This window comes from Lissotriton helveticus, chromosome 12 (assembly GCF_964261635.1).
Source record: "Lissotriton helveticus chromosome 12, aLisHel1.1, whole genome shotgun sequence".
Lineage (NCBI taxonomy): Eukaryota > Metazoa > Chordata > Amphibia > Caudata > Salamandridae > Lissotriton > Lissotriton helveticus.
The window spans coordinates 811,490,945-811,635,123 of record NC_136073.1 but is presented as its reverse complement, the minus strand read 5'-3'; the positions used below and the strand labels follow the sequence as shown (position 1 = coordinate 811,635,123).

At 46.3% G+C, this 144,179-nt stretch overlaps 1 protein-coding gene across 2 annotated transcripts; it reads right to left on the bottom strand.

Annotated features, from left to right (window-relative positions):
* Positions 1–26,753: 26,753 nt before the first annotated feature.
* On the bottom strand, positions 26,754–103,243 carry MUC1 (mucin 1, cell surface associated). 2 transcript variants are annotated; one of them, XM_078670442.1, is made up of 29 exons: positions 102,860–103,208; positions 81,014–81,246; positions 78,982–79,055; positions 78,494–78,627; positions 77,397–77,734; positions 75,599–75,672; positions 74,303–74,436; positions 73,209–73,546; positions 72,003–72,076; positions 67,755–67,888; positions 66,829–66,988; positions 66,561–66,783; positions 64,800–64,873; positions 63,512–63,645; positions 62,421–62,746; positions 58,804–58,877; positions 57,515–57,648; positions 56,424–56,761; positions 49,738–49,811; positions 48,726–48,859; positions 47,593–47,975; positions 45,329–45,402; positions 44,439–44,572; positions 42,705–43,399; positions 37,779–37,852; positions 36,864–37,003; positions 35,926–36,044; positions 34,683–34,823; positions 26,754–29,927 (listed from the first exon to the last, which is right to left on the bottom strand). In XM_078670442.1, exons 1-29 carry the CDS (start codon positions 102,915–102,917, stop codon positions 29,859–29,861), a joined length of 5,091 nt encoding a protein of 1,696 aa, XP_078526568.1. In that variant the 5' UTR covers positions 102,918–103,208; the 3' UTR covers positions 26,754–29,858. The 2 variants fall into 2 exon arrangements, with proteins under 2 accessions (XP_078526568.1, XP_078526567.1); XM_078670441.1 differs by having other exon boundaries at positions 66,561–66,988; positions 102,860–103,243.
* Between the last annotated feature and the right edge of the window lie 40,936 nt (positions 103,244–144,179).

Below are 144,179 nucleotides of genomic sequence, written 5' to 3'. Positions count from 1 at the left end.
GTCAACACGATTACTGGAAAGCATTCTGCCCTCCTGAGGAGGTCGCCAAGAGCTGGGAAAGAGCCATTCGAAAAAGTGAAGATGGGGCAGGGCCCGAGTCTACAAATATTTTCAAACTTGTCTCTCTTGGCTCACGATCGCTGCTGGAACCGTTTGCTCGGCTGTGTGTGCTGTGGTTGTTAGTGCTGCTGGTAGAGGTTGCTTGGTTGTGTGTGTACAGTAGCGATTAGTGCTGCTGGTAGAGTTTGCTAGGTTGTGTGTGTACTGTAGCAATTAGTGCTGCTGGTACAGTTTGCTCGGTTGCGTGTGTACTGTAGCAATTAGTGCTGCTGGTAGAGGTTGCTTGGTTGTGTGTGTGCTGTGGTTGTTAGTGCTGCTGGTACAGTTTGCTAGGTTGTGTGTGTGCTGTGGTTGTTAGTGCTGCTGGTACAGTTTGCTAGGTTGTGTGTGTGCTGTGGTTGTTAGTGCTGCTGGTACAGTTTGCTCGGTTGCGTGTGTACTGTAGCAATTAGTGCTGCTGGTAGAGGTTGTTTGGTTGTGTGTGTACAGTAGCGATTAGTGCTGCTGGTAGAGTTTGCTAGGTTGTGTGTGTACTGTAGCAATTAGTGCTGCTGGTAGAGGTTGCTTGGTTGTGTGTGTACTGTAGCGATTAGTGCTGCTGGTAGAGGTTGCTTGGTTGTGTGTGTGCTGTGGTTGTTAGTGCTGCTGGTACAGTTTGCTAGGTTGTGTGTGTGCTGTGGTTGTTAGTGCTGCTGGTACAGTTTGCTCGGTTGCGTGTGTACTGTAGCAATTAGTGCTGCTGGTAGAGGTTGTTTGGTTGTGTGTGTACAGTAGCGATTAGTGCTGCTGGTAGAGTTTGCTAGGTTGTGTGTGTACTGTAGCAATTAGTGCTGCTGGTAGAGGTTGCTTGGTTGTGTGTGTACTGTAGCGATTAGTGCTGCTGGTAGAGGTTGCTTGGTTGTGTGTGTACAGTAGCGATTATTGCTGCTGGTAGAGGTTGCTTGGTTGTGTGTGTACTGTAGCGATTAGTGCTGCTGGTAGAGGTTGCTTGGTTGTGTGTGTACAGTAGCGATTAGTGCTGCTAGTAGAGGTTGCTAGGATGTGTGTGTACAGTAGCGATTAGTGCTGCTGGTAAAGGTTGTTTGGTTGTGTGTACAGTAGCGATTATTGCTGATGGTAGAGGTTGCTTGGTTGTGTGTGTGTACAGTAGCGATTAGTGCTGCTGGTAGAGGTTGCTTGGTTGTGTGTGTACAGTAGCGATTAGTGCTGCTGGTAGAGTTTGCTAGGTTGTGTGTGTACTGTAGCAATTAGTGCTGCTGGTAGAGGTTGCTTGGTTGTGTGTGTACTGTAGCGATTAGTGCTGCTGGTAGAGGTTGCTTGGTTGTGTGTGTACAGTAGCGATTATTGCTGCTGGTAGAGGTTGCTTGGTTGTGTGTGTACTGTAGCGATTAGTGCTGCTGGTAGAGGTTGCTTGGTTGTGTGTGTACAGTAGCGATTAGTGCTGCTAGTAGAGGTTGCTAGGATTTGTGTGTACAGTAGCGATTAGTGCTGCTGGTAAAGGTTGTTTGGTTGTGTGTACAGTAGCGATTATTGCTGCTGGTAGAGGTTGCTTGGTTGTGTGTGTGTACAGTAGCGATTAGTGCTGCTGGTAGAGGTTGCTTGGTTGTGTGTGTGTACAGTAGCGATTAGTGCTGCTGGTAGAGGTTGTTTGGTTGTGTGTGTACAGTAGCCATTATTGCTGCTGGTAGAGGTTGCTTGGTTGTGTGTGTACAGTAGCGATTAGTGCTGCTGGTAGAGGTTGTTTGGTTGTGTGTACAGTAGCAATTATTGCTGCTGGTAGAGGTTGCTTGGTTGTGTGTGTACTGTAGCGATTAGTGCTGCTGGTAGAGGTTGCTTGGTTGTATGTGTGTACAGTAGCAATTATTGCTGCTGGTAGAGGTTGCTTGGTTGTGTGTGTGTACAGTAGCGATTAGTGCTGCTAGTAGAGGTTGCTTGGTTGTGCGTGTGTACAGTAGCGATTAGTGCTGCTGGTAGAGGTTGCTTGGTTGTGTGTGTGTGTGTACAGTAGCAATTAGTGCTGCTGGTAGAGGTTGTTTGGTTGTGTGTGTACAGTAGCGATTATTGCTGCTGGTAGAGGTTGCTTGGTTGTGTGTGTACAGTAGCGATTAGTGCTGCTGGTAGAGGTTGTTTGGTTGTGTGTACAGTAGCAATTATTGCTGCTGGTAGAGGTTGCTTGGTTGTGTGTGTACTGTAGCGATTAGTGCTGCTGGTAGAGGTTGCTTGGTTGTATGTGTGTACAGTAGCAATTATTGCTGCTGGTAGAGGTTGCTTGGTTGTGTGTGTGTACAGTAGCGATTAGTGCTGCTAGTAGAGGTTGCTTGGTTGTGCGTGTGTACAGTAGCGATTAGTGCTGCTGGTAGAGGTTGGTTGCTTGGTTGTGTGTGTGTGTGTACTGTGACTATTAGTGCTGCTGGTAGAGGTTGCTAGGTTGTGTGTGTACTGTAGCGATTAGTGCTGCTGGTAAAGTTTGCTAGGTTGTGTGTACAGTAGCAATTATTGCTGCTGGTAGAGGATGCTTGGTTGTGTGTGTGTACAGTAGCGATTAGTGCTGCCGGTAGAGGTTGCTTGGTTGTGTGTGTGTGTGTACAGTACCGATTAGGGCTGCTGGTAGAGGTTGCTTGGTTGTGGGTGTGTACAGTAGCGATTAGTGCTGCTGGTAGAGGTTGCTTGGTTGTGTGTGTACAGTAGGGATTAGTGCTGTTGGTAGAGGTTGTTTGGTTGTGTGTGTACAGTAGCAATTATTGCTGCTGGTAGAGGTTGCTTGGTTGTGTGTGTACTGTAGCAATTAGTGCTGCTGGTAGAGGTTGCTAGGTTGTGTGTGTACTGTAGCGATTAGTGCTGCTGGTAAAGTTTGCTAGGTTGTGTGTGAACAGTAGCAATTATTGCTGCTGGTAGAGGTTGCTTGGTTGTGTGTGTACAGTAGCGATTAGTGCTGCTTGTAGCGGTTGCTTGGTTGTGTGTAGCGGTTGCTTGGTTGAGTGTTTGTGCAGTAGCGATTAGTGCTGCTAGTAGAGGTTGCTTGGTTGTGTGTGTGTGTGTACAGTAGCGATTAGCGCTGCTGGTAGAGGTTGCTTGGTTGTTTGTGTGTACAGTAGCGATTAGTGCTGCTGGTAGAGATTGGTTGGTTGGTTGTGTGTATGTACAATAGCGATTAGTGCTGCTGGTAGAGGTTGCATGGTTGTTTGTGTGTACAGTAGCTATTAGTGCTGCTGGTAGAGGTTGCATGGTTGTGTGTGTGTGTGTGTGTACAGTAGCGATTAGTGCTGCTGGTAGAGGTTGCTTGGTTGTTTGTGTGTACAGTAGCGATTAGTGCTGCTGGTAGAGGTTGCTTGATTGTGTGTGTACTGTAGCGGTTAGTGCTGCTGGATGAGAGCTGGCTCGTATGCATTGTTGCTGTACTGATTACTGCTCCTGGAAGAGTTTGCTCGGTTCCGTTCATTCTGTAGTGATTCGTGCTGCAGTAAGAGTGTTTGCTCAGTTGTGATTGTGCTATAGTCATTTGTGCTGCTGGTAGTTACCTTGGTTGTGTTTGTGCTGTTGTGGTTACTTACTGCTGCAGGAAGCTTTTGTCAGTTGTGTTTGTGCTGTAGTTATTAATGCTGCTGTGGCCTTGTTGTGTTTGTGTTGTAGTGATTAGCACTGCTGGTGGCGTTTGCTCTGTAGTGTTTGTGCTGTAGTGGTTAGTGCTGGTGGAAGAGAGTTTGCTCGGTTGTGTTTATGGTGTAGTGAAGCTGAAGGAAAGTTTGCTAGCTTGTGTTTGTGCTGTAGTGATTGGTGCTGCTGGAAGATTTTGCTCAGATGTGTTTGTACTGTAGTGATTAGCAATGCTGGAGTGTTTTCTCAGTTCTGCTCCACTAATTAGTGCTGCTGGATAACAATTTAGTCAGTTCAGCTTGTGCTGAAGTGGTTAGTGCTGCTGTAAGAGAGTTTCCTCGGTTGTGTTTGTGCTGTAGTGATTGGTGCTGCAGGAAGAGATTGCTCGGTTGTGTTTGTCCTGTAGTAGTTAGTGCTGCTGAAGGAGATTTTGCTGGTTATGTTTTTGCTGAAGTGATTGGTGCTGCTGGTATTGATTGCTCGGTTGTGTTTGTGCTGTAATAGTGCGGTTGAGGGAGAGAGTTTGTTCAGTTTAGCTTGTGTTGCAGCGGTGAGTGCTGCTGGAAGTTTGCGCCTGTTCGTGTTTGTGATGTAGTGATTAGTGATCTGGAGAGGTTTGTGCAGTTTTCTTGTGCTGTGGTGAGCTGTGCTACTGTAGGAGTGTTAGCTCATTTCTGCTCGTGCTGTAGTGATCAGTGCTGCTAGCACATAGTTTGCAGCTGTAAGCCTGCAGGCAGTTTGCACGGAGCACGTACTTTACTCATGGGCAAATACTATATGTGCAATTAGCGCTCGGGCAAACACCACCAACATCTTGGGTGCAAACTTGAACTTATATCCAAACCACAATAGGAGTGTAAGTGGCCTATGGTGACAAACACTCAGGCAGCACTACAGCATAACTTTCTACAGTTTAACAACTTGGTTCAAGGAGTTTTTTTTGTAATTCTTTTTATTAACAAAAGAAACAAACAATACTTACACAAACATCGACCAGAGTGCATTAGGTGACCACTGTTTCACATATTTAGATGTGGACTTCCAAAGCAAAAGCAATCAATTAAAGGAAGAGAACAGAACTAGGTGTCCTCCTGTTCCTCACTAACGGGATCTAGTTCCGGTGGTGCACAGATGTCGCCTCGATAGGCATTCCAGGGTCCCCAGATCTTGACCCATTTGCGGGGTCGCCCTCTGGACACATACACAGACTTCTCACGAAACATACACCAGTCGAGGTCTTCCATCCAGTGCCCGACTCGAGGCGCCCGAGAAGCACCCCAAAGCCGTGCAATATTACGCTTGGCAACCGCACAAGCGAGAGCCACCCAGACCTTACCATGGCTCGGCAGGTCCGTAGGCTCCCACACGTTCAACAAACATCTTCTTGCTTCCATCTCAACCCTCACGCCCCACACTTCACTCATTTTTTAATGCATCTTGGTCCAGAAATCACGGACCCTCTCACACTCCCACAAAATGTGCAGGAACGTCCCAGGAGGCCACACCCCCTTCGACAATCAGCAGACCCGGCCTAACCCATCCTCTGCAATCTCGGACCCGTGATATAAGAGCGGTACAGAATTCTTAGTTGAACCAATCGGAGCCTCATGGGGACCGCCACTTCCCTGGGGGACGACACCGCCTCCCTCCAATCCTCCTCGTCAAGCACAAAGCCATCAGCAACCCATTGTTCGCGTAACTGCACCAGGGCTTCCTCAGTGTGGTTGATCAGTTTGCTATACGTTAAGGAAATCGTCTTAGTGGGGACAAGGCCATCCAGCAAACGATCCTCCAATGGGGAGGCCACCGGTGGCGTCTCACCTCTGGGGATCACGGCACTCAAGGCATGGCTAATCTGTAGGTATCGAAAACGTTCCGTCTCATTCAGCTGATACTTGGCCTGCAGTTCCTCAAACGGGTTCAAGGAGTTTTCAGGTTCATATTTCATGTGGTTGATTCACTTAACAGCAAAGTCACCAAAATTGTGCTCCCGTTGGTGTGGGAGGGGCATGAGAGAGAACACAGCAAACACAACAAGCATTAGAAATGCAATCGGGCTCGGATTTATTTGAGTTTGAGCTAATGGCATTGTAAATGCCAATGTCTTTTTGCCATGTGTTATGGAGTGTGTGCATGTGGTGTGTAGTGGAAGTATGTTTGTTGAATTGTAATTTTACCAATGGTGGCATGCTGTGCTTTATATGAATATGTTTAAAAGTAAAGTGTACCATACTGCGATTGCTTGGTGGAAAAGTGCACTGCCGGCTGGAGGTGTGTGTGCCTGGTGGAAGGGTGCACTGACGGCTGGTGGGTGTGTGCTTGGTAAAAGCGTGCACAGATGGATGATGGTTGTTGGTGTTTGTGCATGGTGAAAGCATTCATTGACGGCTGGGGGTGTGTTGTTGTGTGTGTTGTTTTCTGTGTGCTGGTGAGTGTGTGGTGGTGAGTCTGTGGGGGTGAGCCTGGGGAGTGAGTGTGGTGGTGAGTGTCTTGTGTTGAGTGGTGACAAGTGTGTGGTGTTGAGAGACTGAGGTGTGTGGTTTGTGTGTGCGTTATGTGTGTGTGGTGTATGTGTGTGTGGTGTTTTCTGCACACTCACACACTGCCCCGTAACATTCACACACTGCTCACCCGCACACTCCCAATGTCACCCTGCATAGTCACACACTGTTTACCCTGCACACTCATTCTGCACACTCACACAATGTGCACCCTGACACACTGTCTCCGCAGTCACTCTGCACTCACTGTCACTCTGCACTCACTGTCACTCTGCACTCACTGTCACTCTGCACTCACTGTCACTCTGCACTCACTCTGCACTCACTCTGCACTCACTGTCACTCTGCACTCACTGTCACTCTGCACTCACTGTCACTCTGCACTCACTGTCACTCTGCACTCACTGTCACTCTGCACTCTGCTGTCACTCTGCACTCTGCTGTCACTCTGCACTCTGCTGTCACTCTGCACTCTGCTGTCACTCTGCACTCTGCTGTCACTCTGCTGTCACTCTGCAGTCACTCTGCAGTCACTCTGCAGTCACTCTGCAGTCACTCTGCAGTCACTCTGCAGTCACTCTGCAGTCACTCTGCAGTCACTCTGCAGTCACTCTGCACTCTACAGTCACTCTGCACTCTACAGTCACTCTGCACTCTACAGTCACTCTGCACTCTACAGTCACTCTGCACTCACTGTCACTCTGCACTCACTGTCACTCTGCACTCACTGTCACTCTGCACTCACTGTCACTCTGCTGTCACTCTGCACTCACTGTCACTCTGCTGTCACTCTGCACTCACTGTCACTCTGCTGTCACTCTGCACTCACTGTCACTCTGCTGTCACTCTGCACTCACTGTCACTCTGCTGTCACTCTGCACCGCCACTCTGCACCGCCACTCTGCAGCGCCACTCTGCACTCTGCACCGCCACTCTGCACCGCCACTCTGCACCGCCACTCTGCACCGCCACTCTGCACCGCCACTCTGCACCGCCACTCTGCACCGCCACTCTGCACCGCCACTCTGCACTCTGCACCGCCACTCTGCACTCTGCACCGCCACTCTGCACTCTGCACCGCCACTCTGCACCGCCACTCTGCACTCTGCACCGCCACTCTGCACCGCCACTCTGCACCGCCACTCTGCACTCTGCACCGCCACTCTGCACCGCCGCACCGCCACTCTGCACCGCCACTCTGCACCGCCATTCTGCACCGCCACTCTGCACCGCCACTCTGCACCCCCACTCTGCACTCTGCACCGCCACTCTGCACCCCCACTCTGCACCGCCACTCTGCACTCTGCACCGCCACTCTGCACCCCCACTCTGCACGCCACTCTGCACTCTGCACCGCCACTCTGCACCGCCACTCTGCACCGCCACTCTGCACCGCCACTCTGCACTCTGCACCGCCACTCTGCACCGCCACTCTGCACCGCCACTCTGCACCGCCGTCATGGTCAGTAAAACTGGAGATCATACAGCATGGACTAGTGGTGCTGGTCCCCTGAGGGGCTGAGAGTGGAAATACAGGAAATGAAAGAGCCAGAGGAATGGATCAACAGATGGGAAGGGCAAGGGAGAGAATTCACTAAGACTAGCAAACGATGTAGGCATGGGAAGTAGAGGATGTATGGGTGGAGGAAAGGCCAAGGCCACGTGGGAGATAGAAAGTAACTGGGCAATATAAAGGAGGTACAAGAAATGGAGTAGTGGGTTAAGAAAAGGTTGTGAGGTAAAAAGGCTGAGTGGGTGGGACGGAAGGGGTGGTTGGGGCTGGGGGCTGGACGGAAGGGGTGGTTGGGGCTGGGGGCTGCAGAGTGGGAGCGCTAGACGAGAGAGATGGAAGAAAGGAGCCCAGGCTGGAGTCAAGGATGGAGGGAAGAGCAGCAAAAGAAAGAGGACGAAGCCTATTATTAACCGTCCAAGTGGCCTGCCAAGAGAGAGGGGACAGATTGATGTAAATATTCTGGGCACTAATGTACCCATTGCTGGAAAGACTAACATTCCATGCATCCTATGGATTTTATGTGGCAATGATTGTCATGTACACACAGTGGCTTGTGCAGCAAGACGGGAAGCAGGAATGGGAAGGAGGGCGGGGTGGGGGATGCAGGGAGGGCACGTTGCTCCTGAACATTGAGCTCTGCTTTTAGGACATGTGAGGAGTGGAGAAGAACACAATGTGCTTGCACGGAGCATCAGAGCACAGACAGCATTGGGGAGGGGCGAATAGAGCAGAGAGAAGGGTATACCTGTAGCAACAGAGGAGGGGCACAACTGGCCGCCCTGGGCCATTACATAGAGCAAAAGCTGGTGAACGGGGGGGTGCATCGCCTGCAGCGAGGGGAGGGGGGGGGGCTGAGGTGATGTAGCAGGGGCAGAAGGAATCGCAGGGAGCATGAATCGCGGTGTGAGGTAGAGGGACGGGGGGTGGGGCGGAGCTAGCTGGCATCGGGTATTACTAGTAGCGGAGAGGAGAGAGTGCAACCAGCGATGGCAAGAAAATAGGAGGGGCGGGGGGAGAGTAGAAAAGAAGGGAGGAGGTGAGACGAACTAAGAAAGGAATGAATTGCACACTTAGGATGGCGAGTCTCTTTATACAAGCTGCAGCCAAAGTGCGAAAAAAGGTATGTCAAGGATTTACAACGAAGTGCAACATTAAAACACACACAATGTGTTCACAGCCTGTGTTTTTTGCAAAGTTCGGTCTTGCCCTCAATTACGAAACCAAAAAAACAAATATAGCTTGGAGTTGCAGTTCGGTTTACCTTACCTGAACTTTGAAATAAGAGTTGCGTGTGGAAGCCCAGTCTGAACTGGAACAGTTTAGATCAGCAAGGGGTGTGTTCCATCATGGTGAGGATCCGAGTTTGTGATCCGGATGAGTGAGGCTGATGTCTCTTGAATCCCATTTTGGGGGACCCCCTCCGTGTAAGAGTCACAGAGAATCTGGAATAGTCCTTATAATGAAGCCTCCTTCGTACGTACCTCGTCCTTAACAGAAGGATGAAAGAACTCCTGTGGAATGGAGAAACGACTCCAGGCTAACTCAGCATCTCCGTCCAAGAAACGCAAATGCTATTTACATTCCTGAATATGTTAACCCTTTCTGCATATTCACAGTCACGTCGTGTCATCAGCGATGCACAACAATGTAGGTCATCTGTACCGCGCTCTGCCACCCTGACATGCCCCGCGCTATATAAAACCTAAAAAAATATACGACAACCCCCCCAGGGCGAGCCGCATTTTCCACCCCCCACCCCCAATGCATGTTCTTAGCTTGCACACCACTAAGTTCGGGTGAGAGCCCTCGCTATATAAAAACAGAGATACGCCTCTCTTTGTAGGACTGGACGCAATCCAAATTTTCCTTGAACTCTCGTTACTGTTGAAACATCGACTTTTGGGCAAAATCAACGCTGTCTAATGAGCCCTGGTGATCTGATAATGGTGAGCTCTTAAAGCTGCCGCTCAGATCCGCTCCAGTTGAAATGAGGGCGGGGAAAAAACACAGATCAAAGGAAGCAACAAGAAAGAACACCACCAATATCCCCTCCCCCACAGGACGCAGGAAAGCCGCCCTCCCCCTCAATGCAAACACACATTTCAGCACAATGTAACACCATTTCCAGGACAGCCCGCCCCAGCACGGGGGGTCAACGCGCTCTGAGAAAACCGCCGCCCTCTCACCCCAATAAGGAGAGAAGAAACTGCCCCCGAACAGGCTCGAGAGCAGCTTTTCCTGCCACAGCCACTCTTCGCGTAGGGCTACGAGGGAGTGCGCGTGCTATGTAAACTTAAAGGAAGGAGCAGGGGTCTTAGGAGAGCAGGGCCGAGGAAGTCGGACATGGGATGCTCCATGCCCACCCCGACTCATGCCATCCATAGCTCCGTCGTGTACTCTTGATATAGGGCTTGCGAGGGTGCACGTGCTAGGAGCAGGGGTCTCAAGAGAGCAGGGGTTGGAAGTCGCATAGGGGATAGACAGACCTCCATGCTCACCCAGATCGCCGTCTTGTACTCTTGAGGGCTACGAGGGGATGCAGGTGCCTGTGTAAACACACCGTATTTAGGAGCAGGAGTGTTAAGATGCACAGGGAATAGACAGAATTCCAAGTCCACTCTGAATCATACACTATCCGTAGCGGTCTTGCCTAGAAGTCTTTCTATGAAGGAGCCATCCCATACAGCATGTAACGTCCACCATGGCCATATACAACACCGACAGTACAAAATGCACAATGGAACACAGGTACCCCACATCTGCCGAACACCCCTGGACCGCACGGCAGACAGCCAGTCACGGTACCCTATAGGGACCACCCCGTAACGAAGCCCCCTATTCAGCAGCGCCGCAGCACTTCTCGTCTTACGCGCAGCCGGTCCCCTGTAGATCTGAACCCATGGTCTTTTACAGAAACCCCAGGCCCCCGCTGGCCGCACTCACTCAGTAGTGACATGGATCCGGCGGGCCGGGCTCTCTCGACCCTCCTGGGGCAGGCTCCCCGCGGTGCAGTGCTCCCTCGGGGTCCAGGCCGTGCGCTCCCCGCTGCTTGCAGACTGCAGTGCTCCAGGGGCAGGGTCCGCCCACAGGGGTCCTGGCACCGGGCGCCTCTACTTCTTCCCAGACCCGTGTCCTCTGGACGGAGCTCCGCTGAACTGTGCCGGGTCCGGTGCTGGCTCTGCCGGGGTCCGGGGACTCGCACCTCCTACGAGGCTGATGAAGCCCTTTCCCGGCCTGACATGCAGCAGCTGCGCGCTGAGCGCTGCTGAATGGTGAACGCGCCCGGCCATCTGGATTCACTTACGGAGGCACCCTGACAGCTCCTAATTATAATTAATGTACTTCTTTGCGCGCACACGAACGAAATATGCCCAAAATGGCGGAACAAAACTACATTTACCCTATCACTTCAAGCCTATTAAAACGACAACACAACGAAGACGAATCACTGGCCAGATGACAGAACACGCTAAGGAATGTGTGGAATTTGTCTCGCCAAAGCCCTAGGAGATATTTTTTTTTCTTTAACATTAGGATCTCGAAACTCCTCCCACTTTCAGTGGGGAGGAGTCCGAGCCCTAAAAACGAGGACAATAAAAAATAAATTTGGCCAGCACGAATAAAGTGCTCATCATGTGTTCAACAAAACAACCAACGATGTTTTAGTTTGAAATTAGAGGGGAAAAATGTAGGAGGCATCCTAAAAAACACATCCTGTATTTTATCAGCCACTAAAAATGTCTTTAAATCGATAGGATAGAAAAAACATCAAATAAACCCCAATTTCATTTGTTTTAATGGTGCATCCATTTTCATTAAAGTCCCACAGCCGACACATGGTACGCAACTATGGTCACTTGTACTCCTAGAAATCTCAAGGTTAGTACATTTTCAAAATATTTTTTTCAAAATATTGTCATCTATTAACGTTAATGACTTGTACCACAAGAGAGTCTTTTGGAGACCCAAAGAAAGCATCGAATGTGTACAGTTTAACCCCCTGGCTGCGGCCGGAATTCTGCGCCTGTGCGGCACATTCCAATCGTGGGCGTGGTCATGACGGCTCCCAGCCGTCATCAGCACACGCCCACCGTAACTGATGACGACCAGGACCCATCATCAGCACCGAAGGGGTTAAAAGCCTTATGTTCAATTTAGAAGAATATTGACAATTCAATCAAAATATGTAAAAATTGTGCACAATTTGTGCACAGTCTATTGAGTCATCAAAGCGGCCTGAAGTATCACACGCATACAAGCAACTCATTTTGGTTTTTTTCATACAGTGCAAAGTAAGACTAAAGGCACTGGAACACTTTCAATGAGAACCAGATTAGGTTGAATGTATTTTTAGCCATGGGCAGTGCTTACTTTGTAAAAGAAAGAGTGGAGATGCCCGAGGCCCTTCTCAGAAGGCCGTGGCAGGTGCACTTCGACGTCGGCGCACCCAATACCAAGGCTGATAGCCTTAAATCCACCTCATGCCTCGTTAATCCACTACCAGACACTCCCTGCCCCTTTATCTCACTCTTGCTGGTCCCTTCTTTCTTGCTCAGTTTTTCTGATTTGTATGTTCTTTCCTCTTTTGCTCTCGGTAAATATCTGATGCGGAAAAATAAGTCCCTGTGATTGTCTCAAATTTAGCAAAGCATCGGGAAATGAAGTGATTTGCCCAAAATCACAGTATACTGGACAGACCAGAAGTCGAACCTGGCTCCCCAGTGAAACTGTGGCAGCTCCAGCTACTAGACCACATCTTATCCACTTTGAAAATGTTCTTGATGATCAGTTTCATCACAAGGGAACAGTAAGAAGATGGGAGACAAATCCCATGGTGAACAAGGAAGAAGTTAATCTTTCTTTTAAGGAACATGGGGTCACGTGCAGGGGTGATTAAAGTCTACGGATCGCAGTGTCACAGGCTTTGCAACCACAATATACCTTTTTACTATTTACCTAAGCCGTTTTATGAGTCTTTAATGTCTTTCTCACTCGTAAATGGGGTTTTCTGACCATGTCCAAAGTGAAAATAGGAATGTGTGTGAAGGAGTGTCACCGAATGTTTGCAGTCCGGAGAGCAACGTAGCAATAGTGCGTGACTGAAACCACAAACTATTAACCAATGATTAAATACATCTGAACCTCAAAAGTGGTATCTGATTGGCAACGTGGGAGCTACCAGGCAACACACTGGCCTGGCTTTAGCGCTGGAGGCGCCCAGTTTATTAAAATATATGTTGGGGTTTACCCAAGTTACCCTCCTATACCTGGGTAAAGAACTACAAAAAGTAGAAAAAAGGAAATGGCAAGGAGGAAGAAATATCTATATCCACTAAATCATAGGAAACTTCATCTTACCCTATTAACAGTACATCGTCCTATCTTTAATTGATAAGGACCTTTATTCAAAACAAACCATATACCACAGACACATTTTTGAAAAAATAATCATTATTTTTGTTTCTCTTTCAAATCATACAAACATATATATACAATTAACACTGTGTATGGCCTTGATTCAGTCTGTAAACACTGATTAGTTTCCATTCAAGTAGGTAGAAGGAACAAATGAATTTGGTTTATGTCGATTTTTGATGTATATGTTATTTGTATATTTATATGTTTGCATGTTTTGAAAGAGAAACAAAAATAATGATGATTTTTTCAAAAATGTGTCTGGTTTGTTTTGAATAAAGGTCCATATTAATTAAAGATAGGACGGTGTACTGTTAATAGGGTAACATGGAGTTCCCTTTGATTTAGTGGATATAGATATTTCTTCCTCCTTGCCATTTCCTTTTTTTGGAGGCGCTCAGTTTGACAATTTTTTTGGCGCCCCCATGGCCTCCTCCACGGATTCCCTCACTACCACCCTGAAACAGAGCCCTTCATCTCTCCATAGTCCCTCTCTCCCATACATTTTAGGTCGAGCCTAGGCAGTGTGCATGCGCTGCCTGCAAGACCTGTTGTTATCTCCTTTATCGGCTTTTGGCATGCCCATGAATTGCCATTTGTTTGTTGTGCCATTTAGAAATACAGGGTTTTTATTGGTGCATTGGGTCTGATTCTCCCGCCTTTGCATGCTTGGGTCACGCTCAGGCGATTTCACTCATTGTTTCCTTGCGTTGGCCATCTCAACACGTCCGCGGTTCCTCCTGGACATCGTGATCTGCCTATTTATTTTGCAGGCTATCAACATCGTTTTAGGCTTTCAGGCCGTTTCACGGAGCAATGCTCTGTTTGGCACCTGCAAAGTGGCAATTTCTGTCCGGGAGCTGTTGAGCTATACCAATAGCTCTAACTCAAAAAAATGCAAGACCTATTGCATTTCTAATGCTTGTTTTTATAGCGCGCCTCATAGTTCGCTCACACTCAGTTTTGTGATCTGGATGATACACGTTATTTGCAGCATGCACATTAACCCCATGCTCTATTTTATGATGAGTCTAAACTGCCACTAGACAAAACTCTGAAACTCTGTTTCTCGCAGGAACATTATTCACTAGAGTTATCTTGACATTTTTACTGTTACCGTAAAACTGCTGGACACACAAGGAACCTCTTCAGTGGGTGATTTTAAACCCAGTAGTTTTTAAATACAGTGCTTCGTAAGCACCCCCACCCCCCACCAAGGCCAGTGCTGCCCTAAAGTCAAGTCACCCCTGGCGGGATATGTCCCTCTTTAGCAATCGTGACAGCTACCTCAGGGAGGGAACAACCGATCTCCAGAGGACCACTTTCTGCTCTCCTCCACGTCTTCACATATGGGAACCATTTTAAGAAGAAAAAACAGTATCAGTCATTTTCATGAACATGGACTGCTTTAACCAAAATAAAAAAATAAATCTTGCAGTTGAAGCCAATCCCAGTGGTTCACAAAATGCAACCTGCCTGATTAATATTCATTAGGGAGTTCATTTTTAAACCCTCTGTAAAACTAAAATTTGCCATGCGAGCTGTTAGTGTAAGGTCACATCACAAACTGCATTCCTGTTCCCAACCAGTCCTGGTTTGTAAATGGCCCCAACATCCTCTGCAAAAGAGGCAATATAATGATTGAGGTCTTCTTGCCAACTGCCAATTTGCAGACATACTCTCATCCGGTGCTTAATTTGATTAAATAAAAAAATAATAAGTTTAGGGGCCAAAGTTTTTCTCAGGAGCTGCTGAACACCGGGATGCCTGAATACCACTGCTGAGGAGTTCTGATTTGATCTCATGTTTCTTTCTTCACTACAGCCTCAGTTTAAGTCTATTTATATACCTCTTGCAGGTTATTTATTCCCTCATCCATCCTGTCTAACTCAGTCCCTGTCTCTCTCTCCGTCTCTCTGTCTCTCTCTCTGTGTCTCTCTTTCTCTCTCTCTCTCTCATTCTTTCTTGCTCTGGGTCAACATCTGATGATGAAAATACTTAGTGATCAAAAGTGATTGTTGCCGCTTACCACCGACAATCGCAGGCACAAATTAAGCACTGCTCCCTTTATCATACCGGATCTGTCCTACCAAAAGATTATTTATGCTCAGGACAGCGAGGACCAGGGAAGGACACACAAAGGATCTCAAACATATGATGCTGGAAGTTAGAAACCAAGGAGTTCCAGAACAAATTAACTGTCCAATGGAAGATCCCACAGGCTTCAAACAAATACCATGGAGACTTACGCCAACATAAGGAACCCCTAAAGTTAAGATATGGGCTCCCATTCGGTAGCACCTATGGCCAGGTGCAGTCTGTATCCTCTGTAAACCCCGTATGAGAAAAGCAGGAAGTTCTGGGGATAAACAGTTTCCGTAAACAAGGAAAGAGAAACTGAATGTTCTGTTTACCGAAATTGTGTTGGATTTAGAAACATAGGGAAAACCTGTTAGAACTAGCAACGACGAAGATAATTGGTTTGTACTGCGCATGCACACGTTCATAAACACATGTAGACCTATACCCATAGGCCAACACACCTAAAGTCATCTTTGCACTGAATAAAAGAACTGAAGGCACCTATGCACTGAGACCAACACATGTACAGAAACCCATACACTCTGCCTAATAGACCCCCAACCACCTTTCCACAAAGAAGGAAGTTTGCCCTATATAAAATTCTGTTAAATAAATAAAGTAATTTATGCGCAACAGACAGATAGTCACTGGCACCTAGAAACCAATGTAAACACATTAACGTGGGCAAAGCGATATCTGTGCCTGTGGAACAACATAGCAATCTCTGCCAAGTGCACAGCCCTTGGTGTTCTGTGATCAGCATCTTAGGACTTGTCCTTCTCTGCCTGCTCCAATCTCTAAAAATCTTTAAACACAGATCTCAATCAACCATCGGCCCATCTCCCAGCTTGCTCAATCCATCTAAAAGTCCTGTGTCTTGGTGTGTCATCCACGGGTCGGCTAGAGTCTGCTCTTGTCTTCCTTTGTCTAGCTTCAGTTGTCAGTTTTTCAGTGCCCAGGGCTCTCTGGTGGCATAAACCCTTCAGGGCGCCTAACTATATCTCCCCAGTTTCTTCCCATGCCAGTTTCTACTTGTGGCCCAGGACCCCAACATCTTTTGACATGTCTGAACGGATCCAATCGTAGCTGTGGTTAACCGAGAACCAGATGATCTGACCAGAAACTACTAACCACAGAAAACAACAAACCAGGCATGCTGTTCCCAGCTCGAAGAACAGATCCAATGTTCACTTCTCATGATAAGACTAGGTAGTGAAAAACAAAGGCTGAAGGTACATCGAGGACAGAATAAAACACTATCAAAAATTTCGATCTAGTAACGCGATGTCCCGGATGGTGCGTAAAAGTAAAGGGAGCAGATGCAGACTACCTTGGTTACCATGAGCCAAGAATTGGAGCAAACGTCCTGGTACCGTGACAGGAAGTGTTAAAGCAGATCCATTAAACTTTAGTTGTATTATACAGGGTAGATTCACCTTCTAATGCTTGGGATGCTTAGCTAAGGGCTTCTGAGTTGTCAACCTGAAAATTGGTGAAATCACACCTTGGCTTGAGCTCAGGGTACTTCACAGGTCGTCCGCAAGTAACGGGGTCTCTGTGCGCAAAATTGCGTCGAGATCCATAAACCGAAGGAACCCAGGCACTAGTTGCAATTCGTGCTTGGTTATTACAGTAAAGTGTATGATGTGCCTAATGTGCAAATGTATGTCAGTGCTAAAATTCACGGTGAATTAAACAATTTAAATTAGAAATAGTTGCAGGCAGTAATTGCAGGCCTGTGGTTGGCCGCATCTCCTGGCCATTCAGCCTCTTAATCGAGTGCTTTGCAGCATTCCGGTACGGGCGGCCGGCAGCAATGTGCAGGAATGCCGGGAAAAGTGCTAAGTGCGAAAGCGGCTTAATAAAGGGATGCAGGGTAGGGTGACCAGATTCTCAAAACAAAAAACGGGGACAGGTCATAGACATAGAAGTAGGACTATGTTTTTCAGTAACCATCAACATAATTGATTAGCTGTCAGACATAGAAAAATGACTACGACAGCTCCCTCCACAGACCGAGATGATAAAGCATTACAGATAACAAATCCGAGGTCTTTTATTGGCACCCTTCGCCTTTATGCAGCAGCATTAGTACTTTTTATTACAGTTACACTTTTAAGGACTATAGCATATAGTTGCAAAAAAAAGAGAGCAAGGGTGCGCATGCTCAACCGGAACAATGAAAAACAGGGACATTTCTGTGTTTAACAGGGACACTGTTTGAAAACAGGGACATTTGAGTCACTTGGAGAAAAGTGTCGGGACACGGGGACAATTCTCCAAAAACGGGGACCGTCCTGGGAAAACGGGGACGTCTGGTCACCCTAATGCAGGGTGTCCGGGGTTAGCCCACCATGGGGCCTTAAACTATCATTTTCTTTGTTTTAATACAACAAAATGTAAAACCTGTAGTAAAACGATAATGCAGTAAAACAGAACTATCCCTGGGAGACCATTAAAAGGATACAAATAACTGATTGTGCAGAAGGCGAAAGAGTCAGGGAGGCAGCTGAGCCCTTCTAGCTAGTTTACAGGTACATAGCCTTTGCCGCCGCAGGGTTGAGTCCCTGATTCGAGTTCAGCAGTGGGTGCAGACTTGCAAGCAGGACCCTCAGCCACTCCTAGTTGCTTGGTCCTTTTGAGGTGCAAGATGTGTGCAGACTGCCAGCCTTAGCGTTCTTAGTTAGGTGAGGGTGCAAGCGTAGTCTTTCTCGCTGAGGGTCACAGTGATGAGTTCCGCACTACGTCTGGAACAGTGTTACCTGCTAGGCCTTTTTCCTGTTTGTTGATATAGGTTTCCGTGGCTGCTAAAAGTTTTACCAGATGGCAGCTCAGTTGGACATCGTCGCCGAGGAAGCTTGCCAGCACCGCTTGCCTGCAGGACCATAAGTTTCTTGTTAAATAACGGTCTCAAGAGGGTGCGGCGTTCCTGTATTAGCTCCTGGTATATGGTGATATGGTGCACTATGTTCTCTTCACCATCCCCACAGAGTCTGCAAATTGCTGGCTTCGGAGGAGGTAAACACGGCGGCGAGTGGTATGCAGAGGGCAGCAGTCCCAGACGGAATCTCAGGAAGGGGCGAGGGTTGGGTGTAGGACTGTATGGTGAGCCAGCCGCGTGCGCGCTCTGCCAGGGAGGCATTGTCTTGCAAGAGGGATTCATTCTGGACTGTGTTGTTTACTGCTTTTTTAAAGCTTGCATGGGTCCCTGGTTGTTCCCATTGTTCCAACTGGTTAAGAGCAGCCTCCAAGTAAAGTCTTGCAGGGCAGACCACTTTGGCTTGTAATTCTTTCCACAGAAGGGTGTTTAGCGCTTCCAGGTCTCCTGTTCGGATGTATGCCAGCTTTTGATGTGCCTTTACATGCCAGCTCTTCTCTGTGTAGCCCAAGTTCTAGCTTCATTTGTGTGGGTGAGGTATATCCCGGAAAGCCAAAGATCATTCACAGTGTTCTAGCTATGGTTCTGTCTAGTGTGTCAGCGTCCCTCCTTCTCATAGCTTCACTGACGTAGGTCATAGATGGTATTAGTTTTGCTTGGATCACCCTTGTTAGGGAAAGGAAGCTCGGGCCAGAGATCTTGTTTTTTAGGTTCCTTAATGCCACTGCTGTCATGATTCCTCTTTATTTTTATGGCCTCACGTTGAGGTGTGTATTGCCTTTGTTATCAATGATAACCTCTAAACATTTGTATTCTGATACGGTCTCCAGCTTACGCGTTGCCAGGTGCCAGTTGTTTGTTGGTTTTGTTTTGCATGTGTTAACGCACAAAAATGTAGGGTTTTTTTGATTGATACTAAGTTTATTGGTTTCCGAGTATCAAGATGTGATGTCCAGCAGGCGTTGCAGGGATACAGGGGTCTGGCTGATAAGCACCAATTCATCTGCATGAAATAGATTGGATAGCTGGAAGTCCCCTAGCTTGGGAGCGTGCGAGTTGCATTCATTCAAGGCGACCGATAGCTCTGTCATAAAAAGATTAAAAAGTGTTGGTGCAAGCACGCAGCCTTGTTTAACCCCTATACTTGTAGGGATCTTCCTTGTTAAATATTCTCCTGCGCCCAGTTTTACTTGCACCCAGGTATTGCTGTGCAAGAGGATTAGTTGGTTTATAAGGAGTGGTGGAATATTCAGCATTTTTAGCTTTTGCCACAAAAGGTTTCTATTAACATGATCGAATGCGGAGCTGGATTCAATAAAGCACACGTATAGTGGTTGTTTTGATGCGAGTGCAGCGTCTATCATTAGAAAAAGGGCAAGGATGTTGGTTGTGGTCCCCATATTTTTACAAAAACCTGGTTGGTTGAGTGGAATTGCTGTAACCTCTGCAGCCCAGGACGTTAATTCCTGTAATAATATTCCTGGGAAATATTTGGCCTCGTTGTCCAAATGGTAGCTTTTTGGGTCATTCCAGTTTCCTTTTTTGTAGATGGGGGAGATAATTGCGCCCCTCCAAGATGACAGTATTGTTGATGTTTGCAAGATATTTTTTCAAACATTGGTCTGAACATAGAGGCCCAGAATTACTGTTCTTGTTTAAACAATATAGGGGGATCCCGTTTGGGCCTGGTGCATTCGTGATTGAAATGTTCTGTTCTATTGCTTGATTATAGACTATTTGAGATAGTCGAGCTTCAGGGTTGAGCGAGAAGTGATTTGTCCCAGGTCGGGTTTCTTGAATTTTGGTAAAGTGTGAGTCAAGAAAGGTTATCCAGGCCTCTTCTGTGACATGAGATGCAATGCCCTGACATGGCTGGGTGGTCAGAGTGTTGATCTTTTGCCAAAACTGTGAGCGGTTGTTGTTTTTGACGTTGTATAGAAGTTTAGCCTATAGGGTTCCGCCTGCTTCTTTTTTGAGACGCCATGTCAATTTTCTGCTGGTGTCTTTTAGCGGTCTCAGCTCCTGTTGCGCAGCGGGGTCTTTCCCCAATCTCCGGAGTGCTCGATTTATCAACACTTAACTTCTTTTGTTGAACGTTTTTTCTGAAGTTTGGATATTTGCTTTGCTTCTGAACAGAGACCGATCCTTTGGGTCGCAGGTTTCCCTTTTTTGTTCCAGTGCTATTTCGTAGTGTTTCTGTGAACACCCGCAGCTCTCAATTATGTCTGGTTCTGCTGCTTGTGCTTCACCCAATGCCTGCTTTGCAAGAGAGAGGAGACTTTTTGGGTCGTCTGTCCTACATTTTATCCGTCCCTCATTGGTGGTATATTCTAGACTGTGTGCGTTGGCTAACGGTTGATGAGATATTGAGAGGGCCTCAACTGTGATTTCCTGGGGCAAGTGACCATTGTAATCTACAGAAAAAGAGAAGACAAACACACATTTCTATTTTGCAAGAATTTGATGCACCTCGCCTGGTTTTGTTTTTCAAACCTTCTACCCAATGTTCAATAAATATGAGTTTGTTCAAGCAATTTAACCATTAAAACCCTTTTCTTGTATTAATTCTCTATCGCCGTTAATATCTCTTTTGCTAAACACTTCTACAGCAGTAAGAAGATATCCCGTCCTACTGGCTTCATGGATGTGCATAGTGAATGACAGACAGTCCATATAGATTTTTCTAAATAAAAATGAATATTCCTTGGTTACTTCCAGATTTGGGACATTGTGGTGGAAATTTCCAAATAATCTTGGAAATTACAAATCGTTTTCCATCTCTTTCTAGACCTGCCAGCTGAGCGAAGGGTACATTCCCATCAGAAAGGGTTTTCGCCCCCTACCTACAGTCTTGTCCGTGTCAACCACAAGGTGTGAAAACACCTGCCACATCCAAGACAGACTCTCATTCTTCCAAGCCCACCTTTGGAGTAGCACAGTACCCATCCACAATTAACTTTAGAACCTCATAAGTGCAATGAAGCACTATACAAGTGCACAGCACACACTCTGTAATACTTCATGCTTATGCACTGTGGTGTGCAGCGACCTATGTTTGGTGAATGTCTTCACGCACCTCAATCATCAGGACATCTTGCATCCCACACCCTTTCAACCCACAACCTTCAAATCCCACACCTTTGAAAGGGCATCCAGTAGCCGATGAGAAATGGGGCGCTTCCTGGCCTCTTAAGGAGTTTTAAGCACTACACAAGTTCCATAATTAAATGCTACAATACAAATACTAGTTTATTGTAAAGGTGGCCGCCGAGTAGCAGGCTAAATTGATCACTATATCATGCATGAGGAGTTTCTGCACGGGAGCAGAAACCATGAAGTCAACATACACAAGAGTGGCTTTGGGTGGGTGAGACCACAGATGTAGGTGTTTTGTTAACTAGCTTTCTAGCTATCCAATAATGTACAATATAAATACAAGTGTACAGTCCTGTTTAATACACTTATTTCCCTTACAATTTTTTTTTAAATTCAGCCGCAAAAAGGTTAATATATATTTTCACAGTTTTTTCTGCAGATCGCAGAGTATGCCTGCACATCTTACCCACCAGCAGAAATTTGAATCTGTGACCTTAAAATTTCGCATACTTTTTCCGAAGCTTTTGACAGCTGCTAGTGACAGCACGCGGTGCGTCCTCAGTAAGATCAATGGCGGCTGTACGTGAGCCACGCGGTAGACGCGCCGCCGGTGACGCAAAGGTCACACGGAACGCACGCGCAAAGCATTCGGCTTCCCAGTTAGGTATGCCAAGACGTTGCGTTGCCAATATGGCGTATACAGAGGTTTATTTACCTTTGTGGGTTTGTTTTCCCATTAATTAACCAAATTTGCATTTACCATTATGCCCCATGTTACCGTCATGCCACCGCTCCAGCACCTCACTTGACTTCTTCCTCCGCCTCGTGCATACACGGAATAATATTCAAAAATACAAAACCGCGGGTATGGCGGGTTCTGCTTCCAGGCCCCTGTGAACGGCTGACGTTACAGCGCCACGAAGATTCTAGGCGCAGAGTACAGGTAGGGCAGATTTTCAAGGTCTCAGCAGTGCATATATGCCAAGTTTCCCAGGCTAATGTGCTGCCCCAAGTCTAGGTTTTCACTTTGAATTCTGGAGTATGTTGTCCTGGTTTAAATGGAATTTACAAAGCCACCAGACCCAGAATTAAAAGGAAAAAAAAAATATCTAGACTGGATCAGCATATCACCCATGGACCCAGGAAACTTCGCAGATATGACGGTGTGTACCCTCATTTGAAGAGCCAGAAACAGGACACCTCAATATAGACACACTGGCTGTGAATCTGTTCCTCGGTTTGCACATACTTACTGCACCTTTGGGGAGCCTAGTTCACTCTGCCAGCTACATTTGCAAGGTTGTGTATATCAACAAGGTAGGGCAATATCGCATAAAAACAAGGGAATGCCATCTTGAGGTGGAGTGTGCTTGAAATTATATTTTGTGTAATGGGTATTTCAGAAGGTTCAATGCAAGCAGCTGAAGCCCAATGAGTAATGCCCGAAAAAGCAAACAATGTGTGCCTAAAGGTGGTCACATCGATAATCTGCATATATTACAATAAGTAGCATTGTTGCAAGGAAAAAGAGCATAAAATGGCAGAACTGATTTTTGCCTGATACTGTAAAAGTTCTAATTAAATTTGTCTTTTTAGTTAATTGAGCCTATCCACAATCAGAATATACATTTGTCCTTCTGCCCTTTGCAAACCAAAATACGACTGGATGACCATCCTGCCTAGTCATAACATTCGGCATTGTCAGTCCTTTTGTTTAGCCATGCTTTTTGTAAAACTTTATTGTTGGGGATCTGGAGGGCTCCCACCAACATAAAAAATAAACATTGGCTGAAAGCAAAACTATTTTAGGTCACAAAAAGTAGACTTTGTCCTAGTAGTTCCTGGCACTGAAGGGAACTACTTTGTGTGGATATGCTCTTTGTGAAAGGGTGGAATGCTACCAATCATAATGAAGTAAACCAGTGGCTAAAGTAGAATGACCTACCACCATGGATAATAGATGAAGCGGGCTTGCTAAAAAATATATATAAATACACACATTTTTAGTAACGTTAGAAGGTTTTGGCTAATGCAAGACCTAACAATACTAAATGCCATACTGGGCTGAAGAAATATGTGAATGACACAAAAAGAGGAAACAATTCCAGAGGGCTAGCTAAGAGCCCCAATATGCATGTATATATTTATGGTCCATTTGAAGGCAAATCGCCAAAACGCATCAGCCATAATCTGCACGTTTTTTGCATTGATAGTGGATGTAATGCAATTTAAAAATTAAAATCAAACATTCTCTGACCCACATCCTATTGTGCTGCGTCTGCTTCAAAGCAAGGATTTTTGTAGAAACAAACAGATATATATATATATATAAATAAAACTTTAGTAAAATCAAACGGTCTGGACTAAAACGACTGGTTTCATGGCCAGTTCTCCATACATGAAACCATGCCTAATTGGCCAAGCAATCTTATAAATATACATCTGGAATGGCAAGAGTCATTGCATACATCTCCGAACTTACGGACTGTCTCCTCCTACATTATTTAAAACGTATACCATACTTAGCACGACCTGCTCTTCCCACACCCCTACCTCGTGAGGTCCTGTGACTGTTCCAAATTCAAAAAGAACCTGGTGTCCTGACTGACCCCCTTTCTCCTGCTTCAGAGGCAGCATCTTATTCCTTCACTTGCCCTTTGCTGTGTCGCTCTACCTTGTACTGAGCCAACCCTCATGATGATGGCGCCCAAAAAGGACTTCCAGTGCTCAGTACCTGTACAAATTAAGCTCTTTAGACTAGATTTACTAACATTTGCTCTGGCAAACGGAAAACCATGTCTAGGTGTGGGCTTTTCTACGGTTTGGTAGATAGAAACAACCTTTTGAATTGTTTTACACAGGTGGATTATATGAAAGCCTGGAAATTTATGAAGACAAAGCAGAGTTTTTTGTAAACTCGCTTGCCAGCCTACAAACCAAGGAATAAGCTACTGCTTTTTTAGCCAAACTACAACCTTCAGATTTTATACAATCCTCCTGCTGCTTTTGAGGAAGCTGGGGATTAGCTCTGAAAAGAAGAGAGTCCAAGCTTCCCGTTCAGGAAATTAATTAAAAAGAAGAATTGGAGTGCTCTGAATTGCTTGCTTTGCAGTAATGTCAGTGCACTGCACCCTTATCTTGGCTAGGAGATGTTAGTAATCGTAAAACTGGCCACTACGCACAAAGAGGACTCATATTTTCCATGGTTTTTATTTCTAAGACCAACATATTATTTCATGTCACCGAGGATGCATTGCTGTTTTAGGCTTCATTTACCAAGTTAATGCAGTTTGGGAGTTGTAGTCTGTGATCCCATTCAGTTAACATGCCTGGGAAAATTTTGATTTGTAAAACACTCAGAACTGAAACAAGGCATCAGAAGTGACATGGAGTCTTATTTCTAAAATGCCATACTGTGGTCAGAAGCCACATGGAGCAGGGGCCTTGCTTGGGTCCCAAAGCATGCAGGATAATTTCCCTTGACGTCATGATGCTAATCAGAAGTTTTAAAACTTGAAAATCTTACCTTTTTTAGGTCGCAGAATGTTAGCAAGGATGCAAGATAAATCACCATAGTATTTCTGATCAAATATTCAAACTCCTTCAAAACCTGGAGCATTCCCTTGCTGCCTCGGCCAACCAGTCAACTACTGAAGGTGTAGTTTGCCAGCGGTGCTCTTAGAATGGTCTTCACTTGTGGTTCTTGCATACGGTAAGCTATTTTAAATATTTATCTGTATTTGTGGTGCAAGTATTGCATTTAACAGGCACCAGGAGATTAAGATTGTATCTCAGAAATGGGAAAAGGAGATCCCGCATTTTAGGACATCAGAGTCCATATTATCATAAATTCCCCAGACAAAATTGGAGTATGGGCCTACTTTTCACCACCCCGGGGAACTTTAGTATTAGAGTAGGGACGCTTGTGCAGCCACACTTGTAAAACAGATTGCGCTGGCACACATGTAAACATGTGCCAATATTTATATACAAATGGCCCAAATCTGTCCAGGTTCCATTTGTAGACTAAACTGTAGGGGTCCCAAGCACCTACTCATTAGGCGCCTTGGATGGCCCTGAAGTCTATCCTGTGTGAGAAGGGTAAGCTGGACAGACTCTAGGGGATTAGGAGGTAGAAGGGGCGGGGGTTTAATTTAGATACATTGAGATGGGCATGGCATAGAAGTCATTTAGAAGTTGCCAGGGGCCGCAGCGGGGACCCTTGGCTTGCCCCTTGCGACCCCTGGCCTCAGAGGTGGCAAAACCAGTGTCATGAACACGACACGTTCCCTTTCTTAGTTTTTGGTCAATTTGTTTATTGCACTAATAGTGAATAATAGAACACAAATCACTATTGGTGTGATACAAGGAGTAAAATTGGCTGGAATATGACTCTCCTGGTCACCCGAGGTAAGCAAAACATGCTTTTAAATGTATGTTTGCATGCTTGTAGGTGAGAGAGTGTTTATGCGAGAGGCAGTGTGTGTATGTGTGGATAAAGTAAACGTCAAATGGTGTGTGATGTCGCTTCCGCTACCTCTGGTATTTTGGTGAATTGACGTCCATGGGCCTGGTGGTTTTATTGAAGTTACATTGACGCAGGCTTGTCCTAGGGAGGCTTATTTGAGGGACATGGGCAGTGTCAGGGCGGGTATTATGACATCAGTAATGCCCGGGGCATAGTTGACCTTAGTGCAGCAAAGTCAGGTGTGAAAGGTCAACTGCACCCACATGAAGATGTTATTTTAACATCCAACCCATGTTGGCCCATTTTGCAGTCTTACCTTTGGGTTTGTGGCTCTCCTGTTAGGCAATGGGAAAAATAGGTTCTCCGAGTCTTCATCAGAAAAAAGGCAGAATGGACCGGTATGACAAAAGTATCAGACCTGACCGGGCAATGGCTTATCTGGATAGGAAATTGATGTGGCCGAGTAACCAACTGTAGACAAAGTACGGATGAGAAGGGCCAGTATCCTGGGCAAGATATTTTGTCCATAATTATGGTTTTGCCACATACTCATCTGCTTCATTCTTTGCAGGTTTTAATTAAAAAAATAGTTTCTTGGTTGAACTAATAAAAAATAATTTAAAAAAACGCAGTGATGCCAGTTGGTGTACATCGGAAGGCCCTTTCCAAAAGTTGACTGGTTACCTTTAAGTTGCTCATTGACGTATTTGGATGTTAAACTGGTACTAATTAAGCATAACCTTTGCCCACAATAGTTATAAAAAAATATTTACAAAATAGTGAAATAATACGGACACAAAATGTGCTGCATAATTTGCCTTTTCTGGCCCCATAACTTGAACATGCTACATAATTTGGTCCTCCCCTGCTGCATTATTCTCTTGGGACTGCCTATACCTGCCTACAGTCTATATGCGGTCATGCTGAACAGGGTGCGTTTGCCTGCATTGCTAAAAAGGTCATAAGTATGGCGGAAAAAAAGCACATCCACAAACACATCAACTTCATGGATTTAAAAATAAATCAATTTTATATTCCATTTAGCATTTCATAGCAACCACATATCTACCACCCGTACTTTTCATCTAAGGTTTGCCTCCACAAAACACCTGAGCGATGCCAAAAAACATAATGCCGAGTGCCAGCTTCTGTTGGGAATATTTTATTGAGGAACAAAAAGGCACAGAACGGAACCTTATAAATATGTAACTCAGCAGCTAAAGTCAACAATAAATCAACAGTGCTTGAGCACAGCTGCTCAAGCAAATGGCATGTTGCCTATTATAAAAGTAATATACATCTCTGGATCCATATACAAATATATATGTACAGTCATATCTTTATAGAAAGTTTAGATAATATAAAAACACAAGACTTCATATGAATCAGACAACTAATAAAATAAATAAGACACAAACATTCAGTTGTGACTGCTCTCGGAATTAAAAATCCAATACCTGGATCGTACACCTATAGCAGATGACGCCCAACAATGTTCGGGACAGCCACCCACAAATTAGTTGTTTATTACAAGGACCCCTCTCCCAGAAATTGTGCATTAGAACCAATCCCTTTGGGGTGGGTGCAAGGATAGCGTTGATCTCAGAGGTGGAATGGCTTGGTACTTGTGCTCCGGAAGTAACTGGACCCCCCCCCCCTACAAGGACAGAAGCATGGTCTCCAGTTGGTAGCATCAATGTGTAGTATTTACATCCTATTTGTGATCGGTCCCGCTTTTCTCATCAAATAGGATGTAAATACTAAACGTTAATGCTACCAAACTGGAGACCATGCCACATTACCAACCCACCGACGTCCCTAGTGTTGCTTAAAGAGATACGCCTTCCTTGGCTAGTGGGCGTAGTCAAATATATCTTGCCAAGTGTTCTACCATAATAACACGTTTGCAAATCATAAGCAAACTGCATCTAGAAGCAAGATGGGTGCCTTCATATGTCCCAGGATACATACCTTGGGGCTCCTCTGCAACCCAACCCATTCCTCCTGGAATTGCAGACTACTACAAATTTATAAAATGAATAGCAATAGCTTTATTTTACAATCGACCTCGTGACTACATTTGGCCATTGCTTGTTGACAAAGATTGGCCAACCAACCATGATAGATCAACAGGCAAATGTACATCAGTAGCCCTTCTAAGTGTGACAAGCACTTTGGAAATTAAACACTGTAGAGGTTGTATGGCTTCTCAGTACAAAATATATATTTGTTTTTATTCATACTATCCAGTCGTGGTGAGGATTTTTGATGCAAGCTTAATTTGATCGGAAATGAATTGCGACTTTGTTGGCAATTTACGGTTTGCTTCATTTGAACACTTTCAGTTTATCGAAACTTCTAGGTTAAGCTTGCTTGTCTAGATTTTTTCATCCCGGTTATAAATGCAGGCATTCAGTAATCCCTTCTTCAGAGCATAGATTCTTGGTTTCTGTACTACATTTTGGATTTGAATCACATTTCTGAAGCCAAGTTTCACAATGTTTATGACACAATCTTAGAATTTACAAAGCTCTAGCTACTGATATCTGTGCACTAGTTGTCAGACTGACGTCTTGGTTCCTTAGAGTATGTGCTTCATTTTAGGGATCCAAGACACTCCTCTGTAGCTGAAGAAGCTTCTTAGATTGACAATTTCATCCCACTGCTGAAGTTCACAATATTTGCACCCAAGTCTCAGGGTTTCCTGGCTAAGGTCCCTGATTTTAAGTCTTAGTTTTGTGAACCAATATCTCATCTCCAACGAGTCACATCTGATGAATCACAAACTCTGCTCTCCAGCAGCCACATTTCAAGTACTACTGACAACTCCGCTTCTGTCCTCAGACATCCAGCGGGACTTCAAGTTTCCATTTGGTTCTTACAGGCTTTTCCTAGAGTAGCAACAGGTCTCTAAAGTTAATCCCACAGAAGAGGAACATATTGAAACTCGTGTGAGACATCAAACAATGTTTCCTCCTAAAAGATCAGTTTGCCTGTCAATATCGTCACCCTATTCTATTAGGTTGACTTCGACAGGGAGTACATTTTAGGGAACCCACAGCATAATGGGGGATTTATTTAATGTTGGGCCTAGACAACATCCGAGTAGTCCAGATATTCCCACATAGATCCACGTGGCCCCTACCGTAGAGAACAGTAGGTTGGCCAGAATGCTGTTTCCAAAGCGTTACAAGAGGCCACAAGCACTTCATGGATGGGGAGGAGCTGACTTTTGAGTTCTGTGCAACAATCCTTTTTCTGAATCATGGTGAATAGGGAATGTCCTCTAAGAAAACATAACAAGCCTTAGCATTCACTCGAGTCCCATGATGAACCTCTCAAACACAAAGGCATTCCTCTCAACCAATCACAATGTGCCTGCCAGAACAATGCTACCTTGACGCATACACACACGCATACACACACACACGTTTAAAACTTACTGACTAGGACTAAAGAGATTACGCTGTCTTGGTTTCAATTTAAGACTTTCTGGACTGACGACGCAACTCCCGGTGACAGTTCCCTCATCCCGTAACCTCTCAAGGACAGAGAAAAGAGAAAAAAACACCTTAGTGGATAAGAGCAAACATGTCATTTTCTGCTTGTCTGGGGCACAGTGCTGTGGAAACAGGAGGGCACTCTCACTGTGGATCCGAGACATGTGGTCCTTTCTGGAGGTGGTGTGCTCCTAAGTATCAAGATTTTGAGTCAGTCTTCGTGCAAAACAAGCATTTCTTATACAGTATAGAATTTAAAAAAAACAGTATTCTAGAGGCAGAGTCCAAATGCTCAACCCGCACTCCCCACCCAAAATTGCAAATGAGGCCTTTCATTAGTTGACTGCCATCATCTGAAGCCATCTTTGTCTCTCTCCAGGAGCAACGTCCCGGCAGTGGTGCCCAAGAGGCAGAAATGGCCGCATCATTAAAATCTGGGAGTTAACTTTAGTGTGATGGCCATCAGGCAAGTGTCAGAAACCGTCCCTGGCTTTTCCAGCGCAGCCTTCATATCTTCCACCACCTCTTGGCAATAAGTTTGACCTCTGAATTGTCCGGTTGTTTTGGCAGATGGCGGTCTTGTCCAATATTCTTGCTGCTCACAGTGGATTTTCAGGATGGTTCTTTGGAAAAGGGCTATATTGGGGACGCTTGGTCCAGGTGGGGTATAAGTCTGCAGCTTTAACAAAGTTCAACGGGTGCGATGGACGAGTCTTAGGACGGCTGTCTTCCTGAGGGTCTTGGCAGGTTCCTACAGGTTATTGGTATCCACGCCTGGGTTTGTGAAGGAATACTGGCTATTAGAGCCATTGGCCTGCAGCTGTAGGGGAAACAAAGAGAAGGGTTTAAAAAAAAAAAAAAAGGCACACACCAGAAACCTCTGAATCAGTATCCATAGCCAGACATTAGATGAACCTGCCTCTCCCAAATTATAATGGACAGACAGAGCTGGACTGCTGCGATGGACAGTGAAGTCAAGGTAGTGTCTCTGAAAAGCTCACAAGTTTGGACACAGCTACGGCCTGCTGTGTCCCCGTACTTCCCAACCCTCCGCCCAAGGATCCTTCTTATCGCTCAACGGGAGCTATGCACACACGCCTGCCCTGCCTGAAAGCACTCTGCCGTGCACCTGCATTGTACCCTATGAGGTCAGGTGGTTAATGTTTAACTCAGAATTGCTTTTGCAAAATTAGCTTTGAAGCAGTTCCAGCTGTATAAAAAAATAGCACAGTATCAACCACAAGCACTGCAGCCTGCGCAACTGGGAAGGTGTCTTGCTCGGTGGCGGCCATAGGTGTGCTCCACTCCAGCTAGGAACAGATGCCAGATCTCGAATGTGAACCAGCAGAGTCCCACTGATAGCAGGTCACTCACTGGGATACTGCTGGTTCTTTCCCAGACTTAGCAACTCTACCTGCTGCTAGCAGGGATAGATGTTCGCTTTGGTTAATCTACTCTTCCACCTCTGGTACAAGAACAATTGAGGAAAAATATATATTTTTTCTAATGTAGGCTGAAAGCCTAATTTACTATTTTTCTACCCACCCTAGATTAGGTCAGGGAAACTTACATGTTCCCAAAACATTTTAGAACTAAACCTGGAATAGCAAATTAGGAACCAATGAAGCTCAATTGTATTTATTTTAACAGCACAAAGAAATAAGAAAACTTAGCCTAGCTAGAAGGGTCTAATGATGGTGTTTGCTGCAGGAAAGACAAAAATGGAGGGGAAAAAAACTAGGACCACCAGGGGAAACGGACAGGGAGGGGGGGGGGGGGGAAGGACGGTGGACCTCGATTTTCTTTTAGTGCGAAACAGGTTACCCGGCTTTGGGTCACTGCATGGTATCCAGGCTAGCAGCATCCCCTCTTCGCATGTTGCTAGAGGGGATATAGCCAGCAGCCTAGCTGTAGAAGGAGTGAAAATAAAAATGTGCTTTAAAACAACTTCTGAACAGGCAAAAGGATTGAATGTGGCCCCTTTCTCTCCGCAGTAAGATAAAACACTTTTCCCACATCTGGAAGTTTCCCTGGTACTACTTCAGAACAAAAACCCATTAAGTTATGGACACAAGAGTAGGGCGATCTATAGAGGTGTGCAGCCACTGGGCAACATCCGGGGGGGGGGTGGGGGTGGGGGTGGGAGGGGGGCACATGGGATGTTAAGCCTCATTGACCAGATTTGCCCCGTATCTCCATGTCGTCAGAGCACCACGTTTCCATCCCTTAAGTTTCCCTTTTGCATTTTTGCGCCAACTGTCATAACTTCAGCGCTTTCAGGCCCCACGCTGTCAAATGAAACACCAAGAAACATGGTGTCTGGAAGACTTGGATAGACCAGACACCCCCTACTTATGATAGGCCAGTAACCAAGCACAAATGATTTACAAAAAACCTAACCCTCCACAAGAACACCACAAATCCTCATACATTCCAAATACCAACAAGACACCCCCCACCAAGGTCTGTAATGCTATGGAGACTTGAAAAGTGGTGCCCTTCCAGTTGCATTTGTGGAAAGGGGACATAAGGAAATTCCAGGGTTAAAAAATTACAGGGTTGGCCCCTCCCCCCCAGCTAAAATACAGTTTGTTTAAAGCTAAAACTAGAAGAGGATGGAAGATTGAAAGGAAGCAAGGGCTCCAAACTTAACCTAGCTGCTCCTGATGTGGGCTTCCGCGATGCCCTGCTCCTGAGACCTGGGATGCTGCCAAGCAAGGGACAAGGGATGCTACAGAGCAAGGGACAAGCGCTAGAGGACACATCAGCAAAGCAAAGGGGACCTCTAATCACACCTTGCCTGTTCTTGGCCAGCGACCTTGTTCAGTCATTCTGTGGGTTGTGAAGGTACCTGGAGAACCCCAGGACTACCACAGAAGATTTCCTCTTGTGTTTTTTTTCACATTACTTCTCCTGTGGATCTTTTAAACCTATCCCAAAAGCCTTATGCGCAGATAGACCATGTGGCCAAAAACAGAAAAGAAAATATCAGCAACTTTAATTACCAAGGCATCAGTCTTAGGTTTTCCCAAGATGCCTTAGCATTTCCATCTGACCTACCAGGCCCTCCCGTTCTCGGAGGCACCCAAAAATTTATCGCTATTCATCTGTTTTGAGATGGAGGCGAATGACGAGAGAGTACTCTGGGAATAAAAATATTGCACTGGCCACTGATATCCATCTAGTAGCCCCAACCACTGCTCAAACGGATCTGGGAAAAGACTTGTAAAAAAAATTTAAAAAAATTAAAAATAAAAAAAAAAACTCACTTTCTAGAGAACTTGTATTTTACAAATTATCAGAAGTCTGCAGCCACTCAGTTGCCTGGACTTAGAAACTTATAACTATTTCCTTTTAATTGGATCTCTAATTAGAAATCTTTGAATCTTTCCTAGTGGGAGACCAGGTTGTTCTCCAGCAGTCATCATTGACAAGTCAAGTACTGGTGACTAATCCTTGCAAGCATCAGAGCAGCGAGTAGAAAAGGAAGTGCCCTCCGCTGAAACTGCCCAGTAGTGCTGCCCCTAAATATAACCCGTCTCCTAGAGAAAAGGCCGGTCAAATTCATCGGTCAAGGAGCCGGGGGGGGGGGGGGTCAATTGATAATGAGATCAGTGTGTAGTTAAGTGGAGGGAATTGGGAGAGGAGTGTGAAAAAAGAAGGATGGGTGGAGGAAACAGAAGGGGAAAGGAGTAAAGGGGGCTTGGGCAGTGGTGAAAGGCTGAGCACATGGAGATATGGGCAGCTGGATTAACAGATAGTCGCCTCCAGTGCCCGCTATTTATTCAGCTGTTTTCACACCAGTTGATGGCTGCAGTACTTTAGGTTAATAATTAATAAGTGGAAGGTTAAACAGTACATTAACAGTGGAGAGTGGATATCCTTCACCAAGTTAAAACTAGCAGGGACCTTTTCCAGGTCCTTAGAACCTCTTTAAAATAAAAAAAAAATACAAAATAAAGTGCACAGCAACAGGGCAGTCTTTTGCGCTGGTGGCACCTGGTGCAACATTTTTTGGCGCCCCCCTCACCATGACCATCTCCTCTGATTACCTCACTACCACCCGGCAAAAGTGCCCAGCTCTACATAGACCCGCTCCTGCATACATTTAATTTGTTTTAAAGCTCTGGAAAAGGCTTTACTAATCCACTCCCCTATCCACATAAAATACAGGTCTGTTCTTTGCAGCAGGCATATTAACCCTCTGTGCTACTTTATGGCCAGTCAAAACTGCCTCTTGACTAAACACCAATCTCTCTCCAGCTGGAGTATTAATCACAAGAGTGAGCTTGAAATTTGTACTGATGCCTGGAAACTGGGTGCACAAGGAACTCTGCAGCAGGTGCTTTGAAATCGAATGTATTGCTTAATACAGCCACCACCCCCCAAGAGGTCAGTACCCCCTCTAGTACAGCACCCACTGGGGCCGCACCGCTCTAAAGCCGGCCCTGCACAGCGACCCCAAGACAAGGATTGGACCAATAGGAGTAACATCACTTCCGCCCAACATACAGGGGGTTTTAAATTAAATATAAAATCCAGAACGTTTAAGACTATACATAAAAAAGAAACTGTGAAAACAGTTTAACTACAGCTAGAAAGGTATTTGCAAGAAGCTAAGGCCACCAGTTAAGTTATGCAAAATCTACAAAGCTTATAACTTTATGACGCTGTCGAGTTCATACAACACATCTGGCGGTTTGTTTTAAGGTCTAGCTTAACAGAACAGCAGTCTGTAAGAATCAATGTTGCCAATTCTTTATAATATTCGAAGAATGGGTTCTGGCTCTGCCCACACAGTATTTAACTGTCATCTCAGGCTATTGGCTCTTTGATAAACCATTCCGCCGTCAATCTAGTGCTGTCATGGAATGCATGAGGGGCTATTTTACATCTCAGAAGTATTCCAAATTATCATGCATTAAATGCTTAATCTCCCAGACCTAACAGTATACAGAGATAATTTTGCACTTTTTTCACTATAGTAGTTTGTAAGGTTTGTCAGGGTGAAACCAGTCCTATTGTCTTTACCAAAGCTTGTTTAAGGAGCGATGTGACCTCTGAGGTCCATTTTCAACATCCAATTGAATAGGTGGCTCTGGATGGAGCGGACCAAGGTGGATTCCACTATAGGCTTCTATGAGCACGACTGCTTCAAGCTCCCAAATTTCCCATTTCTATGGACAAGTAGCTTATCCATATTTTTTGCTTTGCAAATTGGATCTTGTAGTCCCGCTCAGACCATTATAAAATCAGGAATACAAGCCCGAAGAAGCAAACACCTAGACTGGATGAGCTACTGGAGCATGGATTTGTGAAACATTGGAGGCCTACAGCTCCTGAAATGGGCATTGAATAGATAATGTCTGCCCTGGTTGACCAGGGAGGGCTTCGGGATCCTCTGGTGAGTCTTTCATAGTCATTGAGGCGTCTTAGAAGTACATAGGGTCTGGTCAGTAATGTGTCTGCAAAGATGAGCCTTTTGATTGTTTGCTGACAGTCATTGGTTAGAGGTTCCCTGTAATAAAGTTTTTGGCCAACGAGATGCCCTTGATGTGTCAGGTATACTTCTTACCTCGTAGCTGCCTTTCTTCCCAGGAACTTCATACCGCGCATGCGTCTGGTAGGAAGGATATTCATTCATGGGGTGATAAGACCCTCGCGAGGCGAAGATCTCCATCTCTCCTCTCTGACTTCGCCGACACAACTTGAGGAGCTGTTAGAGAGACCAAGATGTCAGAGAAAAGGTGACATAAGGTGGAGGACAGGGCAATGAGGGATGTAACAAGAGGGTACAGTGAGTGATGCTCAGGGGAATGAGTGACGGAGGAACTGTCTCTGCGTCATTGAGCAAGATCGGCTAGAATAAGGGGCTATATGGAGGGTCAAATTGAACATAAATTAAGTAGAGCAGGATCAGCAGAATGGAGACAGTAGTTTTATGCATACAAGTGACATAATGAGGGTGTCTAGAGAACAGAAAGCATGACCCCCATGAGGGGTCTTGAGAGGAAAGGAGGAAGTTGAAAAACATTGAAAAGTGAGTGCTGCCGTTTCACGCTCATAGTGGTGTATCTTCGGGTCACACAGGTCTAAAACGATCCCCCTTGCTGGAAATAAAAGGCTTTGGTGTATCTGCCTTCACTATCACACACTCAAACAGATTCATTCTGTGTCTTCAGCTACCTCATATCTACACCAATGACCTGTCCAGTCTTGGTGGCAAGTTTTATAACGTGATCATCCAATAAATCCAAAGTTGGAAGTTCAAGATGAACCGGGGAAGCTTCTCAACCATTAAAGAGGCCATCAAGTGAACTAGGTCACACTTGTTCTTAAAGCCCAAGAAGTTGTCAAACAAAGAAATAACTATTGTTGGTAAGTGATAGACACCCAGGACTGGCAGGGAGAACTATTTAATCTAAACACTGGAGGTGGAGACCAGGGTGGGCTCAAATCCCTAGTCTATATCCTCTGCTGGGTAGACCCCCAGCCATCCCGTGGATGAAGCCTTCTTCGTCCTCTCCGGTCCAAATGCCCTTGGCCAACTTCTACCCCGGGATCTCAGCTACCTTCTCAAAACAGACCGTTAACCCTACACACGGTCTAAACCCCACTCCACTATTCCAAACGGAATCACTCCACCTACCAAGTGGCTCTGGCATGGTTATTCCAAGCTAAAAAAAACATTAACCCTTGGAACATTTTCCCTTCTCAAACTGCTTCTCTCTTATTGGACCCCCAGCATGTCACCCCCACCTGTGGCAGACCTCTGCCCCGCCACTATGGCTATCAGCTCAGCTACACGGACCGCTTACCAAGACGATGATGCCGATGATAGCCAAAAGCACCAGGAAACAGACCAGAACCAGCAGGGCGATACCCCAGCCAGGCACGGGGCTCCAAGTCGTAGGGCTGGCGATTTCATTTCTGCTTGCTGGAAAGAAAATGGGGAACAACGATTAATTATTTGCAGGGATTACTTCAGCCTGGGCAGGGTTAGCGTATGACCCGTGTGCAGAACTCTCATCCTTCCAAAGGAACCTGCCGGCATGCACATAACATTCTACCACAACCAGACCAAGAAGGAAACAAAAGGACAACCAAAGATCCCGTCAACACAGACTCAGTCATAGACGGAGGGGGTACTGAACTCAAATCTTTTGCCAAAGCAGAATGAGTAAAGGGGTAAGCCAGCCCCCAAACCCCACGATCTCCCAGAGGATTGTCCCCCATTAGAGCACTGGCTTTGAACTGCGATCATAGTTCTCTTTAAGAGAGTTTCAGGTGTCTCCTGTCTTCCATGTAGCTCTCTTAATCTTAGGATATCCCATCATGGGAGACAAACAGATCTAGCGATGGGCAAAAACACTTCACAAATTTGAAGCCATAAAAAATGTCAGACTGGCACATTGCAGCTGATAGTCTTTCAAATAGCCAGGTCCAGTTTATATGAGTAACCTTTAAGTGGCCAAGCTACATTTGGCATGGCAACGTCCCACCAGGGTTTTAGCTTTAATAAATACTCGTACTCCTACTTGGGGAAAAAAAAATACAAACAGAAGGAAAAAAAAAAAACACGGAAAACAAAAAGAAAGGGAGAAAAAACGTCACAAGAAAGAACACATGTAGGAAAGCAAGAAAGGCCACGAGAGGCTGCGTCTCATTTCGGTCTCAGGACTGGGTCCTGGCAGGTAGACCTCAGATGGAGCGCGTACTCACAAGGCCTAGTGAGCACACCACGTTCAGCCCTCACCTGTCACGCCGTTGATCGGAGTGCCACTGATGGAGCCGCTGCCCGACTTCAGCTGTTCATTGAACAGGTTTTCCGCCTGGTTCGGTGTAATGCCATTTCCTTTAAAGTTGAGCCGGTTGTCGGCAATCACAGAGCCAGACCTTGAAAGCAAAGAGTAATTTAGATCCCCGATACTCTACTTCTCTTACTCAGCACCACACACCCACACAAATTACAACAGCCCAGCTCCCGCCCAGACTGAGCATGTGCAGGGCCACCACAGCCCCACCACCACATGATGATGTACACTCCCTGCAGACAGCTCTTGGGGGGTGTCCAGCCCTCCCACAGCAACACCCATCCCTTCACACAAAGCCATAATTCCTACAAGCCAAGTCCATCCTCCTTTCAACAGACCAGATCTACTGCTAAGCACACGCAATGCAACCCCACAGAGTCGGGATTTACAGTCGCTGGCTGGATGACTGAACTAGCTGTTGTGATTGATTACAAGTACATAGCGCCTCGATCTATAGCGCTTTATGCAAGTGCTATGGCAGTTTTTGTGTGTCGAAACAAGGGAGAGGGCAGAGCTGGTGTGAGGTGCCAAACACAAAGAGCCTAATTAGGAGTTTGTAAAGCTGCATCCACCAAGGGGTTTCTTGGCGCTTCATAGCAGCTATATCGTACTGCATCTCAGTGTTCAGCTGTAAGATGAAGATGCAGTTTGGGCACGTCAGCACCTGCACTAGTGGGACACAATCTGTCAAGCCACAAAATGCGGCAACATCAGTCCTAGATATTGGCACATTTTCCATGCAGGACAATTTTGGCGTAAAAAAAAAAAGCGACCTTTGAAGATCACTAGATTTCTAGACAGTAAATCCATGCACACCTCACAGAACAGCGCATGCGCACTTCAGCCAGGCTCCATACCTGAAGTCCAGCACGGTGACTCCGTCGTAGGTGCTCTGAGTCGAACAACCGCTGCAACCGTAGACTTCGTTGCACTGGAATATAGACAAGAGATCATCATCAACAGATTGCCACTGCTAGACAGAAGCAGATCCCACTCAAACCTCTTTTTTTGCAGTCCCTACTTGCTTTTAATAGGCCTTGCCCTGGAGTTTTAACCCCAGATCTAGTTAAAAGCAACATTTCCAGTCAAGGGTCCATAGAAAAGTAGGAAGACACAGATGCATGCAATAAAGATGACTTTTAAAATGTAGACTACATTAAAGTGGAGGAGAAATTGTCCTCGTAATGGCATAGCCTTCCTTATTACCCACGACAATTTAAAAAAATGTCCAGTTTTAAGTCTTTTTTTATTACATGCATTCTCAAATGTCTTCAGCTGTACTCTAGTAGCCTTTAGCACCCTGTACAGTTATTTAGCCCTAAATCCTTACAACTCAACACTACTCCTTAATACTACCCTTTCCTAAACCCGGTCACATATCCCTTCCATAAACCTCCAAAGTCCCTCAGCAGAGCCGACTGTTGCAGCCGCACCTCGTGAAGACTTCCGGGGGGCTGGGCTTTGAAATAAACTTATGGGTTTAAAAGTAAAAACACCCACTGCAGAGTTTGTGTGTTCGACAGTTTTCAGGCAACAATAAAAATGTCAAGATAAACATTGGTAATTAATTATACACCTGATGGAAAGAGATTACGTTTTGTCTAGCGGCAGTCCTGATAGGGCTGCTGCAAAGAACTTTTACCATGCAGATCACAGAACTGTATTTGTAGATAGCTCAGTGGGTTACTGCTTTTGTCACAGAGATCCTTTTGTTACTTGTAGTTCACAAATTACAATCCTAATATAGCACAGTGACCTATGAACTGTCAAAGAGCGGCATGCAAACTGCAAGGCATAGGGTTGGAATCTTATGTTTTTCCCCCAGTCTTTCATTATCCTATTGTTGCTAAAGAGGGTTAGTTTTGATAGGAATACATTCTTATTATTAAAGCCAAACCGGAGCACGGTAGTACGTTTTGAATCCAGAGTTTGTGCTTCTCCAGACCAAACACTGAAATATAATTCCTACTAATATGGATGACATGGAATCCCTACATCTGGTAATCCTCCTCCTAGATTTATTTAAACACGTATGACTCGTGGTCTGTGTGTGATGGAAAGTGCTTGGATACACTACACTGGTATGAGTAGCGCTATAAAACAAGTGAAATGCATGAGAGAGGGGCAATGGAGAGGAGGGGCACTGGAGATGGTGGTAGTCAGGGAATCCATAGAAAAGGAGGTCATGGGGGGGGTGGACCAAAATGATTGTTCCAACAGGTGCCTTTAGCGTTAAAGCAGACCCTGGCTCTTAGGCACCCCTTCCTGAATCCCCCCCCAAAAATATATACACCGAACCCTAAAACCCCTTCATATTCTTAAAAACTGTTTTCCAAGTTGCCTTTACTTCCTCTTATTGCCACCTTTCAATGAACCATACAAAAATGAGGACTTATTTCTATACTCTCAAAACAGGTTTTTTTTGTTTTTATAAAGTCAACATTACCCATCCCAGAGGCCAAAAAAAAGTGAACACAAAAACACCCACCTTTAATGCTACCCATCCCTACAAAAGCCTTTCTACCCCTTAACAATAAATAACTTTCCTTAACCCTAAAAATCATGCTGCCTTGCCCCTACTCGCAGTAGACTTACCTACGCCCAAAAAGACCCAACATTTGTCAATTAGTTTGAAGCCACAACTTTTCCCCCTTTTTTTTTTAGCATACATTTTTGGCACAATTTTTTTCCAGTCTTTCTTCCCTGCCATATATTTTTTTTAATTGAAAGCCCAGGACACAGGAATAAAACATGCTAATACAATTTCTAGCTGTGAAAACAGATTATCCTGGGTAGTGGCGCGAACGTGATCCGCCGCCTTCTTCTGCTGGCACTGCGCTAGCTTAATTTCCAGGTTCTTTGCTTGGCCTCGTAAAGCTTTGGCTTGTGGTTGCATCTGCTGTGGTTTTGAAAAGCTTTCTTGCCAAATGTGCTTGCAACACCACACTTTCTAAGATCCGGCAGCTTTGTTACATTTACAGTCCCTCAAATCGAAACTTTGCCTGTGTATGATCCTGAACAATTCGGTTTGCTCTTTGTTGGTATTTACAGAAGTATGCCCGGTGTTCGCGTCAGACCAAGTATTGGTGAGCGCCAGTCAGTGCAATCCCTAAAAGGTTTTACAGTGGCGCTGGGAGTTGGCCTTGGCTGTCGGTAACTGCTTTCTGGTGTTTGCTAGCCGAGATGTTTGCAGTGCGCTGGGAAAAAAAATTGCCAGCGCGCTTTTTCCAATATTAGGTTGCTTCAAAGCGCTGAGGGGGACAGATAAAAGGCAGAAAGACAGGACAAAAGGGGTAGGAGAAGGAAATAAATACATCTCTGTGGTTGGGTTGGTCTCACCAGATGGATAAATGATGCATGGAGGACAACCTGGGCGTGACATCCAACTAAGAGCTAGGGCATAAGTAGGAAAGGGAATTGGGGGTGCTTAGGAGACAGTATGATTGAGGGGTAGGTGAACAGAGTCAGGCGCGAGTACCATACATATGTAGGGTTCGTTGGTTGGGAGGTAGAGAACAGGAACCTGGTGCCATGAAAATTTGTACATTTACCAGTGGTGGAGTCAGGGGCGCAGTGGTCTGTTGCATTAGAGAGGAACAGTTCCTACTCACTGACGGGGTACTCCCTCCATGGCAGCTCAGTTCAAATACTACTATCCATCGCTGGTTGCAAGTGCCGAACGTGATTTTGGCACAGCATCAGTTGGGAGTTTGCTTTATGGGTTAACTCACTGAACATTACACATTATTTTTTAGGATCATCTAGGAGATAAAGTAGTTTGCTTCCTCTCCCAATCCTTTGTGGTAAACAAGGAGGGCTCCTGAAAGCTCCTTTGTTGCGTTTGACGGTTCAGGCTAACATGACCAGACGTACTTCCAGTTTGCCGCAACAGGATTGTAAAAGATTTCTTTGGAGAAGTGGATTGGGCCCAGTTCACACTGCTTTGTCCAGCCCAGGATCTATAGTCAATTGCCACAGGACACAACTATTAGAGTTTGGCAAAGATACATCTGAAATCAATTGCATGGACTGAACCTTTTGCCTGTAAACCATTTGTAGCCAAATGTGATCTTATTCCCTTTTTAAAAAAAAAAAAAAAAAAAATGAATGAAAATTGTCAGATTAACTTGCTAAAAGAATCTGGATGATCACTAAAAAGCATTTTCAGAATCTGCAAATTATAAGCTTATTTTGCCCGGAAATAAATTGCTTGGTTTAAAAGCCAACTAGGAAAAAAGGGAGAAAAAAAAAAACACCAAAGAACAAACAGTGGCACATTGAAAATTGCCACCACAAGACTACCATCTTCACAACTAATTCACATATAAGCACATTTTTTACTGCATGACGAAGAAGACAACAAAGTTTTCTGACGTCAGCGACTATGAAGATCCAGGTGTATCATGTAAAATAAGTGTTTGCACACACACGACATGCAAACAGTTGTGTTCTTCCCATGATGCACTGCATGTGGTATCGCTAGATTAGGTTTCACCCTGCGGGCATCGTCGAGCACTGGGATGAGGCTAACCCTGTACGATTGAGTAGAATCCTGAACTGTAACAATTTAAGCCTGCCATCAACTATGTGGTCATGACAAGTAAAACCAGGTCCCCAGGATGTTTGTCCTCAAATACTTCCATCATGGAATTAAATATGTGGAGAAGCGTGGCTCAGTGGTTAGAGGCGGCAGACCCGGAAGCTGAGATCAGCCATGGACCAGGGTTCGATTCCCTGCCTCGGCGGGTCTCGGGCTCAAAAAATTCCACGGACTCGACAATTCTCGCTCCGGTGCCTACTCGACTCACGGGGTCACACTCTGCGACTCTGGGCAATAGCTTGCTTAATCTCCACTACGGCCCCTCGCGGCGGGATGCCTGGCTTTCACCTTGTGAATACCCTGCCGGGGTAGCTCACAGGGGAATACCAGGACGGGTTCCCTAAGCAAGCGCCTTGAGACCCCTGGGTGATTAGTGCGCTATATAAATCGAAATACATTTACATATCAGAAATAACTCTGGCAAGTTTCAAGAAATGGCCCATTTCAACTAGTGAGACTGAAGCAGGGGGCTTCCGCAAGAAGGCTTCTGACCGACAAGCATGGGCCCGACAGGCTGGGCTGTGGGATGGTGGCATGGGCAAAACTGATTGTAGGTTTTAAAATTCTGGCAGGAGCTGGGGACTCCCAAGAAAGCATCTTTTACTCACCCACCCATTCCCGATGCTAAGTATTTCTAAAGTGGTACTGATGTGGAGAAACAAAGTTTGGTGCAGTTCTTCAGAAGTTGTCATATTTTGCAGGGTAGGTTTGTGATTGGATAAAAGGGAAGGTGAACACATTGGCATCACATTCCACAAAGACAGGCTAAATCTGGATTGGATTCATTTTTACCCCAATTATAGGCTGTGAACCTCCGGTGAGCACACAGGTTGTTGGGGTGGGCACTTTGGCCATGGTCCCTAGCCCTACAGCTATCATTTTGCTAGGCTGTGATTTGCTATCTTTGAAATAGGAGGCTTTCAAGCTGATGGATGCCTGAACATAAAACATTTTATCCACCCACGTCAAGTTCCTTTAAGACCCACCTACATGGGATCCATACCATGCATCTAAAAAAACAAAAAAATAACTATTTATCTAACCAACAAGTACAAAATATACAGTGAGAGATGCCAGGATACGCTGTGCAATTGTAGTTGGAGATTTCTTTGGCACACTTTAAGCAATGATGCAAGGCAGATTTAAGGTAAAATACTTAAAAATAAGATTTTAGGCTCCTTACCACGTTTTTCACTTTTGCCACCATGTCCTTGTGGGCTTGCGAGTTCGGGTCATTTAACTCATTACTAAACAGTGGATCTGTCATGCGAAAACTTAAGTAGATCACTTTGGCTGGTGACTGGGTTATTGAGGTTGTTGGTGTGGCCGTTGAGGACTGTGAAACTTGGCTAGAAGAGCTTGCTGGTTTTGTGCTGGAAATTGATGCATCTGTGGGCTTTGCTGTGCTTGGAGTTTTGTTAGTAGTGTCACTGGGTGTTCCCTTAGCAGTTGATGTTCCTGTGGAAGGGGTGGTCGAAGAGGAGGAAGCTGTGGATATGGTGGAATGGCTGGATGGGGTTAAGGCAGTCACTGTGGCCTGACTGGAAGTTCCTGTGGGAGCAGTGCCTGGCGAGGAGGTCTCCGTTGTGGATCTTGTGCCCAATGTCCCCGTAGATGCTGGTCCTCCTGTAGCAACGCTGACAGCAGAAGTCGGGGAGGATTCATGGTTAGTGAAAGGGCTGGGAGAATGTGCAGTAGTGGAGGTCCCTGTGGGATGCGCGGTGGTCCCGGAGGAGGACGCGGATATGGTGGGAACTGAATCCTCGGTCTTAGGGACTGACCCGGAGGTGGTGATAATGGACACCTGGGAGCTAAGCGTCACGGTGCTGGAGGTCACAGGAGCAGCTGTGGTGGTCCTCTGGGGTGTCATCGGGGTCACTGTATTAAACCGAGAAAACAAGGAACATTCAGATCAAGCTGTGTGAGATCCAAAAATACAAAACTAGTTTCCCAGCTGCACAGAGTTAAGCTCATGTTTACATGCAAGGAATGATGAATGAGGTCCCCCTGCATCCTGGGTGTGGGATGTACCACACCGAGACATACGTTTACAGCAAGGAGAGCATATGATCGAAGCAGCGATGTGCAGATTCAGTTGCCGGGTGTGAGAATGGTGTACTCAAACCAAGGCCCAGGCATGAGAATGGCTTTCATGTCAATGCTAAGGTGTCAGAAGTGAGTACTCGCAATAAGATCCAAACATGAGACAAGATCATGAATATATCTCTTTACATCAAATGCGCTACAACGCGGTAGTTACGACCGCGTTGTTACAACGCAAACCATTACATTGCAAGTCGTTTCAACGACTTGCTGTAGAGGGTACGCTGGACTTTGGAGTAGGTAAATTATACTATTCCTGTTTGTGCAACAGCAGGGAAGGTGTTGGATTGTAAATCCAACACAAGCACGCCCCATACAGCAAGTCGTTGAAACTACTTGCGATGTAATGGTTTGCGTTGTAACGAGGCGGTCGTTGTAACAACTATGTTGTAATGGAATGCATTGTAGAGCATTCGATGTCTCCCCTAGATCATTCATGTCATTTCCTAGGTGTGAGAGCTGCGTACTCAAACTAACCCCCAGACTTGACAAGGGATCATTCGTGGTAGCTCCTAGGTGTGAAAAGTACCTACTCAAACTAAATCCCAAGCAACAGAATTGAAAATGAAATATTCGTACCAAGTCCCACGTGTGCAATATGTACATTCTTATCAAGCTGAGGGTCACGTCTAATCATGGGCTGCCTCAGATGCAAGCACTACCTATTCAGACTGTGCTTTCAACTACGTCCTTGTGCACATGTATGTCAGTCTTGGTTTGGTGCCGTAGGAGTAGCTGGGTGTTTATTGGTTGCCATCAGTGAATTCCTTGTGTAACCCCACACCAGTCCCAGATGCAAGGCATGCAGACTCACCAGTGGCTTCAGATATCGTCAAGCCGTTGACTGTGCTATTCGTAGCATTGGCCAGTGCCTTCTCCACATCCGCAAGGGTTATGTCGCCAGAAGAAGCAAAGTTGAGGGCTGTGTGTGCAATGATGGACCCATTGCTGGAAGGCAAAACATCAGTGTAAGCAGTCACCTGACACAAGCCCCAGGGCATGCACACCAGATCATGTACACAGAGCACTCACACAGGACACTGGAAACATCTTGGTCCACAGCGGTTTATATGCAGATGTGGTGACCAACTGCCATATGGTTGGTATGTGGACAGCTGCCGGGGTTTGCACAAATGGACGCAGAAAGCATGCTCATACCTACACCCGCAAAGGGCATGCTACACAACCGGTACACATGCGTGAGGGCGAACATGCACTACCATGCATTAATAATGGCATGCAGATTGATGAAAACAATTCATAACGAAAAAAAAAAAAAACAGGAGCATAGTCTGAATAAAAACAAAGTACGGCCCTGGCTTTTGTCAGATTGCTACTCAGACAGTGCTGGCCAGATGGCAAGCTAGAGTGACAGCTCCCAGAACTCAGCTGTAGCCAAGTTAGAACACAGAAGTATATTAATAGCTCAGTGCTTGCCCCATAAGGAGGTGCTAAACAACCACTTTGCAGGATACTACTGGGAAGTATGGAGGCATTAAACATACTCATGAGGTAACCTATAAGCTAAAAGGGGCATTCCGAAAGTGTTTAATCAAATCGCGAGTTTAACGTATAAGCACGGTGCAACAGCATGTGGCGCAAATGGAATAAAAAGCACTATTGAATACTCAGATGGAGGGTTTCTGCGCACAACACTACCATTAACACTCAGCACACTCACGACTGGTCACCATCATTCCTTACCTGAATCCTACCACTTCCACGCCAAGGTAGGTAGATGCTGTAGGACAGCCACTGCAGTTGTAGAGTTCGTCACACTGTTGGTATGCAGAGAAACAACAAGGATCTAGTGAGGTTAATCATTGGAGAGAGAACCATTTTTAAAACCAAATTGAGTTCTATAAAAACAGTTATGAATTTGGTCTCTGGTTACCAGAGCCATAGCTGCAGCACACCTTGGGTATTCGAATGCCCTTTACTTCGGATCTGAAAAATACATTTACTGGAAGCCCCCTAACTGAGAAGCTAGAACAGCGGACAGCATCAGTTTGATCTGCAGCGGTCTATACTATGGTTATGCTCGGCTTCCATAAGAAGTGTGTGTCGTTTATACCAGAATCCAACTCTGGTAACGCACTCCTATGATGTAGTAACAGTTGATAACAAAACTTGTTACCCACTGTCATAAAGGCCCTTGGGACCGAGCTAGTCTGCTTTGAATGAAAGCAGGAAGCACGGCTGCAGGAGCGAGAAGGAAAGCAGGGAAGCTGGTGGCGGCTGGTTATGGACGGCACAAAAAGGTATTTATTATTCAAATTTGTGACTCGCAGGAGCGGCCAAGTTATGTATGGCTGCCCCATTACTCCTATACCCATGCGTAGCATCTGGAGAAGGGAATATTGGGGGCTGGCCATACATAACAGCTTTCCTCTCATTGTTTATTTGATGTCACTCAGAACCCATTGGTGGAAAACGTTCTTAATTTACCATTTCCTCCCTCTAATTCTATAGATTATGTATGAGTCTGGTATACAGCCACTGGTGTGAATAACTGAGTTGTAAATCTAGAAACTTACTACTATGAAGTTGTACTTAATAAAAAAATAAAAAGCTGCAACTCACGGTTGCTACATCGCAAAGGAATTCCAGACGGCTGTGCCACGGCTCTCTGAACGCCAGCAGAGCAGCGCTGGAAAGCATGGAGCAGTTTCTGGTAGTGAGGGATGGGAAGGCAGACTGAGTGGTGGGGGTAGGTTACAGGATGCAAGGTATTTTTTCTTTGTACACTTGGGACAGTAGGAGAAGCCAAGTTATGTTTGGCTCCCCATTACTCTTCTGCCCCCGTGTAGCAGTTGAAAGCAGCAGACAATGTTTAGGGCCATACATTACATAAAATTATGGCTGGCTAAAGAGTGAATTTCTGCAATGTTTTTCATCGAGGGATTCTGAGTGACAAAAACAACTCTAGATTCACTCTCGTTGTCCACTTGTAGTCACTCGGAAACCCTCAGTGAAAAGCATCCCCGTAATCCATGGTTAACCATTATATACATATATGTTGTGTATGGATCTCCTAGAGAGCCTCTATTGTTTTATTTCACTTTCTGAATCTCATAACCCACTGCTATGACATCACAAGAGTTGATAACAGGACTCGTTATCCTCTGTTGCTACGTCATAAAGGTCTTCCAGGACAGTGCTCTCCGGGAGGCTGTCAGTGCAGCGCTGTTGGTCTACTTATAATTAAAGCAGAAGCTCATCTGCAGGGGGGTGGGGTGGGGGGGGGGGGGGGGAGGCAAGGAAGGTGGCGGGGCTTGGTTCAGGATGGCAGGTAAGGTTTTTTTCCTTAATTTTGGGGCAGAGATACATAACATACCAGGTTATGTATGGCTCCCCATTACACTGCTTGCTGCTGCATAGCAGGTGAAAGCAGAGAGAATAGGATTTTGGAGCCCATACATAACATACAAATTATAAAAGGGTAAAAAGTGAATTACAGGGATTTTTCACCTCCCGGTTCTGAGTGATGTCATAGACAACTCGAGCTTTGCTCTCGTGGTCTACTTCATGTATCTGAGACACATCCCCATAATTCACAGTTACCCATCTATTCCCCTGTATATGTATATTTATATACATTCTGCACTAATCGCCCCTGTGTAGATTGACAAGAATATTTAGATTCCCTGCTGACCCCATCCCTCCAGCCGGTCAACAGATTACTGTTCAAGTCCATAAAGGTATTTTTGCCCCAGTAGTAAATGCCAACTAGTAGAACTTTTAATAAATACGTGGCTGTTGGACAGAACTTTTGGGATTTCTTAGCTCAAAGGCTTCTACCAGAGGTTGCAGCTGAATCAGTCTTTGTGAATATGAAAAGAGTTTAACAGACATGTCTTTCAGACATTAGTTCTTTGTTTAGGTCCCATTTTCAGCGGCATAGTGCGAGACAATCACTTGCGAAATTTTAAATTGCAGAATGGGGTCAGTACATCCCATTTACTTACCAGTTTTGTGATCTGTTCACTCATATTCTTGAATTCAGGAGAGGAAGAGTTCGACAACTCCGTAGTATACTCTACATTAGTTATATGAAGAGTAAGATTGTAGAGTACGAGGGGAGCCGCTCCAGGGGATGTGGTCACTGCTGTGCTTTGCCCAGTTACAGTGGCGGGGGTCCTGGTGGGATGGGCGGTGGTCTCGGAGGATGGTGAAGTGGGGGTCCCGGTGTGATGGGTGGTGGTCTCGGAGGATGGTGAATTGGTGGAAAGTGAATCCTCGGTCTTAGTGACTGATCCGGAGGTGGACATATGGGACACCTGGGAGCTCAGCATCACGGTGCCGGAGGTCACCGGAGTAGCTGTGGTGGTAACCTGGGTAATCGGCGTCACTGTATTAAGCAGACAAAACAGGGAACATTTAGATCAGCAAGCTGTGTGAAATAGAAGACTTCACATGAATGAAGACCAATGGTTAACATACAAAGCTAGTTTAAAAGCTGCACAGAAGTGAATTCATATTTACATGTAGAGAATGATGAATGAGCCCCCTGCATCCTAGGTGTGGGATGATGCATACAGACGCATATTTACAGCAAGGAGGGCTGTAGGATATTGAAGGAGCGGATGTGCACATTCAGTTGGCGGGTTTTACAAATGTGTAATCACACCAAGGCCCAGGCATGAGAATGGCTCATTCATGTCAGTTCAAAGTTGAAGTGTGTACTTGCAATAAGCCACAAACACGAGAATAGGTCATTCATGTCAATTCCTAGGTGTGAGAGCTGCGCATTTATGAATTATCCTCTCACGTCAGGGGCTTAGTGTGTTAGCTTCTGGGTGTGAAAGTACCTACTCAAACTAAATCCCAAGCACGAGAATTGAAAATTAAACTTTCATACCAAGTCCCACGTGTGCAATATGTACATTCTTATCAAGTTCAGGGTCACGTCTGTAATCATTGGCTGCTGGGGTGCCTCAGATGTGAGCACTACCTAGTCAGACTGTACTCTTAACTAGGTCCATGTGCACATGTATGTCAGTCTTGGTGCCTTAGGAGTAGCTGGGTGTTTATTGGTTGCCATCAGTGAATTCCTTGTGTAACCCCACACCAGTCCCAGATGCAAGGCATGCAGACTCACCAGTGACTTCAGATATCGTCAAGCCGTTGACTGTGCTATTGGTAGCATTGGCCACTGCGCTCTTCACATCCGCAAGGGTTATGTCGCCAGAAGAAGCAAAGTTGAGGGCTGTGCGCGCAATGATGGACCCATTGCTGGAAGGCAAAACATCAGCGTAAGCAGTCACCTGACACAAGCCCCAGGGCATTCACACCAGATTATGTACACAGAGCACTCACAGGACACTGGAAACCTCTTGGTCCACAGCTGTGTACATTCGGACGTGGTCACCAACAGATATATGATTCGTATGTGGAAAGGAGCCAGGTTTGCACAAATGGACGCAGAATGTGTGCTCATACACACCCGCAAAGGGCATGCTACACAACAGGTACATGCAGAGCAAGCATGCCCTACCATGCATTAACACCTTTAGTGCTGCCAACGGTCTTCGCGAGCACTACCTTGCCAGTGCTGCACACATCCGGTGGCCGACGCGACCGCACCAGTTACTTCGAACGTTCAGAACTGGCGCTCAAAGTTCGCAGCAACAAATGGGTGAATAATGGCATGCAGACAAGTCAGAATTAGGGGGGGGGGGGGAACCTGGAGCAGCAGCATAGACTGGATAAAAACAAAGTAAGGCCCTGGCTTTTGTCAGATTGCTACTGACAGTGCTGGGCAGACGGCAAGCTAGAGTGACAGCTCCCAGAACTCAGCTGTGGCCAAGTTAGAACACAGAAGTATATGAATAGCTCTCAGTGCTTGCCCCATAAGGATATGCTAAACAACCACTGCAGGATACTACTGGGAAAGTATAGAGACATTAAACATACTCATGAGGTAATCTATATGCTAAAAGCGGCATTCCGAATGTTTCTAATGAAATCGCGAGTTTAGCCTATAAGCATTGTTCATCTGAGCGTTCAATAGTGCTTTCTTCCCATTCGCGCCACTTGCTGTTCCACCGTTTCTGCACACAACACTACCATTAACACTCCGCACACTCCAACTGGTCACCATCACTCCTTACCTGAACCCTACCACTTCCACGCCAAGGAACGTAGATGCTGTCGGACAGCCACTGCAGTTGTAGAGTTCGTCACACTGTTGGTATGCAGAGAAATAACAAAGATCCAGTGAGGTTAATCATTGGAGAGAAAGAACCATTTTTAAAACTCGATAGTTTAATTAAAAAAACGTTATTTATCTCGTCTCTGGTTACCAGAGCCATAGCTGCAGCACACTATGGACTACTAGGACTCTTTACTGCAAGTCTGACACTTACATTTACTGGAAGCCTCCTAAATGAGAAGCTAGAACAGCGGACAGCATCAGTTTGATCTGCAGCGGTCTATACTATTGTTATGCATGGCTTCCATAGGAAGGGTGTCGTTTATACCAGATTCTAACTCTGGTAACGCACTCCTATGATGTAGTAACAGTTGATAACAAAACTTGTTACCCACTGTCATAAAGGCCCTTGGGACCGAGCTAGTCTGCTGTGAATGAAAGCAGGCAGAACCCCTGCAGGAGCGGGAAGGAAAGCAGGGAAGCTGGTGGCGGCTGGTTAAGGACGGCACACAAAAGGTAGATATTTTTCAAATTTGTGACGCAGGAGAGGGCAAGTTATGTATGGCTTCCCCATTACTCCTCTACCCCAGCGTAGCATCTGGGGCAGGGAATATTGGGGGTGGGCCATACACAACATAGCTTTACTCTCATAGTCTGAGGTCACTCAGAACCCACTGGTGAAAAACATCCCCGTAATTCACCATTTCCTCCCTCTGTAGTTCTATATGTTATATATGGCTCATGTAGGCAGCCACTAGTGTGAATAACTGGGTTGTAAATGCAGAAACTCACTGCTATGAAGTCGTACTTGTTAAAAAATAAATTAAAGCGGTTACCCCCCTGTTGCTACATCACAAAGGAATTCCAGACTGCTGTGCCACGGCTCTGAACGCCAGCAGAGCAGCGCTGGAAAGCATGGAGCAGTTTCTGGAAGGGAGGGATGGAAAGGCAGACTGAGTGGTTGGGGGGGGGGGGGGGAGAGAAGGGGTAGCAGAATGCCAGGTATTTTTGTTTTCTTTGTACATTTGGGACAGTAGGAGAAGCCAAATTATGTTTGGCTCCCCGTTACTCTTCTGCCCCCGTGTAGCAGTTGAAAGCAGCAGCAGACAATGTTTAGGGCCATACATTACATAAAATTATAGCTGGCTAAAGAGTGAATTTCTGCAATGTTTTTCATCGAAGGATTGATTCTGAGTGACAAAGACAACTCTAGATTCACTCTCGTTGTCCACTTGTAGTCACTCGGAAACCCTCGGTGAAAAGCATCCCCGCAATTCACTGGTAACCATTATATGCATGTATGGATCTCCTAGAGAGCCTCTATTGTTTATTTCACTTTCTGAATCTCATAACCCACTGCTATGACATCACAAGAGTTGATAACAGGACTCGTTATCCTCTGTTGCTACTTCATAAAGGTCTTCCAGGACAGGCGGACACTGCTCTCCGGGAGGCCGTCAGTGCAGCGCTGCTGGTCTACTTTTAATTAAAGCAGAAGCTCAGCTGCTGGGGGGGGGGGGGGGGGGGGCGGCGGCTTGGTTCAGAATGGCAGGTAAGATTCGTTTCTTAATTTCTGGGCAGAGATACAGAACATATGCCAGGTTATGTAGGGTGCTCAATTACATTGCTTGCTGCTGCATAGCAGGTGAAAGCAGAGGGAATTGGATTTTGGGGCTCGTACATAACATACAAATTATAAAAGGGTAAAAAGTAAATTACAGGGCTTTTTTTCACCTCACGGTTCAGAGGGACGTCATAGACAACGAGCTTTGCTCTCATAGTCTAATTTTAGGTCCCTCTGTGACAAACATCCCTGTAGTTCAGAATATATATATATATATATATATATATATATATATATATTCACTGAAAAAACCATAGGTTATAGACCATATATAGTTAGAAATTAGCATTTACAAAACCTTGAAAATTCACTGAAAAAACCATAGGTTATAAACCATATATAGTTAGGAATTAGCATTTAAAAAACCTTACTTTACTCACACAAAACCATTGAAATTCCATATATAGTTAGTTGTACTAACTATATATCGCGCACCCGCAATCCACTGCTGATCATGTCACATATTACATCATTCATGACATGGTCAGTGACATCACTGATGACATCACTGATGACATCTCAAATGACATCACTGATGACATCACTGATGACATCTCAAATGACATCACTGATGACATCTCATTTGACATTACTGATCACATCACTGATGACATCATTCATGTGATAATACGATGAACCTCTTCAGACTCTAATATAACCTTAGATACACTCGGTGTAAACACAAACTCACAGATTGTCACTCATCCATGAAGTTACACACACACCTAGTCAGTCATGCAAACAATCAATCACACCTCCATTTCCTTAACTATACAGTTAAACACACCTTACTTATTCAAACATATACTAAAACATATTTACTCACTTATACAATCCTGGATACAAGTTCACAATGATCCATACAGCCACTCACACATTCACTGGCTCTTATGCACAGTTATTTATATATGTCAACTCTCACATGTACTGTATTTTACATTATTATTAGACCTTAGCGCCGCGTTCGACACGGTGAACCATGCCACGCTATTACACCGACTGGCGGGCATGGGCGTGTCGGGCGCGGCTCTAGACTGGCTTACCTCCTTTCTGAGTGAGCGCTTTTTCCAGGTCTTCGAGGGTGAGATAGTCTCTCCCAAACACCCTCTCAGGTGTGGGGTCCCTCAGGGCTCCTCCCTGAGCCCGACCCTCTTTAACGCCTACATGGAACCTCTGGACAGGATAGTCCATCCCTTTGGTGTGCGTATAGTCACCTACGCGGATGACACGCAGCTTGTGGTCTCGTTAGACCACGCAGATGGATCATCCGACACCTTAGGCCCCTGTCTAGAGGCTGTTGCCAGATGGATGCAAGCCTCCTGTTTGAAGCTTAACGGGGAGAAGACAGACATCATTCTACTCGGAAATCCCTCCCCGTCTGCTCTTGCACCCGTCTGGCCACCATGTCTTGGCGCTCCTCCTGCCCCCAAGTCCCAGATAAAGAGCCTCGGGATCTGGCTTGACACCGCCCTTGATTTCTCGGTCCAGGCTACTAAGACTGCCGCCACTTGCTTTGGACTAATGAGGATGCTCCGGCGGGTGCTCCCTTTGCTCCCTTTCCAGGCGAGGAGGACCATGGTCCAGGCCCTGATTCTCTCTCGCCTGGATTATGGGAATGCTCTCTACCTAGGAGCACCGGCTTCGGTACTGCAGAGGCTTCAGGTCACACAAAACAGTGCGGCCCGCCTACTGTTCAATCTCTCCCGTCGGCAGTCGGCGAGGAAGGCTCTGAAAGACCTCCACTGGCTCCCAATGGCTGCCAGAGTGCAGTTTAAAGCTTTGTGCATTATGCACAAATCCTTTCACCGTGTAGGCCCAGCGATTCTGCACCCTTTGGTCACGCCTTATGTCCCAGCACGCCCCCTTCGGTCTGGTACCTTGCAGCTGGCCACCTCCTCTAAAATTAACAAAGCCCGTTGGGGTGGCCGCTCTTTTTCCCATTCGGCGACCAGACTTTGGAATGCCCTCCCCTTTGCCATCCGAGGAAATAGCAACCTCCTCTCATTCAGAAAGGCCTTGAAAACGCATTTGTTTGCTAAATCCTGCTGATCTGCCCCGAGCCTGCGCTAAACCATTTTATCTTCAAGCGCTGCGAGGCCCTAGGGCAGTTATGCGCTATACAAATGCAATTTTTCATTTCATTTCATTTCATTATTATTGGGACATTTGTAAAGCGCTGCGTTACGCACACCGGCGTGTCCACGCGCTGAAAGTGAGAGAGGCAGAAAGACAGGGAGCAGAGTAACTTATTAGTCATTTACTTCATATAGAGGTGGGTTTTTAGTTTCGCTCGAAACCTCGCTTCTTCAGGTTCCAGACGCAAGTCTACTGGGAGTTTATTCCAGTAGTTTGCCGCTAGACACCTGAAAGATCTGCCTCCCATGCGCGCTTTCTTCACCCTGGGGACCCTAAGCAGACCCCCATCGGCAGATCTGAGCGCTCGAGCGGGTATATAAGCTTCAACCAGTTTCCTAAGTGGTCGAGGAGCCCTATCATGCAGGATACGGTGACACGTGCAGAGGGCTTTATATTCAACTCTACGCCTCACCGGAAGCCAATGCAGCTTCTGCAGTGCCGCCTTCGAAGGCGCCCTTTTGGGCAGCCTGAGGATGAGACGAGCTGCCGCATTTTGCAGCACTTGGAGGCGAGCCATGCTCTTATCTGGCACCCCCAAGTAAAGCAAATTCCCGTAATCCATCCTGGCGGTTACCAAAGCATGTACCATACATATGTATGTATATATGTAAGTACATATGTACTTACTTTGACATGTAGCACTGAGATATCTATTCACTCACCAATACAGTCATGCACACAGTCAACCGCCCATACAGCTGTTTCCACATGCACTTTTGAACCCATACATCTATGCAGAGAGTCATACACCTCCCAGCCACCCATACACACTCTCAGTCTCCCATACAAATACTTGGGCAACCAATCAATAACCCATATAGTTAATCATATAGCTACTGATCAACACATGCAGCAGTTTACAGAACAACAGACATAATGATGCACAAATTAAGACAGTTTAGTCACTAACCCATGCACTCAGTGAGACACATTTAATCACTCACTCATACAGTCAGTCATGCACCTACTAAATCCTTTGTTCAGACACTTCTACATCCACTCATTCTTCAATATGTAAGACATATTTTAACTTTACAGAAACATACAGTCACTGGATGTTGTCATCAGTGATGTCATCAGTGATGTCATTTGAGATGTCATCAGTGATGTCATCAGTGATGTCATTTGAGATGTCATCAGTGATGTCATCAGTGATGTCACTGACCATGTCATGAATGATGTAATATGTGACATGATCAGCAGTGGATTGCGGGTGCGCGATATATAGTTAGTACAACTAACTATATATGGAATTTCAATGGTTTTGTGTGAGTAAAGTAAGGTTTTTTAAATGCTAATTCCTAACTATATATGGTTTATAACCTATGGTTTTTTCAGTGAATTTTCAAGGTTTTGTAAATGCTAATTTCTAACTATATATGGTCTATAACCTATGGTTTTTTCAGTGATATATATATATATATATATATATATATATATATATAACATTTCTATGGCAAAATGAAACCCCTTATTTTGTTCCTTTTCAAATTAAATGTATTAAGTGTTACCACTTTATTCCAATCAAGATGACTTCAGGTGTGCCATACTTTTGTCATAAGTAAGACTGTTAGCGTTCTAGTTGTTCTTTAAAACACTCTGGGACATTCTGTCACTGGGCTATAGTTGGGCTACATCTGGCTGATATTTGGGCTACATTTGTTTTTTTTTGTCTCTGGCGGCCATCTTTGGGCTACATTGGGCTTCATTGGGCTTCATTGGGCTACATTGGGCTACATTGGGCTACATTGGGGCTCCAACATATATATAGCCCAATGTAGCCCAATATATATTTTTCAAAGTTAATTTTCGTAAAAACCACTGGAGCATATATCTTGAGACATAGCAAAGGCACATCGGGCTACCAGTCCCTACAATTTTGCCAAGTTTCGTGGAAATCCATTCAGCCGTTCGAGCTAAAAGTGAGTCCAACCGCCCTATGGAAAACTCAATGTTAAAAACACGTTTTGGGACCCCCCTTTTTTCTCGGCCCCCGCTTGACGAAACCCCCCCAAATTTCCAGGGGCTGCTCAGAAACAAAATGTTCCATTTTCCAGAAAATTTCAGCCAATTCCGTCCTCAAACGCCAAAGTTATTTAACATAGAATTTTCAAAAATCCCATAGGAAAAAAATCCTAACTATATATACCTACTGGCGACCGCCAGTAGGTAAATTATATATATATATATATATATATATATATATATATATATATATATATATATATACACACATATATATACACATATACACACATACATACATACATATACTGCGCTAATCATCCATGTGTAGATTGACTAGAATATTTAGATTTCCTACGGACTCCATTACTTCCAGCCTGCAGACAGATCTGTTAAAGTCCATAATGGTATTTTTGCCCCAGTAGTAAATGCCAAGTAGTCTAACTTGTAATAAATACGTGGCTGTTAGGAGGAACCCCTCTTTGAAGCACGTGGTTGTCCCGCGATGTTCCATAGGGTTTGGGGAAAATGGCTGAACCTACTGTTTTAAATTACCAGCTTTGGCTCTCCCATGTAACAGGGTGCGGCTTTCCAGCTTGGGTGGCTTGCATAAATACTCCTACCCGTGTTTTTTTTTTACTGCCTGTTGGAGATGGAATTGACTTTACTGTGTAAGATGTATGCTGTCATTTTGTTTATTTGCTTTTCAAAATGATAGTAAAATTGATTTAAAAAAAATGTGGCTGTTGTGATTTTAGCTCAAAGGCTTCTACCAGAGGTGACAGCGGAACCATTATTTATTAAGTTGAAGAGTTTCAGACATTAGCTCTTTTTTAGGTTCCATTTTCAGCAGCAGTGTGAGACCATCTCTTACAGGATTTTAAATTGCAGAATGGAGCCAGAACATCCCATTTACTTACCAGTTGTGTGATCTGTTCACTCATATTCTTGAATTCAGGAGAGGAAGAGTTCGACAACTCCGTAGTATACTCTACATTAGTTATATGAAGAGTAAGATTGTAGAGTACGAGGGGAGCCGCTCCAGGGGATGTGGTCGCTGCTGTGCTCTGCCCAGTTACAGTGGCGGGGGTACCGGTGGGATGGGCGATGGTCTCGGAGGATGGTGAATTGGTGGAAACTGAATCCTCGGTCTTAGTGACTGATCCGGAGGTGGACATATGGGACACCTGGGAGCTCAGCATCACGGTGCCGGAGGTCACCGGAGTAGCTGTGGTGGTAACCTGGGTAATCGGCGTCACTGTATTAAGCAGACAAAACAGGGAACATTTAGATCAGCAAGCTGTGCGAAATAGAAGATTTCACATGAATGAAGACCAATGGTTTACATACAAAGCTAGTTTAAAAGCTGCACAGAAGTGTATACATCTACATGTAGAGAATGATGAATGAGGGCCCCCTGCATCCTAGGTGTGGGATGATGCATACAGACGCACATTTACAGCAAGGTGGGCTGTAGGATATTGAAGGAGCAGATGTGCACATTCAGTTGCCGGGTTTTACAATTGTGTAAAATCACACTAAGGCCCAGGCATGAGAATGGCTCATTCATGTCAATTCAAAGGTGAAGTGTGTACTTGCAATAAGCCACAAACACGAGAATAAACCATTCATGTCAATTCCTAGGTGTGAGAGCTGCGTGCTCACACTAAGCACCTGATGTGAGAAGGGATCATTCGTGGTAGCTCCTAGGTGTGACAAGTACCTATTGAAACTAAATCCCAAGCAAGAGAATTGAAAATTAAACATTTGTACTAAGGCCCACGTGTGCAATATGTACATTCTTATCAAGCAGAGGGTCACGTCTGTAGTCATTGGCTGCTGGGGTGCCTCAGATGTGGGCACTATGTATTTAGACTGTACCCTCAACTAGGTCCTTGTGTACATGTATGTCAGTCCTGGTGCCTTAGGAGTAGCTGGGTGTTTGGTTGCCATCAGTGAATTCCTTGTGTAACCCCCACACCAGTCCCAGATGCAAGGCATGCAGACTCACCAGTGGCTTCAGATATCGTCAAGCCGTTGACTGTGCTATTCGTAGCATTGGCCACTGCGCTCTTCACATCCGCAAGGGTTATGTCGCCAGAAGAAGCAAAGTTGAGGGCTGTGTGTGCAATGATGGACCCATTGCTGGAAGGCAAAACATCAGTGTAAGCAGTCACCTGACACAAGCCCCAGGACTTGCACACCAGATCATGTATACAGAGCACTCACACAGGAAACATCTTGGTCCAAAGCGGTGTATATTCAGACGTGGTCACCAACTGACATATGTGGAAAGGAGAAGGTTTCCACAAATGGACGCCGAATGCATGCTCATCCCCACACCCGCAAAAGGCATGCTACACAACAGGTATTAGATTAACAAGTTTTGAGTTCAAGGCCCAATGTTAAACGTTTCTAACTAAATGCGACCTGGTCCCTTCTTATATTCAAAGTTCGGTTACACCCCATGTTTCAGCTCGACAGTTGAGATCTTCCAGCCTCTCACTGTTTTCAGTTCCAAGATTCCAACTTGACCGTATGAGTCCGCTCATTTGCCTGTTTGGGCCCCAAGCTCTGGAATTCCCTTCCAATTGCGCTTAGGAACTGCCAATCCTTGTTACTTTTTCGTAAAGGTTTAAAGACATTTCTGTTTAGTGACTCGGCTTGATCTGTGTGCACCTTTATGCCTGTTGCCTAAATGTGGTTATTTGCCTCCACATGCTCTCAGCACTGGGAAAACCCTGTTGGGTAGCTGAGCGCTTTACAAGTCAATAAATAAATATTAACATGCGTGAGGGCGAGCATATTCTACCATGCATTAATAAGGTCGTAGATGGATGAAAACAATTCAGAACGAGAAAAACAGAGGGGAGCATAGACTGAATAAAAACAAAGTAAGGCCCTGGCTTTTGTCAGATTGCTGCTCAAACAGAGCTGGGCAAATGGCAAGCCAGAGTGACGCAAAGCTCCCAGAACTCAGTCTGTGGAGAAGTTAGAACACAGAAGTATATTAATAGCTCTCAGTGCTTGCCCCATAAGGATATGCTAAAACAATCACGTTGCAGGATACTACTGGGAAAGAATGGAGGCATTAAACATACTCATGAGGAAATCTATGCGCTAAAGAGGGGCATTCCGAATGTTTCTAATGAAATCGCGAGTTTAGCCTTTAAGCATTGTTCATCTGAGCGTTCAATAGTGCTTTCTTCCCATTCGCGCCACTTGCTGTTCCACCGTTTCTGCACACAACACTACCATTAACACTCAGCACACTCACGACTGGTCACCATCACTCCTTACCTGAATCCTACCACTTCCACGCCAAGGTAGGTAGATGCTGTAGGACAGCCACTGCAGTTGTAGAGTTTGTCACACTGTTGGTATGCAGAGAAACAAGGATCTAGTGAGGTTAATCATTGGAGAGAGAACCATTTTTAAAACAAGATAGTTTAAACAAGCATTGGAAATGCAATAGGTCTCGCATTAGAAAAGTTGGAGCTATTGGTCTTGTAAATTTAATAATTTATGTTTAGTTTTTAGAATAGCAAATGTCAATATTTATAGAATTTGAAAATGTGACACCTATAGCATTATTAAAGCTACATGTTTAGTATTCCCCTGACTTACATGTATTGATATAAAATGTACAAGCCATTAAGATTTGTCATAAGTAATTATAAATTAGATAATTTTTGTAATGCATAATGGCACTACATTAAAAAAAAAATTGAGAGAAGATTGTGTTGCGTATTTGATATTTTTTAAAAATCAAGATTAAAAGTGTAATATTAATTTTTTGTATTAAAGCTTTAAACATTGATACATTGCATTTTTGCTGAGAACTGGGTAGAGAGGGCGGTAGAGCGAGGGCGGTAGAGCGAGGGCGGTAGAGCGAGGGCGGTAGAGCGAGGGCGGTAGAGCGAGGGCGGTAGAGCGAGGGCGGTAGATAGGGTGATAGATAGTGTAATTATGTGGCGTGTAATTATGTGACACTGAGTGCTATTTGGAGGGTATTTTGCGTTGAGCGCAGTGTAATTATGTAGCATTAATTATGTGGCACTGAGTGGTGTTGTTTGGAGTGTATGTTCCATTAAGTGCAGTGTAATTATGTAGCATATAATTATGTGGCACTGAGTGTGGAAGTGTGAGGGAGGGTGCAGGGTGTGTGAGGGTGCAGAGTGTGTGGGCGCAGTGTGTGAGGCCTAAAGTAATTTGAGGGCGCAGTGTGTGTGGGCTAAAGTAGTGAGAGGGCGCAGTGTGTGTCAAAAAGTAGTGCGAATACGAGTAAGGACGAGTTCCAAGCCTGGTAGAGGAATGTTGGCTCGGTCATATTCCACAGCAGGCGTGCTGCCTTGCGTACAGAGGAAAATCTGCTGAGGCCGGGAGGGGCTGTGGGGTACAGGGGAAAACTACAGGGAGAGGAGGCAGCAGCGCTAGGGAGATGGGGAGCCGAGGAGGGAGACGTGTATGTCAGAGAGGGGCTCAAGGCAGAGATAGGTGAGGGACCCCGAGAAAGCCCTGAGAAACAGGAACAGAAAGTCTGTGAGAGCGGGAGAGTCCGGTTGACTGAAGGAGACAGGGGGGCTGGCGGGGAGGGTTTGGGGGAGAACGACAAAGAGAGACTGAGACAGATGTGAAAGAGAGGCGGAAGAAAGAGGGGGCAGAGAAGCACAGAGAAAGAGCTGGAGAGATAGTTGGGCGGAGAGAAAGAAGTGAAGTAGAAAACGCGTGAGGATGGACCCATAGGCAAGAGGGAAGGCAGATGGATCTAATGTTACAAGAAAAGAGAAGGGTAATTAAGAGAAAGCGGCACAAGTTAAATAAAGAGACACGGCCGGCCGGGAAACTGAAAGCACGGCCAGCCGGCCGTGAAAGCCTTTGATGCTGCACGGGGTGGAGCGGCACCAAGCTGGGCAGACACGGCCGGCCGTGAAACTGAAAGCGCGGCCGGCCGTGAAAGCCTTTGATGCTGCAGGGGGTGGAGCGGCACCAAGCTGGGCAACAGATGGCTGGCGATTTGATGCTGTGCACACGCATTTTAGGTCAATGCACTTGCGCATTGACCTAAAAGCGCACAGGCACAGCATCAAATCGCCAGTCTAGGTAAGGTCTGTTTAAGCCCCTATAGTCTCGCTCCGCTCAATGCGCATGCGCATTGAGAGGCGAGACCTAAAAAACATTTATCTTGTCTCTGGTTGCCATAGCTGCAGCACACTATGGACTACTACAACACTCTTTACTTCAAGTCTGAAAAATACATTTACTGGAAGCCACCTTACTGAGCAGCTAGAACAGCGGACAGCATCAATTTGATCTGCAGCGGTCTATACTATAGTTATGCATGGCTTCCATAGGAAGTGTGTGTAGTTTATACCAGATTCTAACTCTGGTAACGCACTCCTATCACGTAGTAACAGTTGATAACAAAACTTGTTACCCATTGTCATAATGGCCCTTGGGACCGAGCTAGTCTGCTTTGAATGAAAGCAGGAAGCACGGCTGCAGAAGCAGGGAAGCAGGGAAGCAGGGAAGCAGGGAAGCAGGGAAGCAGGGAAGCAGGGAAGCAGGGAAGCAGGGAAGCAGGGAAGCAGGGAAGCAGGGAAGCAGGGAAGCAGGGAAGCAGGGAAGCAGGGAAGCAGGGAAGCAGGTGGCGGCTGGTTAAGGACGGCACAAAGGGTATTTATTTTTCAAATTTGTTACACAGGAGAGGCCAAGGTATGTATGGCTGCCCCATTACTCCTCTACCCATGCGTAGCATCTGGGGCAGGGAATATTGGGGTGGGCCATACATAACATAGCTTTCCTCTTTGTTTGAGGTCACTCAGAACCCATTGGTGAAAGACATCCCCATAAATCACCATTTCCTCCCTCTGTAATTCTACATGTCATATGGCTCATGTAGACAGCCACTAGTGTGAATAACTGTGTTGTTAATCCAGAAACTCACTGCTATGAAGTCGTACTTGTTAAAAAATAAATTTAAAAAAGCAGGTACCCCCTGTTGCTACATCGCAAAGGAATTCCAGACTGCTGTGCCACGGCTCTCTGAACGCCAGCAGAGCAGCGCTGGAAAGCATGGAGCAGTTTCTGGAAGGGAGGGATGGGAAGGCAGACTGAGTGGTGGGGGTAGGTTACAGGAGGCCAGGGATATTTCTTTTCTTTGTACATTTGGGACAGTAGGAGAAGCCAAGTTACGTATGGCTCCCCAGGAAGGAGGCAGGGCTTGGTTCAAGATGGCAGGTATGTTTTTTTTTCTTAATTTTGGGGCAGAGATACCCAACATGGGCCACGCTATGTATGGCTACCCCATTACACTGCTTGCTGCTGCATAGCAGGTGAAAGCAGAGAGAATAGCATTTTGGAGCCCATAACATACAAATTATAAGAGGGTAAAAAGTGAATTACAGGGATTTTATTCACCTCACGGTTCCCAGTGGTGTCATGGACAAATCGAGCTTTGCGCTCGTGGTTCATTTCATGTGTCTTTCTGACAAACATCGCCATAATTCACAGTTAACCATCTATTCCCCTGTATATGTATATACATACTGCACTAATCACCCCTGTGTAGATTGACAAGAATACTTAGATTCCCTGCTGACTCCATTCCCCCCCCCCAGCCAGCGGCCAGATTACTGTTCAAGTCCATAAAGGTATTTTTGCCCCAGTAGTAAATACCAACAAGTAGAACTTTTAATAAAAACGTGGCTGTTGGACAGAACATTTGGGATTTCTTAGCTCAAAAGGCTTCTACCAGAGGTGGCAGCTGAATCAGTCTTTGTTAATTTGAAAAGAGTTTAACAGACATGTCTTTCAGACATTAGTTCTTTGTTTAGGTCCCATTTTCAGCGGCATAGTGTGAGACAATCACTGGCTTTAAAATTGCAGAATGGGGTCAGTACATCCCATTTACTTACCAGTTTTGTGATCTGTTCACTCATGTTCTTGAATTCAGGAGAGGAAGAGTTCGACAACTCCGTAGTATACTCTACATTAGTTATATGAAGAGTAAGATTGTAGAGTACGAGGGGAGCCGCTCCAGGGGATGTGGTCGCCGCTGTGCTTTGCCCAGTTACAGTGGAAGGGGTCCCGGTGGTCTCGGAGGATGGTGAATTGGTGGAAACTGAATCCTCGGTCTTAGTGACTGATCCGGAGGTGGACATATGGGACACCTGGGAGCTCAGCATCACGGTGCCGGAGGTCACCGGAGTAGCCGTGGTGGTAACCTGGGTAATCGGCGTCACTGTATTAAGCAGACAAAACAGGGAACATTTAGATCAGCAAGCTGTGTGAAATAGAAGACTTCACGTGAATGAAGACCAATGGTTAACATCCAAAACATACAAAGCTAGTTTAAAAGCTGCACATAAGTGTTCACATCTACATGTAGAGAATTGATGAATGAGCCCCCTGCATCCTAGGTGTGGGATGATGCATACAGACGCACATTTACAGCAAGGAGGGCTGTAGGATATTGAAGGAGCAGATGTGCACATTCAGTTGGCGGGTTTTACAAATGTGTAATCACACCAAGGCCCAGGCATGAGAATGGCTCATTCATGTCAGTTCAAAGGTGAATAAGTGTGTACTTGCAATGAGCCACAAACACGAGAATAAACCATTCATGTCAATTCCTAGGTGTGAGCTGCGTACTCACACTAAGCCCCTGATGTGAGAAGGGATCATTCGTGGTAGCTCCTAGGTGTGAAAAGTGCCTACTGAAACTAAATCCCAAGCAAGAGAATTGAAAATTAAACATTTGTACTAAGGCCCACGTGTGCAATATGTACATTCTTATCAAGCAGAGGGTCACGTCTGTAGTCATCGGCTGCTAGGGTGCCTCAGATGTGGGCACTATGTATTCAGACTGTACCCTCAACTAGGTCCTTGTGTACATGTATGTCAGTCCTGGTTTTGGTGCCTTAGGAGTAGCTGGGTGTTTGGTTGCCATCAGTGAATTCCTTGTGTAACCCCACACCAGTCCCAGATGCAAGGCATGCAGACTCACCAGTGGCTTCAGATATCGTCAAGCCGTTGACGGTGCTATTCGTAGCATTGGCCACTGCGCTCTTCACATCCGCAAGGGTTATGTCGCCAGAAGAAGCAAAGTTGAGGGCTGTGTGTGCAATGATGGACCCATTGCTGGAAGGGAAAACATCAGTGTAAGCAGTCACCTGACAAGCCCCAGGACTTGCACACCAGATCATGTATACAGAGCACTCACACAGGAAACATCTTGGTCCAAAGCGGTGTATATTCAGACGTTGTCACCAACTGACATATGTGGAAAGGAGAAGAAGGTTTCCACAAATGGACGCCGAATGCATGCTCCTACCCACACCCGCAAAAGGCATGCTACACAACAGGTATTAGATTAACAAGTTTTGAGTTCAAGGCCCAATGTTAAAGGTTTCTTGCTAAATGCGACCTTGTCCCTTCTTATATTCAAAGTCCGGCTACACCCCATGTTTCAGCTCGACAGTTGAGATCTTCCAGCCTCACTGTTTTCAGTTCCAAGATTCCGACTTGCCCGTATGAGTCCGCTCATTTGCCTGTTTGGGCCCCAAGCTCTGGAATTCCCTTCCAATTGCGCTTAGGAACTGCCAATCCTTGCTACTTTTTCGTAAAGGTTTAAAGACATTTCTGTTTAGTGACTCGGCTTGATCTGTGCGCTCCTTTATGCCTGTTTCCTAAATGTGGTTATTTGCCTCCACATGCTCTCAGCACTGGGAAAACCCTGTTGGGTAGCTGAGCGCTTAACAAGTGCAATAAATATTACCATGCGTGAGGGCGAGCATATTCTACCATGCATTAATAAGGTCGTAGACGGATGAAAATAATTCAGAACGAGAAAATCAGAGGGGAGCATAGACTGCATAAAAACAAAGTCAGGCCCTGGCTTTTGTCAGATTGCTGCTCAAACAGAGCTGGGCAATTGGCAAGCCAGAGTGACGCAAAGCTCCCAGAACTCAGTCTGTGGAGAAGTTAGAACACAGAAGTATATTAATAGTTCAGTGCTTGCCCCATAAGGATATGCTAAAACAATCACGTTGCAGGATACTACTGGGAAAGAATGGAGGCATTAAACATACTCATGAGGAAATCTATGCGCTAAAAAAAAAAGGGGCATTCCGAATGTTTCTAATGAAATCGCGAGTTTACCCTATAAGCATTGTTCATCTGAGCGTTCAATAGTGCTTTCTTCCCATTCGCGCCACTTGCTGTTCCACCGTTTCTGCACACAACACTACCATTAACAATCAGCACACTCACGACTGGTCACCATCACTCCTTACCTGAATCCTACCACTTCCACGCCAAGGTACGTAGATGCTGTCGGACAGCCACTGCAGTTGTAGAGTTGGTCACACTGTTGGTATGCAGAGAAACAACAAGGATCTAGTGAGGTTAATCATTGGAGAGAGAACCATTTTTAAAACTCAAGATAGTTTTAATTAAAAAAAACGTTATTTATCTTGTCTCTGGTTACCAGAGCCATAGCTGCAGCACACTATGGACTACTAGGACACTCTTTACTTCAAGTCTGACACTTAATTTACTGGAAGCCTCCTAACTGAGAAGCTAGAACAGCGGACAGCATCAGTTTGATCTGCAGCTGTCTATATTATGGTTATGCACGGCTTCCATAAGAAGTGTGTAGTTTATACCAGATTCTAAATCTGGTAACGCACTCCTATGACGTAGTAACAGTTGATAACAAAACTCGTTACCCATTGTCATAATGGCCCTTGGGACCGAGCTAGTCTGCTTTGAATGAAAGCAGGAAGCACGGCTGCAGAAGCGAGAAGGAAAGCAGGGAAGCTGGTGGCGGCTGGTTAAGGACGGCACAAAGGGTATTTATTTTTCAAATTTGTTACACAGGAGAGGCCAAGGTATGTATGGCTGCCCCATTACTCCTCTACCCATGCGTAGCATCTGGGGCGGGCCATACATAACATAGCTTTCCTCTCATTGTTTGAGGTCACTCAGAACCCATTGGTGAAAGACATCCCCATAATTCACCATTTCCTCCCTCTGTAATTCTATATGTCATATGGCTCATGTAGACAGCCACTAGTGTGAATAACTGGGTTGTTAATCCCGAAATTCACTGCTATGAAGTCGTACTTGTTAAATAATAAAGTTAAAAGCGGCTACCCCCTGTTGCTACATCGCAAAGGAATTCCAGACTGCTGTGCCACGGCTCTCTGAACGCCAGCAGAGCAGCGCTGGAAAGCATGGAGCAGTTTCTGGAAGGGAGGGATGGGAAGACTGAGTGGTGGGGGTAGGTTACAGGAGGCCAGGAATATTTCTTCTTTGTACATTTGGGACAGGAGAAGCAAAGTTACGTATGGCTCCCGTGGAAGGAGGCAGGGCCTGGTTCAAGATGGCAGGTATGGTTTTTTTTTCTTAATTTTGGGGCAGAGATACCCAACATGGGCCACGCTATGTATGGCTCCCCATTACACTGCTTGCTGCTGCATAGCAGGTGAAAGCAGAGAGAATAGCATTTTGGAGCCCATAACATACAAATTATAAGAGGGTAAAAGTGAATTACAGGGATTTTATTCACCTCACGGTTCCCAGTGGGGTCATGGACAAATCGAGCTTTGCGCTCGTGGTTTATTTCATGCGTCTTTGTTACAAGCATCCCCATAATTCACAGTTAACCATCCAGTCCCCTGTATATGTATATTTATATACATACTGCACTAAGCACCCCTGTGTAGATTGACAAGAATACTTAGATTCCCTACTGACTCCATTCCCTCCAGCCTGCGGACAGATACTGTTCAAGTCCATAAAGGACTTTTTGCCCCAGTAGTAAATACCAACAAGTAGAACTTTTAATAAAAGCGTGACTGTTGGACAGAACATTTGTGCTTTCTTAACTCAAAGGCTTCTACCAGAGGTGGCAGCTGAATCAGTCTTTGTTAATTTGAAAAAACTTTAATAGACATGCGTTTCAGACATTAGTTCTTTGTTTAGGTCCCATTTTCAGCCGCATAGTGTGAGACAATCACTTGCGTAATTTAAAATACATCCCATTTACTTACCAGTCGTGTGATCTGTTCACTCATATTCTTGAATTCAGGAGAGGAAGAGTTCGACAACTCAGTAGTATACTCTACATTAGTTATATGAAGAGTAAGATTGTAGAGTACGAGGGGAGCCGCTCCAGAGGATGTGGTCGCCGCTGTGCTCTGCCCAGTTACAGTGGCGGGGGTCCCGGTGGGATGGGTGGTGGTCTCGGAGGATGGTGAAGTGGGGGTCCCGGTGTGATGGGTGGTGGTCTCGGAGGATGGTGAAGTGGGGGTCCCGGTGGGATGGGTGGTGGTCTCGGAGGATGGTGAAGTGGTGGACACTGAATCCTCGGTCTTAGTGACTGATCCGGAGGTGGACATATGGGACACCTGGGAGCTCAGCATCACGGTGCCGGAGGTCACCGGAGTAGCTGTGGTGGTAACCTGGGTAATCGGCGTCACTGTATTAAGCAGACAAAACATGGAACATTTAGATCAGCAAGCTGTGTGAAATAGAACATTTCACGTGAAAGACCAATGGTTAACATCCAAAACATACAAAGCTAGTTTAAAAGCTGCACAGAAGTGAATTCATATTTACATGTAGAGAATGATGAATGAGGCCCCCTGAATCATGGGTTTGGGCGGATGCATACAGACGCACATTTACAGCAAGGAGGGCTGTAGGATATTGAAGGAGCGGCTGTGCACATTCAGTTGGCCGGTTTTACAAATGTGTAAATCACACCAAGGCCCAGGCATGAGAATGGCTCATTCATGTCAATGCAAAGGTGAAGAAGTGTGTACTTGCAATAAGCCACAAACACGAGATTAAACCATTCAGGTCAATTCCTAGGTGTGAGAGCTGCGTACTCACACCAAGCCCCTGACGTGAGAAGGGATCATTTGTGTTAACTCCTAGGTGTGAAAGTACCTACTCATATGAAATTCCAAGCACGAGAATTTAAAATTAAACATTCGTACCAATCCCCACATGTTCAGTATGGTCATTCTTCTCAGGTTGAGGGTAACATCTGTAATCATGGGCTGACGGGGTGCCTCAGATGTAAGCAATAGGTATTCAGACTGCTTTCAACTAGGTCCTTGTGCACATGTATGTCAGTCTTGGTTTGGTGCCGTAGGAGTAGCTGGGTGTTTATTGGTTGCCATCAGTGAATTCCTTGTGTAACCCCACACCAGTCCCAGATGCAAGGCATGCAGACTCACCAGTGGCTTCAGATATCGTCAAGCCGCCGACAGTGCTATTCGTAGCATTGGCCACTGCGCTCTTCACATCCGCAAGGGTTATGTCGCCAGAAGAAGCAAAGTTGAGGGCTGTGTGTGCAATGATGGACCCATTGCTGGAAGGCAAAACATCAGTGTAAGCAGTCACCCGACAAGCCCCAGGGCATGCACACCAGATTATGTACACAGAGCACTCACACAGGACACTGGAAACATCTTGGTCCAAAGCGGTTTATAAGCAGACGTGGTGACCACCTGACATATGGTTGGTATGTGGAAAGAAGCCAGGTTTGCATAAATGGACGCAGAACGCATGCTCATACACACATGCTACACAACAGGTATTAACATGCAGAAGAGCAAGCATGCCCTACCATGCATTAATAATGGAATGCAGATTGATGAAAACAATTCAGAACGAGAAAAAAAAACACAGAGGGGAGCATAGACGGAATGAAAACATAGTAAGGCCCTGGTTTTTGTCAGATTGCTGCTCAAACAAAACTGGGCAAATGGCAAGCCAGAGTGACACACAGCTCCCAGATTTCAGTTTGTGGCCATATTAGAACACAGACGTAGATTATTATTATTGGATCTAATTAAGTGCAACAAATCACCCTGAAATGGTTTCATGGGGCAGATGCAAGATTTCCGAAGACTATTAACAATGGCACTGCGACAGATTAGAACATCCACGTTTTTAGAGCTTTTTTGAAAGGTCTATGATCGGTGCAGACACAGCTGTATGGGAAGTTGATTCCAGTATCGGAGAGCCAGGTATGAAAATGATCTTCCACCGTTTCTGGAGGTACTGGTCCTATTGGGAAGTAACAGATGTTTTCCAAAGGACTGTAGATTGTTTATTGGCGCATACCAATTCGGTTCTCTCTGAATACAGGGGACCATTTCCATATAGAGATTTGTGTGTCAGACAGAGGAGTCTAAAATATGTATGTTTTTCCTATTGGCAGCCAGTGTAGGTTTCTTAAGATCAGGCCTGAAGGTGATGGAGGGGGAAGATGAAGTACTAAACGCGCTGCAGCATTTTGTACAATCTGAAGTCTAGTGTACAGTACAACCTGAAGTCTAGTGTACAGTTCTTCATTCAAGGAGGCCATTAAAGTTTTTCCATAATCCAGGCAACTAATAAGTGCCTGGACTAGAGATTTTCTTGATCCAAGTGGAATCCATTGAAATTCTTTCCATAGGGCACGCATAATGCTAAAACAGGTGCTCGAGATGTGGTTTACATGGTCCTTGTTATCTACCATTATTCCTAGATTCTTTACTGTTGCTTTTGGGATTGGGTAGGGCCTAGACTTATAGGCCACCAGACGTCCGACCAGAGTTTGTGAGCTTTCCCAAATAGTACATCCTCTGTTTTACTTGCATTAAGTTGTAGACCGTTCTGCTACATCCATTTGGCAATATGATTCATGTAGTCTCAGAATCTTACTTTATGTCTGCTGGCTTGGGTCCAATTGTGATGACCAACTGCGTGTCATCTTCATAAGATGAGACATCAAAGCCATATGATTTTATCACTTCTGCAAGTGGTGCCACAATTATATTGAAAAGAGTGGGGCTCAACGCCGATCCCTGTGACACTCCCTTGTCAAAGGACATGGTTCGAGACATACAACTCTAGTTGCACTGAAATGGTTCTTCCCTTTAAGAAGTTCTTTAGCCAGCTGAGGGTTTGCCCTCCAACACCAATCTCTTCTAGTCTTTTTGTTAAGTTTACATGGGAGATGTCGAATGCAGCTGATAAATCCAATAGGACCAGCATTGCGGAGTGTCCATTGTTGAGGGAAAGTCTGATGTTATCTAGTACATCCACTAATATGGTTTCAGTGCTTTGCCCTGCACAGAAACCTGACTGGGAAGGGTCACGCAGTTGTCTACTTTCAAAGTATGTTGTCAGTTGTGTGCTCACCAATGTTTTCATTACCATCCCGAAATAAGGGAGTAGGGAGATTGATCTGAAGTTTCCTAATTGGCTCAGGTCTCCTTGGTTTTTTAAAGAATCGGTTTGACCCTCGCCGATTTCCATTTTGCTGGAACTACTTCCAGATTTAATGACAAATTGAGCAGGTCTGTGCGGCTGAGCAGTAATACAGGAGCCAGGGTGGACATAATATAGTGAGAAGCCAGGTCTTCCGATGATCCTGATCTACGGAGATCTTCTTGCGTTACCATGGTTAACTCCTTCAATAATACTATACTGGCTGTTTCCATCCTACTGCACTCCGAGTTAGTTTCTTCTGACTTATCCGTACTAAAGGGATTATAGATTTAAGTTATTTTGTCCTCAAAGAAGATACCATGGGGCCATCTTAGTCTTATGCTTAGTTTTGTTATTGGCCACTAGGACAGGCGCCATTTTATCCAAAGCTTGTGAGATTGTCCTTTCAAAGACTTCAAGGGCCTCATCTGGACTATTATAGCCCTGTAAAAGGGGGCGGGTGACAAATGTGGAGTGAAGGAAGCTAGATCAATTTTTCCTGCGTGGTCTGATTTTTGTGTGACTGGGACCTGACCTTTCAGGGGAATTTCTGACTAAGTTGAATTCAATAACATAGTGGTCAGACCAAACAAGTGGGGAGGGAAGTTGAATCTGAATTTTGATTTGTTCGTGAACAGTAGGTCTAGGGTGTACCCTGCAGAATGTGTAGGTCCATTCACCTTTTGATATAGACCTAGTGACTTTAGGTCTGTTTTTAGATTAATTGTGTCAGGGTCAGATGTTAATTCTGCATGATAGTTAAATTCTCTGACCAATAAGAAGGTATCAGCTGCAAAGATATGTGGAGCTATAAATTCCATCAGTGGGTCAATAAATCCTGCTTCGGCGCTGGGGGTCTGTACACAAGGGCACCTCTCCAGGTCCCCTAACACGATGCTTCCATCCTCAAAGTGCATATTTCCACCCAGTCTTTTATACAAGATTCAACGACATTGACCTTTATCCGATAGCCATGTGCTATTGCAATGCCTCCCTCTTATTTTAGTATCGTCTCGGTCTTGTCCTCAGTTTATAATCCAAGGGAAGAGCTAATGAAATGTCTGGAAGGGCTGCTGTATGTAGCCAGGTCTCCGTTAGAAGACAATATCTGTTTTTTCAGCATCCAACAGATTCCATACCTCTTGTGCGTGTTTGGGATTTGAGCTAGCATTACAATATAAACCCTGAAGCTCTGGATTGTGATCTTTAACCTTAGATCCTAGAGTATTGATCCCTCGTTGCAGACGCGAGAGTAAACTTACATTCCTTGCAGATTTATGTGCAATCATGTACTGAGGCAGGTCTGAGTGCATTTCCAGAGTTAGGAGTACAGTTAACTATGGCTTGCACTCTTATTTGCTTTAATTCAGGGCTAGAGTAACAATGCAGTGGCATAGTGAAACGTTCCTTATGTGTTATACTGGCCATTATGAAGGGGAGAACACAGGCAGGGTCCTGGCAGCGGTAAGGCATAGACGGGCTTGACTGTCATGCCGCTCCGCGTGTCCGCCCTTTCCGGCTCTAAATAGCCTGCGCCTGAGGGGTAACGGGGAGGGAGGTGAGGACTAGTCCGCTAACCGCCAGGTGAACATAGCGGAGCGGTGAGCTTGTCTTCCTGTCACTTGGCAAAACCAGAGCAATGTCCCTCCGCTCAAACACCAGCAGTGGCGGACAGGGGACTGCAAAACGTGGCATGCTGAATCAGTGTGCAATATTTGCTTAATAAAATCTATTAAGACCCAGGATTAAAAAAAAATTAAGAAACACATACGATCCTATTATCATGCCTATAAACCGGTAGGAGAATTCTACTAGTCAGAGGTTCAGTTACAAATTATATTCTGTTGCAGTCTAATAAAATTATTTAAAAAATACCAGAGGATTGACTGCGCGTCCGCACCCTTTGCGGCTCTAAATATTGTGCGCCTGATGGATAATGCAGAGGGATATTAATAGTTCTTAGTGCTTGCCTCTTAAGGGAATGGTAAACAGCCGCATTGCAGGCTACTACTGGAAACGTATGGAGGCATTAAACATACTCATGAGGTTATATGCATGTTAAATGGAGCATTCCGAATGGGTCTAATGAAATCGCAAGTTTAGTCTTATCAGCATTGTTCATCTCAGCGTTCAATAGTGCTTTCTTCCCATTCGCGCCACTTGCTGTTCCACAACACTACCATTAACACTCAGCACACTCACGACTGGTCACCATCACTCCTTACCTGAATCCTACCACTTCCACGCCAAGGTAGGTAGATGCTGTAGGACAGCCACTGCAGTTGTAGAGTTGGTCACACTGTTGGTATGCAGAGAAACAACAAGGATCTAGTGAGGTTAATCATTGGAGAGAGAGCCATTTTTAAAACCAAATAGAATTTTTATAAAAAACAGTTATTAATTTGGTCTCTGTTACCAGAGCCATAGCTGCAGCACACCTTGGACTATTAAAATGCTCTTTACTTCGGATCTGAAAAATACATTTACTGGAAGCCCCCTTACTGAGAAGCTAGAAGCATCAGTTTGATCTGCAGCGGTCTATACTATGGTTATGCATGGCTTCCATAGGTAGTGTGTATCGTTTATACCAGATTCCAACTCTAGTAACACTCCTATGATGTAGTAACAATTGATAACAAAACGTTACCCACTGTCATAATGGCCCTTGGGACCGAGCTAGTCTGCTTTGAATGAGAGCAGGAAGCACGGCTGCAGGAGCGGGAAGGAAAGCAGGGAAGCTGGTGGCGGCTGGTTAAGGATGGCAGGTAAGGTAATTTTGGGGCAGAGATACATAACATATGCCACGCTATGTATGGTTCCCCATTACACTGCTTGCTACTGCATAGCAGCTGAAAGCAGAGGGAACAGGATTGGAGCCCATACATAACATACAAATTATACAAGGGTAAAAAGTGAATTAGTGATTTTATTCACCTCACGGTTCTGAGTGATATCACAGACAACTCGAGCTTTGCTCTCGTGGTCTACTTCATGTGTCGGACACACATCCTCGTAATTCACAGTTAACCATCTATTCCCCTATATATGTATATTTATATACATTCTGCACTAATCACCCATGTGTAGATTGATAAGAATATTTAGATTCCCTACTGACCCCATCCCTCCAGCCTGTCAACAGATTACTGTTCAAGTTGATAACGGTATTTTTGCCCCAGTAGTAAATACCAACTAGTAGGACTTTTAATAAATACGTGACTGTTGGACAGAACATTTGGGATTTCTTAGCTCAAAGGCTTCTACCAGAGGTTGCAGCTGAATCAGTCTTTGTTAATTTGAAAAGAGTTTAATGGACATGTCTTTCAGACATTATATCTTTGTTTAGGTCCCATTTTCAGCGGCATAGTGCGAGATTGTCACTTGCGAAATTTATAAATGCAGAATGGGGTCAGTACATCCCATTTACTTACCAGTTGTGTGATCTGTTCACTCATATTCTTGAATTCAGGAGAGGAAGAGTTCGACAACTCCGTAGTATACTCAACATTAGTTATATGAAGAGTAAGATTGAAGAGTACGAGGGGAGCCGCGCCAGAGGATGTGGTCGCCGCTGTGCTCTGCCCAGTTACAGTGGCGGGGGTCCCGGTGGGATGGGTGGTGGTCTCGGAGGATGGTGAAGTGGTGGAAACTGAATCCTCGGTCTTAGTGACTGATCCGGAGGTGGACATATGGGACACCTGGGAGCTTAGCATCACGGTGCCGGAGGTCACCGGAGTAGCTGTGGTGGTAACCTGGGTAATCGGCGTCACTGTATTAAACAGACAAAACAGGGAACATTTAGATCAGCAAGCTGTGTGAAATAGAAGACTTCACATGAATGAAGACCAATGGTTAACATACAAAGCTAGTTTACAAGCTGCTCATAAGTGGATTCATATTTACATGTAGAGAATAATGAGGCCCCTGAATCCTGGGTGTGGGATGATACATACAGACGCACATTTACAGCAAGGTGGGCTGTATTAAATCGAAGGAGCGGATGTGCACACATTCAGTTGCCAGGTTTTACAAATGTGTAATCACACCAAGGCCCAGGCATGAGAATGGCTCATTCATGTCAATTCAAAGGAGAAGAAGTGTGTACTTGCAATAATCCACAAACACGAGAATAAACCATTCAGGCCAATTCCTAGGTGTGAGCAGCATATTCATGAATGATCCTCTCTCACGTCAGGGGCTTAGTGTGTTAGCTTCTGGGTGTGAAAGTACCTACTCACACTAAATCCCAAGCAAGAGAATTGAAAATTAAACATTTGTACTAAGGCCCACGTGTGCAATATGTACATTCTTATCAAGCAGAGGGTCACGTCTGTAGTCATCGGCTGCTGGGGTGCCTCAGATGTGGGCACTATGTAGTCAGACTGTACCCTCAACTAGGTCCTTGTGTACATGTAGGTCAGTCTTGGTTTGGTGCCGTAGGAGTAGCTGGGTGTTTATTGGTTGCCATCAGTGAATTCCTTGTGTAACCCCACACCAGTCCCAGATGCAAGGCATGCAGACTCACCAGTGGCTTCAGATATCGTCAAGCCGTTGACTGTGCTATTCGTAGCATTGGCCACTGCGCTCTTCACATCCGCAAGGGTTATGTCGCCAGAAGAAGCAAAGTTGAGGGCTGTGTGTGCAATGATGGACCCATTGCTGGAAGGCAAAACATCAGTGTAAGCAGTCACCTGACACAAGCCCCAGGACTTGCACACCAGATCATGTATACAGAGCACTCACACAGGAAACATCTTGGTCCAAAGCGGTGTATATTCAGACGTGGTCACCAACTGACATATGTGGAAAGGAGAAGAAGGTTTCCACAAATGGACGCCGAATGCATGCTCCTACCCACACCCGCAAAAGGCATGCAACACAACAGGTATTAGATTAACAAGTTTTGAGTTCAAGGCCCAATGTTAAAGGTTTCTTGCTAAATGCGACCTTGTCCCTTCTTATATTCAAAGTCCGGCTACACCCCATGTTTCAGCTCGACAGTTGAGATCTTCCAGCCTCACTGTTTTCAGTTCCAAGATTCCGACTTGCCCGTATGAGTCCGCTCATTTGCCTGTTTGGGCCCCAAGCTCTGGAATTCCCTTCCAATTGCGCTTAGGAACTGCCAATCCTTGCTACTTTTTCGTAACTGTAAAGACATTTCTGTTTAGTGACTCGGCTTGATCTGTGCGCTCCTTTATGCCAGTTTCCTAAATGTGGTTATTTGCCTCCACATGCTCTCAGCATTGGGAAAAACCTGTTGGGTAGCTGAGCGCTTAACAAGTGCAATAAATAAATATTACCATGCGTGAGGGCGAGCATATTCTACCATGCATTAATAAGGTCGTAGACGGATGAAAATAATTCAGAACGAGAAAATCAGAGGGGAGCATAGACTGAATAAAAACAAAAAACAAAGTCAGGCCCTGGCTTTTGTCAGATTGCTGCTCAAACAGAGCTGGGCAAATGGCAAGCCAGAGTGACGCAAAGCTCCCAGAACTAAGTCTGTGGAGAAGTTAGAACACAGAAGTATATTAATAGCTCTCAGTGCTTGCCCCGTAAGGATATGCTAAAACAATCACGTTGCAGGATACTACTGGGAAAGAATGGAGGCATTAAACATACTCATGAGGAAATCTATGCGCTAAAAAGGGGCATTCCGAATGTTTCTAATGAAATCGCGAGTTTAGCCTATAAGCATTGTTCATCTGAGCGTTCAATAGTGCTTTCTTCCCATTCGCGCCACTTGCTGTTCCACCGTTTCTGCACACAACACTACCATTAACACTCAGCACACTCACGACTGGTCACCATCACTCCTTACCTGAATCCTACCACTTCCACGCCAAGGTACGTAGATGCTGTCGGACAGCCACTGCAGTTGTAGAGTTGGTCACACTGTTGGTATGCAGAGAAACAACAAGGATCTAGTGAGGTTAATCATTGGAGTGAGAACCATTTTTAAAACTCAACATAGTTTAATTAAAAAAAACTTTATTTTTCTTGTCTCTGGTTACCAGAGCCATAGCTGCAGCACACTATGGACTACTAGGACACTCCTTACTTCAAGTCTGACACTTACATTTACTGGAAGCCCCCTAACTGAGAAGCTAGAACAGCGGACAGCATCAGTTTGATCTGCAGCGGTCTATACTATGGTTATGCTCGGCTTCCATAAGAAGTGTGTGTCGTTTATACCAGATTCTAAATCTGGTAACGCACTCCTATGACGTAGTAACAGTTGATAACAAAACTCGTTACCCATTGTCATAATGGCCCTTGGGACCGAGCTAGTCTGCTTTGAATGAAAGCAGGAAGCACGGCTGCAGAAGCGAGAAGGAAAGCAGGGAAGCTGGTGGCGGCTGGTTAAGGACGGCACAAAGGGTATTTATTTTTCAAATTTGTTACACACAGGAGAGGCCAAGGTATGTATGGCTGCCCCATTACTCCTCTACCCATGCGTAGCATCTGGGGCGGGCCATACATAACATAGCTTTCCTCTCATTGTTTATTTGAGGTCACTCAGAACCCATTGGCGAAAGACATCCCCATAATTCACCATTTCCTCCCTCTGTAATTCTATATGTCATATGGCTCATGTAGACAGCCACTAGTGTGAATAACTGGGTTGTTAATCCCGAAATTCACTGCTATGAAGTCGTACTTGTTAAATAATAGGTTAAAAGCGGCTACCCCCTGTTGCTACATCGCAAAGGAATTCCAGACGGCTGTGCCACGGCTCTCTGAACGCCAGCAGAGCAGCGCTGGAAAGCATGGAGCAGTTTCTGGAAGGGAGGGATGGGAAGGCAGACTGAGTGGTGGGGGTAGGTTACAGGAGGCCAGGAATATTTCTTTTCTTTGTACATTTGGGACAGTAGGAGAAGCCAAGTTACGTATGGCTCCCCAGGAAGGAGGCAGGGCTTGGTTCAAGATGGCAGGTATGTTTTTTTTTTCTTAATTTTGGGGCGGAGATACCCAACATGGGCCACGCTATGTATGGCTACCCCATTACACTGCTTGCTGCTGCATAGCAGGTGAAAGCAGAGAGAATAGCATTTTGGAGCCCATAACATACAAATTATAAGAGGGTAAAAAGTGAATTACAGGGATTTTATTCACCTCACGGTTCCCAGTGGGGTCATGGACAAATCGAGCTTTGCGCTCGTGGTTTATTTCATGCGTCTTTGTTACAAGCATCCCCATAATTCACAGTTAACCATCCAGTCCCCTGTATATGTATATTTATATACATACTGCACTAAGCACCCCTGTGTAGATTGACAAGAATACTTAGATTCCCTACTGACTCCATTCCCTCCAGCCTGCGGACAGATACTGTTCAAGTCCATAAAGGACTTTTTGCCCCAGTAGTAAATACCAACAAGTAGAACTTTTAATAAAAACGTGGCTGTTGGACAGAACATTTGTGATTTCTTAACTCAAAGGCTTCTACCAGAGGTGGCAGCTGAATCAGTCTTTGTTAATTTGAAAAAAAACTTTAATAGACATGCGTTTCAGACATTAGTTCTTTGTTTAGGTCCCATTTTCAGCCGCATAGTGAGAGACAATCACTTGCGTAATTTAAAATTGCAGAATGGGGTCAGTACATCCCATTTACTTACCAGTCGTGTGATCTGTTCTTTCATATTCTTGAATTCAGGAGAGGAAGAGTTTGACAACTCCGTAGTATACTCTACATTAGTTATATGAAGAGTAAGATTGAAGAGTACGAGGGGAGCCGCTCCAGAAGATGTGGTCGCCGCTGTGCTCTGCCCAGTTACAGTGGCGGGGGTCCCGGTGGGATGGGTGGTGGTCTCGGAGGATGGTGAAGTGGTGGAAACTGAATCCTCGGTCTTAGTGACTGATCCGGAGGTGGACATATGGGACACCTGGGAGCTCAGCATCACGGTGCCGGAGGTCACCGGAGTAGCTGTGGTGGTAACCTGGGTAATCGGCGTCACTGTATTAAACAGACAAAACAGGGAACATTTAGATCAGCAAGCTGTGTGAAATAGAAGACTTCACATGAATGAAGACTAATGGTTAACATACAAAACATACAAAGCTAGTTTACAAGCTGCTCATAAGTGAATTCATATTTACATGTAGAGAATAATGAGGCCCCTGAATCCTGGGTGTGGGATGATACATACAGACGCACATTTACAGCAAGGTGGGCTGTATTAAATCGAAGGAGCGGATGTGCACACATTCAGTTGCCAGGTTTTACAAATGTGTAATCACACCAAGGCCCAGGCAGGAGAATGGCTCATTCATGTCAATTCAAAGGAGAAGAAGTGTGTACTTGCAATAATCCACAAACACGAGAATAAACCATTCAGGCCAATTCCTAGGTGTGAGAGCAGCGTATTCATGAATGATCCTTTCTCACGTCAAGGGCTTAGTGTGTTAGCTTCTGGGTGTGAAAGTACCTACTCAAACTAAACCCCAAGCACGAGAATTGAAAATTAAACTTTCATACCAAGTCCCACGTGTGCAATATGTACATTCTTTTCAAGTTGAGGGTCAAGTCTGTAATTATGGGCAGCTGGGGTGCCTCAGATGTGAGCACTACGTATTCAGACTGTGCTTTCAACTAGGTCCATGTGCACATGTATGTCAGTCTTGGTGCCTTAGGAGTAGCTGGGTGTTAGGTTGCCATCAGTGAATTCCTTGTGTAACCCCACACCAGTCCCAGATGCAAGGCATGCAGACTCACCAGTGGCTTCAGATATCGTCAAGCCGTTGACGGTGCTATTCGTAGCATTGGCCACTGCGCTCTTCACATCCGCAAGGGTTATGTCGCCAGAAGAAGCAAAGTTGAGGGCTGTGTGTGCAATGATGGACCCATTGCTGGAAGGCAAAACATCAGCGTAAGCAGTCACCTGACACAAGCCCCAGGGCATGCACAGCAGATCATGTACACAGAGCACACTGGAAACATCTTGGGCCACAGCTGTGTATATGCAGACGTGCTCACCACCCGACATGGCTGGTATGTGGAAAGGAGCAAGGTTTGCACAAAATGGATGCAGAATGCATGCTCATATACACACCTGCAAAGGGCATGCTACACAACAGGTATTAACATGCGGGAGGGCAATAGTGCTTTCTTCCCATTCGTGCCACTTGCTGTTCCACCGTTTCTGCACAGGACACTACCATTAACACTCAGCACACTCACGACTGGTCACCATCACCCCTTACCTGAACTCTATTACTTCCACGCCAAGGTAAGTAGAAGCTGTCGGACAGCCACTGCAGTTGTAGAGTTGGTCACACTGTTGACATGTAGAGAAAGAACAAAGATCTAGTGAGGTTAATCGTTGGAGAGACAACCATTTTTAAAACTCAAGATAGTTTAATTAAAAAAACGTTATTTATCTTGTCTCTGGTTACCAGAGCCATAGCTGCAGCACACCTTGTACTAATAAAACACTCTTTACCTACTGTCATAAAGGCCATTGGGACCGAGCTCGTCTGCTTTGAATGAAAGCAGGAAGCACGGCTGCAGGAGCGGGAAGGAAAGCAGGGAAGCTGGTGGCGGCTGGTTAAGGACGGCACAAAAGGCATTTATTTTTCAAATCTGTGACACGCAGGAGAGGCCAAGGTATGTATGGCTGCCCCATTACTCCTTTACCCCAGCGTAGCATCTGGGGAAGGGAACATTGGGGGGTGGGCCATACATAACAGCTTTACTCTCATTGTTTATTTGATGTCACTCAGACCCCATTGGTGAAAGACATCCCCGTAATTCACTATTTCCTCCCTCTCTAATTCTATGTTATATATGGCTCATGTAGGCAGCCACTAGTGTGAATAACTGGGTTGTAAATCCAGAAACTCACTGCTATGAAGTTGTACTTTTTAAAAAATAAAAAGCTGTTAACCCCTGTTGCTACATCGCAAAGGAATACCAGACTGCTGTGCCACGGCTCTCTGAACGCCAGCAGAGCAGCGCTGGAAAGCATGGAGCAGTTTCTGGTAGGGAGGGATGGGAAGGCAGACTGAGTGGTGGGGGTAGGTTACAGGATGCCAGGAATTTGTTTTCTTTGTACTTTTGGGACAGTAGTAGAGGCCAAGTTACGTATGGCTCCCCATTACTCTTCTGCCCCTGTGTAGCAGTTGAAAGCAGCAGACCATGTTCAGGGCCATACATAACAAAATATGGCTGGCTAAAGAGTGAATTTCTGCTATGTTTCTCATCGAGGGATTCTGAGTGACAAAAAACAACTCTACCTTCGCTCTCGTTGCCCATTTGAAGTCATACGGAAACCCTCAGTGAAAAGCATCCCCGCAATTCATGGTTAATCATTATATACATATAGGTTATGTATGGATCTCCTAGAGAGCCTCTATTGTTCATTTCACTTTCTGAATCTCATAACCCACTGCTATGACATCACAAGAGTTGATAACAGGACTCGTTATCCTCTGTTGCTACGTCATAAAGGTCTTCCAGGCCAGGCGGACAGTGCTCTCTGGGAGGCTGTCAGTGCAGCTCTGGTGGCCTACTTTTAATTAAAGCAGAAGCTCATCTGCGTGGGCGGGGGGGGGCAAGGAAGGAGGCGGTGCTTGGTTCAGGATGGCAGGTACGTTTTTTTATCTTTAATTTTGGGACAGAGATACATAACATACCAGGTTATGTATGGCTCCCCATTACACTGCTTGCTGAAAGCAGAGGAAATAGGATTGAGCCCATACAAATTATAAAAAGGGTAAAAATGCGAATCAGATTTTTCACCTCCCGGTTCCGAGTGATATCACAGACAACTCGAGCTTTGCTCTCGTGGTCTACTTCATGTGTCTGACAAACATCCTCGTAATTCACAGTTAACCATCTATTCCCCTGTATATGTATATTTATATACATACTTCACTAATCACCCATGTGTAGATAGATAATATTTAGATTCCCTGCGGACTCCATTCCCTCCAGCCTGTCAACAGATTACTGTTCAAGTCGATAAAGGTATTTTTGCCCCAGTAGTAAATACCAACTAGTAGGACTTTTAATAAATACGTGACTGTTGGACAGAACATTTGGGATTTCTTAGCTCAAAGGTTTCTACCAGAGGTGGCAGCTGAATCATTCTTTGTTAATTTGAAAAGAGTGTAATGGACATGTCTTTCAGACATTAGTTCTTTGTTTAGGTCCCATTTTCAGCCGCATAGTGCGAGACAATCACTTGCGTAATTTAGAATTGCAGAATGGGGTCAGTACATCCCATTTACTTACCAGTTGTGTGATCTGTTCACTCATATTCTTGAATTCAGGAGAAGAAGAGTTCGACAACTCAGTAGTATACTCTACATTAGTTATATGAAGAGTAAGATTGTAGAGTACGAGGGGAGCCGCTCCAGGGGATGTGGTCGCCGCTGTGCTCTGCTCAGTCACAGTGTTTGGTTTGCTGGTCACATTGATAGTGGATACTTGAGTAGTGATTGGATTGTCCTGTTCACAAACGCACCCTGAAAAGACAAATGACACATTTTTTTCCAAACCTGGCCGTACACACAAGGTGAAAAAAAGTATACACAATCTTTGGTAGGCGGCCGTCCAGGGAATGATTACACAATGTCTCAAAACCAGGGACACAAACAATAAACAAGGGTGCATTCTGGAACGTCTACTGATGCTTGTTAGACGGACCGGGAGGGTCGGCCGAGGATACGGGGAGAGGTCTCCGGGGAGAGCCGTCTCCAGTGAATCGTACAGACAAGTAACTTCCCCCCCACAGACGGACACCACACAATGATAAAGTTCAGCGATACTTTATAGACAATTCTTCAAGTACGGTAGAATGGTACAAGGAGGTCTGGACTCAGGGGTCCCCTCTATTCTGGTCTCTGTTTGGGGAAGGGGTAGCGGGACAGTCTTGTTACCAAAAAGGTGGAAAATAGCTCTCAATCCTCGAGCTCGGTGGTGTAGATGAACGGGCCGCGGCGGAGCCAGCAGGTCCCGAGATGGATGAAGGAAGACGACGGTCCGCGGCAGAGCCAGCAGGTCCCGATGAAGGTGGTGGTTACAAACGGTCCGCGGCCACGCCAGCAGGTCCCGACGATGATGAAGGATAGGGTGGTTCCCAAAGCCGCGGCAGCGCCAGCAGGCAAGACGAGGGTGCACAAGACAGAGCTACGGCAGCGCCAGTAGTCCGTCAAGGATGAGTTCTTCTTTGCGTCTCTCGACTCCAAGATACAACTGCCCTCCTGCTCTGGAGCTGCCCCAGTTATAGGGCTGGTGTGCTTTGATGTCCGGACCCTCGCACTTGGAGGTCGGGAGGTCCGGGATGAGGGGGTTCAGACACCCAGCAGGGGGGTGGAGCCAGCGCCCGGGGAGGCGATGGGCGAGCGGCACTTGGCGGGGGAGAGCCATCGACACCTCCTGCTCCCATTGACTGACCAAGTAGCCCGCTCACCTCCTGGGTGGATGTTGGTGCCGGAATGTCTGAGGCCTGGTCAGGCCCAGGGTTGAGGTCGATCGGGGGCCAGGCGGCCTCGTGGTGGAGTGTCCAAGATGGCGCCCAGTATGGGCGCGCAGGCCGGTAGTGGGTCGGCCTACGCGGTCCACAGGTTCGAGTGTAGGGGTCCCTGCGGGGACGGTGGACGTGCAATGGTGGTGTGTGGTACTTGCGTGGCTGGTTCGGGCCTGGTTGGGCCGGGGGAGAGCGGCCCTTCATGTGGCCTGTCCAACATGCGTCCCCCCCAGCTGAAGGCGGGGAGAGTTACCCATTCTCTTGGGGACTCTTCTCGTCGAGGCGGAAGAACCGGGACAGGCCATCTGCGTTGGCGTGATCGGGCCCAGGCCGATGCTCAACTGTGAAGTCCATCCCTTGTAGGGAGATGGACCAGCGCAGTAACTTCGGGTTTTCCCCCCGCATCTGCATCAGCCACTGCAGGGGTCGGTGGTCGGTCTGTACTCGAAAGGGTGTGCCAAAGAGGTAGGGCCGGAGCTTCTTGAGGGCCCATACCACCGCGAAGGCCTCCCTCTCTATGGTGCTCCAGCGTTGTTCCCGTGGTAGGAGTCGCCGGCTGATGAAGGCCACCGGCTGGTCATGGCCTTCGGTGTTCACTTGGGACAGGACTGCCCCAATGCCATGGTCGGAGGCATCCGTCTGGACGATGAACTCCCGGCTGTAGTCGGGGGCCTGGAGCACAGGGGCGGAGCACATGGCGGCTTTCAATTGTTCAAATGCAGCTTGACACTCTGGGGTCCAGTTGACTTTCTGGGGCTGATTTTTGGACGTGAGCTCTGTGAGGGGCCTCACGATAGTACCATAGTCTTTCACGAACCTTCGGTAATAGCCCGTGAGGCCCAGGAAGGCTCGTACCTCGGTCTGGGTAGTGGGGGGCTGCCAGGACTGGATGGCGGCAATTTTTAGCTGCAGAGGGGCCACCAGGCCGCTTCCCACCTGGTGCCCGAGGTAGGTTACAGACCCTTGCCCAATTTGACATTTGCTGGCCTTGATCGTGAGGCCAGCTTGCTGAAGGGCGTGCAGTACTGCTCGGAGGTGGTGGAGGTGCTCGGACCACTGGTTGCTGTATACAGCGATGTCGTCTAAGTAGGCGGCGCTGAATCCTTCGAGCCCCGCCAGGACCTGATTGACGAGCCGTTGGAACGTTGCTGGGGCATTCTTCATGCCGAAGGGCATGACTGTGAAATGGTAATGGCCATCGGGCGTGGAAAAGGCAGAACGTTCTTGTGCCCGGGGTGTGAGGCCGATTTGCCAGTAGCCCGCCGTCAGGTCGAAGATACTGAGGTAGCGGGCAGCTCCCATGCGGTCGATTAGTTCATCTGCCCGGGGGATGGGATGTGCGTCTGTCCTGGTGACCGCATTCAAGCCCCGGTAGTCGACGCAGAACCGGAGTTCTGGTGTGGTGCCGGGGGCAGCTGCTTTGGGGACCAGTACTACAGGGCTGGCCCAGGGGCTGTCTGAGGGCTCGATGACCCCGAGCGTGAGCATCTTGGCTACTTCCTCCTGGATGCAGGCCCGTACCCGATCTGGCACGCGGTAGGCCCGGTGGCGGATAGGGGGGCTGTCCCCCGTGTCCACATCGTGCGTACACCAGGAAGTGACACCTGGGGTGAGGGAGAACAGGCTGGCGAATTGTGACAGGAGAACTTGGCACTCCTGGTGTTGCTCTCGGGTGAGGGCCTCTGAGAGTCGGACCCCATCTACGGAACCGTCTTTCTCCCGCGTTCGTAGGAGGTCCGGGAGGGGCTCGGAGTCCTCTTCAGCCCCATTGTCTGTGGCCATCAGGAGGCTGAGTTCTGTCCGTACAAAGTGCGGTTTCAGTCTGTTAGCGTGGAGGACCCGGCGGGGGTTCCGGGAAGATTCCAAGTCGATGAGATAGGTAGCCGGACCCTTGCGCTCGACCACTTTGAAGGGCCCTGTCCACTTGTCTTGTAGGGCGCAGGGTTCGGTGGGGGACATCACCCATACCTGTTGCCCAGGTTCAAATTCGATGGAGGAGGCATTCCGGTCATACCACCTTTTCATGTCCTCCTGACTGGCCTCTAGGTTGGCTTTTGCTAGTTCTCGGAATCGCCGGGTCTGGTTGCGGAGTGTTAGGAGGTAGCGGAAAACATCTGGTGGGTTCTTTAGAGGGGGCATCTCCCAGCCTTCCTTAACTAGGCTGAGCGGCCCGCGCACGGGGTGTCCATATAGCAGTTCAAATGGGCTGAAGCCCAGGGACTTCTGGGGAACCTCTCGATATGCGAAGAGAAGGCACGGCAACAGTACATCCCACTGGCGACGGAGGGGCTCTTCCAACCCCCCGATCATCCCTTTGAGCGTGCGGTTGAACCGCTCCACGAGTCCGTTTCCTTGAGGGTGATAGGGGGTCGTGAACCGGTAGGTAACCCCACACTGTTGCCAGAGAGATTTCATATATTTCGAAATAAAGTTCGTGCCTCTGTCACTGACGACCTCCCGGGGGAAGCCCACCCGGGAGAAGATCCCCATCAGAGCCCGGCCGACTACCGGGGCTGTCACAGTCCGCAGGGGAACAGCCTCCGGGTAGCGGGTGGCGTGGTCCACTAACACCAGGATGAATCGATGGCCTTGTTTTGTGCGCGGGTCCAGGGGCCCTACGATATCGATTCCGACCCTCTCGAACGGGGTGGTGACCACAGGAAAAGGTTGCAGGGGGGCTTTCAGTTTGCGGCCGCTCTTCCCACTGGCTTGGCACGTGGGGCAAGATCGGCAATGCTGGTGTACATTGTCCCTCATTTTGGGCCAGAAGAAGTGGGTCACCAGGCGGCTATAGGTTTTGTCTTGACCCAAGTGTCCTGCCAGGGGGACATCGTGGGCCAGGTTTAGCAGAAAGTCTCTAAAACGGAGGGGTACCACTAGGACTCGGCTGGCCCCCAGCTCCGCGATTCTTTGCTCACTGTACAGCAGATCATTGTCCCAGTAGACCCAGTGAGTTCCGGAGGTATCCCCTGCGCTTTGGGCTAGCGCTTGCTGGCGGAGTCCCTCGAGGGAGGGACAGGTCTTTTGTTCTTGGCGAAATTGTTCTTGCGTGGGCCCCCCCTCTTGAGGCCACTGGTCGAGGTTAGCGAGGTTTGGAGGTTGAGCTGGTTTGGGGGGGACGTCACGGTCGGTGGTTTCGGCGGGGGCGACCGGAGGCGGTGGCGCCGGCCATTCGAGTTCCTCTGGGCGGGTGTTGGCACGGGCGGTCATGGACCGGGTGGTGACGCACGCCCAGTCCGGGACGCCCAGCATCCCCAGGTGCTCTTTTCGTTCGACTGCTGCCCATGGAGAGCTTTCCAGGTCATTACCCAGGAGGCAGTCTACGGGGGCATCATCTCGGACCGTCACCTTCAACATGCCGGAGACCCCTCCCCATTCGAAGGGGACGCAGGCCATCCGACACAGACTCTCTGAGTTATCGGCTGAACGTACAGGGCAGAGAATGTTCGGTAAGTATTGTTCGGGGGTCACCAGGTGACAGCGGACGGCTGTTACACTGGCCCCAGTGTCACGAAGGGCTTCAGCCCGGCGTCCATTGATGCCCACCCATTGGCTGTACTTCTGGGTATTAGCGGGTAGGGGGACCCGCGGGACCATGTCTCTCCCCCCTAGGCAGGCGAGAGCCATGGCGGCTGGCTCCCATTCTTGGTGTTCCTGTTCATATTCTTCTTGTTCCTCTGAGATCCGTTCCTCCCCCAGAGCAGCAGCGGCTACTTGGCGGGGTCTTGGGCTCTGGTACTGGGGGCAGTTTGGGTCGTTTGCATAGTGTCCGACTCGTTGACATCGATGGCAGGTAATATTGGCTCGATGTCCCGGTCGCGCTGGGGTGCTGCCCCGGTTGGCCGGGGGGGTGGGGCTGGTAGTGGGGGTGACCGGAGCGTTGCTTCTTCCGCGTCCTTGGCCTCCACCTCCTCGGGGACGGTGCTGACCATTGTTGTTCCGGTTCTGTTCGGAGGACCCATTTCGACTCACTCTGGTGATCTCCCACCGGTCTGCTTCGGCTGCGAGCTGCCGGGGATCCGTTAACTTGCTGTCGAGGAGGTGCTGGCGAAGTTCAATGAAGCAATTGTTCGACAGATGCTCCCATACCATAAGATTGAACAGTTGTTCGTAGGTTGTGACCTTGCTTCCTTTGATCCAGCCCTCGAAGGCTCGGCTAAAGTAATTGACATAGTCCACCCAAGTTGTACCTGGGATGCGGGTGCAGTCTCGGAACCTCTGACGGTACATCTCGGGTGTGAGGCCATAGCGGGTGAGGAGTGCAGCTTTCATATGGTCATAGGAGGTCATCTGCTGGTCCGGGAGTTGCAGCAGGGCGTCGCGGCCCTCATTGAGGAATCTCCCCCACAGACCGGCCCCCCAATCGCTTCTATCGATCCGGTGTGCAGTCATAGCGATTTCATAGGCCTTAAACCATTGCTGGATGTCGTCCTCTCGGAAGTACTCTCGAACGACATCCTTGGGGATGTGTACCTTCTTCTCTGTTGCCCCTGGAGTGTGGGGTTGCTCGGGCACCCCTGTTTCTTTATTCTGTTTGCGTAGGTCGATTTCAGCTAATTTCCGCTCATGTTCATATGCCAGTTTCTTTTCCTCGAGCTCCCTTTGTCTCTGTTTCTCCTCTCTTTCTTCTCGGAGACGCAGGTGCTCTAAGTTGATTTTCTGTTCGGCCAACTTTAGTTCAACGTCCATTTTGAGCCGGGCCATTTCCAGCTCGTGTAGTCGGGTTCTTTCTCGTTCCTGGATCTCGTCTGGCGAGAGACCCGTTCTTCGTTCTTCCGGGGCCATGGGGGTTTGTGCTGCGATGTCTTGATCGGGGGTTCCGGCAGCCCCGGTTTCTGCCCAAGATTCCAGGGCCTGCTTAAAGTCATCTTTGGTATTTAGTCCGGTGGTAGCGATACCTAATTCGATACAGAACTGTTTAAGTTCACGATGGCTGTACTCGCCCAATTTCTCCATCTGGAATTTCTCCGTTGATCCGCTGTCTTTAGTTGACATCGTGATTCGCCGTGGGGTGAGCTACTCTCTGTACGGTTTATGCGGTGATTCGGATCCCGTCGCTGGCCACCAATGTTAGACGGACCGGGAGGGTCGGCAGAGGATACGGGGAGAGGTCTCCGGGGAGAGCCGTCTCCAGTGAATCGTACAGACAAGTAACTTCCCCCCCACAGACGGACACCACACAATGATAAAGTTCAGCGATACTTTATAGACAATTCTTCAAGTACGGTAGAATGGTACAAGGAGGTCTGGACTCAGGGGTCCCCTCTATTCTGGTCTCTGTTTGGGGAAGGGGTAGCGGGACAGTCTTGTTACCAAAAAGGTGGAAAATAGCTCTCAATCCTCGAGCTCGGTGGTGTAGATGAACGGGCCGCGGCGGAGCCAGCAGGTCCCGAGATGGATGAAGGAAGACGACGGTCCGCGGCAGAGCCAGCAGGTCCCGATGAAGGTGGTGGTTACAAACGGTCCGCGGCCACGCCAGCAGGTCCCGACGATGATGAAGGATAGGGTGGTTCCCAAAGCCGCGGCAGCGCCAGCAGGCAAGACGAGGGTGCACAAGACAGAGCTACGGCAGCGCCAGTAGTCCGTCAAGGATGAGTTCTTCTTTGCGTCTCTCGACTCCAAGATACAACTGCCCTCCTGCTCTGGAGCTGCCCCAGTTATAGGGCTGGTGTGCTTTGATGTCCGGACCCTCGCACTTGGAGGTCGGGAGGTCCGGGATGAGGGGGTTCAGACACCCAGCAGGGGGGTGGAGCCAGCGCCCGGGGAGGCGATGGGCGAGCGGCACTTGGCGGGGGAGACCCATCGACACCTCCTGCTCCCATTGACTGACCAAGTAGCCCGCTCACCTCCTGGGTGGATGTTGGTGCCGGAATGTCTGAGGCCTGGTCAGGCCCAGGGTTGAGGTCGATCGGGGGCCAGGCGGCCTCGTGGTGGAGTGTCCAAGATGGCGCCCAGTATGGGCGCGCAGGCCGGTAGTGGGTCGGCCTACGCGGTCCACAGGTTCGAGTGTAGGGGTCCCTGCGGGGACGGTGGACGTGCAATGGTGGTGTGTGGTACTTGCGTGGCTGGTTCGGGCCTGGTTGGGCCGGGGGAGAGCGGCCCTTCATGTGGCCTGTCCAACAATGCTCATTGTTAGAGATGCAGGAATCTGCAAATTAAACTATTTTTTTTCCTCATAATCTCATCAACTTCAGGATAATGGTGTGGTTTCAGAACGAGGTCAGTGGTACAAAGCAAAGGGCAGGAGCAGATGTCAAAAAAACAAACATGAATTCACATACATTGATGCAACATCATGTGATTGTGTCCAGAGCGATCCTACTTACTACAACATTGTAAGAACATGTGCATCTGAACATGTCAGGTGTCAGGCAATTGTGGGTGAATGTTCACATACAGCCTTGTATTATATTAGGAGCGGTACAGACGCTCTGTCCATCATCCCCTTTTGTATCGTTTTGATCACCCTAGGTGTGGCAGGGTATGCTCAGACGTGAGTCCCTTGTTCACTTGGCCACTGGATTCAAGATAGCCTGGCTGACGAGGATTATGAATCTGAAACCGGTCCCAGGATGCTCGTTTCCGGTCCAGGGAAGACATGGCTTGGCAGTTCGGGCTGGACTGTTCCCACGAGGCACAGGGTCAGACTGATTTGCATATAGCCATGTCTGAATTGGGGTGGCTGAGTGAACTAAAGAATGGTGATGGATTAAACCCAGATCAGTTGACTGGGGGTGAGTGTTTGATTTGTTCAAACGCTCCGTCCATCATCCCCTTTTGTATCGCTTTGTATTATATTAGAAGCACTGTCAAGTATGTTAATAGGTTACAAATCAATCCAAATGCATATAAACTTGGATGGTGCTTGTGGAATGCATCGAATATAGTATAGAGGTAAGAACCTCCTAAACCCACCAATATGCTCAACCTTTGAACCGACTCGGCACTCTTGCAATTTGTCCTGATATATTGGTTCCTTGAACAACCACTGTGTTCCCTTCAGCTTCACAAGTTTAGCTGGCTTGAGTCACCCAAGAGTGCAATTGATATGTAAAACATGCACATAAATAGCAAAACGAAAAAGCCAATACAGCACACCAAATTGTGTTTCATAACTGGTATAAAGGACAAAGGGCATTCCACAAGATTCTTATTGTAGAAAGCGTATCACTTATTGATTTTCTCAAAATTAATTCCCAGCAAACAATGCAGCCAACACGTGTTTCGTTTGTACATGTTGGTACTGAGACTTTTTCAAGGCTAAAAACGGTCCAAATGTATGATTGATACTGGTTTGGCCAAAAGACGATCCCCTTGATAAGGAGCAATGAATGGGATTTCACTGTACCAAATAAAAACTATGATGTAGATCTAGATCTATTGTTGACCAGTAATCCTAAGTACATCAATAGTCACAAGTATTGCCCAAAAGCAAACTGCTGGGGTCCGATGCTTGGGGTGCACTGTAATTCCATCCAAGGTAGTCAGATGCGGCAATAAGATGTGAAAGGGTCACACAAAGTCGGTCTGAAATGAACTGTAAGCAGTACCATCTGAGGGATGTAATGAATTTTAGAATGCAGTGGATTGCTTTTTTGTGGCGTTTATGACGTATGCACCACAATATTTCTAATACGCTCTTTGATGCTTTTTAATTGAGCTAATTCACGGCCAGATATGAATGAAGGCATTAAAAGTAAAAGCGGGGTTGCTATATTTGCGATATTGTGTGAATAGTGACGATTAAGGTCCGTATTCATAAAGTAAATATGCCTATCAATTTGAAGTATAATTTTAGAAATTATAAATTAATTCCAATACTGCATAGACCAATGACAACAAGCGTGTTTTACAAAAGAATGAGCAAATAAATTGCATAAACAGCTTATGAATTTGTACATTCTAAGATGGCGCCCATGTTGGTTCTGCGGACGTGGTCCCCCGTACATGTGGCTGTAAGGATACAATGTATAAAAATGGCGGCCTCCCGGTGTGTTGGCAAACACCGAGGAAGGCATTGCCGAAACGCGTCAGTTTGTAGAAGAATAAAACCCTTTCAGAACGTCTCGCGCGAGTGCTGGTGTCTCATCTAAAAAGGAGATAATTGGAGTGATGTACTGTGGCAGTCACGGCCACTTCCATGCACCCGCCCATAAGTGACTCTGCTTTTTGTGTGGACTTGAGCTTTATTGATGTGCTGAACTGCAGCACAAGTAAATAAACTGCCAACGAACGGAGAGAGCACAGACAGAGCTTAGCGTGAATCCGCTGGAAAGTGAGACGAAATAATAAAAGCGCTTAATGAGTGTTTGTGCTACATGCAGTAACAGTGTCAAGAAAATATTGAAAATTGGCGGCAGGGCGAGGGAGATGTCAGGAAGGGGATAATATTCTGGCAAACGTTCGCAGAATAGTGAAGATGTTCAGCGATTCGGCATGCCGGGAGGCTTCTAAGGGTATGTTCAACAATAGAAAGAGTGACAATGCAGAGAAACCAACTGACCCTGCGAATCCCACACAACTGGCCTTGCTGCCACAATGCAGAAATTGGAACGATTATACGAGCGTGAAACACGCAAATGGTGGGAAGCCACGTCACTACAATGTTATATTGAAGTATACAGGGTGCCCAGAGGATTGAGGGTGTATACGGTTCCCTCTTATGAAAACCCGGATCCAGGACTGCTAACGGAGTGGGCAGACCATACGGCGCAGTATTGCCAGGGCACATTGGGCATACTAGTAAAGTATTCATGGAGTGATCGGGACGAAGCCCTGGCTGAGATAAAAGAAATAGAACGGTTACTGTCCAAGGAGGAAGATAAAACAGAGTTGAAGAATTGATGGGACACATGAAAACGCGCCTGCTAAAATATGAAAACAAAATTAAGCTAAGGAAGCAGGAGACATTTGAGCGCGATTACCTGCAAGGAAGGGTATTAACATTTACGCGAAAATGTGATGGTCCCAGAAAAGAGCTGTCACAAAGAACGGTAAGGACAGCTACTCAGAGGGCTGAGACCTCAGAATCGGAGGTTACAGAAGCAGAGTCTGGGGATGAACAGACTGGTGATAGTAGAACATCAGCAAGAACAACCGTTCCTTTTTTGCACGAGTTCCATGTAATAAGACAATCTTGGCTAAGGGGAGGTAAAAACAAGCCACCGGAGCAGGCCGTAGAAGAACAAGGAGATCAGGGTGGGGCCGTAAGAGGCAAACCACCAGCGTGGGGTACACGCAAGAAAAAAAATTCAACAAGAGAAATTAACCATCAACAATCTCACAGTAGTCAATTTGACCCCAAAACAATTGACGGAAACTGATATGAAGGTGCTATCATTGGGATTAACATTCTGTCCTACGAGCTATTTGGAGTTTACACAAACATGCATCGATCTCTTCAGTTTTGTAAGGAAATTAAAAATTGCACAAATACTTTAAATTACGACCTAAGGCAAAGGAAGGCAAAATTGTTGAACGAAGGATAACGGCTACGGATGCATTAACAGGCAATGACTTAGAGGCAGTGGAATTGTTACAAAATCTTGATGAGTTGCCTGGAGATTTGAACATCTTGGAAATTGACAGGGCACAAAGGGCGATCCAGTCTGGAATTGAGCAAGGATTACAGGAAAGCCCATTCAAGCCTCAGTCAATTTTCATTCCACAAATGCCACACGATGCAATAGACATGTTCTCAGAAGCTATGATTAAAGATCTGGTGAAATTCAGGAAAAAAAAAAGAATGGAAAATGCAAACATGGAAATCTCACTGAGGATGAGAACAATGCCATAAAAAAAGCTAATGGATGATCCATCAATAATCATAAAGCCTTCCGACAAAGGTGGAAACGTAGTTCTGCTAACGAGAATTGACAAAGGTGGAAACGTAGTTCTGCTAACGAGAATTGCCTATCGGGATGAAGCCTTGACAACTTTCGGAAGAAAAGAATTCTTTTGTGACCACACGTGAAACATATCTGGCGAGCATAGAAGAGTATGAAACCCTGAATAAAAAAATAAAAAAATGTCGATGCTGGGGCCGGAAGAACATCTGTCTAAGGTGCTAGTATCTGATAGTGCCAACATTATCACATTCCGAAAATTCACAAGGACAATGTGCATCCTCCAGGGAGGCCTATTGTTTCATCGCAAGGGAGCCTGACAGAACATTTGTCGAGGTTTGATTACTTTTTGTTTCCTTTTGTGTTGCAGAAATCGTATATAAAAGGACACGAAGGACTTTCTAAGTAAAATATCTGAAATTGAATGAGACAGTACTTATCAAATGATGTGTTATCATAACAAGTCTTTACACCTGCATTGATCATGTTGATGGCCTAAAATCTATACAATACTATTTGAAGAAAAGAGAACTCCGATTTTCCGAACATAATGGTATGCTACTGGAATTTATTAGGTTTTACCTAATGCACAACATTTTCCTGTTTGAAGATCAATACTTCAAGCAGATCTCTGGAACAGCCATGGGCACCTGCTTCGCCCGCAGCTATGCAAACTGGTTTGTAGGCTGGTGGGAGGAGCAGGTGACCAGGGCCCATACCATCGGGAAAGAAACAGGGTGAGTAATCCAGTGGTATCGTTACATAGATCTGTTCATAGTATGGCAAGGCAACACCGTAACAGCACAGGGCTTTATCGAAGAACTAAATAAGAACAACGTGACCTTACACTTTTCAGGTACAGTTGGTCCAGTGGCAGTGGACTACATGGACCTGAAGGTGTTTGTGATGCCGGACAAATACACACAGCACTATATCGTAAGGAAACGGCGGGGAATTCCATTAATTTTGCAACAAGCAATCACCCGCCGAAATTGGTGCAAAGCATCCCCTTTGGGGAGCTTTTACGTTTAAAGAGGAATAGTTCACGTACATGTGATTTCAATAAAGCAGCTACCGAATGTGTAGAAAGATTCACACAGAGGGTATGACTGCTTACTGCTAGACAACACGTTCAAGAAAGTGAAAGTGATTCAAAGACAGCATCTCCTTCCGTCCCAGACAAAAGATAAAGAAAATGACAGACGCCATGAAGGGAAGTTTAGGCTAGTAACAGCATACACAGCTGAAGCAAACTATCTTAAAAAAGATGTTTAAAAAAAAATAAAAAATAAAAATTGAAAGAAAGGAAGAACTGGCACATCTTGGAAACAGACAATGTGATCAGCAAAGATATTCCTCAACATCCACTAGTCACATTTAAGAAGGCAAGATCACTGAAGGACAAGCTAGTGAGGAGTTCTCGGTAAAGAGTCCCCAAGGCCAGGAACCCTGAGAGAGATGAAAGGGTTTTATCCATGCGGTAAATGCAAAGCATGTAGTAACAGCAAAAGGGTCCCTGGTATGAAACGTAAGAAGTCAATAACTAAATTCATAACTTGTACAACACCTTATGCAGTGTATTGTATGCCCGTGCGGCCTTACGTTACATAGGCAGCACGATACATCCATTAAAAATTAGAATTTTGGAACATCAAAGGGCAATTGTTAAGAAGGATGGGGACTATCTAGTGGCGAGGCATTACGCTGAACACCATGATAGCAACAGACATTTGCTACAGTTTTATGTTTTAGATCTTGTACCCGATAACATCAGAGGGGGTGACAGGTTGAGAAAGCTAAGAAGGCTAGAGTCGCGAGATAGTGGACTAGTGGACTGCCAGACAAAGTCCTCTATGGGTCTAAACAGTGGGGAGGAACTAGCGTGGCATTTGGGAGTCTGAAATGAAATTATCAGAAAAGATAGGAAATTACAATGATAGTAATGTGTATAGATACAGTCAGCAAGTGCATTTGAAGAAGAGGGATTTTGAGATATATGGGAATTGACCTTGAGGGTTATAAGTGTAACAGTATTGGTAAAATGTTGAACATATATGGAAATATTGATTTGACAGCTATGTACAATGAAGGGTACCATAGCTGATCCACGGCACTATGAACTATAAGCAGTACCATCTGAGGGATGTAATGAATTTTAGAATGCAGTTGATTGCTTTTTTGTGGTGTTTATGACGTATGCACCACAATATTTCTAATACGGTCTTTGATGCTTTTTAATTGAGCCGATTCACGGCCCGATATGAATGAAGGCATTAAAAGTAAAAGCGGGGTTGCTATATTTGCGATATTGTGCAAATAGTCACGATTAAGGTCCGTATTCATAACGGAGTAAATATGCCCATCAATTTGAAGTATAATTTTAGAAATTATGAATTCCAATACTGCATAAACGAAGACAACAAGCGTGTTTTACAAAAGAATGAGCAAAGAAATTGCATAAACAGCTCATGAATTTGTACATTCTAAGATGGCACTCATGTTGGTTCTGCGGAGGTGGTCCCCCGTACATGCGGCTGTAAGGATACAATGTATAAAAATGGCAGCCTCCCAGTGTGTTGGCAAACACAGAGGAAGGCATCGCCGAAACGAGTCTGTATAAGAATAAAACCCTTCCAGAACGTCTCCCGCGATGATGTACTGTGGCAGACACGGCCACTTCCATGCACCCGCAAGTGACTCTGCTTTTTGCGTGGACTTTAGCTATATATAATCAAGCGCTCTTTGCAGCCCGAAACGAGTCATGCCCACTTTTGCACTGAAATAAAGTAACCAGCACAAATCCTGTGGTCCGTATCCATTTCTTTGCCTGTGGGACAGCGTTACCAGGAGATTGGAACCTTTGGATAGATATATCCAAAGGTTCCAATCTCCTGGTAACTCTGTGCCACAGGCAAAGAAATGGATACGGACCACAGGATTTGTGCTGGTTACTTTATTTCAGTGCAAAAGTTGGCATGACGCGTTCCGCGCTGCAAAGAGCGAGAGACAGATATATTACACACACATTTATATTTACAGGTTAATTTAAATTCAAAATGTTTAAATCAGACTTTGAATGTACACATGCACATTTACAGCCACGATAAATAAAACTCAGACCCCATATGTCCCCCGCGCCAGATACGTAGTATCTGCTCCGCCCTCGATGCCAAGACCTGTGCTTAAATCCGGGAGCCCCACTCACCCTGCAGCCCTGACATTGGAGGGGGGGCGAAGCCTGGAGGGGTCGGTAGAGGCCCCCCTTTGTTTTGAGAGGACATTTAGCAAAGCGCCATTTAAAGATAGAATCTCCCCCTGATAATGGATTCTCACGGAGATCCTCGGACCCGCCCTCACCCGGCAGCGGAAGAGAAACAAGGCCCCGCGCGGGAGGGGCGCGGGGTCAGGGTGCGCCCACAATAACAGTTTTGTAAATACAACGGGGTCATCAGAGCTGCTACTCGGGTACTTTCAGGGTTGTAAACAAGTCATTAGTCTGCTCAGAATGCAAGGCCGGGGGGCATGGGAATTCGGCAGGTGGAGTCATCAGCTGATACATTTGTAAAATTAGTCCATGAACCACCGGAGGGGGAGGAATAGCCCTATTCTAAAAAAAAAAAAAAAAAAAAAAAAAAAAAAAAAAAAAAAAAAAAAAAAAAGAGGATTAGAATCATAACGTTTAAAATGGTTTGCGGGTCGAATTTCACCCTTGCCCGGGCTTTCACCCACATAAAAAAAGTTTGCAAATCAATTCGTTGAACTACGCTAAACAAGCCACGTAGGGGACATGGAGAGCGCTATATCAATCTTAAACTTGTCCGAATTCAAGACAAAAGGTCTCCCAGGCCGGCCTGTCTCGCAGCCTCATCGGGCAGGTCAGGGTAACCCAAGCAGCCGCTTGGTTTTCAAGGGCCTCGGTCAAGCGTGTCAGCTGCCGGAACTGGAGGAGGGAATGGCAGGGTGTGGACCAATCCGAGCACAATGCAGACTCTTCCGGCTATCGATTTCCGCTTCCGGGGAAAGGTAAGTTAAATAAAAGCAAATATATATTCAAGATGACCAAACAAGTCCTTTGACCTCATTGGCGGCCTATGTGCCTCGATACATGCTCTCACGCCCTGTGTCCAGTTTGCGCTTTGTCCTGCACAAAATACTCATATGGGCACTTTGGGTGAGCCCAACAGCAGTGCATTTTGGAAATTGAACGTAAACATGTGGTTAAATTAAATCCAACACTGCGGTGTTTGTGTTTCGCCTCATTGCAGCACATAGAGGTCTGAGTGGGTGGGTAGCGTGTGGAGGCGGGTCTCCAGGAAGCAACTAGTGTAAACCAATTCTTAAATGTGATGACATTTTGCTCCACATGCAACAGTGCCCATTTGCCACTGCCCCCTGGCAATCCTGACCATACCCGACAGGTGCCTTGCCTGCAACGCCCCTGTAGTGCATCAGGACTTGACATAGTAGCATTCCCTACCGTTCCCGACAGCCTCGCTATACGAGTTCCTCAATTTCCCTGCATACATCCCTTGCCACACTTACACTGGGCACTTATGACAGATAAAACAGATGATGGGCACACTGTCTGCCCATCATCCTGTGGGCCTATAGTTTCAGCGCAGCAGGCCAAGAATTATTTCCATATGCCTCCCTTCATTGTCAGATCATATGAGGTCTCCAGCTGAACATTGCAGCTTTTTTTCCGGACCCAGGTTCCACGGTGCCCACCAACATAATAGTATTCCTGGCAGACACGCCTATTTAATGCCAGTCAGTACCCATACTGCCTCAGTGCCCACTGGGGCATTACAAAGAACCTTGCAGGGGGCACTGCATGTCGTTTTTCATGAAATCAAAGATCGAATTCATGCCATAGTCTTCCCAATTAAACCACCAGTCTGGAATATGGCTCCTCCTACACGCCATTGTATTAAAACAGCATAGTTACGTTTCTTGACGCACTTCATCCGGGTTCTCACATGTGGTTACTAGGCAGCTCCACATTGACAGTGTACTTGTCCTGAGTTTTTAATTAACCAAACAATACATTCTAGGAGTTGTAGGCCGGGTACACTTCCACTGATTGTTTACAAAAAGCAATTTAGGAGATCATAGGACTTGTTCCCTCACCTGGCACTGATGAAGTCACTCTGGCCTTCCTGAGAAAAGGTTGAGGTTGATGAGATGCCATTGGAAAAACTCTACTAAAACGTCATATCCCCACCATCAAAAATGTGCATTTACAGTCCATAGAAGTCGTCCATAAACATCTGTGCGAGTCGCAAATGTAATTTGTAGACCTGTGACGACTTGCGAAAAATTGTTTTTTATTTTGGAATTGTTATTAAAAATTCCATTGCCCTCATTACGAGTTGCATGTAAATATGGGTTACATACTGGCCTTATTTCCCATTCCTGCACACACAGTGCTGACATTTAACGGAGGACGGGCGATTTGGAAACTCCCCATCTTAAAAACGCGCTCATCACTGTTTACTAAATATTCAGAGGAACTCTTTGGACTTCCAATGGAAGTTTCTAGAACACCGCCCTCCATTTTGTTCCAGTTTGTCCAACGTCACTCTGAGTGCCGGCATGTATTTTGCCCGGGACAAAACCGCTTGGGTCTGTGGAAAATGCATATTTGAGTGATAGTGGAAGGGCAAACATCTCACCTGTTTGCCTGCTAACGCGGCATGCAAAATACTGCTCGCCGAGCTGGGAAAAAGAGCTGCCCCCGCCCCGGAGCGAGGAGGCATGGAAATCAGTCAAGCGTTTGACGCCACCAGGCACCGGCGGATAAGGCCGGTGGTGGAAAGATTTGTAGGGAAATGAGAACACGCGAAATATTTTTCACTGATGCTAAGGGCAGCGCACTTGTGCGATGGTCTAGGTACAGTCCCCCGCACAGGCAGTGCTTAATTTGTGAAAGAAAGTGCCGGTACCCGCAGCTCTGCTCAGAAGCCAGCAGCGGCCGATGCAGTTAATCCCCGGCGGGCCGAACAGCGAGACCGGTTGTCTTTAATCCACTGCCAGACACTCCCTGCCACGTTCTCTTGCACATGGCAGGTTCCCGCTTTCTGTTCGTGACGCTCTTGCCCTCTTTTTCTTTCTCCATCTTTCCACTCTGTTTTGTTTCCCTCTTGCACTCCGTAAATATCTGATGTGGAAAAAACAGGTGCACTGCTCAAATAAAACACTTTACACAGGGTATGCATAATTCCTGCCACTGCACTACTAGAAGAAGTCACCAAATAATGGACAGTCTTTCTCAAAGGGACGGGGGGAGGGGGTCGTATGCTGTGGTTTCATACCCAGCAAGCAGAATTATTAGACAGCTCACTTCCTCCTGGGCCATACAATTATCCTTTTAGTCCTGTGAATGCTTCTGACCAGTTATCCGGCTCTTCAGGCAGGCAGAAATATGTCCAGAAATTTGTGTATACACATTTTATCATACCTGAGGTAGCAAAGAATAAGGGATATAGCCGTGGCATACATGAGAGTATTTTTTACTATGAACTGGATCTCTGTACTGTCCAGGAAGAGAATGCATCTTAAGATCTCCCCCATTAAATGGGGTTGAGTCACCCATGGTAGTACCATCTTACCAGAGTGGGATGAGGTACCTAACTGAAGGTATGCCACATTACCTGGGTGAGACCACCTCAACCAAAACATTTTTTGATCCAAAAGGGGGTCCTGTAACTTGGGGGCATGGATTTAGGAATAGGAATTAGTGTCAATAGATTCCCCGCACTCGTGATGTTCGAGCTCACTGAATACACCTGCTCTACGGGAGTTATACAGAAACTTAAGAGTCAACAGCATTGCCAAGAAGGACAAATTTAGGTATATTCTCCCTAATGAGGAAGGAAAAATATCCTGAAATACAAGTCTAGAGATACCCAGCACTGGCTGCAACAACGGCGAGTATGAAAGACTCAACTGAAGTGAGTGTTATCATGCACTCCATTTACCACAATGCATCGGGCTAATTGTGTACTGGTATGCCAGGCACTGTGTTCCCACCACCCTTTTGTGATGGGACATTGACTACGCAAGATGATGTGGTTAAGACTGGGCAACGGTGATCTGGTTGGAACCACCCAAGACGGGAAAGACACCAGATGAAAAGCTTGTGACTTCAAGCTGGGCTTAGGGGCGTTGGCTTCTTGCGGACGACCAACGAGTGCCTTCTCAGTTCAACGGTTGTGTTACCCATGTCAGGTTTGAGGGGAAAAATGTCCTCACATCTATCCTGGGATGAACATGTTGCGATAGACTAAAAGAAAAAAAAACTAAAACTTGTTTTTCCAGGCAGCCAAACTTGATCGCCTACTGCCCAACGTACCAGGGTCGAGTTTGGGCAGAAAACAGGCTCGGAACCAAAATAAAAGTGGCCCCCATTGGTGAATCAGCATCACTATAGAATATTCTTATGCATACACCCCTTCTCCATCACTATTTACCCCACTTGTACTGCACATAGAGAAAATATTCATGCAGACCAATGGACAATCAACCATAAACACAGAAAACCCGACACACCCACCCAGTGCTTAATTTGAGTCGGTGGGGCCCAGCGGAACACATTTTTGAGGACCAGCATCAGACATTTCCAAGAGCAAGAGACGGAAAAAAAAAAAAACACAAAGTGGAAAGACTGAGGAACAGAAAGAAGGAAAACCAGTCACAAAGGGAGAAAGCAGGCACCTGCGACAGTGAGACGAAATGACAGGCGGTGTCTGGTAGTGGATTAAACAAGCCTGGGGTAGGTTCAAGACTAAGCAACTTTGGTATAGGGAGCGCCAACATTTAATGCACCGGCTGAGCAGAGCTTTGGACTCCGGCAAACATTCTTTTACAAATTAAGCACTGCACCCATCCATGCAACTCAGCACAATACTTCCAAGACCAAATTTATTGTATCGTGACAATAACTTACCAAAACCAATTCTAAGATACACATTAAACATAGTATCGACTAAACACGTAGACCAAAACGACAAACGCACACAATTGTTTGATGGGACAATCAGGTCAGCATAAAAAATAAAGGACCCAACCAGAAATGTGCTAGGATGCCATTAAAAGCCATGAGCTCTCTTTATATATATAAAAAAACAAAAAAAAAACAACAAAAAAAAACACAAGAAGTCATAAACTGGGAGGATAGAGCATGATTTGTCCAAAAAGGAAGTATATATATATATATACATACATACATACATACATACATACACATATACACACACACACACACCTCAGAATAAGCCTTAATCTACTTCCCAACAATTAGTAAAACCTAAACAGACATTTTTAAAATAGCCAAAGGTTGACCATTGTTCTAATCTCAGCCATTCTGTGGAACTTTCATAATACGAATTGCAAGATAGCAGCAGGTACCAGCCTGCGCCCAGTATCTGTCGCCACACCCTGAACACACATTCTGGGAAGGAATGTGGTACATAGACACCTGTGACTAAATAGTAGAAATAAATATATATATATTGGACGAGGACCCCAAACATTAGACCCTTTATTTTAACCTACAAAAACCTCTCCACAAAGCATGGCCCCACACCCACCATGTGCGAAAATCCCTTTGAAAAATCCAGCCAGTGTTGCCAAGACAATGAAACCATGTGGAAATATTTCTGCATCTCGTTCCTGCATGGACAGTTGGGCTCCAATCAGAAGACTGAAAAAAATACTAAAAACATACAGACTCCTGACCCCCAGTTCAACTGAACCTTAAAAGATGGTCTCTCAAATAAGAATCCAGAGTCCGACATTGACGTTAAATCAAACACTCATTCTCTCAAATTAACGTCCAAAATCCAATATTGATCCAAGAACAGTCATTCTTGACCACAAAGCAAAGTCCACTGTTGCCAATGTCATTGATTTTCACAACTCTACAGAGGGGACCAGGCCAGCTCAGAAGGTTCCTGCGCGCCACGGATTCCTAGTGGTACCGTGTGAGTTTTATTTTTTTTAGGGAGAGCAGTGCGCGCGCCCAAAAAAAGCTACATGGAACTAAAGTGACATTTGCAGAAATATTGCTACCGTTATCAAAGTTTCGCCCTGGTAGGGCTGGGGTAAAGCCAGTCACGTCGCGGGCAAGGATGCCATCTGACTGAGTTGGTGCCAGTCTGCCGGCCTCAAGAGCACCGCGCGCCACTAGACTTGGGGAGTACCTGGGCCTCCATGTAGCGCCTCAAAGCTTGCAGTCTCGCCTCATTCGCGACCCAGGTGAACGGCCAATGAAAAGTGAGTGTATGGTGTGGTGGTAACGAGTATGTTGGTATGGAAAACGCACGATAGGTGCTGATGGGGGATACATGCCAGGCACTTAATAGAAACCAGGTGTGCCAGGCTGGCCGGGGGGGAGGGGGGGGGGGGGGGGCCTTAGACCTACATACACATGTTTACAGAGTAAGCAATTACATGGGGAAGCGGACGCTGCCCACGACGGGTGCCAGCTGTTCTGAGTGCCAATTAAGCATATAGAGATGCGGCGATCGCCCAGCCAAGGAGGTCTGCCCATTGCCAGCCTGGCCCCAACCGCCTTAGCTGGAATCCGCATCTTGGCAGGAAGCTGGATAGCCCCCCTGAAACAGCACGGGGGGGGGCTAATTCGGCTCACTCAGTACAAGTGGTAGTGGTGGGGGGCAGTACACAGCTTGCTCCCAACTTAACCCCCACCCCTGGCTCGGTACAGCCGGGACACGAGCCCCACCGCCAGCTAGGGTACCTAAAGCGCGCGCTGTGTGCCCAGCCTGGCCCTAAAGGGCAGCGACGGAACCGAGTTAATCATTAAACTATTAACAGGGGCCGCGGGGAGCGGTCACCGAGGCGGGCAGAACATGGGCCACAGGGAGTGGTCAGTCAGGCGGACAGAATAGGGGCCACAGGGAGTGGTCAGTCAGGCGGAAGAAGCAGGGGCCGCAGGGAGTGAGAGGTCACGCAGGTGGACAGAACAGGGAGTGGTCAGTCAGGCGGAGACTCGTCATAGGACCGAATACGGAACCCTCATCAGCGCCAAGAAGCCGAACTAAACGCTGAAAAAGAAGTGACAATCCGTTCTGTGCATTTTGTCGATAAACCAGGGTAGATCGGACCCGAGACCTCAAACCGTGAGATTATAAACATTGCTGACACTCACCAAGGGGTCAAATTAAAGAGCCAGGCAGCGAGTAACAGTCCCCGGTTCAAGTACCGGCAGGCAGGAGATGCCACATCACATATGGAGTGTGCCAACGTGGAGCAAAACGAGTTGGCGTCGCGAGTAATAGGTTGGAGAGAGAAAGGCAGGAGAGGGGAAGCATACCTAACGGTCGGCAGAGCACATTTTGGGAGAAGGGGAACAAAATAAATCGGGGATATCAAGTCAAAAGAGCAGAAACGACCGGAATAATATTAGTTCGAGGCGAGGGAAAAGTTAAGTGAGAAAATGAAATGAGAAGCAATAGCAGATATATAAATCCCACGAAAAGAATGAAATAGAGGTAAAAAGGAAAAAAAAAATAGTTCCGATCTATTGGAGACTATATGAGGGGGGGGGGGGGATGAGGCGAAAGATTGCTGGGGAGTAGCTGACGAGGAGGCAGAAATGTGCTTTTTCATTAAAATTGACATGCATCCCATCCATCGCCTGGCCATAGAAACTCTCATACATTCACTCACTCTCTTCCCAAAAACGCCGCCCCCCGAAAGTGTGTGTCGAGAAAAATGGGCACAAACAGCTACGTCACTCACCCAGACTGAGCAGAACCAGGAGCGCTAGATGGGCCACTGGGGGCCTTCGAGGCGCCATCCTTTGGCGTTGCAGGTGGTACCCCCGGATGTCCTCTTCTTGTGGTACACTCGGAGCGGTCTGCCTCGACCCCCGAAGCCCTCTCCTCGGGGTACAGCCGATCCCAGAAGCTCCCTCTCCTTAGACGGACCCGCGCGCCTTGAAGCCCAGGCAGTGACCGCTGAACGCCAAAGGACCCCTTGTAATGCCGACCGCGATCTGAATTTGGGGCTCTTTTCTTCCTGGGGCTGCAGACGCTCAAGTATCCGTTATTTTCCAGCAGCTGTCGGCCTCAGATCCTGACCCTCGAATGGCCCCTCCCGGCCCAAGACTCTTTTATACGGCCCACCTGGCTGTGCACCTTACCTGAGGAGGTGGGGGGTTGGCCCCGCCCCTAGTCCCGCCCCTGGAGCGCTCTGATTGGCTGTCCTCGAGTGGGCGTGTGCGATACCTGTGCTGCTTTTCTGGGGAGCGAATGAAGGGAAGGCTTCACCGATGCACGTATGTGTGTATGTTTGTGCACGCGTGTGCCTTGAGGTCAGGGGGCGAGGGCATATCTGCGAGGTGCTATTTTTAGACCAATTAGTGGGGACACGCTTTGCCTGGCAGTGCGTGCCACGGCTGTGCGATCTAAGAGTGGTATTGCTATTCAGTAATGCATATAAGCATGCACTTTTGTGTTTTAAGATTAGTGGCAAAGCCTTGTTGATGTTAAAAAAAATCCCGCGTGCCCTTGCGATTTTTTTGACAGATCAAGTGCCGTCCGCGTCAAAAAGTAGTGCAAACCTGCCGAAAGGGGCGGAATTGTATACTAGAATTGCAGCAGCCTCGCTGAGAAGTGTCAGTACTGTGAAAAGGCACATTCGCAGCGCCTGGAAGCACCAGTGCTCCCAATAACAGCACTGCTGTTCCAATAACCTCCTGCTGCCCCCCACCCAATCCCCATCTTCCAAGGGGCCCCATGGTCCCGTGAAATATCTCCATTTATTTGACCCTGTCTCACTTTGATTGATTTCTTTGTCAGAACCTACCTCTGACTCCCCCACTCTCTACCCAATGTCATTCATTTTAAGGATTTGTGGGCCTTTAGCAATGCATATTTAATCTGCTTTTGTGTGAAAGTATAATATTTTTGGGCATCATGCAGGCTCGGCAGGATAGATAGTACATTTCAAAGTTGCTCTGAACAGTGGGCTCCAAAATATGTCTTTAGCGGGCCCTAAATTCCTTAAGATGACACTGGGCAAAGTCAATAGATCCCAAAGACGAGACAGATTGGCTTTGCTTATGCTTGCTTTACCACTGATTGAAGGGCGAGCTAGACATTGTCTGCTCTCTGGGCTTGATCGGGCTAAGTTCTGCACAATTTAGTTGCAATGTCAAGACTCATTTGATGGACCATCAATTTTTTGGGTGTCAACATGGGAGAAAACGAGAAGAAATGATTTAGTCAGAAGCCGCCATTGGAGTGTCTCGCCGCGCTTGGTTAATTAGCCATTGTTAAACAGCACGAGTCTGCTTCTAGCAGGGGAAAGAGTGGTGAAGGGGGGTGGGGGGAGGAAGAGAGACAGAGAGAAAGAGAGAGGGACAGAAAGATAGAGGGGAGGGGGTAGTGAGGGAGAGAGGGTGCATACGGGGGGACGAGAAAGAAGGGAGGGAATGGGTTAGTGGGAGAGAAAGAGCAATCAATCAATCAATACATTTGTATAGCGCGCTACTCACCCGTAAGGGTTTCAAGGCGCTGAGGTGGGGGGGGTCGCTACTGCTCGAACAGCCAGGTCTTGGGTTGTTTCCTGAAGGAGAAATGGTCCAGGGTCAGCCGTAGGTGGGTGGGGATGGAGTTCCATGTCTTGGCCGCCAGGTAGGAGAAGGATCTTCCTCCGGCGATGGATCTGCGGATTCGTGGGACGGAAGCGAGGGCGAGGCTAGCGGAGCGGAGCGGAGCTGGCGGGTGGGGGTGTAGAATGTGAGGTGACTGTTGAGGTATTTCGGGCCCATGTCGTGGAGAGCCTTGTGTGCGTGGGTGAGGAGTCTGAACGTGATCCTCTTGCTGACGGGGAGCCAGTGCAGGTCTTTCAGATGGGCAGAGATGTGGCTGTGGCGCGGGATATAAACAAAGTTTGGTATTGCACTCATTTGTTCAAAATTGTATTTCAAATTAATCAATTTTCCATAAGTCGTTGGTGCATAGGTAGGTACCCTACTGAGCATTTAGGGTATGTGGTATATCAGGACATGCGTGTTCTGTAACTACAGGACACCCTCCTACTTTGCACTCCTTTTTACTTTTCAAACATGGTAACTCCAATTGTGTAAGTATCAAATCATACTGTTTATTTAAGCATTCTTTTGTAGCGAGTGTTCATTTGAGAATTGTATTTCATTCATACACATTTACATGTTCATCTTGTCATCCCAATGCATTTCAAGCATAATGCTCTTCTTCAGGGGATTTGTTTAATAAGCCTTCATTTCCAAAGTCGTTCGCACTCCGGTGCGTGTTGCTGCCTCTCTCCCCTCGCTACTCTGGCGAGCGACGCACGCCAGAGTAGCGAGGGGAGAGAGGCAGCAACACGCACCGGAGTGCGAACGACTTTGGAAATGAAGGCTTATTAAACAAATCCCCTGAAGAAGAGCATTATGCTTGAAATGCATTGGGATGACAAGATGAACATGTAAATGTGTATGAATGAAATACAATTCTCAAATGAACACTCGCTACAAAAGAATGCTTAAATAAACAGTATGATTTGATACTTACACAATTGGAGTTACCATGTTTGAAAAGTAAAAAGGAGTGCAAAGTAGGAGGGTGTCCTGTAGTTACAGAACACGCATGTCCTGATGTGGCGCGGGATATCCATGATGAGACGTGCAGAAGCGTTCTGTATGCGCTGGAGTCTTTTCTGGAGTTTGGCAGTGGTGCCAGCGTAGAGGGTGTTCCCGTAGTCCAGGCGGCTGGTGACGAGGGCCTGGGTGACCGTCTTCCTGGTTTCGGTGGGGATCCATCGGAAGATCTTTCGGAGCATGCGCAGGGTGTTGAAGCAGGAGGACGAGACGGCGTTGACTTGCTTGGTCATCGTGAGGGAGGAGTCCAGGATGCATACACACCTTTATATTATCATTTTACTCCGCCTTGTCTATTCAAACTACGCCTGCGTGGATGGCAAGGCTGGTACAACAGGTTTGCAGATTTGTGTCCTCACAACATAACACGACCTTCCAGCAAGGACTCTCCCTCAGGTTAGGACTTCGCCTGCCGCTCTGGCTGCTAACTCTGGTAGAGGATGGTTACCAACTGGGACAGACCTCGGTGGTGGGCTGTAATTCCCTAGTAAACCAGTGTGATAAATATGATACAGTGCGCCCCTTGCACCACTGGGACCTGGTGCCAATGTGCTTGATAACTTGTGTGCTATACTAGTGCTACTTAACAACTACAAGTGATAACAGCAAAACCCCTGGCTAGGAGTCACTATTATTCCTGAAGCGCGACTAAGTCAGGGAATATTTTCATTATGGCCGCTGCCCACGCCCCAGGTGCATGTGTGGTTGGTGGCTTTGAGAGCCGCCAGTAGTTATTCTCCTCGCTGGTTCAGACAGGGTGCTCCCTGGGGCCAGGGGTCATCGTCTGGCTGGCGGCCTCCTGACTAAAATATACAGAGCAAGAAAGTCCCTCTCCGTAGGTGCTGGAGTTCCAAAAGCTCCCGTGTATCCGAGCCCTAGCAGGTGGGTCTGGTCTCTTGCCATCTTGTTCAAGGTACACATGAAGTCTCTGCCTAAAATGTTTCAATCGCATGAGTCCAGTTAGCTGTAGTAAGTGGTACAATTCCCTGCAGCTCTACTCAGCAGTCTAACCCTTTGGCAACAGTAGACACACAACTGTGGATTATCCCCATTTGTCTGACACCGAACGCAGCCAAAATGGAGGCTCTAGAAACTGACAACAACAACTTGACCAACTCTTGGTTTCTTCGTCTGCCCATCTTGGGCTCAAAGTATCCTCGGTACGTAAGGCTAAAACCAGTGCTTCAGCTACCTTTTTTGAGTGTTTTTAGCTTCATGAAAAATCTAAAAAAACAAAAAAAAAAAGAAAATGAGCTGGGAAGTCAACAACAGATTTGTTCGACTTCCAAATTTGAAGCTTCAGAAGTACATTTTAACTGGCCCATATCCTGTTTTTCCGTCCAGTGTCTCCTTGAGTCCAACCTTTTACTGTTGATCTCCTGTTCTGCCAAACTCTAAAGATCTGTAACTCTTGTAGATCAATGGTATAAAAGCACAAACTTGATCTCACGGGCAATGTTAAATAGTAAATGTGGGAACAGCGCGATTAGCATGCTACTCCCCATATCGTGCATCTGTGCTTTGACAGGGGTAGTAGGTGTTATATAAATGCAATTACAATACAATACGTTCCTCTATGATTCAAGATGCATTATTGACGATCAACTTAATGTTTACATCTTGAGTTTGGCTGCGTAATGTGAATGGTGCAGAGATGCTATAGAAGACGTTATCGAAACACTCTTCTGTGTTGGTTAATACGGAGATGCTATTGGAGATACCAAGTTCATGCGGCTGACACTTTAGAGCAATGCTCTGACCAATGTGCTACATAGGACAGTAGAGTAAGGCAGATTTTTCAAGGAAATGTGAATGTAATCAAATATTACAGGGTTAACAGGCTAAACCGGTAGCGTGAAGATATGGGTGCGCCGTGTAACTAGGCCGAAATGATAAAAGTGGGAAAAACGATGAGGGAATAAGTGGTGAGAGACTCTGAAAAACTGAAAGGAGACACACTACAAAAGTTTAAATAAACATATTAAGTAAATAAAGTAATTTAATAAATACATAATAAGATATCCAAATAAATTATGTGAAAGTATATTTTATAAAACTTTAAAATGTTTGCAATAGTTATTGATTATTTTGGAGATCTGTGTAGAATTATAAATTTTTTAAATAAAATCAATTAACGAAATGACATTTGTTATGTAAGTTAGTATGTAATATATTAGAATCATTAAGCAAGTTCGTAAATTTGATGACCATTGGGGGACTCCGCGGGACAGCACTCAAGAAGAGGTATAACGCGCTTGTCAACTCGCCATTATGTAATATGAAATTATCCAACCTAAAGTTGGCCAACTATCTGGATTACACAATTAAATTTGATTCAAAACTGCAGAAAATACCAAAGAATGCTGCCAAATTTCTGTATTTGTCAGTTCTAGAATCCTGATTGCCAAGTCTTGGGAGTAACTCTTTAGATCCTGCATATGATTTAGAAAACATTTTAAAACTCTTATTTCATTGCAGAAATTGGGACAAGGGTGCAAACCCATATCAAGGCTGCAATCAAAGAATATATTGAAGACCAGTGGAAATATGCGTCGGGTTGGAGCAAATTATGTAGCTGGTTGACTAAATTATGCAACAAGAAAAGGCAAATTATGTGGCTAATGCAGCACATTTTGTAACAGTATTATATTACAATGTTTTTATTATGACACTTGTTAACACTATCTATCCAAAGGTTTCACCTTATTAGTACTACTTCAACACCCAAATACAGCAAAAACCATCTTAGGGATGACTGGTCAACCTATGCAAAGGGCCTTCTTTTTTTGTTTTGTTAACATCTTGAAGTTCTACTGGACAGAGCGCCCGGGCGACGGGAAATGTAATCGCGCTGGATGCACGTCACTTCCGCCACCGCAATGGCCAGGAGGTATATAGGTGTTACTTCCCCTGGCCTTTGCCTTTTCTGGGAGCAGAGTATCACGGCGGAGGCCAGAACGAAAACAATTAGCTTGGTGTTTGGGGGGCGGTGCTCTGGTATGAGGACATGGGTACAGTGAGGCAGGACCACCCCCCACTGATGCAAGTGGTTACACCTGTGTGGTCCAATGGCGTTTGGGCTTGTAGAAAGTCTCTGGTGTTGGTGTTCATGAGTCCATATACTGCACTGTTCATTGTGTAGTGTTTTCTTACCACAAGGGCCTAATTCTTTATGATGTGTTACAATTATTTGACCTTAATGTGTTCCTATATGAATGTGTTTTAAACAGGAGTATGTTTTGACACGGCAATAATAAAACTGTTCCACCAAGTTCATGATCTATGTGAGTTCTGTTGGTGCCTCGTTTGGGTTGTATTGGGGCGCGGGCCAGACTGGGGGTATCCGGGTCCTAATCAGATGATGGATTCTGCTGTAAATCTACACCTATGCTGAAGATGCTGCGGAGGCAGAGAAGCATAGTCCCAGCGGCCTTGAACATATTCCATCGATCCCTCTGATCCGCCACCAACCATCAGCTCTGCCGCTTCACAAAGGTCTACTGAAAACTTTGCACCTTTGGTCATTTGCAAAGTTTTCTGCTTTGAGAAATCCGCATGAAATGAAATGAGGACTTTTTCAACAACTTTTGTTGCATATTTCCAAAACAAACAAAAAAAATTGTTCTGCAGAGCTGTAATTTTCACAAAACAGTTCGTTTTTCATTTCAAGTTTGTTTCCCAGCATAGGTATATGTCACAAATATGCATGTAGCATGAACCACTCTGCACATCTAGTTCCCAAGGGCTGTGCTCTAGTACAGTGGCCGATTGACTCAAAGTTCGAGATAAAGAGATACTAGGGGTCCCATTCCCCCAAAATATTGTACAAGTAGGTGCAGGGATTTACACCCAAGTTAGAACGCATTTTTACACTTTTTTTTGCAATTCACAAAACGGTCCCAGTAATACACCTGGAAAGCTGCGCCAGCAAATAATTCCAGTTTTAGAAATCAATCTGTAGATTTGTAGAGCGCTACTTGTCAACCGTGAGGGTGTCCAGGCGCTGCCTGGTGTGTGTATTCATACTAATTGTTGGCCTTTTTTCCTCTACAGAGACACATACAAGTATAAAGGTACACACATTTACACAGATAACCAGGCTTTACTCCACCCACTTCCCACACATGCACACGACACATCTGTAGATTTCCCCACACTCGTGACAAGTAATTTCGTAGTCGTAAAACCATTTACGCCTGCCATGGTTCTATTTTGTAAATAGGTAGATTAATGCCCGTAAGTGTTTTCGTGAATCGAGCTGTTATCCTGCTACATTGATGAAAGGGGGTCTTTAGCAACAGACACACACCATCAGGGGTTTCCGCCACAAACGCTTTTATTGCGTGATTTACGCCTGCAATCCTTCCAATTGCCTCACACAGTTTCCCATCCGGTTTCTATTCCCCTTCGCAGCTCCTTGCTTCCTCCCCGCCCTGGTCTCTTTCGTAAGATGTCGCACCTCTGGAAGTCACGGCCCTGTTTCTCAACAGCGCCCGAGGTCACGAGCCGAGATAAGGCCGCCCGCGGTGCCAGGGCGGCCTTTATCGCTTCCGCCACTCCTCGGATTCCGATGATGTACGGGTGACGGGCGAAGGAGGTGGAATAAAACACGGGGCTCGTGATCCGGCGAGGGAGGGGCGCCACCACAGGCCCACAGAAGCATGCCGCTGTGACGTCAGAAAAGGGGGCTTCACTGGGCTGACAGGGCAATGCTTCCTGTGATGTCATATAGTACACTACTTAATTTGTAAAATAATAGGTTCCAGGGCTCTCGTCAGGAGGCCACTGCAGCTTGCACCACACATCTTTATTCATTCATTTATTTATTTGTAGAGCGCAGCATTCATCCCGAGGGATATCAAGGCGCTAAGGTGAAGCTGCCAATGAAAGTACCAACACAACACCTAACCATCTCACTCCTACAAGTGTGACAATTCTGACTATTTCAGGCCTCCAAAGCTATAAGAATGGCTTGGGTGGCAGATAATAGTCATTTTGAATATATACTAAGATAATAATTGCCTGTTGTTGCGGTTACCTCTAAATTAGCCAGACTGCGCCACCTTGTGGCAGACAGTTACAAGAGCCGGTGTTGACAATTAAGTGTCGGTGCCGAGGACTGGAAACCACCGGCTCAAATTAAGGACTGTAGTAGAGATAGAAAGGATCTACAGAACAAAGCTGCTTGTGATGTCACACAAGGGGGCTTCACTAGTCATACTTTGAGTGCCTCCGGTGATGTCATAGGAGGGGTTCGTACCACAGATGTACAGAACGATGGAGCTTGTGATGGACTTCATACGCGTACAATACAGTGCTTCCTGTGATGTCATTTGAGGGGTACCGTAGATACACAGTGCGATGCTGTTTGTGATGCCATAAAGGGGGCGTCGCTAAATGTACCGTGCGGTGCAATGAAGCCTGTGGAAATTTCAGGGAGAGGCGTTGTAGGTAGGGTGACCAGAATTTTAAAGCCAAAAACCGGGACATTTCACAAAAATAGAAGAAGGACTACAATTTTACTTCAAGCAATGAGAGCGCTCCTCAGCAGAGAATTACACAACAGGTAGTAAGAACAAACATAAAATGCAATTTTTAAACCCAGTAGCTTGCCTGTTAATTAAATTGCTTTCTTGAAACAACTGCTAAATATCCCCACTTTGTAAAACATAAAAAACACCTCCCACCGTTTTCAGACGACCCTCTTTAAAAACAGGGACACGAGCTACATTTCTTGAAATTTGCTGGGACAGCTGGTTAAAAACTGGGACCGTCCTGGTAAAACGGGGACGCCTGGTCACCCTAGTTGTAGGAGTACAGCATACAGCGCCTTTGATTACTTTACGGTGGACTTTTCGATGATGCCACCTGTGATGACTTAAGGGAAAGGCACTGTGGATATAAAGCACAATGCTGCCCGACATGTATGAATGGGGGCTCCATAAGCCGCACTGTGCGGTACTTCTGGTGATGTCACAGGATGGCTCCAATAGGCACACAACAAGGGTGCTGTGATGTCATAAAAGGGAATTCTCTAAATGCCGTGTACAATGCTGCCTGTGATGTCTTAAGAGAGAGGTATGGTAGAAGTACAGCACAGTGCTGCTAATGATAACTTTAGGTTTTGAGACATAGTGTGACATAATTCACCAGATGGCCGCTTTAAGAGAGCTGTAATCTAGCCGCTTTTTATACTGCAATTTTGCTTGTGAAGTCATAAGGAAGGGAATAAATACATATGGAGTTCAGAGCTATTTGTGATGTTATAGATGTGAGCACAATTTGTAGTGTTCACTATGCAAATGGTCACTCAGGGCCAGTAGAAGTGGCCTCTGACGACTTTCATAAAATTGCCCAGTGTAAGGATTTGGGTGTATTATATGGTACGGCTATGCAACTTATCTTGGAATACACTCGTAAAAACTGTTCTGAGTCCTGCTAGGCTTGTTTGCACATTCTTAAGTTCAAACCTAGGTTACTATGGCTCTGAGCAGCAAGATCTGAAGAAAGGAACTAGTGTAAAGCATTTAACAGTACCGAACGATGAAATAAGAAGGCCACGAAGCATGAAAGAAAGACAACACTAATTTATAAAAAAAAGAATATATTTTTATGAATGTTCAGAGAACATGATGAGCAAAATCCACCATAGGGTTCCGGAGGTACAGATTTTTAAAAAAGTTTTAATTTGTAATCCAATCGCAAACAAGCTTTGGCATAAAGTTTGAAAACTTTTGAAGTTTGTAAAAGTTAGTTTGGCTACTTCGGCCATGCTTGGGTATCCAGATCCAATAGGGAGAGTTCTAGGGGCCAGTGGGGTAGATTTGGACAGTTAGTCGGCCACCAGAGAGTTTTCTAGTCCAGCTCCGCACTTTACAGCACGACCGCCATAGACATCAATGGAGTGGTCCTAATGCTGAGAAAACAGGAGATAAAGATTCTCAAGGATGCTCTTGGTGCTGTGCGGCGATGGGGGTGCAATTGTTGTTATTCCTCGGTCCACGGGCCAGGTGGGGCAGAGGTCGGGGTTCCTCAAAGTCCTCTTTGAAACAGTAGAAAGGCGGCTGGGCTACTTGTCTCTGTGTACAGCGGTCCCTGCGAAATCCTTTGGTAGGGGCTGGTGTCCCTCTTCGGTGACCAATCTGGACTCAAACAACATTCCCGGGCCCGGCTGACTCAGGTGCAAATTTGAGCTATCAAGGATGAGTCTCTTGAGGGGCCCAATGGCAGCAAGCAGTAACTCTTCTGTGGTAGCTAGCAACTTGCTGGTGTGGGCTACTTCAGCTGTGCAGACACTGGTGCAGATTGCAGGGGCTCGGCCTGCTGTTATTTTGAATAATAAATTTGGTCTGAGGTATGACATTTGCCTGTGCCAGGAGCCACAGACATAGTGCTCTCTGCGCAACCCCATGGTGGAGCAGGTGCAGTCCAGCAGATGGCGCAGCCTCTCTTTGTGCAGACCCGGGAGCAGCAGGGAAGTTCTTCTTCAGTCCATGTTCCAGTTTAAAGTGATCTGAGGTGGAGGGTGCCAAGGGTGCCATATTTATTCCCAGAAAGTGCTCTAGGGGTGACACGGTCACTAGTCAATGTGCTACCAGGTCACCTCCCTCTTGGTGACAACTTTCCGGGTATGTGTGGTATCTAGCGATCCCAGAGTGCACTATTTTGTCACCTCTCAAGATGTTGGGACCCTTCCTTTGATGTCAGGAGCTTGGTAGCCCACCCTAGAGGTGTGGCTGCCTGAGGGCTACACACCCACGGGTAAACCGGTTTGGGCACTGGGTTTCCCTCGCTGTCCCCGCCGCCAACCTCTCTACCTGAACAAAGGACAGACCCTCAGGAGTGTGAACGCCATCTGCCCACGAAAGGTGGCTTAGCCGTTGAAGCTTGCTTTTTGAGCTAACACCCTGAGTTGCTTCCTGTGAAGGGGAGGTAACAACTCGGCCTGTGGCAGGCTGCTATGATTCCTAAGTTGGGGAGTCATTCACACGACTCCCCTGGTGAGCAGAAAGCTGTCTGTTGGCCAGTCACTGTGTGAGGCTACTGGACAACAGGATCACAGAGTGACAACTTTCTAAAAGTTGCTTATCTTTTATAGTATGATTAAATTCGACCTGGGCATCAGGTCGGGTTTAATGCCACAATTAATTTGATACCTTATAATGCTGAGCTAGGAAGTCCCATTCAAAAGTTAGTCAGGCTGAGGTCAGTCGGTAACTCTGATTTAGCCAATTGGGCTACTAGCCTTTCCATAGCAAAAAGAAAATTTAGAGGTGTTGCTGTTAAGACATATAAAAAAGACATGTCCTACTTAGTAATATACAGCTCACTATCATAGGGCTCTTTAAACCTTCCTTAGGGGAAATTAACATATATTGTTAAGGGAAGTGGGGGCTTTGCCATCAGTTTAAATGGCAAAGGCGAATTACGAGGGTTCTGCAAGCAGTGAGTCTGCAGTGGCAGGCTGGGAGCCATTTTGTGCAGTGTCACACACAGAGTGGCAAAAACAGTGCTGCAGCCTCAGGTGAACACTCTGCCTTACATGCCCTAGGTACCCTGGGTACCATATGCTAGGGACTTATAAGGAAGTCAGTCCATGCCAGTTGGGGAAAGCCAATTCGGCGTATACGTTGTGATGGGTTAGAAGACTGACACCGAGGTCTGGTTAGCAGGCCTCAGTGCACCCTCAGAGTCGATAAACCAGCAGCACAAGTCCAAAAATGTGGGGGTGAATATGCAAAAATAGGCTTTTCCTTACACCCAGGGTATCTTTGAAGCCACTTTGGCTCTACTGACTCCAGTCATCATCAAGGGAACCAAGATGACCACATTAGTAGAGTGGTCTAGGTCACAAGAGCAGCTTCCTCAAGGTCCGATGCGATGGGCTACCTGAACCAAGTCCTTAATGCTCCACAGAAAAGACTACACAACCTCAGACATCTGAACTATGTATCAATTTGTGTATCACCGTCCAACCAGCATGGGACACTCAAGCTGTCGTCCATAGAACCCAGAAAGCAGAGAACAAGTCCTAAAAAAATATTGAGCAAACGATTGCCATTGTCAAGGCACAACAGCATCACATATCTCCGGAAGTGAGGTCACAGTGAGCTACATCCTCACCCATTCATCCTTCATTTAATATGACTAGGTATATTTTATTGTCAGAGCTGAGGTACAAACTTTGCTACATGTTTTTCTATCTGCTTGTAAATATGTGTATGCATCCTGTGTGATCATCCACAGACCACATATTATTGCATATGAAATGCTGAAAATGAATTCAAAAGAAATGTCCCCAAATATAAACTAAATACATCTTTTCCGTGCACACTTTTACTCCGTGTGCCATTACCCCGCAGTTTTTACACCACAAAATCTATTACAATGCAGGGTTTTACAGTGCAATCCATTACAACGCATTCCCCATTACAACGCAATTTACTATTCTAACTCCATTACTTTGGGGAATGCGTTCTAATAGTTTGCGGTGTAAAGCCCTGCATTGTAAAAGATTTTGCGGTGTAAAAACTGGGGGATAATGGCACACGGAATAACGCATGCGGGGTAAAGGATGTTTCCCATTCAGGAGTAGCTGAGGCTAGATATAACTCAAGGTCCTAACATATTTAATGAACCAGCCAGTCACAAGATGCTTTTGAATTACAGTCGGACGTGTGTCTCCGGAGCATCGTTTAGCCATAGTAATCACCTTTTTTTAACTCCTTTACATGTTGTTTCAGAAAACAGGAACCTCAGTTAAGGAGAGGTCAAGCAAGGATTAATAATGTTCAAGGACTCCGGCAACTTTGTTAATCCTAGATGATCCCTCGAAGGCACGTGTTCATAAAACTTGGCAAATACACTTACCACCAAAATACTGCTCCTAAATATTGCCTTCCATGTTTTAAGCATTAAAGTAATTTACTTAGCAAATTTTAACCCTAGAATAATTCCAGGCAGAAAAAAAACAAAGCAAACACAAGGAGATGATGGACAGAGAGATGAAACTTTTCAGACACTCAGTCACAGATCTGGGTTGAATCCTTCATCGTTCTTTAGCTCACTTCTCCACCCCAGTTCAGACCCAGCCATATGCAAATCAGTCTGACCCTTTGCCTCATGGGAACAGTGCAGCCCGAACTGCCTAGCCAGGAACTCCCTGGACCGGAAGCAAGCATCCTGGGACCGGTTTCGGGGTAACAGCCAAAAAACAAGACCATGACATTTGTCAGCTCGGAATTTTATGATTTCTAACAACTTACAAAAATAATAAAAGAAACACACGTAGCAGCTGCTTCCTTCCATCCTACAAAACAGAACCTATCAAAACACATGAACTCTCATTAGCAAATTCTGCTAAGTTTTCATTTCCTGGTCTCCGTTCCTTCAGCCCACCCTCACGGTGCACCACGTGCTCATGCACCGCGGTGTGCACGTCAAATGGTGGGTGCCAAGCCTTCCTGTGACTACCAGAACTGGTTCCTTAGCAGGTACGTCATGTTCTCCTCAGACTTGATACTTGATATGCACAGCCTGATCCTGACTTGGCTTTCCGAAGCTTTATGAGATCGTAAGCGAGATATGGTTTGTGTATGCATCATACATACGACACGTCAGCGCCTGCACGACTGCAGCCAGAGGTATATGAAGTCAACTCTTTCAATTACAATAGGCAAAGTTACATGGCGCACAGAATAGCACTTCTTCTGAAGGGCATATGTGTACTATTAGGTTTATTTACAGAACTGGGTCCAATTTTCAAGCTTTCATCTGTTTTTTTTGTATCCAACATTTGAAGGTCACATTTGGAATACTGAGTACCATTCAGGATATCTAATTGGAAGTAATTTATTTATTGAATTCTTACCCTCGGGTACTATATCTGGTCTTGGGTTACAACTATAGGACTGTGTACAGTTCTGGAAGCCCGACAGTGAGTATTGTGTACAATTTTAGCATCTAATCTAGAGTGTTGTCTCAATATCTGGAGACCTCACACAGGATAATGATTCCTACTCAGGCGGACAAATATGAAGTATTGTGTCCAATTCTGGAGATCATATCTGGGATATTTTGCCTCCTTTTAAGACCTCATCTTCAGTATGTTGTTCACTTCTGGAGCATCCATCTTGGCTGGTATGCCCAAATCTGTTGACCAATCAGGAGATACATCTAGGAAAATTGTGTGTGCCCTTTCTGGAGGCCTGGTCTGGGGTATTGTGCCTATTTCTGGGGGTTCCATCTGACGTATGATGACCAGTTGTAGCACATCATCTGCAGTATTGCATTCAGTTCTGGAGGCACCACGTGGAGTGGTTTGTTGAATTCTAGAGCTCGTTCTGAAGGATGGTGTTCTGTGATGAATCCATCGAATGGAGATTTATGTCCCGTATTTTAGAGGCTACATCTGGAGGGTTCTGACCAGCTGTGCTACGGAAGGCACTTCCGGTGTACCACGTGGAGTTCTGAAGGCCTCGCTTGGAGTAGAATTTCCAATTACGAGAGTCCAGTCACCAAAATAATGAGTAGTGACCATGCACTGTCTAGAAAAGAATTATTAGGAAAGTGCAGAGTTTATCACCTTGAAACTCCTCCGGAGTTTTTTTTTATTTTTTGTTTTAAAAAAAATCTTTTTATTAGAGTTTTTTCCCCCCCTTTTACCATGTTTTCCGACACATGTTACAGCACGAAATTTCAAACAAAGAAAAAATAATATCATACAAACATAAATACTTTTCAACTCGTGAAAACATATTTTGATATGGAACATATACTTTTATAATCTCTTTTAACATATCTTATCCAGTCCAATCTATTCTAGTCTCTTTTTCCATTGATCTATTGGTTGCCAAATCCTTTCCCCCAATGCTCTCGCCCTTCTACTCTTCCTTTCATATATGGCTTTCTCCAAATTATACGTAGAGAGTAACCTTGCGATCCATGTTTGAATTGATGGTGGCACCCTGTCAAGCCATGTCCTTGCAACACCAATTCGATATATCGCAGCTACCATAAATAAGAATTCTATAGAGTAGCCCCCTGATCCTGCCGAAACACCTAGAATTATTAATTTGTCTGTCAATTTAATCTTAATTCCCAGTGTGTTCTCCAGAAATTCCTCGATTGCCCCTTTAAGTGTATGTAGTTGTAGACATTGCGCGAACATATGGACAATGTCCGCCTCTCTTGCATCGCACCGTGGGCAAGTAGTCCCAGTTACTCCCCCCCACTGTGCAATTCTAGGCGGGGTATGATAAAGGGAATACAGTGTCTTATAATGCTGCGATTGTAATGACGCAGAGCATAAAACTGTTCGCCCTAGGTCTATAGATGTCTGTAATCCCTCCGTGGTGGAGCCCACCTTCTCCTCCCATTTACTGGCATATTTTACTCTTTCGTCATTTTTTAAAATATACATTTCTGCATACAGCTGGCGAATTGTGCAGTGGTTACTCTTTTCAAGGTGATCCATTATTCTGCTGCGGTTAAATCCTATCGGACCACCTCTTTTATTTGCAAAAAAGCTTCTTATCTGCAGATACTTAAAGAAATTATTACACGATATCCCATATCTCCTTTGTAATTCCTGAAATTACACAACCACCTCCTCTGTATCCAGTAAGTCCCCTATCTTCCTAATCCCCTTGCTGTCCCAATCCTTCATGATTCCATCCCGGAAGATTTCCCCTGGGAATTAATGATTTGTATACAAGCGGGTGTAGTAATTGTATCTGCCTAAACCCAGCTTTTTAGCCACCGCCTTCCATACATTATATGCCGCTCGTAGAGTCTTAAACCTAGTGTGTTTAAAATAGCTGTAATCAATCGTATTTAACAAGCCATTCTCAGCCTCCCCCCCACCAATGCCCTATATACATTTGTGAGACCTGACCTGCCAACTTGTTGCTCGGTTCCCCCTCCACCCAAAAGCCCCTATGAGTACTGCAGGACAACTGCCCAATAATATAATCTAAAATCCGGGGGCCCCCAGTCCCCCTTCTCCCTAGGTAGTACCATATATCGATACGCTCTTCTGGTCTTCCCTTGAGCCCACATCAATCTATTAAGCACTACTTCTAGTTTTCGAAACCATATCTGATCAAAAAATAGCGGTATCGCTCTAAAGATATACAAAAATTTCAGAAATGTGATCATTTTAATCACGTTTATCCTGTCCATTAATGTCAGGTGGAGATTGTGGATCCTTTCTGTATTGCTTTTTAGGTCTCGTCCTTTACCATTGCGAAGCAATGGGAAATGGGGGAGAATTCAAGTGCTCGAACTGATTGTCAAACCACCGCTTTTTTCCGTGGCGTTTTCTTCGAGTGCACGTACAGGCACGCGCATTTGGCCCATACACTTTCATGGCCATCTGTTCCTCAATGTCCCTCCCACCCTTCGTTTGATCTTGCCGCGAGTTCAGGCTAATGGCCCTCCCCCAGCACAGAGCGCGCATCGCGGCCGCACAGCACATCAAAGGGCTTCTCCCAGCGTGTGCTGTGCGGCTTCTCCTCCCCTAATTATGTGGCCGGCCGTACTTGTGTTTCCCGGCCACTCTTGTATTTAATTAGCAGCAGCAGCATTTCTCCTGCGCCAGGCCACATCAAAGGCTCTGTGCCACTTTCACCCACACAGCAACACTTACAGACACGCAACGCCACTCACACCCACGCAAGCCCACTATCATCCACGCAACACCACACTCACCCACGCAACGCCACTCACCCAAGCAACACCACTCACACACGCAACGCCACTCATCCACGCAACCCCACTCATCCACGCAACGCCACTCACCCACGCAACGCCACTCACCCAAGCAACGCCACTCACCCAAGCAACGCCACTCACACACGCAACGCCACTCACCCACGCAACGCCACTCACCCACGCAACGCCACTCACCCACGCAACGCCACTCACCCAAGCAACGCCACTCACCCAAGCAACACCACTCACACACGCAACCCCACTCATCCACGCAACGCCACTCACCCACGCAACGCCACTCACCCAAGCAACGCCACTCACCCACGCAACGCCACTCACACACGCAAAGCCACTCACCCACGCAACGCCACTCACACACGCAACGCCACTCACACACACAACGCCACTCACCCAAGCAACGCCACTCACCCACGCAACCCCACTCACCCACGCAACCCCACTCACCCACGCAACGCAACGCCACTCACCCACACAACGCCACTCACACACGCAACGCCACTCACACACGCAACGCCACTCACCCATGCAACGCCACTCACACACGCAACGCCACTCACCCACGCAACGCCACTCACCCACGCAACCCCACTCACCCATGCAACGCCACTCACCCACGCAACGCCACTCACCCAAGCAACGCCACTCACCCACGCAACGCCACTCACCCACGCAACGCCACTCACCCACGCAACACCACTCACCCAAGCAACGCCACTCACACACGCAACGCCACTCACCCACGCAACCCCACTCATCCACGCAACGCCACTCACCCACGCAACGCCACTCACCCAAGCAACGCCACTCACACACGCAACGCCACTCACCCACGCAACGCCACTCACCCACGCAACGCCACCCACACGCGCAACGCCACTCACACGCACAACGCCACTCAGCCGCGCAACGCCACTCAGCCGCGCAACGCCACTCAGCCGTGCAACGCCACTCAGCCGCGCAACGCCACGCAGCCGCGCAACGCCACGCAGCCGCGCAACGCCACGCAGCCGCGCAACGCCACTCAGCCGCGCAACGCCACTCAGCCGCGCAACGCCACTCAGCCGCGCAACGCCACTCAGCCGCGCAACGCCACTCAGCCACGCAATGCCACTCAGCCACGCAACGCCACTCAGCCACGCAACGCCACTCAGCCACGCAACGCCACTCAGCCACGCAACGCCACTCAGCCACGCAACGCCACTCAGCCACACAACGCCACTCAGCCACGCAACGCCACTCAGCCACGCAACGCCACTCACACATTGTGGGTGCAGATTGTGGGTGCAGATTGTGGGTGCAGATTGTGGGTGCAGATTCAGAGTGCAGATTCAGAGTGCAGATTCAGGGTGCAGATTGTGGGTGCAGATTCAGGGTGCAGATTGTGGGTGCAGATTGTGGGTGCAGATTGTGGGTGCAGATTGTGGGTGCAGATTCAGGGTGCAGATTCAGGGTGCAGATTCAGGGTGCAGATTCAGGGTGCAGATTGTGGGTGCAGATTGTGGGTGCAGATTGTGGGTGCAGATTCAGAGTGCAGATTCAGAAAAAACTCAGCAGCACCACCACCATTGCAATGCAATAGGTCTCGTTTTAACGCAAATTTAAGCTATAGGCCTTGTAAATGACAAAGCCTTTTATTTATGTTCCAAAAACCAGAACGCAAAAATAAAGGTGTGAGAAGTTGGCCTGGTAGGGGATGTTTCCAATTCTGGAACCACCTACTACCTGACCAAACAATCCCTTATGGTGTCTGGTTGTAAGTCAACCTTATTAGACAAGCTATCCTAGGGGTAGCATGGACTAAGCAGCCTAAAGGCTTAACTTAAGAGGTCGTGTTAAGCGAGCTGTTTTACCACATACAATCCTGTAATACCAAATGAAAGGACACCACACAAGTATATATTATAAAAATATATGTGTTTATTACTAAAAACAATCCCCAGTATTCTTTATGAATAAAGGGGCACAAGCGTTAAATCAAAAGCACTGTTTAAACATACAAGTTGCACAATTATGGATGAGGGCGGGTGGCCACTCAAACCATATACTAAACAAGTGGTATAAGAGAGGCCACTCGAACAGTGGTTAGGCCTAGGGCCTAGGGAATCGCTGGGAGCAGTCAGGACAAGCAATGCTGAAGTCGGGAATGGCCCTCGGGATTCGGGAGATGTGCGGAAAGCGCACGCATGCACCAATGTTAACCAATGGTGCGTAAAAGTCATAGAGTTAAAGTTTAAGGACACTTCCGCTGAACCTAGAGGAACAAAACTTAACACACAGACCCTAGAGGTGTGCACCAGTGTGGGAACACCGGCGGAGCAAAGTTACCTCACCCACAGGAAGTGGGTGCACAGGGTCGAAGTGGCGTCGGGTTTTGACACGCAGGCTCTTGGTGCTTGAAGCTGAAAGGGCTGCAGGCGGGTGAAAGATGAAGTGTCCGGTGGAGTCCAAGGGTGGACTCAAGTTGTAGAGTACCTGAAAGCAGAGGGGACAGAGTCTGGGTCACTCAGCAGTGACCAGGGTGGAACCAGGACGGAACCAGGCAATGTCGGGCGCAATCAGGTGGTCGTCGAGGAGCTTCTCTCCGCTGTCACGTGGGCTCTGGGGCATCTGCGACGTCCAGGAGCAGGTCACGATCTGTCCCACGCAGGCTCTCACCGTCGGTGCAGTCGGCTTCAAGTTTGGAGCAAACAAGCCTTGGTAAGAGCAATCCACGCGGGATCGGAAGATTGCTTCTCACTCGGACCAGGAAGGTCAGAGTCGGGGCTCCTTTTCAGGGGAGCTGGTGTGGATCTGGAGCAACCAGATTCACGAGTCTTCTTAGGTAGTTCGTCGGCACAGGGACCACTAGCCAGCTGGCAAGTGACCGGGCCAACGCGTTGAGCCAAATAGTGCCAAAGGGCCCCACGCAGCACTCGTCGAGTGTGGAGGGCTGAACTTCGGCTCAGGAGTAGCTCAGGGTGGGGGCTTCTCAAACCCCGGTGCACAGCTTCGAGGGTCACTCGTGGGCTGCACGGTCAGCGTCTCGTGGTCAATTCAAGATGGCGTGCCCCACGCTTCCGGTCGCCTCCATGGGTCTCAGCTCTGCAGGGACTGTGGATCGGGCTGTTGGAAGGCAGGCAAGCTTGATCTCGTCGATCTCAGTCGCTCGAGTTCCGGCGGGAACTGCAACTAAGTAGACGTCGAGGGCTGGATGGTGCCTGCTGCTGCAGGGTGGTCACTCCTTGACCACAAGGGAGATTCTTCGGGCTTCCACGTTGAGATGGAGGGCGAAGGGTCCAGAATATCGTTTCAAATGTTTCTTCCAGGAAATCTGATGTGCATTGGCACTGCTCCCACTCTTATTCCAATCTGGGGGGCGTGATTACCTGCTAGGTCCCCTCCTATGGGTGGGACCCAGGAAGTGGGTGGATACACCCCCTTCCTTTGATCCAGGCCGCCCTGGCACGAGGGCTGGAGTGCCCCAGAACCGGTTTGGCCGGATTATGCAAGGGGCAGCCTTGTGCGCCCCAGGCAGTGTCTGGTTTCTTTCAAACCTCCCTGCTACAATCCACTATCTCCTGTCTGGAGGGTGGTGACACCCTCCTGTGACAGGAAACCCTTTGTCCAGGCCCCATCTGCTGGGTTTCGGTCAACTGCAGGGGTCCAGACATTTGTCTGTGGCAGAGGCATCCATTTTGTGGATCTTAAGGTCTTTGGAGAAATTAACCGCATTTAGTAAAGGAACATGTCTTACCCCTCTAGAGGGGTGGAATGCCATCCCCGTCGCCAGAACTGGCGAGGGGATGGTATTCCAAAGCGTATGACACCTTACACGACATGTTTTGATAAAGCCAAACCAAAGTTGCTAAATAACCGCGAGGATTATAAGGCACTTAATAGTATATGGTATGGCATTATCCTGAAACAGCTTAGGGATTTGTTCCCGACGGCTGCAGACAGGCTCAGCTCATGCTAGAGCTCCATCTCACATAAAACCATGCACCCAGCCTCCAGGATTGGTGAGGCCTGACTATAGGAGTGGCTCACAGGTTTACATGTGTCCAGATATAGGTTTAGACATAGGTATACTATATCTAAGCAAGGGGTGTGTACACCACCTTACCCCAGCTGAGGGATCAGCCAGTTGTGTCAATTTAAGAACCAGCCAGGGGTGGCAAAAGATATGCTGCAGCCCCTGGTAGGCCTTAGTGGCTCCTATGCCCTGTGCACCTATAGTGCATTCTACAGGGGCTGACAAGGAGTCCATTTCCAATTGGTATGTGCCTATAGCACATGTGTCATTAATTTAGTGAGAGAACAGCAGGCTGGGGGTCTGATTAGCAGGCCCACAGCCTCAGTAGTCGAAAACCAGTGAAGCAAAAAGCAAAAATTTGGGGTGACCATAGGATAGCAGACCCTACTCTCCTACACAACCCCCCCCAAACGCAGGGACATTAAACTAACCTTGACCAGATAAGTCTTCATGTTCTAAGTGGAAGTACCTGGAGAGACCATCTGCATTACCATGGTCAGTCCCTGGGCGGTGCTCCACTGTAAAGTCCATCCCCTGTAGGGAAATGGACCACCTGAGCAGTTTGGGATTTTCACCCTTCATCTGATTAAGCCATAAGAGGGGCTTATGGTCTGTCTGCACCAGGAAGTGAGTTCCAAACAAGTAGGACCTCAACTTCTTTAATGCCCAAACCACAGCAAAGGCCTCCCTCTCAATGGCTGACCAACGTTTCTCTCTGGGAGTCAGCCTCCTGCTAATGAAAGCAATAGGCTGGTCTTGACCATCTTGATTAAGTTGTGAGAGCACAGCTCCCACCCCCAACTCAGAAGCATCTGTCTGAACAATGAACTGTTTGGAGTAGTCAGGACTCTTTAGGATAGGTGCAGAGCACATGGCCTTCTTCAGGTCTTCAAATGCCTTCTGACAGCTAACTGTCCACTGAACCTTTTTTGGCATCTTCTTGGATGTCAATTCATTTAATGGTGTCACTATAGACCCATAGTTTTTCACAAACTTTCTGTAATACCCAGTCAGGCCCAAGAAGGCTCTGACTTGTGTCTGGGTAACTGTAGGAGCCCAGTCCTGTATGGCCTGGATTTTGCTTTCCAGTGGCTGAACCTGGCCTCCACCTACTAGGTGGCCCAGGTATACAACCTTACTCTGCCCTATCTGGCACTTTGTGGCCTTGATAGTTAGGCCTGCCTTTTGCAGGGCCTCCAAAACTTTCTTCAGGTGGATCAGGTGATCCTCCCAGGTGGAGCTAAAGACAGCAATATCATCTAGATAAGCTGCACAAAAGTCATCCAACCCAGTAAGGACTTGGTTCACCAACCTTTGGAAAGTGGCAGGTGCATTCTTCAAACCAAAGGGCATTACCACAAACTGATAATGTCCACTAGGGGTAGAGAATGCTGTTTTGGCTTTTGACTCCTCAGCTAGTCTGATTTGCCAGTAGCCAGCTGTCAGATCAAATGTGCTCAGAAACTTGGCAGAAGCCAATCTGTCAATGAGCTCATCTGCTCTTGGAATGGGGTGAGCATCTGTCCTAGTGACAGCATTGAGACCCCTGTAATCCACGCAAAACCTCATTTCTCTCTTTCCATCTTGGGTATGAGGTTTTGGCACCAGGACTACTGGGCTGGCCCATGGGCTCTCTGATGGCTCAATCACTCCAAGCTCCAACATCTTTTGCACCTCAGCCTTGATGCAATCCCTGACATGATCAGGTTGCCTGTAGATCTTATTCTTGACAGGCAGACTGTCACCAGTGTCCACAACATGGGTACACCAGTCAGTCTGGCTGGGTGTGAGTGAAAACATTTGCCTGTGAGCCTGCAAAACTTGTCCGCAGTCCATCTGTTGCTGGTCAGTGAGGCTGCCTGCCAAGGCTACTCCATCAACTGAACCATCATCAGGGTTCTGAGAAAGCAGGTCTGGGAGAGGGTCACTCTCTTCCTCCTGTTCCCCATCTGTGGCCATGAGCAAGCTCATGTCCTCCCTGTCCACAAATGCTTTCAAGCGATTCACATGGATTACCCTGTGAGGGCTCCTGGGTGTTCCAAAGTCTACCAAGTAGGTGACTTCCCCCTTCTTCTCAATAATAGGATAGGGTCCACTCCATTTGTCTTGGAGTGCTGCTGGAGCCACTGGCTCCAGTACCCATACCTTCTGTCCTGGTTGGAACTCTACCAGCACAGCCTTTTGGTCATGCCAAGCTTTCTGTAATTCTTGGCTGGCCTCCAGGTTTTTGGATGCTCTTTCCATGTACTCAGCCATCCTGGAGCGGAGACCAAGTACATAGTCCACTATGTCTAGTTTGGGCTTTTTGAGAGGTAACTCCCATCCTTCCTTCACCAAACACAATGGACCTCTCACATGGTGGCCAAACAAAAGTTCAAAAGGGCTGTAGCCAACCCCCTTCTGTGGGACCTCTCTGTAAGCAAAGAGCAGGCAGGGTAAAAGAATGTCCCATTTCCGCCTGAGCTTCTCTGGTAATCCTTTTATCATGCCTTTAAGGGTCTTGTTAAATCTCTCCACAAGCCCATTGCATTGTGGATGATATGGGGTGGTAAACTTATAGTTTACTCCACATTCCTTCCACATTGCTTTCAGATAGCTGGACATAAAATTCGTCCCTCTATCTGATAGTACCTCCTTAGGAAAGCCCACTCTTGAGAAAACTGCAATGAGGGCTTTTGCCACCACAGGTGCTGTGGTGGTCCTTAGGGGAATAGCCTCTGGATACCTGGTGGCATGATCCACTACCACCAGTATGAATCTGTTCCCAGATGCTGTTTGGGGGTCCATTGGACCCACAATATCAATTCCAACTCTCTCAAAGGGGACCCCCACCACAGGTAGTGGTATTAGGGGGGCCTTTGTTGTGCCACCTGACTTACCACTGGCTTGGCAAGTGACACAGGAGCGACAAAACTCCTTGACATCCTCTGACATGTGAGGCCAGTGAAAGTGTGGAACAAGCCTGTCCCACGTCTTGTTCTGGCCTAAGTGTCCTGCAAGGGGAATATCATGGGCCAAGGTAAGAAGGAATCCCCTAAACTGCAGAGGTATGACCAACCTCCTGGTCATGCCAGGCTTGGGGTCTCTAGCCTCTGAGTAAAGGAGTCCCTCATCCCAATACACAGTATGGGTACCTTTGGCATCCCCAGCAGCCTCAGCAGCAGCCTGCTGTCTGAGGGGTTCAAGGGAAGGGCAATCTAATTGAGCCTGCCTCAGGTCTGCCCTTGAGGGTCCCCCTGTCCCCAGAAACTCAACCTGGTCAGGTTCAAGCTCCTCTGAGACAGTCTCCTCTTGGACTGCAGAATCAGTTTCCTCTGAAACTTGATCCTCAACCTGGGGCAAGGTGGAAGGCTGGGCCTTTCCTCTCTTGCTCCTTCTCTTGGGTTGTGGCTGGTCTATTGTCTCAGGATCCACCACTGGTTCAGGAAGGCACTTCTTAGCCTGAGCCCTTGTCATGGCAAGGACATGCTCTGAAATCCCTAGCATTTCTGCATGAGTCCTGTACTCCACTTCTGACCATGCTGAGCTTTCAAGGTCATTGCCTAACAGACAGTCTACTGGTAGGTCTGCACTCACCACAACTTTCTTTAGGCCATCAACCCCTCCCCAGGAGAAGTTCACAACTGCCACACTATGGGAGGTAGTGGAGTTGCTGGCGTTGGTTACTAGGTAGCTCTCTCCTAGTACAATCTGTCCAGGGTCCACAAAGTCAGGTGTCACCATGGTGACACTGGCACATGTGTCCCTGTATGCTTGAGCCAGTTTCTCATTAATTAAGGGAGTCTGCCTGTATTTGCCCAGGTTAGTGGGGCTTACTGCAGTGGGCAACTCAATGTCCACATCATACAGGAGAACTGCCTGTGTAGGGACTCTGACTAGGCCAGATCCTACTTCAATACCCAGGGTCAACCCAGCTACACCCTTGGACTGTGTTCCACCACTGCTTACTGTACTTGGGGTTGCAGTTGCTTTAGGAGCTGTAGTGGTGGGAACTGGATTTGCCTTGGTGCACTCACTGCCCCAGTGTGAAACTGATTTGCAGGTATTACACCAAGGTGTCTTTGGACCTTTGTTCTTCTTCTTCTTGTTACCATTTTGGGAACCACCCTCCTTACTATTAGTTTGGGGGCCTGAAGACTTCTGGTCTTTTTCTTTATCTTTCTGATTCTGATTACCACCCTTCTGGTCTGTTTTCTTCTGGTCACCACCTTGGTTCTGGGGTTTCTGCTTAATCCTTGTTCTGACCCATTTGTCTGCCTTCTTTCCCAATTCTTGGGGAGAGGTCAGATCAGAGTCAATAAGGTATTGATGCAACAGCTGGTTTGTACAGTTATTAAGGAGCTGTTCTCTCATCATAAGATTGTACAATCCTGTATAGTCTGAAACTTTACTTCCCTGCAACCAACCCTCCAAAGCCTTAGTGGCACACTCAACGAAATCAGTCCAGTCTTGAGTCTGTGCTTTCTGGGTGTCTCTGAACAACAACCTGTATTGCTCAGTGGTTAGGCCATACCCTTCAATGAGAGCACTCTTCAAAACAGAGTAGTTTTTGGCATCCTCAGGTCTAACTGTGAGGAGCCTGTCCCTCCCTTTCTCAGAAAAGGAGTACCACAAAATTGCAGCCCACTGTTCCTCAGGAACCTGCTGTACCATGCAGGCTCTCTCAAGAGCAGTCATCCATTTGTGGATGTCATCCCCTTCTTTGAAGGGGGCCACAATTTTAGTCAGGTTTCTATTGTCATAGGCCCTGTCTTTTTCTCTTGGAAAATTGCTGCCACCAGTGACATCTAAGCCACTTAATTTCTGCTCTCTTGCCAAGGCAAGTTTAGCTTGAGCTAAGGTAAGCTTAGCTTGACTCAGGGCTACCTCCTCTCTCTCTATCTGGAGTCTGACAGCCCTCATTCTAGCCCTATGCTCAGCTTTCTGAGAAGCACTCATGCCTCTCTCTGATTCTCTGGAGGCACTAGAAATATGAGAGTCCCTTGAGGGAGATCTCATTCTTCTGTTGCCTGGGAGAATCACATGTTGGGTTCTGGGGAGGTGCTGGCCCTCTCCATTCCCCAGTAGGTCCAAGTTGGCCTGGCTAAGCCTACCAACTGGAACCTGGCTACCCTGATCCTGTACTTCTAAGTCCTCAACATCTGAGTCCTCATCCAAGTCATCATCATCCTCCTCTTCAGGGGGATCAACTACAGGGGGGTTCCCTCCATTTCCTGTGTCTAGGGAAGCTGCTTTAGCCTTCTCTAAGTCATCCTGTTCTAGGATTTCTACCAGGATTAGGCAGGTGGGGCTTCTGCCCCTTTTTAACCCTCTTGCTTTGCACAAGGCAATCAAGTCTCTGCGGGTTAGTTTGTCATATCCAAAAGTTGCCTGGGTAGGGTCAACTATCACAGGAGCAGACCCTGAGGCTTTTCCTGTGTCAGACATGGTTACTAGTGAGGTGTAAGTGGTGCACTTACCTACACTAAGTGTTTTCCTACTGTACCTTGCTAGTTAGTTGTAGTCAGGGTGTGCTAATCCCTTCAACCTACAACTACTAAGTTCAGTAGAACTTAATATGCTAAGCTTTTGATTTTATATGTACCTAGAGGTACTTGATGTGATCTTTCAATTTGATATAAAGATTGCAATGGTAAAACAACAGCAAGCTCAAATCCGCACCGCTGCTCACCAATGTGAGAAGTTGGCCTGGTAGGGGATGTTTCCAATTCTGGAACCACCTACTACCTGACCAAACAATCCCTTATGGTGTCTGGTTGTAAGTCAACCTTATTAGACAAGCTATCCTAGGGGTAGCATGGACTAAGCAGCCTAAAGGCTTAACTTAAGAGGTCGTGTTAAGCGAGCTGTTTTACCACATACAATCCTGTAATACCAAATGAAAGGACACCACACAAGTATATATTATAAAAATATATGTGTTTATTACTAAAAACAATCCCCAGTATTCTTTATGAATAAAGGGGCACAAGCGTTAAATCAAAAGCACTGTTTAAACATACAAGTTGCACAATTATGGATGAGGGCGGGTGGCCACTCAAACCATATACTAAACAAGTGGTATAAGAGAGGCCACTCGAACAGTGGTTAGGCCTAGGGCCTAGGGAATCGCTGGGAGCAGTCAGGACAAGCAATGCTGAAGTCGGGAATGGCCCTCGGGATTCGGGAGATGTGCGGAAAGCGCACGCATGCACCAATGTTAACCAATGGTGCGTAAAAGTCATAGAGTTAAAGTTTAAGGACACTTCCGCTGAACCTAGAGGAACAAAACTTAACACACAGACCCTAGAGGTGTGCACCAGTGTGGGAACACCGGCGGAGCAAAGTGACCTCACCCACAGGAAGTGGGTGCACAGGGTCGAAGTGGCGTCGGGTTTTGACACGCAGGCTCTTGGTGCTTGAAGCTGAAAGGGCTGCAGGCGGGTGAAAGATGAAGTGTCCGGTGGAGTCCAAGGGTGGACTCAAGTTGTAGAGTACCTGAAAGCAGAGGGGACAGAGTCTGGGTCACTCAGCAGTGACCAGGGTGGAACCAGGACGGAACCAGGCAATGTCGGGCGCAATCAGGTGGTCGTCGAGGAGCTTCTCTCCGCTGTCACGTGGGCTCTGGGGCATCTGCGATGTCCAGGAGCAGGTTACGATCTGTCCCACGCAGGCTCTCACCGTCGGTGCAGTCGGCTTCAAGTTTGGAGCAAACAAGCCTTGGTAAGAGCAATCCACGCGGGATCGGAAGATTGCTTCTCACTCGGACCAGGAAGGTCAGAGTCGGGGCTCCTTTTCAGGGGAGCTGGTGTGGATCTGGAGCAACCAGATTCACGAGTCTTCTTAGGTAGTTCGTCGGCACAGGGACCACTAGCCAGCTGGCAAGTGACCGGGCCAACGCGTTGAGCCAAATAGTGCCAAAGGGCCCCACGCAGCACTCGTCGAGTGTGGAGGGCTGAACTTCGGCTCAGGAGTAGCTCAGGGTGGGGGCTTCTCAAACCCCGGTGCACAGCTTCGAGGGTCACTCGTGGGCTGCACGGTCAGCGTCTCGTGGTCAATTCAAGATGGCGTGCCCCACGCTTCCGGTCGCCTCCACGGGTCTCAGCTCTGCAGGGACTGTGGATCGGGCTGTTGGAAGGCAGGCAAGCTTAATCTCGTCGATCTCAGTCGCTCGAGTTCCGGCGGGAACTGCAACTAAGTAGACGTCGAGGGCTGGATGGTGCCTGCTGCTGCAGGGTGGTCACTCCTTGACCACAAGGGAGATTCTTCGGGCTTCCACGTTGAGATGGAGGGCGAAGGGTCCAGAATATCGTTTCAAATGTTTCTTCCAGGAAATCTGATGTGCATTGGCACTGCTCCCACTCTTATTCCAATCTGGGGGGGCGTGATTACCTGCTAGGTCCCCTCCTATGGGTGGGACCCAGGAAGTGGGTGGATACACCCCCTTCCTTTGATCCAGGCCGCCCTGGCACGAGGGCTGGAGTGCCCCAGAACCGGTTTGGCCGGATTATGCAAGGGGCAGCCTTGTGCGCCCCAGGCAGTGTCTGGTTTCTTTCAAACCTCCCTGCTACAATCCACTATCTCCTGTCTGGAGGGTGGTGACACCCTCCTGTGACAGGAAACCCTTTGTCCAGGCCCCATCTGCTGGGTTTCGGTCAACTGCAGGGGTCCAGACATTTGTCTGTGGCAGAGGCATCCATTTTGTGGATCTTAAGGTCTTTGGAGAAATTAACCGCATTTAGTAAAGGAACATGTCTTACCCCTCTAGAGGGGTGGAATGCCATCCCCGTCGCCAGAACTGGCGAGGGGATGGTATTCCAAAGCGTATGACACCTTACACGACATGTTTTGATAAAGCCAAACCAAAGTTGCTAAATAACCGCGAGGATTATAAGGCACTTAATAGTATATGGTATGGCATTATCCTGAAACAGCTTAGGGATTTGTTCCCGACGGCTGCAGACAGGCTCAGCTCATGCTAGAGCTCCATCTCACATAAAACCATGCACCCAGCCTCCAGGATTGGTGAGGCCTGACTATAGGAGTGGCTCACAGGTTTACATGTGTCCAGATATAGGTTTAGACATAGGTATACTATATCTAAGCAAGGGGTGTGTACACCACCTTACCCCAGCTGAGGGATCAGCCAGTTGTGTCAATTTAAGAACCAGCCAGGGGTGGCAAAAGATATGCTGCAGCCCCTGGTAGGCCTTAGTGGCTCCTATGCCCTGTGCACCTATAGTGCATTCTACAGGGGCTGACAAGGAGTCCATTTCCAATTGGTATGTGCCTATAGCACATGTGTCATTAATTTAGTGAGAGAACAGCAGGCTGGGGTCTGATTAGCAGGCCCACATCCTCAGTAGTCGAAAACCAGTGAAGCAAAAAGCAAAAATTTGGGGTGACCATAGGATAGCAGACCCTACTCTCCTACAAAAGGGCATTATCATTTACAATGCTAATAGTTCAGACTCGCGTTATTGCGAGACCTATTGCATTTCCAATGCTTGTTACTTTAGATAATAATGGTTCCATGTTTAGCCCTACAAGATTATCCAGGTCAGTAGTCACTTTTATCCCGAGATAAGTGGCTATAGGCACCACTCTAATATCCTGATATGTTGTATTGCTATTCTGCACAATCTGGGTCTTATTTTTATTGATTAAGTATCCAGCTATCCCTCCAAAATTCAACGCCTCTTGCTCGATTTCCGTTATCGCTCTCCCTGGACTCGGTGTTATGATCCCCACATCATCTGCGTATTGTAATTATTCATTCAAAATTTTCTAGCTACTCCCATTGCTGAGGTACAGTCACCAGAATTTTAATTTGCACCCTGATTCTCCACACAGGACTGCTAGGTCACCCACACGGAAAATAGCTTTTGGTTGTGTGTTACCGTGTTACTGTAAGGACATGTGAGCTTTACATTTCCACATGTTCTACTTTTAAAAACCATGCACCCTGTCTTGTGGGCTCCATGACCTACGTAGATGTGACATATCAATATACAAAAGTGAGGTCCTGGCCTGTCAAAAAGGCATATTTTGACAGGCCGAATTGTAGTTTTTACACAGTTACAGTCAGGCTATAATGTTAAACCTGGAACTATGTTTGCACTGTACTGTAGAGGATGGCACAGTAGGTGCTGCAATACACTTGTGGCCTTTAACTTCCAGGCCCTGGGTACCCTTTGTAAAACATACTAGGGACTTATAGGCAAATTAAATATGCCAATAAGAATGATATCAATTCAACCATGTCAGAAATGAGTGGCACAAGAGCTTTACTACTGAGCATGGGTAAAGCGCACAGAGTTTTAAAGTAAGCAAAAATAAAGGCTCCGCTAAACGGTGAAAAATCAGGGGTGACCGTGCAGGAAATGCAGATTTCCTATACTGGGGTATGATCTTCCAACAAAGAACCTTTCAATAAGAATCTACCTTACAGCTGTAGCAAAAGTCACCAATTTACATAACATGTTTGGGATACTGCCAAGTCTTTGTTTTAAATCACTGAAAAAAAAAAAATGGGACTAGATGTAGAGGTCCAAAAGGATATGTTATTTTAATTGCACATTTAGTAGCTGAATATTCAGAGTGACTCTCATCTTGCCCGCTGCCAACTTATAAAAAAAAAAAAAAAATAGAAAAAAAAGAAGGGAAAAAAAAAAAAGGAAAGTGCAGAGTTTGAGCCTTAAATCTTATGAAAAAAGATGAGGGAACATTTCATTACATAGAATGGACAAGTAAAAGGGGAGCTAGGAGAGGGAGGAAGCAATTTAAATATCTTAGGTAAACAATGAAAGAATCTGAGGTGACTTTTCTAGATTTTTAATTTAGAACTGGTTGCCTTTTCCTCCACAAAGAACACTTAAACTAAAAGCATTTTTTGCATAGAAACCCCAGAAGACCAACCACCCCATAAACCCTTTCAATAAGTCCCAGCCTGTTAGTTTTCCTGAACCCGCACTCTGTCTACTAATACAATGCCGGCCTTATTTATCTGATAGCATTGAAACTAACCTTTTTTACTCTGGTTCCCAACAACACACCCTCCTTCTTCAGGTCTCGAGGTAGGGGCAACAAACAGCGTGAACATTTTTTTATCACAGTACAAAATCTCATATAGATCCATAAGGCCCTCGAGTCATTTTCCCCGAAAACTGCCAATATTACCTCACAAGTGCTATTTGGTGTTGGAAGTTGACTTGCCATTTTCTTAGAACTAAATTTAAGGAGTTTGGTTCATAAATTTGAAACTGAATGTGTGTCTTCTGTAAAACAAAATTTAAATTGGGTGTGAAAGTTCAAATATTAAAAGAAAATGCACATCCAAAAACTGTGGAATCTACCCAAGGGCGGCTTCTCCGTTTCAGCGGAGGAGCTTCGCCCCGCAACCAAAAGCCCCAGGCCAGAGCTGAAAATTTAAATGGTATTGAAGATTATTTATTATCATTTTATTTTTCAGCAACCGACCCGTCCTGAACTGAGAGTCAGCACGGGCCATTGCTGCTGAGTGGCAGCAGGGAGCTCTGTGCTCTCGAGTTCGAAATGCGCATGTTTCGTTGTCTGGCTGTCTTGCGACTGCCAGACAGGCATGCGCATTTTAACCCTCTCTAACCCATCCGTCTAGAGGCAGCTGAGTTAGAAAAAACAAAGACCTCAAGTGCTCTTGTGAGTGCTGTTAGAGGCCGCTCCCACCAATCCTAATGCTGGTCTCATTCTTCGTGAGAGCAGCGCTAGGATTAGCTTGGGAGTCGGGAGACTGACTGCTGCCTGTCTCGACGAGAAAAGTATCAAAGAAGATGTCGCGCTCGAGAAAAGGTAAGTATTCTTTTTTATTTTTTTTATTTCCACTCCCCCGGCTCACCACCTTTGGGACATGCCAGCTGCCACTGTATCTACCTATAGCAACCATGCCTTCCCCAAAGGGCAACACGTCTAGAAGCTATGGTTTCTGTCACAGAGAACATGTGTTTTAGAAGGGTGTACTCAGTAACATTATGTCAAAGGTAACACATGGAAAAAGGCCAATGACATAAAAAGCTTTCTAGAAAAAATGCACCTACTAAAGAGGGTGTGTTCCAAAAGGAATCTGCGTGATTACGCAGATAAGGAGACAGTTTAACTGCAGGCAAAAGGCGCGGCGGGACTGGAGCCGGACAGATATCAAGTTTGAGATGAACTATAGGTCAGAACTCTTCCCTTTCCATAGTGGTCAGTCAGTAAGTACAACAACACTTGAAACCGGAATGTATTTAATGCATCTTTAATCTATATATACTTCCTTCCTTTATGCATCTATATACCTTCCATGAACTTGGATCTATATATGTATTGCTTTTCTGCTAATTCAGGATATCCAATGCACTTCCCTATACCTCACCCTATACCTCTCTCAATATATCTTCTACCTCAACTCTGACTCATCTCACACCTCTTTCTACTACTCTTTCCAATGCACTACTCTATTTTTCACCCTATACTGTTCTCAATATATCCTCTACCTCTACTCTCTCATTCATCCCAACCCCCATACCACTACTATGATCCCCAAAATAATCATTTCTAGACTCTTCCCTAAACCACCCCTCCTTGCATCATCTCACACCTCTTTTACTATACCGATCGCCCAAAACAAGCCTTTCTAAACTCTTCCCTCTGACTCTTACCTCCACATCCCTTTTAATCATCCCAAGCCTCCTCCTACTGCTATGACCTCCAAAGCAAAAAACAAAAACAAAAAAGTCTAAATCCTTCCCTCTTCTATCCCTCCACTATCCTTTTCAATCCAAATAACAGACTAACATGTCCACTCATATTGCACTATACTAATTCTTTATAGTTTCCAGAGTAGCGTGCTACTCACCAAAAAAGCGCTTCAACACCACATCAGGGGTAGCAAGTATAATATAAATGCAAACCGTTTCCCTCTTCTATCCCTCTGCTACCCTTCTCAATCCAAATAACTGACTAACATATCCACCACTCAAATTACTTTCATATTTCACTAATTCAATACTAATTCTTTATGTGTTCCGGAGTAGCTTGCTACGCGCAAAAAAAGTGCTTCAACACCCCATCAAGGGTAACAAGCACTATATAAATGCAAACCTTTAACCCTCTTCCATCCCTCTGCTATCCTTCTCATTCCAATTAACTGACTAATATCCACCACGCAAATTACTTTTATATTTCACTATACTAATTCAACACTAATCCTTATGGGTTCCGGAGTAGCACCCTACTCGCCAAAAAAGCACTTCAACACTCCATCAGGGGTAACAAGAGCTATATAAACGCAAGCTTTTTTCTCTCTTCTATCCCTCTGCTATCCTTCTGAATCCAAATAACTGACTAACATATCCACCCCTCAAATTACTTTCATATTTCAATATACTAATTCAGCACTAATCCTTTATGGGTTCTGGAGTAGCGAGCTACTCGCAAAAAAAGTGCTTTGACGCCTCGTATGGGGTAGTTAGCGCTATATAAATGCAATTACAATACAATGTCTACCTTGTAGAAAGTGCTGGCTTCGGAAAAAAACAGTTTAGAGGAGTGGTATAGGTTTAAAGTGAAATGAAGCACTGTGGACATTTTGGATTGTTTTTTGTCCCTGGTGGCAGCAGCCATCTTAGATTGGTTTCCATTCCTATAGGAAACTACCATGCAGGAAACCCACCAGCATGTCGGCAGGCATATCACCAACCATTCCTCAACCATCCTTGCTACCAAAGTGCCCCGGCTGATCACAATCACTGTTCCATGACCATCTTAAGGCATGGAAAGTGGTTTGTCAATTTCCTGGCTGCCATCGTTGGTGGCTGCATAACAGGAAGCTACCCCATCTGTTCACTATTTTTACCCAACTGTTCAACATTTTAACAAATCGATTCAATATTTTCACCCAACTGTAATTTATTTCTACTCATCGCTTCAATAGGAATACTTTCTCCCGACTGTTCATGTATTTCATGCTCTTGCTAATCTCTCTAGCCTTACCTTTTCCTTTCACTGACACTCAACCTCTTTTACCACTGCTCTGGAGTCCTAACAGGTTTACGAAACATTGTGGCGCTCCTGTATTAGCACGCCAGCAATTCTACCTAGATCAAAGCCATTCTGTTCATTCTAGCCGAAGAAGTCAACTTTCACACCAACCCCCCCCTTACACTCCACTCAGCCACTCTTACTCATTTGGTAAACAAGCTCACAGTCTATTACCTCATCTAAGCTAGCAACCCTCTTTTGGATTAATGGTATATTGCCACAAGAAAGTGTGGTGGGTCACCATACGGGACATACCAGACTTTACCTGGGACAACTGCTTGGGTTGGTTCTCTGGGCGTACAGTTTTACCCGCTTCGTTCCCTCCTGCTGGTGCCACAGCAACTTTGGGCCATACAACTATTTCAGCTTGGCGGCCATTTTCACCCTGGGATATTCGACTCGGTTCTCTAGTTTAGAGACAGCACAGGACCAGGGTTAGCACAGACACGGAAGGTTTGGCAGCCATTTGGTGGTGCTCCTCTGGGGCTCGCATGGGCACGGTTAGCGTTACGTGGACAAATTTGGAATTGGTCAACCGAGCCTGTTCGGTAGGAAACTCCATGAATGTTGTATTTAACTCCCAGTAGAAAAATTATGACCTGATACCCTATTTCTCCCTGGCCCTATACTAGTGGCTACTTTAGCTTTCACCCTTAACTTCAACTCTGTAGCACATATAATACATTCTAGGCGCTAGGATTTCTTTAAGCTCCCAACACAAGGTAACCTGTGTGTCGTATGGAGCTCTTCCAGCTAACTTGTACTACAGGCTTCCTACGTGACGTCTATCACTTTTAAGACATTGAAAAAAGTTTTGAAGAAGCAGAATAGTTTTGCTCTGAACATTGATTTTTTTTGTTCTGAAATTTTTTAACACAGAGAATAAACAAAATAAATCCAGACTCTCTCATTCAAAAAAATGCATTTTAATAAATGAGCCTGTTTTACACATTTAAAGTGGCAATTAGACTATTAAGGACCAACTAGAAAATATTATCAAAATGTGTAGGTTGACCCATAGTCAAAATTTGCTTTACACAAGTGGACTTCTGGAGGCTTTCGCAAGACTTTGCCAATGGGTGACGAATTTTCGCCCTGAGCGAAATTGGCAAAATTCCTGAACTTCGCATTTGGTATTTTTTTCAAAAATTTTACTTTAAGCAGTTTGCTTAATGTTTTCTCCACAGAGTAGTGGCTGATGTGTAGTTTTTTCTTTACACAATTTCATGAAATTTTGAGAAAGGTTCACAAACAGTGTGTATTGCAGTGTGCTGCCCGTCGTAAAGCACTTAAAAGCCTCATCAGGGGTAGTAAGCGCCATATAAACGCAGTTACAATTACAAAAGTATCTGTGTGCGAGGTGGAGAGCAGAAACTTGTGTCTGCGTTCGCTCCAGAAAATGTTTTCTTGCAAGACATTTGCCTCAATACCTCTCACCCTGTCCAATCACAATGACCACCGTCATGCAGCCAGGCTGACCCGTGTCACGAAAATGACGTCTTTGTTTTTCTGCCACCTGCCCTAAGGTAATCCTGTAAGTCCCAGCATGCTTAGCGCTGTTAACTAAAAAAAAATCCCAGGACTCGGTGAAGTCACCTTCATGTCACATGGTCAGTTGACAGCTGGAATCCGGGACAGGGAGGGTTTAGAAGAAAGCGGGTGTGACGGTCAAACTGCCCATCCCAGAGAGGCCAAAAGGGAGTGAGTGACACGATGAGCGACATGAAAGGAACCGGACCCTTGGGCTTTCATTGGGAGTCAAGGTTCGGGCCTCGGGGTCGCGTCCACATCCTGTGATTCTGGGCAAATCACTTAATCTCCCCGTGCCCAGTGCTTTAAATGGACCGGTACTGTCCGGTACGGAGTACCGGCACTTCTCAAGAGAAATGCTATACTTTCAAATGGAGAGTAACCAGCACTTCTCAGCAACAAGCAGGTACTCTGGTACAGAGTACCTGCACTTCTATTTTTCCATTTAAAGCACTGCCCGTGCCTGAATGTGCCCTTGTCAACCGGTGGTCATGTAAAGCGCTCAAATACCTTCGGGTTGGGTTCGCGCTATATAAATCTGCATTAAAAAAAAATAATAATATCGTCCCCAGCTTTTCAAGGTCCTGGCCCAACCAAGGAGGAAGCGAACAACGAAATCTGGCCTGGTCTGGTTAGAAATGTTCGTGTTCTAGGACAGGAACATGTGACGTGTTTATAGAAGGGAGAGAGGCAGCTGAGGACATACTGCCCGACCTCTGACGACTCTGCCCGGCGCTTTCAGTCTCTCAGGACTGACTAGTCTCAAACCCACCGGCCTTGATTAGCCTGCACTGGCCTGAAGCCTGACTCATCGCCAGCCCTTTTTTTATTTATTTATTTTTATTGTATTTAATGCGATTTTACATAGCGCGAACGTTACCCGAAGGTGTCAGAGCGCTTTACATAAGAACCAATTGGGATACATAAGGATTTAGGATTACACGAGTTACATAATAGATACAAACAGAAAAAATTGCAAATGTACAAGTTGTAAAGTCACACAAGGAAGAGACAAGAACAGAAAAAAAGAAAAAAAAATGCAAATGTACAAGTAGTAAAGTCACTCAAGTGGCCGAAACTGCTACAGCCCCACGGGCCTTTCGAAGCACCGGCCTCGCGTGACTGACTCTATCCCAAACCCATCGGCCCTGGGTGTGAGGGGAGCAGGCCTTACGCAGCCGTCTCCACAGACCCACCAGTTTATTAGGATGTTACCTTTCCCTAAATGAAGGTAGCTCACCTCGTCGACCTCAGAAGGATGAGGGTGAAAAGCACTAATCTAATCTGTATCTTAAACACACACCTATGCAGAAATCGCTCATAACATTTGCTGATAGGACTCGTCAGGGTGGAGCTTACGGATACTTTCCTAGGGAACTGAACAACCCCACCCCTTCCTAGGTCACAAACTCCACAATGACTCAGCAGATAAATATTCTCTATTCCTGATAACTTGCAATGGGGTGGAGCGAGCACGTGTTTAGCTTGGTAACCAGGGTAAACCTACTCTTACCTTTTAAGAAAGGCGTTTTTTTCCTGTTCGGCAAAACCAGAAGGATTAAGATGACCACCTTTGTAGTGCCCCTGTAATCCCAGCTACTAGGGATGCTGAGGCTGTCGGATCGCTTGAGGCCAAGAGTTCTGGAATGCTATGTGTTGTCAATTAATTGTCCACAATAAGTTTAATGTAACCCTATGGCCATTCTGGGGAGCAACAATTAGCCATGTTGTCTAAGGCGGGGTGAATTACCAGAAGGGCTTCTGGTACCACATCATACCGCATCACCACCCACAATTTCACCCCACTCCTGACCTGCCCACACGCCTCTGTGTAGCGTCACAAGCTGCACCCTAGATCAACATTGCTGCAAGACGCTAACAACCACCACATACCACACGCTCCACAACACCAACCCACTCCATAAAACACAAAGCAAACATACATGCCCTCCGCAAGTGACACATAGTCCCGCCCGTACGTATTTAATCATATCCCACTGCATCATGTGATGTAACACAACATCCACCATATCACAAGACCAAACCCATTCCACAATCACTCCGCACCACACCACGGACACCATCTACTGGTTCATCATGACACCACCTACCCTGTCCACCTCCTCACATCACTCCAGGCAGCACATCCCAAAACATAGCCAGCACACCCAACTTTAAATACCATACCACATTACTTCTCACTGCAAGACCCGAGGTAACACAAGGCTAAAACCACTCCGCAAACACTCCGTCAGACTTTAATCCCTAAAACTCCTCACCTTTACCCAATCCGCCATCCACGCGAACATCATGACTCCATCATCTCTGGGTCCCACCTCATGTCACTCAATACAACACGGTCCAGGAACACAAAACCTGCACACCAAACTTAACATATCACCACATTACTTTTCACTGCAAGAACAAATGAAATTCCACACAAAACCAAAACCGCATCACAAACACTACATACAACCTTACTCTCTGCAACCCCCACCAATCTCAAACACACCATCTACCGGTACATCATGACACCACCATCTCAAACCACACCTACTCAACACAACCCAAAACGAAGCGAGCATATCAAACTTAAAATATCATAGCACAGTACTTTTCACTGCAAGACCTGATTTAAAACCACACCACAGGACAAAAACACGACATAAGCCCGAACCCTTCACCCACATTGGACCCTATTGTTTTGTTGATGATCTAGAACTATTCTTGATTGCCTATGTATCTGAGGACCACCTCCAGCCATAAATCAACAGGAAATATACTAAAGCAGTGGTTAATTTGTAAACAAATAAGTGCCAGGGCTCTCGTCAGGAGGCAGCTTGCACCAACCCATTTGTCCTGTTAGCGCCGCCTAAAACAAAACCAACTTCTAACCATGAAAGTTGGGAGAAGCTGTGACGTAGTGGCTAGAGCTGCTGACTTCAGAGTTGGGGAACCAGGTTTGTGTCTCAGTGTCTACTCAACATCTTGTGAATCTGGGCAACTCAATCTCCCTGTTAATGAATGTGTCTGTAACTGGTGCTCATGAAAAGCGCAGGTGTGGATGATTAAGTTCCGGTGCTGAGCACCGGAAACCACTGGTTCAAATTAAGCACTGCGCTAAAGGTGCAACGATCATGGAGATGGAATCCCAAAGAAAATAAATTTGGAGACACATAAAATCATAAGCAAGGGGTCTACAGTAGTAGTGGCCCAGGTACTAGAAGACTTACGGTGAGAAAGACTGGGACAGGGAGACAAGGGAGACCAGAAACCCCTGAACATGGAGTTAGGTAGCTCAGTTAGATTTAAGTGGACTGACCTTACACAAGAACCGTAGCATCAACCATGAGGTGCCAAAGTGAGACCGATCTACTCCACACTCAAGGGAAGGGCGAGCCCCTCACCATCGTCTTTGGCCACACCACAAAGAATAAGATATAGAACAGGTCAGACACACACAACAGTACGACTACTCCAAGACACACCCACAAAAGCTTGGGAGGACGCAATAGGTCAAGGATCCATTCAGGATTAATGTAATAATGCAACTGACAACAAATTGATGGAAGGAATGCTTGAATTAATCTCACCTCTTGGTGGTGCTCAGGGCCGCATTTAGTCCATCCTTCTTCGACAACTATGCCAATCTAGACAGAGACCAGTCATGCACACATTAATCGTGATCCTGCTCCAATAGGAAGAGCCCATCTCAAACTTTCAGACCAGGTCCCCTCAAAACAGGCGCTTAAGCAACCCCAGACCAGTTTCACACTGCGTGGGCCATACATAGCTTCAGTCCCTTGAAAATGGAGCAGCCGCGGATCATATTAAAAAGGCATGGTTAACTAAATATATATTACGGGAAAAGAAAAGACAAATTATGCATCGTGCTACAAGATTTAGGATAGCTTATTCTACACATTGCAATGCATTGTTATCTAGCTATTTTAATATATATATATATATTTATTTTTTTCAAATAATTTTTATTGGGTTTTCCAAAAACGAGAACAAAAAGTGAAAATGACTGGAAATAACAAGCTGGCATGAGATGGATGCAGGTACAAATGAGATTAAAAATGAAAATTACAAAAGAAAATTACAAATGAAGTGATAAATGAAATTGAGAGTAAATGAAAGCAATCGATGATTCTAGTTACCGGCACGTTTATGTATACTAACCATATAAGTTGTGTGATAAGCATACATTTTGTTATCTATAAATGTCTATATAAAAGGCATCATCTAGGATATAATATCAAAACATTCTGTACAGTATTATGGTATTCCTAAATACATGTACTGTGCACAATCCTTATGTCAGCCTAGAATATCAAACCATCATGTAACCCTCAAATCCCAACATTGTTACATCTTTGGTATTATATTAAAGACCTTAAGAGGATAACATGAAGCCTGTCCATAATGTGATCTGCTGTTTTGATATTTTAATACACTGATACAAACGGGAAATTGATGGAAAAATACATAGGTTTCTTAAACAATGAACTATAAACATTCAGCTAATGTAATTCAAAATAGTATTCACCAGCAATTATTTGTCTTGCATGTAGACGCAGAAAGGGTGTTTTACTGGCCTAGACTTCAAACCTTTCAGTATAAAATTGATTGCGTAAATGTTACACTAAGCAAAAAAGAAGCCGAAATGTACATACTTCTTGTATTAAAAGGTGTGCCTCGTTTATCAGCTAGGTTTAATATTTATCTACAGTCTCAGGTTTACCATGTGTTCACACAACAAGGCTTCTAAAATCACTTTTTTTCAGTTACGAAGGAGCCATGCACAGCAGTGTTGTTTATCCCGTATTTATAATTAAGGCTCCCTGTTTTCCGTTTTGACTGATTTTTACAGATAAATGCAGATGGAAAAACCATTTAGTTTCCCAACTATATTTATTTTTAAATGTGGATAAAAACAGAAGTTTAGATGTTTTTGAGGGATTCTCAATACTGTAAGTCATGACTGCCAGGCCAATAGTTATGCGGCTTGACAGGTAAGGGGGTTACAAAAAGAAAGACATTTTAGTAATAAGGCTTAAAAAGTAGCCGATATGCACACCGTTGGTACTAAAATTTCCATGCTTCCACAACAGTGTATTGGTTTATCATCGGTGGGTGTTCACATCATTGAAACCGATCAGGAATTCAAGTAAGAGTGTACATTTACTGGTTCAATAAATATGGAAATATACGAGTTTCATGCTATTTTTTTTCACAAAACCCAAATAAATATGGATAAATATAGATACAATTAACAAAACATAAATATGAATAAATAAAGACAGAAATGTCCCAAAAAATTAATACCATAAAACCGAGAGCCCTATTTATAATGAACTTGCCTTACTAACAAGTACTTTAGGAATCAAGAGACTGGACCTTAAAAGGACTGGCAAAATGTTTGGGATTCTGAATAAATGGGGCTCTGATCCCTATAAAAGGGGCCGCCTACGGGAGAGAGGGAGGGGATGCTCAAAGGCCACTCAATATAAAATTGTAATTTGTGGTGTAAACGGAGGGCGGCCTGATTTTCCAATTGGGGTGGTTGGAGTGGGACAGCAGCAGGGCGAGAGGGCAACCAGCATTTAATCTCGGGATTAGGCAGCGTCTTTTTCCCCGCCTGACACACCCTGCTGCTACGCACTGAACCTACAGCCCCCACAAGGATTTGTTTTGGTCGGTGCTCTCCAGCTTTTGGGTCCGCCCTGCTCTGCTCTTGCCGCCACTGCTGACCTTTGTAGAGTTTTCTCCAGCCATAAGGAGAGTCTTGGCTGGGTTGGGGTTGCCCTGGGTCCTTTTGAAGTCTAAGGGGGTCATTAGGATGGTGGGCGGACTTTGCCCGCCCGCTATGCTCACAGGGATTGGGACCAGCCGCCATAAGGGCGGGGGCCCCGTGGTGGGTTTTAGGATGTTTTCAGACTTGTAGTACCTCTCGTGTGTTTTACTGTTGAGTTGGGGGACTAGGTACTAGTTGGTCTATAAATATAAAAATATTTCCCCTCGGACCCCCCACCACCTTTTTGGTTTTTTGGGTTTTAGGATGCGCCCGCCACAGTGGCGGGCGCATCCCTCATTTTTAACATTGTGGCGGGCGGTGCTCT

Excerpts from the sequence above, each read along its gene's own strand:
- MUC1 (XM_078670441.1), bottom strand. The coding sequence starts at position 102,917 with ATGGCGCCTCGAAGGCCCCCAGTGGCCCATCTAGCGCTCCTGGTTCTG. Across the intron at positions 62,747-63,511 it reads GACGATATCTGAAGCCACTG|TGACGCCGATTACCCAGGTT; the intron begins GTGAGTCTGCAT and ends TGCTTAATACAG. Across the intron at positions 49,812-56,423 it reads GTGAACAGATCACACAACTG|TGTGACGAACTCTACAACTG; the intron begins GTAAGTAAATGG and ends GCATACCAACAG.